This window comes from Saccopteryx leptura, chromosome 10 (genome assembly GCF_036850995.1).
Source record: "Saccopteryx leptura isolate mSacLep1 chromosome 10, mSacLep1_pri_phased_curated, whole genome shotgun sequence".
Classification (NCBI taxonomy): Eukaryota; Metazoa; Chordata; class Mammalia; order Chiroptera; family Emballonuridae; genus Saccopteryx; species Saccopteryx leptura.
Genome location: NC_089512.1, coordinates 17,809,399 through 17,931,294, shown reverse-complemented (window position 1 = coordinate 17,931,294; position 121,896 = coordinate 17,809,399). Strand labels below are relative to the sequence as shown.

The following is a 121,896-nucleotide window of genomic DNA, read 5'->3' as shown; positions in this document are numbered from 1 at the left end:
TTTAAAACTGTGTATCAATCATCACTAGTCCTAAATCAGCCATACTATAAAATCTTGGTTATTCTGGGTCAACCAAATGCTCTTGAAAGTGTTTAAAACATACAGCTCTACAACCTATAAATCAAAAGACAACAAAAATTACAACTATAATTGAAAACAACAATATTTTCTCTTGTCACTATAACACTAGAAGCAGTGTCCCTACAACAATCTGTACTCTACGACAAAACAGTATTAAAACCATCTTTAAAAACTGATTTTATTTTCGGTGTATTTCCTCCACGAACTCTAGCATCTTAAGGCATTATTAGATAGTGCTAATTTTTTTTTTTTTTTTTTTTTTTCATTTTTCTGAAGCTGGAAACAGGGAGAGACAGTCAGACAGACTCCCGCATGCGCCCAACCGGGATCCACCCGGCACGCCCGCCATGGGGCGATGCTCTGCCCACCAGGGGGCGATGCTCTGCCCATCCTGGGCGTCGCCATATTGCGACCAGAGCCACTCTAGCGCCTGAGGCAGAGGCCACAGAGCCATGCCCAGCGCCCAGGCCATCTTTGCTCCAATGGAGCCTTGGCTGCAGGAGGGGAAGAGAGAGACAGAGAGGAAAGCGCGGCGGAGGGGTGGAGAAGCAAATGGGCGCTTCTCCTATGTGCCCTGGCCGGGAATCGAACCCGGGTCCTCCGCAAGCTAGGCCGACGAGATAGTGCTAATTTATATAACTCTATATTCTCTAAATAATGATACATCTTCTTTTTTTGTGTTAAAAATATTCAATAAAACTTAAAACATTGAAATAATACTGGCAATAGTAGTTTTGGGCAATATTATTTTGTGTCTAATGTAATTAAATTAGAAATTAACAACAAGACTACACCAATAAATCAGAAACTTTTTTGGATCAAAGATGAAATTGAAACAAATGTGAAAACACACAGTAGAACATATGAGATACATACAAAGCAGTGCTTGGAGGCAAATAAAGTCCTAATATTTTCATTAGTTTTTCTGAAGGAAAAGAAAAAAGACTGACAATAAAATAATTAAATGTTCAAATCAAGAAATTAGGGAAACAAAACAAGAAAAAAGCATAGTGATATAAAATTAATGAATTAATAAAGATGAAAGCAGAGATGAAAAATTTTGAAGAGTGGCAGATCTGAGAAATACAAACCCGATTCTCTTTAACATTTCAAAAAATGTTTTTATTTTTATTTTATTGTGTTGACATGGTTTCCAGTGTTCCACTCAATATATTACCCTCTAAACAAAACCTGATTCTTAAAAAAATAAAGCAAGATAAATAAGCTGTTATTCAATGTAATTGAGTTTAAAAGAATAAGGTCATAAATACAGAAAATAAGAATTGATATGGCCTGACCTGTGGTGGCGCAGTGGATAAAGCGTCGACCTGGAAATGCTGAGGTCACCGGTTCAAAACCCTGGGCTTGCCTGGTCAAGGCACATATGGGAGTTGATGCTTCCAGCTCCCCCTCCCCTTCTCTCTCTCTGTCTCTTAACTCTCTCTGTCTCTGTCTCTCCCTCTCCTCTCTAAAATGACTAAATAAATTAAAAAAAAAAAAGAATTGATATGAGGGAATGAAATGCCCGATACCTTGAGGAGCTCTGCATATATGCCACATACTTGGTCCTTCCATGAGACACAGGGTACAGGCTTCTGTATCCTGTTCGGTCAGCAATTGGCTCTGAGCTGCCCTTAGGAGGAGGGAGCATCTTCTCAGGAGAGGTGGTTCCTGTTGGCCAAAAGCAAACCTCTGTAGCTCTGAGTAATTAGTAATCCATCTTCACAGCCATTGAGAAACTAGAAGAAAGGGTCTGGGCTCAAAGGTGTCTACTACAACCTCACTGTACTTACTGAGATCTGAAGAGGCTGTATTTACTTTCTCTTCAAAAAACAAAACAAAACAAAACAACCCCCCACACACAATATTAGAGAAGGGTCTCTTTTTGTGGTTTGTCTAGATTCTAAATTTATCATGAATGCCAAAATTTAAAGAGAAAATTAGCCGTGGAAAACCTTAGCGAGACCCCAGATTGGGGCCACGTGCTCGTCAATCTTTCTACCAGTATTGGAACAAACTGTGTTTTTTGGACGAGCGCCACATGAAATAGTTGGCTTGCATGTAGGTGACCTTCTGTTTGAAAAATCTACAACTTTAAACACTGGCCTCATAGTCATTGATGGGAGTCTCCAGGATACAAAGAGAAACTGGGGGGGGGGGGCAGGGCAGTAGATTTTTGTCTCCTATCCCAGGCTCACCCCGGGACAGAATGGTAGGGGGACCAAGCATATTCAAGCATATTATTTTGTCTCTACCCTTTATTTTTCCATACCAAAAATAGTTATGAATGCAGTATATGTTGAGCAGAAAAACTTACCCAGAAATTGGACAAAAGACAAAAAGATGACTAAGTGACCTTTTCATATCATATTAAAGCATTTTCTAATAGATTTGTCTGAGGGCCATTATCTCTCAGGAAACATAACTTGTTTGGCTAGCAATTGATTAGGGTCCAGCTGTCTCACAACTCTGTCAAGTTAGATGTTACCTTATAGAAACTGGTAAGGTGGCCCTGGCCGGTTGGCTCAGTGGTAGAGCATCGGCCTGGCATGCGGAAGTCCCGGGTTCGATTCCCGGCCAGGGCACACAGGAGAAGCGCCCATCTGCTTCTCCACCCCTCCCCTTCTCCTTCCTCTCTGTCTCTCTCTTCCCCTCCTGCAGCCGAGGCTCCATTGGAGCAAAAGATGGCCCGGGCGCTGGGGATGGTTCCTTAGCCTCTGCCCCAGGCGCTAGAGTGGCTCTGGTTGCGACAGAGCGATGCCCCGGATGGGCAGAACATTGCCCCCTGGTGGGCGTGCCGGGTGGATCCTGGTCGGGCGCATGCGGGAGTCTGTCTGACTGCCTCCCCGTTTCCAGCTTCAGAAAAATACAAAAAAAAAAAAAAAAAAAGAAAAAGAAAAAGAAACTGGTAAGGTATGATTCTTCCCCCAACTCCCCTGTAGCGAAGATAACCCAAAGGTTATGGCTTTATTCCCCCCTGGGATGCAAACCAGTTCCCTATCTAACTCAAACATCTGATTTCAGCATTCTTTTCTCCACTGATATTTACATCCCAGTTTCTCATCTCTGCATCAAACTATTTTCTTGGTCTTCTGGTTCCTTCATTGATGAGTTAAAACTTTGATATGCTCACTGTGAGTGTTGGGCAGATAAAATATATTATGCTCACTTCATTAAAGATGGCGCTGCCCACGTGGAAGTCCGTCTCCCAGGTGATGATATTAGTTGCCCTTATGCTTGGAATGGGCGTAATTATATTACTGTGTGTTGGGGGCAGGCTGTGGGCAGGCAGGATTCTTGTAGCCTGGGGCTTGGTTTTAGGACTACAGATATTGATCGACTTATGACCTATGCAACTTATGACCATTCAACTTTACGACCACAATCACTAGCCACAACTGCTCTGCGCCTGGCAGCACAAGAGTTGCCCAGCTGAGTGTACAACAGTGCGGACCAGCTTCCGGCAGCACTACCATCTCCACGTACACCATTTCAACTGTTATCCTAGACTCGGTACAGCAATTTGTGTTTTGTGTCTTGGATATTTTTCATCAAACCCCTCCCAAGATGTCTACCAAGAGGAAATTGTCTTTGTCTATGCCTCAGCCTGCCAAGAAGGAAAGAAAGGCCATCGATCTTGACACAAAAATGAGCGCGGGTTCATCTGACTTGAGCATGGGTTCCCCAGCTTGAGTGCAGGGGCGCTGGCTTGAGCATGGGATCATAGACATGACCCCATGGTCGCTGGTTTACCCAAGGTCACTGGCTTGAGCAAGGGGCCACTCGCTCTGCTGTAACCCCCTGGTCAAGGCACATATGAGAAAGCAATCACTGAACAAGTACGAAGGAGGAAAGAAAGTGAATGTGATCACACATGTTTATGAAAAGACCAACTCTGGTAACCCCAACTGCTGCCTCAGATGACGACATCAACGATCTGCAGCCAAGCACCAGCGGCCAATAAAATGTTTTGTACATGTTTATATATTTTGATATGTTTTGCAATTGGGAAAATGTTTCCTATGGTATTTTTTACACCTGTATTTTGTATTTTTGTATGTTTTGCAAATATTAAACCAGTTGTACTGGTAATGCAGTGTTTTACTTAAACCTGACGAATGTAAAAATAAGAAACAAAATGGTGTAGAGATGATACAAATGGCATAAAATGAACAAAGAAAATTACATATAACAATAATGAAAGAAAATTATGATAATATATGACTTAAAGATTTTTATAACATCATTTCACAGTACTGTACATATAGCCTACTCAAACTTATGACCAAATCATGTTATGACCGGTCTGTCCTTTCCCACCCTTTTTGATGTGGGGTGGTACAATCCCATCGTGCCTCAGATAAGTGACTTTGTATTAGAGACTTCTTTATTTTGTATATTGGATTAAAGGTTTTGATTTCTGCACTATAAAGTGGGGCAGACCGGGAGCTTGCTCTCTCGGTTCCTGAGATTAGCATTAGAGCAGAGAGCAGGTTAGAGAGCAGAGAAAGGCCACATGGAGGAGAGGAGAGGCAGCCAAGATGGAAGAGTGCTGAAAGAGAAGCCAGTTTGTGCAGAGTTTGTGTAGGGAGAAGGAGATGGGGAACAAAAGAGAATGAGGCTGGTGAGGTAGAAACCTTTGATTCTAGGAAACTCAGATAAGTCAGTAGCTTTGTGAGCACTGAATGAGTGGGTTTTGGAGCCCAGTGTGTGTTTTTACTTGCCTGCCAGTGCAAGCTAGGATTAAAGATAATGGCCCACCAGTTCGTGGCTCTGTTGTTTCATTATCGTCTGTCCGAATCCAATGCGAACCTGCATGGGCCAGGCTGCTGTGATGGTGGCTGTGGCCACTGGCCATACAGTGAGAATCATGCTCTTAAAATAATTTGAGAAAATATGCTTTTTCAGTATAAACAAATAGTGCAAATTTATATGGTTAAATACAAATACAGTGTAGCTTGCCATAAAATAATACATCAAACAACAGTAAATCCCAGTGGAAGAAAATACTCCCCAATTCGTTTTACATCATCTTTTCTCTGGAGGGCAGGGTTGTATGTATTTAAATCCGAGCTTGTGACTATTAGCCTGGCTGCTGAAGTACTTGAAACACTGCCAAAGGTAGTGCTTTAAAAAATGGCTTCACGCCTGACCTGTGGTGGCGCAGTGGATAAAACGTCAACCTGGAAATGCTGAGGTCGCCGGTTCGAAACCCTGGGCTTGCCTGGTCAAGGCACATATGGGAGTTGATGCTTCCAGCTCCTCCCTGCTTCTCTCTCTCTCTCCCTCTCTCTGTCCTCTCTAAAAATGAATAAAAAAAAAAAATGGCTTCACCAGTAAAGAGAATAAAAATAGAAAGTAGTCATATATTTTTCCTGGTGTATTTCCCCTCAAAATTCCCTTGGCAGAGCCATTAAGGCTAAGGTTGCCAAATTTAGCAAGTAAAAATACAGACTATTGCCCTGGCTGGTTGGCTCAGCGGTAGAGCGTCGGCCTGGCGTGCGGGGACCCGGGTTCGATTCCCGGCCAGGGCACATAGGAGAAGTGCCCATTTGCTTCTCCACCCCCGCCCCCCTTCCTCTCTGTCTCTCTCTTCCCCTCCCGCAGCCAAGGCTCCATTGGAGCAAAGATGGCCCGGGCGCTGGGGATGGCTCCTTGGCCTCTGCCCCAGGCGCTAGAGTGGCTCTGGTTGCGGCAGAGCGACGCTCCAGAGGGGCAGAGCATCGCCCCCTGGTGGGCAGAGCGTCGCCCCTGGTGGGCGTGCCGGGTGGATCCCGGTCGGGCGCATGTGGGAGTCTGTCTGACTGTCTCTCCCCGTTTCCAGCTTCAGAAAAATACAATATATATATATATATATAGACTATCTAGTTAAATATGAACTTCAGATACAAACATTTTTCGTATAAGTAGATCTCAAATATCACCAGTATTTTACCTGAAAAGCGTACCTGGGGCATCTCCAAGTTCAGGTCGAATTGCAGGAAGCAGGTGAGATAAGCAAATTGGTTTCCAATCGTGCCAGATAAGCAAAGGATGGTAGGCAGGGTCTGAGTGCTGTGCTGGGGAATACCAAAGGCCAAGCCCAGGACGGGGAATCCTGTTATCAATTCCAAGGAGTGAAAGCTGAAGCCTCAAGTCAGGAGCCAAGTGGCACTGTAGAAGGGCAAACAGCGAGAGTTAGGAACGGGGCCAGTATGAGAATTCACAGAACTGCTCTGACAGTTACTGTGTTCGAACCCGGGACTTCCACATGCCAGGCTGAAGCTCTGCCGCTGAGCCAACCGGTCAGGGCCCAGAATTTTATTCCTTTTAAAGGCTAAATAACATTCCATTGCATACATAAACCACATTTTATTCATCCATAAGGAGGACATTTTATTTTTTGGTTTGCCTATATTTCTTTCCCAATTGGCGAAATTATAAAAAGGTCCTGGCTGGTGGTTGGGTGTATGGATGTCTGGGGTTCGATTCCCGGTTAGGGCACAAAAGAGAAGCGACTATCTGCTTCTCCCCTACCTTCTCTTTCTTCCCCTCCCGCAGCCAATGGATTGATTGGTTTGAGCAATGTGGCCCAGGGTGCTGAGGATAGCTCTGTTGGAAAGCATCAGTTTGAGGCACTAAAAATAGCTCAGTAGTGGAGCATCAGTCCTTGGTATAGCAGATCGTCTATGTTTCAACAGTGACATCTTGTGGGGCAGAAGCAGAAGAGACTAGGGTCTGTGAAGGCTATAGCAGTTTTCCATTTTCATTTCTCCAGCATTATGGAGATATAATTGACAAATACATTTGTAATGTATTTGAATAGTACAATGTGATATTTGATGTATAATATACGTTATAGTATTTTCACCATTGAGTTAACTGACACATCTACCACTTTTGTATGTGTGTGTGTGGGGGGAATACTTAAGTTCTACTCTCTTAGCAAATTTCAATTCTACAACACAGTATTTTGAACTATACTCCCCAAATGGGGTTGCTGGGTGGACCTGGGTTGGGGCACATGTGGGAGTCTACCTCACTATCTCCCCACCTCTCACCTAACCCCCCCCAAAAAAAAAACAGTTGGTTAAGGCTTCAGCTCTTTCATGGGCTGTTGACAGAATTATAAAATCATAAATCTCTTTTAGATGAAGCACAGTTTTATAAGTCAGATCAAAACCTTAAAAAAAGTCCTCATGTCCTTTGAGTAAAAAAATTACCTCTGGAGATTTATTCTAAGGAAATAATAATGAATGTGAATAAAGATTTAACTACCACCTTGGCCATGTTGTGTATAAAATTGAAAAAGTGGAAACAATCTACATACTAATTAAACTAGTGAAAATCACTTCTATGGCAATAGGATGTTTTAGCAGGATATACTAGTAAATCTATAGTATAAAAAGTCAGCAATTGGTAAAAGCTGACTGACACATGGGTAACAGAAATGAGATTTACTGCCATTTAAAAAACTGACAGCCACCTCTCTGCTGGTGGAGGTCCCCAGTAACCTTTTTTTCTGGAAAGGGGATGAGTTCCTTCTAATTAGGTAGGTGTAAGGCAGGGGTCCCCAAACTTTTTACACAGGGGGCCAGTTCACTGTCCCTCAGACTGTTGGAGGGCCGGACTATAAAAAAAACTATGAACAAATCCCTATGCACACTGCACATATCTTATTTTAAAGTAAAAAAAACAAAACCGGAACAAATACAATATTTAAAATAAAAAACAAGTAAATTTAAATCAACAAACTGACCAGTATTTCAATGGGAACTATAGGCCTGCTTTTGGCTAATGAGATGGTCAATGTGCTCCTCTCTGACTACCAATGAAAGAGGTGCCCCTTTCGGAAGTGCAGCGGGGGCCAGATAAGTGGCCTCAGGGGGCCGCATGCGGTCCGCGGGCCGTAGTTTGGGGACCCCTGGTGTAAGGCAAGCAGGGGAAGGGAGTCACTGGATACTATGGGAGTTGTCAATGTGGCCCTTTTCATCATGCTCTTTGGTATAAGAAGTTTAAAGGTTGCTGGAAGAAAGTCAGCAAAATTCCCAAAGATGAAGGAGCCCTCTGGGAAAGAAATTATTGAGACCCTGACCACTTTCTTCAGGAGGGTCAGTGTTACTACATCACCTCTGATGCACTGAATGGCTCTGACCTGAGAGGGTAGCCAAAGATACCTGGGACTTACCCAGGAGAAATGCACCATGAAGGAGAGAGAATCCTGGACTGCTTACCTGCACTTGACGTTGCTGGCTGCGAGGGCAAGCTCCCAGCTCAGTAAATACACACTTCACTCCAGCATCACAGGTGTGTCCTGGGGAAAGGAGGCTTTGGCATTTTTTTAACACTGAAACTGCAGACTGAGCATTGTAGTTGTAATAGCTCCATCTTGTGAACAGTCCTTGGTATAGCAGATCGTCTATGTTTCAACAGTGACATCTTGTGGGGCAGAAGCAGAAGAGACTAGGGTCTGTGAGGGCTATAGCAGTTTTCCATCTTTCATTTCTCCAGCCTTATGGAGATATAACTGACAAATACATTTGTAATGTATTTGAATAGTACGATGTGATATTTGATGTATAATATACATTGTAGTATTTTCACCATTGAGTTAACTGACACATCTATCACTTCTGTGTGTGTGTGTGTGGGGGGAATACTTAAGTTCTACTCTCTTAGCAAATTTCAATTATACAACACAGTATTTTGAACTATACTCATCATGTTATCTTTAGACTCTCAGATCTTACTCATATTATAACTGAAATTTGTATACTTTTACCAACTTCTCCCTAATTTCCCTGCCTGCAAGCCCCTGGCAACCACCATTCTATTCTGTTTCTATGAGTTAGACTTTCTTTTTTCCCCAGATTCTATGTATAAGTGATACCATGCAATATTTGTCTTACTTTTTTTTTTTAAGATTTTATTTATTGATTTTTATAGAGAAGAGAGAGAGAAAAAGGGAAGGAGCAGGAAGCATCAACTAGTAGTAGTATGTGCCTTGACTGGGCAAGCATGGGACTTCAAACTGGTGACCTTAGCATTCCAGGTTGACGCTTTATCCACCATGCAACCACACAGGTCAGTATTTGTCTTTCTGTGTTTGGTTTTTATGACTTAGCATAATGCTCTGCAGGTTCATCCATGTTGTTAGAAATGGCAGGATTACTTCCTTTGAAATGGCTGAATAATATTTCATTATATATCTACTTATATAGGTATGTAGATAGATATAGATATATATATCACATTCATCCATCAACAGACACATATAGTCTGGGTATATGCATAATTTTCTTGCAAGAAAACTTAAGTGTATTTTTTTTGTATTTTTCTGAAGTTGGAAACAGGGAGGCAGTCAGACAGACTCCCGCATGCGCCCGACTGGGATCCACTCAGCATGCCAGCCAGGGGGCGATGCTCTGCCCATCTGGGGCACCGCTCTGTTGAAACCAGAGCCATTCTAGCGCCTGAGGCAGAGGCCATAGAGCCATCCTCAGCACCTGGGCCAACTTTGCTTCAATGGAGCCTTGGCTGCGGGAGGGGAAGAGAGAGACAGAGAGGAAGGAGAGGGGGAGGGGTGGAGAAGCAGATGGGCGCTTCTCCTGTGTGCCCTGGCTGGAAATCGAACCCGGGACTCCTGCACGCCAGGCCGACGCTCTACCACTGAGCCAACTGGCCAGGACTCAAGTGTATTTATTATGAGGAGACATTAATAACCATTTTTTTTTTACTGCTTCCTGGATGTAAAACAGAGATAATGTATGCCTAAGGGAACAGACTAAAGAAACGTTCTTATGTAGCTCTAAAAGCAAATGAACAACAGTCAGGGTAACAGGGTGAGGTTGCTCCCCTTTCAACCTGAAATAACTGAAAATAAATATTGGCTTTTAGTTTAAAAAAAGGGAGACTTTAAACATGACCTCAATGTTGAGAATTATCACAGACTAATTTTTTAGCTCCAGAAATACTTACTTCTACTCTATAAAGCATTTTCCCCCCCAAATGATGCTGACATTTATTTTCAGAAGTTATCTTACCCAAGTGAAATAATTATAGTCTAAGAGACACAGTTAGAAAAGGGCAGTAGTTATTTAAATAGCTCTGAAAGATATTAGAGAACTGGCAACTGATAGAGATGTGATCTGCGGTGAATGGCAGGAGAATGGGCTTACATGGGAGCACTCCTAAATAAAAGGCTTAATACTATTACTCTGGAAAATTTTTGATGCCATATGTACAAAATCTATATACCCATATGTGAAAAATTGGTAATTTCTTCTTTTCTTCATTTGTTTTATTTTTATAAAGTTAAATATAAAACTAGATTAAGGAGACAAATAGTCCTCTATTATATGTTGCAAAACCCCCCACAGCCCTGCCTGATGCCACTTTCCTCTTTCCATTCCTTACACAGGGTATCTTTCCCTAGGTGACGTGGGTACCATCTTTGACGCTCTTGGTTTTATCAAGCCTATTTGAGTGTTTCTATCCCATACCTGCTACCCCTGGGCCGTCCCCTGCTCCCCACTGCCCAGCACGCTGGGTTGACCCCAAGAGGGTGATGAGTAAGGAAGGGAGGACACCTCACTTACCATTCGCCTTTCACTTTCTCTCAGGCTCTTCTTCTCAGCACCCAGAGGACTTGCTCTTTCTTGCATTGCAGGAACTTTCTTCATATCAAATTTTTGCCCTGTTACTATCTCATTCATTGTAAAAATTATTATATTCTTCTGGGTTTCGCTTTTATAAACTTCTTTTTTCTCAATAAAAATTGGCTCCTCCAAAGACAACAGCTTAGGCCCTGGCCGGTTGGCTCAGCAGTAGAGCGTCGGCCTGGCGTGCGGGGGACCCGGGTTCGATTCCCGGCCAGGGCACATAGGAGAAGTGCCCATTTGCTTCTCCACCCCCCCTCCCCGCCCTCCTTCCTCTCTGTCTCTCTCTTCCCCTCCCGCAGCCAAGGCTCCATTGGAGCAAAGATGGCCGGGACGCTGGGGATGGCTCCTTGGCCTCTGCCCCAGGCGCAGGAGTGGCTCTGGTCGGGGCAGAGCAACGCCCGGAGGGGCAGAGCATCGCCCCCTGGTGGGCAGAGCTTCGCCCCTGGTGGGCGTGCCGGGTGGATCCCGGTCGGGCGCATGCGGGAGTCTGTCTGACTGTCTCTCCCCGTTTCCAGCTTCAGAAAAGAAAGAAAAAGAAAAAAAAAAAAAAAGACAACAGCTTACTTTCAGGCTGTTGTCTCAATACAGACTTGAAAAACTCTATTTTGAAACTCAAAGCTGTTTTCAGCAAGGTTCTGTGCTTCCAAAGAAGCAAATATTAGCCCTGGCCAAGTAGCTCAGTTGGTTAGAGCATTGTCTTGCTATACCAAGGTTGTGGGTTCGATACCTGGCCAGGGCACATACAAGAATCAACCAATGAATGCATAAATAAGTGGAACAACAAATCAATGTTTCTCACTCTCAAATCAACTGATCAATAAAATTTTAAAAATTCAGAGATAATTATTCACTTTGATCCAATCAGTGGTAGTAAGGATGGACCTACCAGAACTAGGGATTATTAGGGAGAAAAGTCTATGAATTTAACATCCTCCAAAATATTAAACTAAAAATATATCCTGAGAACATAATTTACAAAGTTTCAATATACAGGTGAAAAACCAATGTTACCATAAGAAGTTTGGAAGCAGTGAAACTCAGCACTGGAGTGTTTCTAGTCCTCCCCAATACCCAGTTCTCCCTTTCTTCCTGGGCATGCAGAAGACAACCCTTCCCACTCCCACTGCTGTTTGACCGGGCCAGGTGAGAGGTTTAGCCAGTGATGTGTGAGTGGATGTGGGAGCGCTGAGGAAGTGCTTGAAGACACTGCTTGAAGGACAGCTACCCTGGACAGTTGCCTCTCCTACTAGGCTTTGTGTGAGCAAAAACCAAATGTCCATTTTGTTAGGAAACTGAGATATTGAAATTGTTTACTACCAGAGCATGGAGCTAGCCCATTCTAATGTACCACCTTCCCTTGGCCACTGGCCTATTGCCTAGTTAATGAAAGTACCTGTTATTGGGGAAAGTGTATTATTTTGACGTTAGAAATCTAACTTTTTTTTATAAGTAGTAAAACTCAAATCTTCATTCAAAAACATTTGCTGAGTGCTTAGAATGAGCCAAGTACTGGAGGTGTAACAGTATACAAAACAAACACACATTTTGCCCTCTGGAACTTATATTCTAGTGAGAAAGTCAGGGGAGAGATTAATCAACAAACAAAATACTCGCAAGTTAGGATAAGAGCTTTGAAGGAAGCCCTGGCCGGTTGGCTCAGTGGTAGAGCGTCGGCCTGGCGTGCAGAAGTCCCGGGTTCGATTCCCGGCCAGGGCACACAGGAGAGGTGCCCATCTGCTTCTCCACCCCTCTCCCTCTCCTTCCTCTCTGTCTCTCTCTTCCCCTCCCGCAGCCGAGGCTCCATTGGAGCAAAGATGGCCCGGGCACTGGGGATGGCTCCTTGGCCTCTGCCCGGGGCGCTAGAGTGGCTCTGGTCGCGACAGAGCGACGCCCTGGAGGGGCAGAGCATAGCCCCCTGGTGGGCAGAGCGTCGGCCCCTGGTGGGCGTGCCGGGTGGATCCCGGTGGGGCGCATTTGGGAGTCTGTCTGACTGCCTCCCCATTTCCAGCTTCAGAAAAATACAAAAAAAAAAAAGAAAAAAAAGAAAAAAAAGAGGAAGATATTCTAGATCCTATGAGGAAAGAAAAATCTTTGTTAGTTTGGAAATAAAACTGTTGTGACTTAGCAGTAATAAATGAGAAACAAGTGGCAAATCATGAAGTTGAAGAGCTATGCAGAGGTAGATCATGCTATTTGAAGGAGTTTGAGTTTTTTTCTAAGTTCCATCAGATAGGATCCACTTAATCTTCCCTTGATCAATACCACGAGATTACCCACATCTATGTTCATTTCCTTTTTTCCTCCATCTGCCTGAACAAATGACATATTTCTCATCTTTCTGACAGTTCCTCCTTGTGTACCCTCCCTGCTCTAGTTACCTTTTCCTCTCCTCTCATCATGAACTTTGCTCCTTTGATATCTTCAGCTTTTCCAAATCTTTATTCTCCCCCCAATGGATCACTCCAGTCAACCAACCTACAAGATACTCTTTATCTTCTGTCTTAAAAAAAACACCTGATCTTATGCTATATTGCCTGATAGCCTCTGACCTATTTCCATTTCATTGCGTTTCTCTAGAGTCCCAGGGGTTTAAAAATTATTTGTATGCTGACTGTTGATTCCCAAAGAGACCTTTTCTTGGAGCTGTAATCTCATATACCCAACTGTCAATTTAATGACTCCACTTGAATGCTTGGGTATAAACACTTCCCTTCCCCTGCCTTCATCAGTGGATTATCATCAGTTCTTATAGTATCAGAAAATGATCTCAACCACTCAGATGTTCACTAGGAGCCATCTTTGATCACACCCATCTCTTCACCTTCCTAACCTGTTTATCACTAAGTTCTTCAATGTTGGCCCCGGTCAGTTGGCTGGTGGATAGAGCACCCCCACCCTGCCCCGCCCCGGCATGCAGATGCCCCAGGTTCAATCCTCGGTCGGGGCATGTATGAGAAGCGACCATCTGTTTCTCTTCTTCCCCTCCCCCTTTTCTCTCTTTTCTCCTCTCGCAGCTAATGGCTCAACTAGTTTGAGTGTCAGCACTGGGTACTGAGAATAGTTTGCTTGATTCAAGCATCAGCCACAGACAGGGTTTGCCAAGTGGATACCAGTCGGGGCGCATGCAGGAGTCTGTCTCTCTATTCCCCTCCTCTCATTAAAAAAAATAATAAAAATTTTTTTTCAATGTTTGACTCAAAAATATATCAACCTGACTCAGTCCTGCTAATGTTACCTTTCATGATCTCCTGCCTGGATTTCTGAAATGGTCTCATGATTTGCTTTCCAGCTTCCAACTTACCTTCCTCATAATGCATTTGTTGAACAGGAGCTATTTTATTTATTTTAACCTATAATATTTTAATTAAATAAATAAAATTTTTAAGTGAGAGGAGAGTTGACGCTCTATCCACTGAACCAACCGACCAGGGCCTAAAATAAAAATTTTAAAGTGGTGGTAAAATACACTTTTATAACAAAAGTAGTATGTATGTTGTAAACATTCCATAAAAAGATAGGCAAAAGTAAAGAAAATAGAAATTTACATTTCAACTTCCAAAGATTACAACCGCTAAGGCTTAGGGTATATAAAGCTAGATCTTTTTCATCGTACCTAAAAGCATGGATGTGCTTTTTTTTTTTTTTTTTTTAAATATAGGGATTTATTTTATTTATTCATTTTTAGAGAGGAGAGAGACAGAGAGGGAGAGAAAGACAGAGAGAGAAGGGGGGGAGGAGCTGGAAGCATCAACTCTCATATGTGCCTTGACCAGGCAAGCCCAGGGTTTTGAACCGGCGACCTCAGCATTTCCAGGTCAACGCTTTATCCACTGCGCCACCACAGGTCAGGCTGGATGTGCATTTTTAAAAAATTTTTATTATTTTTTTTTACAGGGACAGAGAGAGAGTCAGAGAGAGGGATAGATAGGGACAGACAGGAACGGAGAGAGTCTCCTTGCGACACCTTAGTTGTTCATTGATTGCTTTCTCATTTGTGCCTTGACCATGGGCCTTCAGCAGATTGAGTAACCCCTTGCTTGAGCCAGCGACCTTGGGTCCAAGCTGGTGAGCTTTGCTCAAGCCAGATGAGCCCGCACTCAAGCTGGTGACCTCGGGGTCTCGAACCTGGGTCCTCTGCATCCCAGTCCTACACTCTGTCCACTGAGCCACTGCCTGGTCAGGCCATGTATGTGTATTTTGTAACCAAAAATGAGATATAACATATAAAGGGGTGGGCAAAAGAAGGTTTACAGTTGTGAGTATGCAAAACACTTATTATTATTTTTAGCGAGAGAGAGAGAGAGAGAGAGAGAGAGACAGACAGACAGACAGAAAGGGAGAGAGATGAGAAGTACCTTAGTTGTTCATTGATTGCTTTCTCATATATGCCTTGACTGGGGAGGGGGGATGCCTCCAGTGACCCCTAGCTCTAGTCAGTGACCTTGGGCTTCAAGCCAGCAACTTTGGGGCTCAAGCCAGCAACCAAGGGGTCATGTCTATGATCCCACGCTCAAGCCAGCGACCTGGCGCTCAATCTGGTGAGCCCGTGCTCAAGCCAGCAACCTTGCGTTTTTGAACCTGGGTCCTCAGTGTCCCAGGTCAACACTTTATCCACTATACCACCGCCTGGTCATGCTTGCAATCCAGACTTTTATGTCTCTTAAATTCTTTTCATAGAGTAGTGGCTTTTTTTTTTTTTTTGTATTTTTCTGAAGCTGGAAACGGGGAGAGACAGACAGACTCCCGCATGCGCCCCACCCGGATCCACCCGGCACGCCCACCAGGGGCGACGCTCTGCCCTCCAGGGGGCGATGCTCTGCCCACCAGGGGGCGATGCTCTGCCCATCCGGGGCATCGCTCTGCCGCGACCAGAGCCACTCTAGCGCCTGGGGCAGAGGCCAAGGAGCCATCCCCAGCGCCCGGGCCATCTTTGCTCCAATGGAGCCTTGGCTGCGGGAGGGGACGAGAGAGACAGAGAGGAAGGAGGGGGTGGGGGTGGAGAAGCAAATGGGCGTTTCTCCTATGTGCCCTGGCCGGGAATCGAACCCGGGTCCCCCGCATGCCAGGCCGACGCTCTACCGCTGAGCCAACCTGCCAGGGCCGGCTTCTTCTTCTTCTTCTTTTTTTTTTTTTAATAACAAATTGTTGAAGAGATGGGTCAGTTATCCTGCAGAATGTTTCACCTTTTGTATTTGGTTACTTCTATGGTATCATTTAATTTGCTCCTCTCTCTGCTGTTTTTCTTACTGTGTTGGATGCAAAAGTTTGAGAGATTCAAACTTTTATTATTCAAACATAAAGCTGAACATTTTTGCCTGAAATATATCATAGATGATGTTTTATATTTCATACTATATCTCATCAAGAGGTAACATATCAGAGTGATGCATAGAATGGCCTTAAATTTTTTTTATTGATTGATTTTAGAGAGAGAGAAAAGGGGAGAGAGGGAGAGAGATTTCTTGTTCCACTTATTTATGAATTCATTGGTTGTTTCTTCTTTTTGTTTTTTGTTTTTCAGTGAGAGAGGGGAGATAGACTCCCACATGTGCCATGACTGGGATCCTCCCTCCCACCCCCTGCAAAAATACCTCCCTCTCCTATCTGGGGCTGATGATTGAATCAACTGAACTATCCTCAGCATCCAGGGCTGATGCTGGAACCAATTAAGCCACTGGCTGCAAGAGGGGAAGAGGGAGAGAAGGGGGAGAGGGAGGGGAAGAGAAGCAGATGCTCACTTCTCATGTGTGACTTGATGGGTGATTGAACCGGAACGTCTGCACACCTGGCCGAGCTCCATCACTGTGCCAACCGGCCAGAGCCAATCAGTGGTTATTTCTTGTATGCACCCTGACCAGGGATTGAACCTGCAACCTTGGGGTATTGGGAGGATTCTCTAACCAACTGAGCTACCCTGCTGGGGTGTGTGTCTGTATGTGTATGGCCTTCACTATTGCTTAAATGCTATTTATAGCTTCCTTTGCTTTCTTCTACAAATTCTTTAACGTGGCATAAACAATTCTGAATGATTTGATACTTGTTTACTTTTCCAACTTATTTCATTCTACTCTTTACTTGCTTTTTAAGTTTTTGCCACACTGTTGGCTTCAACTCCATGAATAGGCTGCCCGTTGCTCCGGGGAGGCTCTCCCTTGCCACTGCTCTCCTAGCCATTTTCCCTTCCTTCTAAAGTCAAGCATCTTCTCAAACCGACCATTTTAAGTTTACCTTCTCAGAAAAGCTTTCTCTGCTTATCTTGTTTAAATTAGATTCTTCAAGGGACGCTGTTTTTCTGTACCACAAAACTTTTTTTGTCCACTTTGGTGTTTGGGTCCTTACCTTACGTATAAATGGTAGGGACCCCGCTTTCCAGGCTTACTGTGCACTCAGTACCTGTGCACTGCAGCCCGCAGAGTAAGTCACCATAGGTCACAGTAACCCTGAGCCTGAAAGGTCTTGCACAGGTCGACACAAATCCTCGCCGGTGGCAGTAACCAGAATTCATCGAGTGCTCGAGTGGTTAATTATACGTGAAAGCGTTATGTCCATCCATCGCGGCGGTAAGGAGGCAGCGGAGAATTCCACCGGCGGAGAAAGCTAGGTTCCCAATGGGAAAGCAAGGCCATCAAGACCCAGGTGAGTTGAGCCACCGCCCAGACTCCCGCACGTGACCGCGGGCAGCGCGCCCAGGGCGCCTGCGCAGGAGCTCCCGGAAGTGGCCGGACCGAATCTCGGGCCGAGCGCACGTCCGTCAGCCCGTGGGTCCGCCAGTCTGCCCACCCGGTCCCCGGAGCTCCTCGGCCTCGTCGCTGTCCCGCAGTTTGTTCGGCTGGAACAGCGACCGAGGTGCTCGCCATGTCGTCGTTCATCTCCGTGCAGCTGAAGAAGACGTCGGAGGTGGACCTGGCCAAGCCGCTGGTGAAGTTCATCCAGCAGACGTACCCGAGCGGCGGGGAGGAGCAGGCCCAGTACTGCCGCGCGGCCGAGGAGCTCAGCAAGCTGCGGCGCGCCGCGCTCGGCCGCCCGCTGGACAAGCACGAGGGCGCGCTGGAGACGCTGCTGAGGTGGGCCCGGGCCGGGGCCGGGGCCGGGACGCCGCCCGCCGCCCCCGTCCTCCCTTCTCTCCCTCCCTCCGCCTTTCCCGCTTCCCTCCTGCACACCCACGGCCCAGGCCGGCCGGCCGCCGCTCCCCGGCCCTCCCCGGCCCTCCCCGGCCCTCCTCGGCCTGGCCCGGCGCCGGGCGCGTAGGTGTGGTCTGCATTCCTTCCCGGTGAGCGGGAGCCGGCCGCGGGCTCCGCTGGCCACTGCTGCCGGCCCGCCGGAGCCCGGCTCCGCCCGGGCCCACCCGGTTCCGCCCGGGCTCCGTGGGGCAGGTACCTGGGAGGAACCGGCTGCCCCGTACTGCTGGATCTCGCTCGCTTGTTTTATCCAGAACTAGTTTTCTTCACTTTTTAGAGGGGGTCTGTCACTGAGATCTCCTCTCTTCCCAAGTTTTATTTTTTATTTTTTATTTCTTAGCCAGATTCCAAAATAGCAGTTGCTTGAGGGAAGTGGGAGAATTGGGACATTGTGACTGGATCACGTGCCTGCTGCTGGTTACATTGTCCCCTTGAAACGAGGCATCTTCCTAAGTTCATCATAATTAAATGACAGGAGAGTTCCAAAGGTTAGGAGCGACCATTATTTTAAATGGAAATAGAGTGACATAAAAGAAGGTTCAAGAGAAGTTGCTTAAAATCAGTTTGTTCTCAAACAGGTATGCCAAATAGAGTAAATTTATTTTGCAAGTGCTTGTTGGTGATTCTCATTTCCTACGTGTGACATAGTCTCCTTGTTCTAACGGGAGAAACACAGCTGTATTAGGATGTACAGAGGGGAAGCCCAGGTTAAACTAGCTTATTTGTGCTGGTCACTGAAAAGTTGAGCGATTCTGCTTCCTTCACTTTAGGCATCGCTGGCAATCATCTTGCCTCCATGTTGGTTCCCTCTTCATTCAGCTTTGTTCTTGCAGTGGGAAAGGTGGCCTGGCAGATGTACTTTAATTACAGTGGTCAGAACACTCAGGCTCTCCTTAGCTCTGGCGGAAGGCCATGGGAAGCCTCTGATTGTGTTGACTTGTGCCCGTTTATGATGGTGGGAAATGTGCTAATTTAATTGCCTCTGTCTGAGTCACTCAGCTGGTATAACTTCTCCATCACCCCCTCTCCATGGATCAAAGCAATATGGTTTGGGTGAAGAGCTGGTTCCCCAAAAGGCGGGTACTAAATAGATTGCTTGGAGAGATTATGAACTCGTGGTGTCAGTTTTAAAGATGGGGCTGTTGGGTTGTAAAGATTAGTTTGATATTTAGTCTGAACATTAAAAAAAAAAGTTAGGAAATACTTAGATCGTTAGAATTAACAAATTTATAAAAAAGCCCCAAAGCAATTTTTATGTAAATATGAATAGCATTCAGTGAGGATTTTCCATTAGAAGTATTAAAAAAGCATGGGTATAGTGAACACTATGATAAAAGTTTGTTGAATATGTTTCATGGTCCCAACACTTCAAGAGCTTGGGAGTCTTCAGTGACATTGATGCATGTGTTTAAGACCAACAGACGAGAGGATGGTGAATTGTACTGATAAGGTTCTGTATGAACTTGAAAACTTCATTTGTTCACCCCTTTATTCTTTCCCAGGCATAAATATGAGACTGTTCCTAGGTACAGGGCTGTTGCACAGATAGCATCTTTGAAACTATCCACGTTTCTTTAGTCACCTCAATATTGTCCTCCTCTAGCTCTTTCATTATCAATGATGTTTTTCACTTTCTGCTCTTCTAGTGGGGTTTGGGTACTGAAAGGTATACTGCAATCTATTAAATTTTATGATGGAGGTGTATACAAAAGTTCTTTGGGTATACATGCTGTAAAAATCAATCATTTGTGAGATGTTTGTTCCAGTCAAGCAAAATATCTTAATAACTATGTTGGATAATTGTGTAAACTGAGCATGAGTTTATGTATGTTTAACTTAATGAACATTTGAGAAAAATTTTCAAATAGGAGGGGTTAAGCTAATTCCTAGAGAATGGAAGCTAGTTTGATTAGTACGGGTACACAGCTCCACAAATAGGTCCAGTGAAGGACCTGCCTTTTTATTATTACTAACGTAGACCTTCTAGTAAAATTTTCTGAAACACACTTATGTGTATGTTATTGAGAATGAGTCTCATCCTTTATAAAGTGGCCTAAACTAAAAATTAATTAGAAAAGCCTTGGTAAATGGTGAACTTGAGGAGGATCAGATGGAAATTGTGGTTTTTTTTTTTTTTTTTTGGAAGCTCCTGATATCAGTGTCCATGTCTTTTGTGGCAGTTAGTGTTTTTAGAGAGAACACTTCAGGTCTTCTTCCATGAAAAAGCCTGGTGTCAGTTTTCTGAAATTTGATCAGGGGAATGGATGTTGGGGATCTCAACAATTACGTGCGCAGTCTTTTCTGTCATCTGTTTTTAGTGGGCACCCGTATCAGATTTGGATCCAGCTGCATGTGGTCAATCTCAAGTCATCAGTGAGATGAGTTGCAGTTTTATTCCTGTGTAAAAAGTTGGTAGATAGGTAGCCTGGTAGCCTGGTGCTGGTATTGTAGCTCTGTGAAGTTCCTTAGGCTCAGGCTCCTTCCAGCTGTCTGTTGTATAAAACCTAGGATCCTTTTCTCAGGGCCCAGGTAACGGTCGCACATAAGTTTAAGGTAGTGGGCTAGGCCTGACCAGGTGGTGGCACAGTGGATAGAGCGGCGGACTGGGATGCGGAGGACCCAGGTTCGAGACCCCAAGGTCACCAGCTTGAGCGTGGGCTCATCTGGTTTGAGCAAAAGCTCACCAGCTTGGACCCAAGGTCGCTGGCTCAAGCAAGGGGTTACTCGGTCTGCTGAAGGCCCGCAGTCAAGGCACATATGAGAAAGCAATCAATGAACAACTAAGGTGTCGCAATGCACAACGAAAAACTAATGATTGATGCTTCTCATCTCTCCGTTCCTGTTCCTGTCTGTCTCTGTCTATCCCTCTGTCTGACTCTCTCTCTGTCTCTGGGGGAAAAAAAAGATAGTGGGTTAGAGGAAGGGAGAAAGGAGGCAGAGGGCTCAGCTTCCGGGAAGTTTCCTGGAAACTGCCCCACAAAACCGTGCTCATATGTTATTGGCCATTATGCATGTGTCTCCATCTCAGAAGGGTAGGCCAGAAAAAGGAATTTTTATTAAAGGCAACCAACATACACAGCTAAAATCTGGGGTTTTGTCAGGAAGAGAATTCTGTTGACTGGTGGTTTCAACCCTTTTCCACCTGAGGACTCATGAAAGTAGAATTATTTGGGGGATGGCTAAGGCAGAAATCACCCTGAGCATAAGTGAATCTAAGATTATTTGGTCTATAATCTTCATAACAACATTGGGGTGGTTAACTTGCAGATGGGCACAAAATTTCTGTCGGACTGTGCCACAGACCAGCGTGGCTCCTAATAATGGTGCAGAATTAAGGAAACACTTATCAAAACAAAAACGATGGGACAGGGAGGACTCTTCAAAATGTCTGGCAGTATCTGAGTGCCCCATAGCCCCAGTTTGCTTTATTATATAGCCATATGCAAATCAAGGACCTTGATACAAAGTTGCACATCCAAGGCTAAGACAGGAACTCTCCCAAGGCATAAAACAGGATGCATTAGCGAAATCTACCAACATCTGAAAACAAAGTCAGAGGAAGGGCATGTATATTGCTTCCAGCAACCCAAGGAAGCAAGTGGAGTGGGTGCAAATACTCAGCATCATAGCCAATGTGGAGATGGAGGGGGGAGAACTTAGCCTTTTGCTAAGCCTCGAATCTATAATGGCTTTTTGCCATTTATGGTGCACAACAGGACTGGTAGCTGAGAAACGCTGAGGCAGCATTCCCAACCATAGCCTCTCAATCCCATCCTCCTCACTTAGCTATGCTTGATATCCCTAACATTTCCTGTGAGTAAACCTACTCGGAGTAGAGGATCTGGTAGCCTAAAGGTTTCAGAGATTTTCTTTCTTTTTTTTTTCAGAGACAGAGAATCAGAGAGAGGGATAGACAGGGACAGACAGATAGGGACAGACAGACAGGAACAGAGAGATGAGAAGCATCAATCATTAGTTTTTCGTTGTGCATTGCACCACCTTAGTTGTTCATTGATTGCTTTCTCATATGTGCCTTGACCGTGGGCCTTCAGCAGACTGAGTAACCCCTTGCTCCAGCCAGCGACCCTGGATCCAAGCTGGTGAGCTTTTGCTTAAACCAGATGAGCCTGCGCTCAAGCTGGCGACCTCGGGGTCTCGAACCTGGGTCCCTCCACATCCCAGTCTGACGCTCTATCCACTGCGCCACCGCCTGGGCAGGCGGTTTCAGGGATTTTCCACTGTGCTTTCTCTTCCCAGCCTCACATTGAATTCCTGTCATGGTACCTCATGCTTCTTTAGATCCGATTCCTGCTGGCTTCTCTGACATGATGTGGCTTATCCTGTTATCTCCCTCCCTCAAGGCAGTTAGATTTTCAGCTTTCTCTGCTTCCTTCACTTTTCACCTTCTACAAAATTTTACTGAAACCTCTTTGTGGTGTTGTACCCTTTCCCATTCTTTTTATCCTTGTGCATTTACATCTTTTTAATTTTTTTAGTTGCATTTTGAGAGGGATTAGAAGAGAGTGTTTATTCAGATCTCTTTGTTTAAGTCAGCACCTGCATTTTCAGCTCTCCATAGTGGTTTTTATCAATTTACCTTCCCATCAGCAGGTATATGTGAGTTTTTTATTCCTCCATGTCCTTCCTAATACAGGGGTCCTTGGGTTACTACAGTCTTGACATATGATGTTTTGAGTTTACGACACTCACTCCCATAAAAACTTAAAAAACTTGAATGATTTGGTTTACACCATTAGCGTTGTACTTATGAACTACGTGGGTGAACAACATAGTTTGGCTGCGCGCAGGAAAGAATATGCAGGAACGCGCCTATGAGTGTGGGAGTTGGTGTCCCCCAGTACACTTTCGTGTGCCATTTTGGACTGTTAAAAGTGCAAGTGTTCCATTGTGTCAGGCTAGGGTGTGTTTTGACTTACACCAAAATTTGGGTTACATCACTCACTGTTGTAGAAACGGAACTGTGTTGTAATCCGAGGACCCTCTGTACTTGCTGATTAACAATTCAAATTATTGCTTTTTGCTAAACTGATGGATGAGAGAGAGTACCCTGTTTTAGGCAGCAGAGCCCTAATTTCTCGGAAGTCCAGCATTTTACATTTACTGGTCACTTAGTTTCTTTTTCTGTGAATTGCCTGTTCTTTTTCTTTGCCCATTTTCTAGGCTGCTGGTTTTTTACTGATTTTTAGTAGTTATTTACCTTTTCTGGCTATTTATTCCTTTCCCTTATGTGTATTGCAAACATCTTTTAAATCTGTTTTTTGTCTCTTAATTGTGTTTATGATGTCTTTTGTCACACAGAAGTTTTTGCAAAATGTTTTATTTTTATCTGTATTTACAATTTTTTTCTTATTCCTAATATTGTGCATGTGTTATGTAAGACTTGCTGCTTTGATCAGATTTGCTAGGCCCTGGCTGGTGACTCAGTAGATAGAGCACTGGCCCAGTATATGGACATCCTGGATTCAATTTCCGGTCAGGGGAAGCGACCATCTGCTTCTCTCCCCCTCCTTCTCCCCCTCCCTCTCCCCCTTCTCTCCCTCAGCCAGTGGCCTGGTTGGTTTGAATATGGCTCTGGGCACTGAGGATAGCTTGGTTGCCGAAACGCATCAGCCTCTGCTGCTAAAAATAGCTTGGTACTCAAGCATCAGCCCCAGACGAGGGTTGCTGGTTATCTTGGTTGGTGTGCATGCGGGAGTTTGCCTCACTATCTCTTTCCTCTCACCTGAAAATAGAAATTGCTAAAGGTTTGCAATCACTTCTCTTTTTTTAAAAATTAAATCTAGTTTTATTTTAGGACTATGGTTTTTTTTTAGTCCACTTTTGGCTTCATCCAGCTGGGTGTTTTTTTGTTTATGTTTTTTAAGATTTTTTCCTTGATTTGATTGAGAGTGTAAGGGAAAGAGAGAGAGAAGCATCAGCTTGCCATTCCACTTAGTGGTTCAATTTAGTTGTATACTCATTGATAGGGATCAAACCTATGACCTAGGCATGCTAGGAGGATGCTTTATTCACTGAGCCACCTGACTAGGGCCAACTGGTTTGGAAATGATGTATTCTCATTGAAATTTATTTTTTATTATTTTTATTTTTTACAGAGACAGAGAGAGGGATAGACAGGGACAGACAGACAGGAACGGAGAGATGAGAAGCATCAGTCATTAGTTTTTCGTTGCACATTCCGACACTTTAGTTGTTCATTGATTGCTTTCTCATATGTGCCTTGACTGCGGGCCTTCAGCAGACCGAGTAACCCCTTGCTCCAGCCAGCGACTTTGGGTCCAAACTGGTGAATTTTTGCTCCAACCAGATGAGCCCGCACTCAAGTTGGCAACCTCGGGGTCTCGAACCTGGGTCCTCCGCATCCAAGTCCAATGCTCTATCCACTGCGCCACCGCCTGGTCAGGCGACATTTACTTTTTAATAGTTTGTAATTTTAGTTTGGTTTTCTTTAACTCAAGAGTCATACAGATTTTGTAAAATTTCTAAATAGATTTGTCTGTCATTCTTTTGTGGGTTAAAATTTAGTTACATTATGGAAGTACCTTTTTCATTTTTAAAATGAAGTTCATAGAACTAGGCTATAATTTCTGAAAGTTTTTTTTTTGTATTTTTCTGAAGCTGGAAACGGGAGAGACAGTCAGACTCCCGCATGCGCCCGACCGGGATCCACCCGGCACGCCTACCAGGGGCGACGCTCTGCCCCTCTGGGGCTTCGCTCTGCCTCGACCAGAGCCACTCTAGCCCCTGGGGCAGAGGCCAAGGAGCCATCCCCAGCGCCCGGGCCATCCTTGCTCCAATGGAGCCTCGGCTGCGGGATGGGAAGAGAGAGACAGAGAGGAAGGAGGGGGGAGGGTGGAGAAGCAAATGGGCGCCTCTCCTATGTGCCCTGGCCGGGAATCGAACCCGGGACTTCCGCATGCCAGGCCGACGCTCCACCGCTGAGCCAACCGGCCAGGGCCTGAAAGTTTTTTTCAAGTACTTTTTATAGATCAGGAAAGAAAATACTGCTATTCCATTTTGCTTCTCAACTGTTGTTTACATTCTGATTTTTGTTTTGGAGGTGAATGAAGATACTGAGATAATGTTATCACTAATGACATTGTTACAATTAGTTAAATAGTGTGGGGGTTGTAAAGATAGACATACACCTTATTTCTTTCACCTCTGTTTTTCTCATCGCACTTATCACTACCTATTATATTTTAATTTAATGTTTGTGCTCCTCCCCCCCAAAGTAAGCTTCACAGGTCCACATCACACATTTTCTTTATTTATTTAATTGATTTTTTTTTCTTTAGAGAGAGAAATAGAGAAAGGAGAGAGAGGAGAGAGGAAGGGAAGCATTTGTTCCACTTAGTTGTGCATTCTTTTGGTTGCTTCCTGTGTGTGCCCTGAACTAGTATTGAACCCATAACCTTCTTGTTTCAGGATGATACTCTTAACTAACTGTGCTAACCAGCCAGGGCTACAAGGGTACAAATTTTAAAATGTTTATTTATTGCTGAATTCCTATGTCATAAAACTGTGTTTGTTGCATAGTAAGTTCTTAGTGTATATTTGTTGAATGGATGAGGAAAGGCATCTTTGATGACTTAGCCTAGACAAGAAAGGTGGGAAATTGTGATGGTAAAAATTTCCAGGTACAGCCTGACCTGTGGTGGGATAAAGTGTCAACCTGGAACACTGAGGTTGCCGGTTTGAAACCCTTGGCTTGCCTGGTCAAGGCATATATGGGAGTTGATGCTTCCTGCTCCTCCCCCTTCTCTCTCTCTCTCTCTCTCTCTCTCTCTCTAAAAATCAATAATAAAAAAAAAATTCCAGGTACGGAGAGAAAAGTTGTGTGAAGGTGCAGGGTAGGAGGGAGCACAGACTGGTAATTAGAAAAGGTAATGAATATTCTGATGAGGCTTGGAGACTTGAATGCTGGTCAGGAAACGCCAGCCCTTGTCAAAATTTTTGGATGTAGTTTTAAGAATAATGGGAATCTATTATAGGGTTTGAGCACTTAATACTTCAGAATTTGTTTCCTAAGTATGTACAATAATAGTCTACATAACCACAGTACAGTTTTCAAAATCAGGAAATTAACATTGATTGAATATTACCATTTAATCTGTGTAATTAATTACAATTTTGTTCCTTCTCCCGTAATGTTTCTAGGTTCAGGATCGAATCCAGATTCTGAGTTGCTTTTAATTGTCTCTTTAGTCTCCTTCAATCTGAAAGTTTCTCAGATTTTTCTTCTCTTTTATGACCTTGACATCTTTGAAGAGTACAGGGTAGTTACTTTGCAGAATGTTCCCGAATAAGGATTTGTCTCATTTTCTCATTATTTATGCATTTTTGGGCAGTCGTACCACCAAAGTGCTGCTGTGTTCTTTTTAGTGCATATCTGGAAAAACATCACTTGATTTGTCCTGTTGCTGGTCATATTAGTCATATTAACTTTTTTTTATTTTTTTGGTATTTTTCTGAAGCTGGAAACAAGGAGGCAGTCAGACAGACTCCCGCATGCGCCCGACCGGGATCCACCCAGCACGCCCACCAGGGGGCGATGCTCTGCCCATCCGGGGCATTGCTCTGTCGAGACCAGAGCCACTCTAGCGCCTGGGGCAGAGGCCAAGGAGCCATCCCCAGCACCCGGGCCATCTGTGCTCCAATGGAGCCTTGGCTGCGGGAGGGGAAGAGACAGACAGAGAGGAAGGAGAGGGGGAGGGGTAGAGAAGCAGATGGGCGCCTCTCCTGTGTGCCCTGGCCGGGAATCGAACCCGGGACTTCCGCATGCCAGGCCGACGCTCTACCACTGATCAAACCGGCCAGGGCTGGTCGTGTTAACTTTTATGATTTGATTAAGATGGTGTCTTCCAGGTTTCTTCACGTTAACAATTAATAAGTATGTTGTACTAATAATTAGTAAGTAGTTTGTGGGAAGGTACTTTGAGACTATACATTTAATATCCTGTTTCCATCAAGCTTTTATATTTTGGCATCCATTGATAAATCTTACCTAAATAAGTTATTGTACTCTGAAAGGCGTCAAAGGGTGATTTCTCTAACTCCATTATTTATTTTAGATTTATTAGTTGGCTTTGTACAGAAAGAAGGGTAGGGCTTTCCCTGTTTACCTGTTTATTTACTTCAGAATGATGATCTTATTTTCCTGAATGGGTTATGATTTATTTTATTTAAAATTTTCTATAGTTGGCTAGTGGGAGCCCCTTAAAGCTAGTTCCTGTACCCTTTTAACATGTTCTCATCATTTTCTTGAAAACTCCCTTGACTTTCTGGCATAGCCAGATGTTTTAGTCTTAAGTCTTCAATGTTTTCCGTCTCAGTTGTGGAGTCATTAATTCTCTAAATAGCACTGGCTCCTTTTAATGCAGAGCATTACTTCTCTGGTCACTAGGCATGCTTATTGCTACGTAGTATTCCTGCTTTTGGACTTTCTCAGCATACACATTTAGAAAACACACACACACCCCTATGCCTATTTTTGCATCTTTTTACTATATTAAAAAATGAGTTCACATTCATACCTCTAATTCCAGTCCAAAGCCAAAGAATTTATTCTTCCTTTATTACTAACTCCTTTCTCTGATAGTTAGAACCTGGCTTTTTTTTTTTTTTTTTTTTTTTTGAGAGGAGGGGAGGCAGAGACAGTCTCCTGCATGTGCTCTGACTGGGATCCACCGGGCATGCCCAACAGGGGGTGATGCTCTGCCTATCTGGGGCCCTTGCTCTGTTGCAACTGGAGCCATTTCTTTAGTGCCTGAGGCAGAGGCCATGGAGCCATCCTCAGCATCCGGGGCCAACTCGCTTTGTGGAGGCTTGGCTGCAGTAGGGAGGGAGGGAGGGAGAGAGAGAGAGAGAGAGAGAGAGAGAGAGAAGCGGGGGGTGGGGGAAAAGCAGATGGGCATTTCTCCTGTGTGCCCTGACTGGGAATTGAACCTGGGACATCCACATGCTGGGCTGACACTCTACCACTGAGCCAATTGACCAGGACTCCAGCTTTCTTTATCTTCAATGTATTTATTTACCTGCTTATTTCTTCCTGTTTGTAATCAAACTCATTGCTGTGCCAGCCAAAATCTTGACCTTAGACATGTTGCCCCTTCCTCCAAAAACTTAGTCTCAGAAATAACCATTGGAAAGGTAGTCCCAGTGAAGGGGTGGGGGACTAGGAGATAACAAGGAAGGAGAGAATATTTAGGCCAGTTAGAAAGCTTGGCCTTGAGTACTTCCTCATCCCTCTTGCTAGCTCAAAGGTCTGTCTTTTGAGCAGGACAACTGCTTCGGAAAGATTATTCTGGCTGCTCTGTGGAGAATAGATTGAAAAGAATAAGGAGAAAAACCGAGAGGTTGACTAGGTAACTTTTGGATTAGTCTGCTTTAGAGGGAGGGTAGTAGCTTTTTTTTTTTTTTTTTTGTATTTTTCTGAAGGTGGAAACAGGGAGAGACAGTCAGACAGACTCCCGCATGCGCCCGACCGGGATCCACCCGGCACGCCCACCAGGGGGCGACACTCTGCCCACCAGGGGGCGATGCTCTGCCCCTCTGGGGCATCGCTCTGTTGTGACCAGAGCCACTCTAGCGCCTGGGGCAGAGGCCAAGGAGCCATCCCCAGCGCCCGGGCCATCTTGGCTCCAATGGAGCCTCTGCTGCCGTAGGGGAAGAGAGAGACAGAGAGGAAGGAGAGGGGGAGGGGTGGAGAAGCAGATGAATGCTTCTCCTGTGTGCCCTGGCTGGGAATCGAACCCGGGACTTCTGCACGCCAGGCCGATGCTCTACCACTGAGCCAACTGGCCAGGGCCCGGGAGGGTAGTATCTTTGACAAACTGACAGGTGGAGATGGACAGAGTGGACATACCCAAAATATACTTGAAAGTTGGCAAAGTTGTTTTTAATGAGCAGTTTGCCAGAGATTTTTAACTTGCTCAGTGGCTATAAAGAGTTATCCCAAAAATAGTATTTTAAGAAATATTTTGGTTTTCCTGGGTAGGTATTTTCTTTTAGTTAATAATAGTTGATAAATATTTTTCTTTGGTGGAAAGATGAACTTTTGTTCACAGTTTTTTCATTGCATGCATTTAGCTCCTGGTTTACATATGAAAAAATAATATTAATTAAGTTCAAAGTGGCTGATTGACTTGTGGGCCACTCAGAATAAGCATGAATAATTTTAGTATACTCTTTAACCAGTTATATTTACATAAATATGTATATTTAGCTCTGCTAATTTTTAATTTTGCTGTGTTTTTTAGATATTATGATCAGATCTGTTCCATTGAACCTAAGTTCCCATTTTCTGAAAATCAGGTAAGTCATCATATATTTAATTTGTAAAGTTATATGATTAATGGCAAGTCACCTATTTCCTCCCACCCATAGTATCATTTTGTTAAAATAACTGCTGTCTCTTCACTGTCTTTTGGTTTTTATGGGACTTTTAAATTCAAATTAGAAGCTTTTAGGCCCATCTAATAGGAATGTACAGTATATTTTTTTGAAGAATGTTTCTAGGAATCTTGTTCATGTCACTCCTCAGTAACTTCTGGGCTCATGTAGAGCATTGGACTGCGTGCATGTGTGCGTGTATGTGTGTGTGTGTGTGTGTATTTTAACTGCGTTTTATATTGTTAGAACCTATTAACTGATTTATAGTGTCCTTCACTTTAGCTTTTGTAGAATTAAGAAGGAACTATAATTCAGCAAGTATTAGTTTCAGATTATGTACTTTAAAAATTATTTTCACAATTATATTTGCATGTAATATTGCAAATGCTGTTATGATTGGTTGTTACACTATAAAAATGTCAACTTTTCTTTTTCTAAAAGGCTAGATATTGAAAATGCTGATGATTTCTTAGTTTTATTTGGGAGACTTACTGAAAGTTTTTAATTTCCATGAGACTTCTAAATTTTAAATTACTTTATGAAAAATACTTTAAATATTCTTGGACTAAAGTTTTTTAGGTGAAATGATATGTTAAGATTTTCTTTAAAATACTCCAGGAAAAAATTATGTGTGTGGGGTGGGAGGTGTAATGTAGGAGGTCCAGACCTGGAAAATTGATCTGGTATTATTGTGGGATTCCAAAGAAACCACAAGGAGGACGGTGGAGTGGGCATAGCCTTTATTATTTGCATACAGGGGTAGCACCAATGGCAGCTGGTTGGTGAAAGCTCCATACCTTGCTGAGGGGGTTGGGGTTTAAATAGCTGAGTCCTGGGTGGTTACTCAAGTGAAACTCTTTGTGTACCTGTAAGCAAGCAGGTGAGCAGGGGTAGAGGTAAGGGTGTTGCTCTCATCTGGTGACTCAGTTTCACTGTCCTTAGTAAAACCTGAGGTACACTTCACTGCCCTTTATCTCATGGCCTGTGGTCAGGATCTGTGACCACAGCACCATGTGGCTGGGGAGGGGGAAGGGCCATGTCCAGCATCGACCCTATAGGAGGTGGTTGGACAGGGAAAGTGGGGGTGGTAGATGAACCAAGAAGGGTAGAAATCTAAATAAGCTTCTCTTGGCTTATTTAACAATTAAGTTTCTATTTTGTGGAAGCCATTGTGTGTTTATAAAGATGAATAAGGTCGTGTTTTTTGGAGCCGTAGAGTGACCATTTGAAGTAACTTTGTGCAGTATTTTACTTAAAGAAAAAGTAAAAGAAGAAAATTTATGGCCAGGAAAAGGAAAAAGAAAAGGAATTGGTTGATTAGAGATGATAATGTTTTAGATAGGTTGAAACTTTTGTCTTTTTCCTCATTGTGAGTTTTCTTTGAAAGAGACTTAATATTTAATTTAATGAGATCCAAAAAGGTAACATGATTTTCTGTTTTCTCTCTATCAAGATCTGCTTGACATTTACCTGGAAGGATGCCTTTGATAAAGGTTCACTTTTTGGAGGATCTGTAAAGTTGGGTATGTAATTTTTTAATAAAAAATATAGGATTCTTGGTCTAAACACTTTGTTTTTGGTTTTTAAAAAATCCTTTTCTAATGACTCTTTAAATAAAATTTTTTACATTTTATTTTCTTTATAACTTCAACTTTTAATGTAATTTCCAAATACTTGTAGAGAGCCTATGTCTTGCCAGGCACTGTCCTAGTTATAAATGTGAATAAGGCAGTGTATTCAGGCTGGTTGGGAAGAATGTTGATCAGTCTGGGAACAAATTGAGGAGAGCATGGACGAGGAAATTAATTCTGCCTGTTGAAAGTAGGCAGTGTGTAGTTAAGCCTTGAAGGATGAATTTGTTTTTTCCGGATAGAAAATGACATTATAGGTAGAACATTATAAGCAAAGGTCAGAAGAGTGAAGCTTTTTGATCTACTAGCTCAGCATATAACCTCTTTGTGCCTTCATTTTCTCATCTGTGTGAAGTGGGGAATAATACTCTATTCTTTATCTCATTGGGTTCTTGTGTCGATTAAATGAATGAATACATGTAAGTCTTTGGAACAGTGCTCAGTAAACATCAGCTGCAATGAGTAATAATATTATATATAACTACATATGTTATATGTACTATGTAACATTTTATGAAATACATAATATCACATAACTATTTTTCAGTATAAATTATATACATGTTAATATAATATTAATTATCATTAAGACTAGAAACCATAGTTTGAATTGGGGATTATGGAGGATAAAAGCATTGGAAAGTAGATTGTGAACAGTTGTAAATGTATACTCATGAGTTTTGTACTCTCCCCTCTTGTGTATTAATAACTAACATTTATTGAGTGCACAATCCAGGCATTGTGGAATGGGCTTGACTCATACTCTCTGACTGAAATCCTGAAGAGCCTAATGAGGAAAGGCACTGTTATTAACAGTGGAGCAAATTAATTTAGAAAGATTAAGTGACTTCTAAGGTCATATGGCAGGATTTAATGAAGCCAGATGTGAATCCAGAAAGCATAACTCCAGAGACTAGGAAAAACGGATGAGTCAGGAGACTTGTGAGAGTTATTATGGGTGAAATTAGATTAGGAGTATAGGGGGTCAGAGGAGAAGGTATGGGATTGAGAGACATTTCAGAGGTGAGACTGACTGGGTTTGCTGTCATTCAGAGGGAAGAGTAGGAGTTAAGGGTGTACTCTGAGATTTATAGTTTGGTTTGACCTGTCAGATATTTATTCCTTTCAATAGACAGGTTGAATTTACGTTTTCTGTGTTTATGTCTGGTAGAGATTTTTTTTTTTGGCATTTGGATATAATGGATTCAAAACACAAAAGAAGCAGAAACATAGATTTGAGAATAATTGTTATTAAATGATAATAATTTTATCCCACCTGGTAGAGTATAGATTTGAAAAATGTGAAACAGAGCTAGAGAATACGACGTTGAGGGGAAATAGTGGAAGAGACTCCTGGGAATGAAGTTGAGAAGAAGCTTTCAGATCTCAGAGGAACCAGGGAAAAATAGAGACATGGTCCAGTGGTTCTTGAACCTGGCTGCACATTAGAATTACCTGGGGAAATGTCAGAGATACAAATATATCTTTAAAGGTCAAGTTACAGAATGCCAGGATGCAACAGGAAGATATTTCAGGATGAGGCACTAGAATTAGTAGCTTTGAAGATATCTCCCGGTGACTCTGATGCTCATTCAGGTTGGCTCATTATTGACAGAATCATTGTGGCAGAGATCAAGTCCTGTAAAGTTCAAGAAGTCACTGGATTGGGCAATGAAAGAAGTTCCCCTCAACATCCCCCTTGTACTCCTCCCCCCAGTGTCTTCCCCCTTCCCTCCAGGATTTGCTGTCCTGCTCTCTATAATGCTGTGTTCTGTGTATATAATTTCACCAATCTCTTTCCCTTCTCTGATCCCATCTTCTCATCCCCTTTCCCTCTGTCCGCCTTCCCTCTGGTCCCTTCGATCCCGCCTCTGCCTCCATTCCATTCCTCATCCTTGCCCTTTTCTTTTTTTGTATTTTTCTGAAGCTGGAAATGGGGAGAGACAGTCAGACTCCCGCATGCACCCGACTGGGATCCACCCGGCACGCCCACCAGGGGGCGACGCTCTGCCCACCAGGGGGCGATGCTCTGCCGCGACCAGAGCCACTCTAGCGCCTGGGGCAGAGGCCAAGGAGCCATCCCCAGCGCCCGGGCCATCTTTGCTCCAATGGAGCCTTGGCTGCGGGAAGGGAAGAGAGAGAGAGGAAGGAGTGGCGGGGTGGAGAAGCAAATGGGCGCTTCTCCTATCGAACCCGGGTCCCCTGCATGCCAGGCCGACGCTCTACCGCTGAGCCAACCAGCCAGGGCCCTCATCCTTGCCTTTTACTGTCCAGTGTTACTGATTAGAAGGCCGGTTTTTGTTCTTTTGTAGGTGACTTGTTTCTTTTTTCTTGGGAAGATTTTACAGTTTTTGTCCTTTGTGTTTAGAAATCTCAAAAGATTTAATTAGCTCTCATTCTGTTTCTTATATATGGCATTTATTATTGCCCCTTTCATTTTGAAGACTTATCTCTCCCTTTAGCCCTGGAAAATTTCCTTACATTTCTTTGATAATTTCCTCTTCTCTCTGGAGTGTTAGCTGTTCTGAGCTACTCATAACTTATATTTTTCATTTGTTTGACTTTATGGGTTGCCTGGATACTATTTTCCAACATTTCTTTTGGAAAACTTTTAGCAGTCAGGTTTTTAATTTATAGTAGTCTTTTCTTATTTATGGATTTTTTTTAAAGTAACATCCTGTTCTTCTTGTATGGATGTACTGTACCGTCTGAATTTCTTTGAGGATGCTAATTAGGATCTTTGAATGAAATGTTTTTTACTGAAATAATTTTTCAGTTCACCTTGATCTTTATTTTGTTGCAGACTCTCCTCACATCCTGGATATTTTAGACTTTTCATATACTGTATTTAAGAAAGTAGGTTAGAGTAGCTGAAGTGTAATCTGCTTCACTTTAGGGTGGAGTTGGGTTGGAGGCAAGATGAAAACTGGCCACTCTTTCGAGGAAGACTACTAAAATGTTATAGCAAGGAAAAGTTTCTTTTATGGCTCTACTCTGTGGCACAGACAGACAACTAGAGTGTTCTGATTCTTCTTGATGTTTGCTCAGTGTGTTTTTAAAAGGGGCCTTATTATAGGGCTTAGTGTTTAATGCCTAGCTCATTATGTAAGATCTTGAATATCATCACTGTGATCAAAATTTTCTTTTTTTATTGTGGCAAAATAAACCCCATAAAATTTACTATCTTAACCAATTTTAAGTTCAGTAGTGTTAAGTATATTCACATTATTGTGAAACAGATCTCTAGAACTTTTTGCAAAACTAAAACTCTGTACCCTTTAACAACAACTTTCTTTTCACCTTTCCCCCAGTCCCTGGTAACCACCATTCTGCTCCTGTTTCTATGCCTTTGACTACTTTAGGTACCTCCTATAAATAGAACCATATGCATAGTATTTGGCTTATTTTATTTAGCATTATGTCTTCAAGATTCATTCGTGTGGTAGCATGTGACATGATCTCCTTCCTCTTTTCTTTTTTAAAGATTTTATTTATTGATTTTAGAGAGAAGAAAGAAAGAGAAAGGGGGTGGGGGGAGGAGCAGGAAGCATCATTTCACTCATATGTGCCTTGACTGGCGAAGCCACTTGGTTTTGAACTGGCGACCTCAAGCATTCCAGGTCGACACTTTATCCACTGGGCCACCACAGGTCAGGCAGGATCTCCTTTTTTTTTAAGGCTGAATAATAGTGTGTTGTATGTATACATCTCACTCTAGCTGTACATCCATCAGTGGACACTTGGGTTCCTTCTACCTTTTGACTATTGTGAATAATACTGCATGAGCATCGGTGTATAAATACTGCTCTGAGACCCTCTGCCTTCAGTTCTTTTGGGTAGATACCCAGAAATGGAATTATTGGATCATGTGGTAATTTTATTTCTAATTCTTTTAAGAACTGCCGTATTCTCTTCCGTAGTGGCTGTCCTACCAGCATCATACAATTCCTATTTCTCCATGTACTGCACTTGCCAGCAGTTGTTATTTTCTGTTTTGTTTTTTTAATAGCTTCCTAACTGGATGTGAAGTGTGTAAATTCTTGATCAGAGTTGTATTTTAAGCAAATAATTTGCTAATCTTCTGAGAGATGTATTGTCATGAGAAAGTGAGTTATGGAAGGCCAGCTAGGAGGTTCTGACATTGGCTCAGGTTTGAAGCAGTGAAGAATTGGTTTAAATGTGGTGAAAGACATAATTTTGAGAGAAGTGATGGAAAAAAATAGGAAGTATAAGGTCTACCGGAAAGTTCTGTCCGTTTCTATCACAACAAGTTTCGACACGTAAGCACATTTATTTGGCGCATGTGTGCCTTTCTATTTTTATCACTTAATGTATACATACTGATGTAGCAAATTAACTAAAACAAAGTTGATTCACGTTAGTCTTATGTGTGAAGCGATAGTGTACCCATGGCTACTGATTAAGTTCATTTATGCCACTGTATTGTGTACGAATTTCAACAAGGAAGAAATGCTACAGAAGCATGTCGATGTCATATCCATCATATTCCCCGGACTTAGCACCCTCCGACTATCACTTGTTTTTGTCCTTACAAAATTTTTTGAAGGGCAAAAACTTCAAAAATGAAGAAGATATCAAACAAGCACTGGTTCAATTTTTCGCATCAAAAGATAAAACATTTTTCAAAAATGGGATATATAAATTGCCCTCACGCTGGCAAGAAATCATTAATAATAATGGCAATTATATTATTTAATAAAGTTTATTGACGGTAAGAAAAATTTGTATTTTGTTTTATTACAAAAACGGACAGAACTTTCCAGTAGACCTTATATTTATTTGAATTTAAGTGAGAAATGATGTGAGGATGACTTTTTTTTTTTTTAATCAGAAGAGGGGACACAGACAGACTCCTGCATGTACCTCAACCAGGATGCACCCAGCAAACCCACTAGGGGGCGATGCTCTGCCCATCTGGGGCATTGCTCTGTTGCTCTTCTTAGCACCTAAAGTGGAGGCCATGGAGCCATCCTCAGTGTTTGGGGCCAGCTTGCTTCAATGGAGCCATGGCTGCAGGAGGGAGGGGAGGGAGTAAGAGAGAGAAGCGAGGCAGAGATGGAGAAGCAGATGGACGCTTCTCCTGTGTGCCCTGACTGGGAGTTGAACCTGGGACATCCAGATGCTGGGCTGATGCTCTAGCACTGAGCCAAACTGGCCAGGGCCGACTTTTCATTTTGAGCTTGACTAATAACAGCGTGGAAGTAAAGGGAAGCAAAGAATAAGGTAGGAATATTGTTATGGAAATAAATCCCTGGCACGGTAACTAAGAAATATGGGAGCATATTATGGGTGAGAGAACAGGTCTGGAAATTTGTTTTTGTGCGAGGGAATGGGATAGAGGTTATAGTATTTCTCCTTGAAACATTAATTTTCTTTAGAAAAAAAAATAATCTGATAAATTTTTCCTTCTCAATTTTTTACAGCTCTTGCAAGCTTAGGATATGAAAAGAGCTGTGTGTTGTTCAATTGTGCAGCCTTAGCTAGCCAGATTGCAGCAGAACAGAACCTGGATAATGATGAAGGATTGAAAATCGCTGCTAAGCATTACCAGGTATGCAGACCAGTAGTTGCTACATAATGATCAACACTAAGTTGGATTAAATTTAAAATAATTGACATTTAGGTTTATAGATGTTTCTTTACCCATAGATATTTTCTTGAAAAGTAATATACTTTTTAATGAATTGATTTATATTTTTGAAGTCCTTAGATAAACTACTTAACTATAAACCAGCTCTATTTTTCCTCACCATTGTATACCCAGCACCTAGCACAGTGCCTGGCACATAATAAAGGCTCAATAAATGTTGGGAGAACAAATTGTGAAATAAATGCATGAGATGAAATCTTTGGTAAATCCCTTTTAAATAAATGATCTCATTTAAAAAACTTTGTACATTATTTTATATATATTTTGTCTTACAGTGAGACACATGTAAATTCACCAGTCACAAAAATTAAGACTTCTTGGCAAGAAAAGTTACCTCTGACACTTGTGGGGAGGTCATATTTAAATGTGGACAGATATGTAATATTATACTATGACTAATACAGCATAGGATTTCTGTGGTAATTTAGTTACTCTGCTTTCATTTTCTGTGTCAATTTAAAGAACAAGTGGTTATTGTCAGGTGATAGCATCTATAATCATGTTTTCATATTTTATAATGCCTTATAATTTATTGAGTTTTTTCATATACGTGATTTGACTCAGATAAACCATGTAATGCATGTTATAGTATGTCATTCTCATTTCACAGACAAGAAGACTAAAAGCAGAAGTGTGAATAAAGGGGTCCGTTGGGATTTCAGGTGTCTTGATTTCAAATTTAGTGGAATTTCAAATAGTCCTTTCAGTGTCTCTCATGGCTCTGGAATTTGATTGAGAGATGGAGTTTGATTTTTCCACTGTTTAAATTTAGAGAGACTAGAGGAATTCTGTTCTAGGAAAGTGAGAGGAAAACATACTTTAAGGAAAGAATGTATCCATATTGTTGCTTGTTGTATAATGAGATAACAAATATTATGCATATATACTGTCTTTTTGGGGCCATAAATGGCAAATATTTTAAAATACAATAATGAAGTAAATTTTCATTTAGTTTTCTATTAACGGTAATTGTTAATTGGCATGTGAGATCTTAGAGGGCATTCTGAATCATTGAGGACACATTCCGTCCTGTGAGTCACCTCTTTGATTCATAGCAGATCCCCTTGTGTGATGGAAATAACTGGTGGTGTTACAAGACCTAGGTTCTTGTACCAAGAAGCTGTGTGCCCCTGTGTATAAGTTCTTTAACCTCTGTGGGCCTCCAGTTCCATATCTGTGAATGAGAGGCTGGGTCCCTTCTGCTCTGCTCTGTGGTTCTGTTAGTTTTGAAGCAGGGTCAGCCGATCACTTTCTGCAGGCACTTGACTTTTACTGTACTTCATGACTGCAGAAACACCATGTTCTTTTTTTTTTTTTTTTGTATTTTTCTGAAATTGGAAAAGGGGAGGCAGTCAGACAGACTCCAGCATGCGCCTGACCGGGATCCACCCGGCATGCCCACCAGGGGGCGATTCTCTGCCCATCTGGGGCGTTGCTCTGTTGCTGCCAAAGCCATTCTAGCGCCTGAGGCAGGGGCCACGGTGCCATCCTCAGCGCCCGGGCCAACTTTGCTTCAATGGAACCTCAGCTACGGGAGGGGAAGAAAGAGAGAGAGAGGAAGGAGAGGGGGGAGGGGTGGAGAAGCAGATGGGCACTTCTCCTGTGTGCCCTGGCCGGGAATCGAACCCGGGACTCCTGCACGCCAGGCCGACGCTCTACCACTGAGCCAACCAGCCAGTGCCACCATGTTCACTTGAAATAGTTAACCTTGTGCTATCTTTGCATCGGTTATCTGTATAACTCACAGCACCTTTTAATCCCAGACTGACTTCTTTTTCCCAGTGTCATTTGCCTCATGAAAGCAAAGCTGTTTTAGTGTTAATCTTAGAAAAGTTTAATTGGGAAGACAAATCTGATGGGTAATGTTTCACCAGGGAAGCTCGGAAAGTCAAATAGAATCATTAGCAAATAGATGGTAATGCTGTTCCTCAGAGAACTTGGTATCTGTACTATTTGAGGTTTCTGCAAGTATGGTAGCTTTTAATTATTTGAGTGATAAATTTGGGACCAAATCAAGAGCATTTCAGTACTAAAAACATTTTAATATTTTGTCTCTGCCTCTATTCTCACATTAGTTTTGAGGAAATTATCTAAAAACTGAGCTTACTCAATTTGTCCCATTAATATATTTTGTATTTTTATTGCAGTTAACTTTTAATCTTTGTTAAATTTTCTGTTACTCTATAGAGCTTTAGAAACATACCCTTATTGTCTGTAGGTCAGATGTTTTATTCTGTTTCGCACAATATAAAAATTTAAATATAATAACTGTTTAACTGAGTTAACATTTGGAATGATTTTGTGTTTAACAGAAAATTAAGTCTTGCTTAGTTCATACAAATTTTAAAGAAATTCTTTTTCCCCCCTCTAGTTTGCTAGTGGTGCCTTTTTACATATTAAAGAGACGGTTTTATCTGCCTTAAATCGAGAGCCTACTGTGGATATATCTCCAGATACTGTTGGGACCCTCAGTCTTATTATGCTGGCACAAGCCCAAGAAGTATTTTTTTTAAAGGCCACAAGAGGTAATTCCAGTTTGTTTTCATTTTGTTGCATATGAAAAGTGATAGGTTTTTAGAATTAGAAAGTGATTAGGCTATCACATGTTCAGTGTAGAGCTTTTCTCTTTGAACTTGACATATTGACATACATTATTGACAATTTTCAGTTTTTCTGAACTTAAGGTGGTACAAATACACATTTAAGAATGTATTTTGTATTTGAAGTCTTTTATAGAATGGATAGTTAGCTATTGTCTTAAAACACTGAACTCTGGAATAATATGTAGGTTTGTAATATATCAAAAATAAATTTATTTAGCAAATACTTATTGGATACCTTCTGTGTTCCAGAAAGTGTTCTGGGCTCTAGATGAATAGAATTATGAAACAAACAATATTCCTTATATCAGGAAGCTTATATTTTAGTGTGGGTGAGATAATAAACAAGAAATTAGTTAATGTAATTTTAGAGATCATTTTATAAAGAAAATATGGTGGATTAAGTGATAATGGCTGGGGTGTTCTGGCTGTGGGGTGAGGATGTAGGGGGGAAGTCATGCTAATTTTAGATTCATTAGTCAAAAAGAGCCTCTTTGAGGAGGTCTCCTTTCTTCGAGACCCAACTGATAAGATTAAGCCATCTAAGCAGAGTCCCTGGCTCTCTGAATGAGGGTATGCGATCAGTTCGTACTGGCATTGAGTTAATATGACAGATTGGAATATGGGCTGAATATGAAAGTGCAGAGAAATGGAAAATAAGGGAACAATCATCATGTGGGAGCCTATACAGTAAAATTTACCCTTTTAAAATACGTATATACTTCATTGGTTTTTAGCATATTCAGTTTTGCAACCATTACCACTAACTTATTGTAGAACATTATCGTCACCCCAAAAAGAAACCTCATAGCTGCTGGCAGTCACTCTCTATTCCCTAGTCCCCAGCTCCCGGCAACCACTAAACTATTTTCTCACTCTTTGTATTTGCTTAAGGAATAATTGAGTTTCATGAAGATGAATTGATTTTGTCAATAAAGATTTTTTAAGACAGATGTACAGTCATGACATATCTGATTACTTTATATTTGTTTTTATTAAAATGGTCAATTTAATGTTGTATTCCAGATAAAATGAAAGATGCCATCATAGCTAAATTGGCTAATCAGGCTGCAGACTATTTTGGTGATGCTTTCAAGCAGTGTCAGTATAAAGATACTCTCCCCAAGGTCAGTTACTGTTTTTACATACACTTGGCTATTTTGCATGTGGAAATATTTGAATATTTCTGGGTATAAAAAGCAAGTTGAAAATTTTATAAAGATACTTGAAACTTTAGGAGAGGCATTTGAAGAATATATTTGTAGAAATATTTTGTGTGTTTAAGTTGCATGAAAATTCTATATTTACAGGATGCCTTGCCTCTGCTCTTCACTAAACTTGTTTTTCCAAGCTAAATCTCTTTTTGGAAATTTCTGAATATCTGTCTCCATTGTGTAGTTCTGAATCTTTGGTGATTGGGCACAAGCATGAATACTTGAGCATGTTGATTATTCACAGTTTTAATTATTGTCCTGTTTTCTTAAAGATGAGTCTTAAGCGCAAAAACAAAGAAAAAGGAAAAGGAAAAGGAAACTTAACAAATTCATCCAATACTTTGATAAGAATTAAGTTTTGTCAACAGGGATAAAAAATGGGGCTGCTATTGGACAGCTAAGGAAAACAAGCATCTTTAAACCACTATCACAGGAAGTATTATTTTTTTGTAAACTTTTCTGAAGTAGCATTTGAAATGACTGGTCAGTAATGATATTTTATAAATGACAAAGCAGGTAATTAAACTAACAAGTAAAGTTAGAATGGTAAGAAAGAGCAACTTGACAGATTGAGTGAAATGTAGATGTTTTCATCTAATCTTTAAGAAATGTTCAAGGAACTAGTTTCATCTGCATGATAGCCAAGGGTATTTGTCACATGGTCTTTTGTAGGGGAGTTTATTGATTAGGAAGTCATTCAGGAATTTTTGTTTTAAATTTTTATTGAGGTTAGAAGAAGAAGAGAGAGGGAATGAGAAAGAAAGAGAAAGTGTGTGTAGGAGGAAGGAGCAGGAAGTATCAACCCAGAGTTGCTTCTCTGTATGTGCCTTGACTGGGCAGTCCTGGGGTTTTGAACTGGAGACCTCAGCGTTCCAGGTCGACGCTTAACACTGAGCCAGCACAGTCAGGCCAGGAATTTTTTAAATTATGAAATTGCAGGCAGTTTTGTGGTGGAGTAAAAAAGCATGTCAGTGCATCAATAGAACATGTTAGTTTGGTCAGAAAATGTTCAGTGTGAAGATCCTTAGAGATTTAAAATACACCATAGGATGAGTTGAAATTTGCCCAGGACTCCTGGTTATTTAGATTGTTACTCTTTCAAAGAGATGTGGAATCTCCTTTTGCTTCCTCTGAAAGACCTCACGTTCAGTTGCACAGTGTACCGTTGCAGCCTGGTGGGCCATTAGTTCAGTCTTGTCATGGAGAGAAGAGTGTCACCTACAAAGACTTGGAAACTACCTCTGCAGCACGCCTGGTATTCCTTGAAAATCTGTTTAAGCACCAAGTTGCTCCAGCCTTAACTTGAGAACTGGCTTCTGCACAGTTTGAGATTTAGGTGTCTTTTATTTTTGTTATTTTACTAATAAAGTTCATAAGATATTTTCATTTTGTAGTTATAGAACTGAAATTTCTGCAAGTAGTGATTTAGGAAGCTGGGATATTACTCACTGGAAGACAGGAAAGCACACAGGTAGTAATTCAGTTTTTGATTCTCTTAATTTTTTTTTTGTCTGGACATTGAGTCTAGTATATTTTTTGGATTTTATATGACATGAACTTCCTAAAAGCAATGAGGTTGCAGGCTAGGATTTGACGTTTTGGAAAAGCCTCTACCCATGTAACTGCTTTTCTGGTTCATGGGTTTGGATCTTTTAAAATTAATTTTGACTGAAAATTTTTTCAAAACAGATAAGGGCAAAAAGTAAGAAAATATTAGTTATTAACTTAGTGCATTTATCTTGCTATTTGTTTTTGAGTATATGATACTGAAATGTTAGTTTTTATATGATACTAGATTTTTATGTGGCTAAAAAAGATCTTTATTAAAAAGTCAGGATATGAATGTAAGTGGGAACTTACTTTACTGTCTTTTGTCTTTTAAACATGAAACAGCTATAGAGCAGTGTCATTAGTGTATGTGAGTAGCGGTTTAGTTAAAGGGCTGGTAAGGGCTCATAAGAAAGCTTCTGGAGCCTTGTGCTGCTATTCCTCTGATTATCCATTCTACTTCTCTTTCTAATGCATGCTTTCCTTTGTAAACAAAATGTTGACTTCATGGCTCGATTAAAGAGACTTGTACAAATTTTAATTGGCTTCATTTGTTTTTTTTTAAAAATAGCTTTAATTTCAATTGGACGAAAAAAATTGAAATTTTTGAATTCAATCCATGCAAAATCATGTGGTCTTCTCTGTTTACACCTAATGACTAATCTACCTATTTCTAGCCATTAATGGGGTATTCTAATTTCTGTCTCCTTTTCCTTTTTCTTCCTGCATCCCATGTTGTCTGTGGTGGTTGTGTGGTTGGACTCTCCCTGGTCAGTATTTTTATTTCCAGGAGGTGTTCCCCATCCTGGCTGCCAAGCACTGTATCATGCAGGCCAATGCTGAGTATCATCAGTCTATCCTGGCAAAACAGCAGAAGAAATTTGGAGAAGAGATTGCAAGATTACAGGTGAGTCTGTTAGCAATAAATATTAAGTAACTTAGATCTCCATTTTTTTTCTTAGTGAGAGTCCCAAGTTGGCTTATGGAAACCTTTCCCACTCCTGCCCTATCAGTGGAGACAAGTGATTGCTTTTATCGTTAGACTTTACCTGCTGCGTGCTTTTTGAAATCTCATATTTTATTTAAGAAATTCATGCAAAGTTTACATCATTCCCTTTTATTTACCCATATTTATTTTAATATAAAATAGACTAAATTAATTACGAGGCTCTAGAAAGGATGTCTAGTGCTTAAAGGATGGCCTAGTCTTGATCTAAATTGGAGCATATAAGCCTAGCTTGAGTTGGATGGTGGTAATATAAAGACATCTGTAAGTAGCCGAGTGCCTGCTACGCCGTTGTGTTGCTATGGTAGGTATTGGGGTCGTCAGAAATAGGCTGTGACACCTGGAACAACTTTGCAGCAGGGTTAGTACTATTTGTGAGTTGTTTGTACTTTTCAATATAGGTAAGCAGAAGGTAGGAAGAAGACTTAAGAAAATTTTAGTATGACCTTGATCTTAGATGAGACTATGCGAGTATCATTTAGGAAGTTCATTTTAATTAGTCTTTTCATGAGAAAAGAAACCCAAGTCTTATAAAACCGGCATTATACCCTACACTGACATAATCAGTTAAAAGCACACTTTTTTACAAAACCCGGATTATCAAACATATCTTGTCCAGGATTCACTGTGATCACAGTATTTTTAATTCTTATATAAAATGTTTTGGAGAAAGAGGGTTCTGTAGGAAAGATTTTTTTAGGTTATATTTAAAGTGTTACAAGTTTAGTTTATTTTCTGGGAATTCTGGGACTGTTAGAGTCAAGCAGGTCCTTATGTAGTCTCCGTAAACCAGTCAGAGAAGTGCTCTTTTTGAAATTTTAATGTAATTTAAAAATCCACTCTGGAAAAAGGAAACTACTCCAGACTCACACAGTGAAAGGTGAGGACTTTTTTCAGTTATAGCTTCAGTTTTATAGCTTTAATCGTGGGTCAGAAGGTAACATAGATGGATACCTGATCAGGGCACATACAAGAACAGTTCGATGGGTCCTGTCTCTGTCTCTCTCCCTGCCTCTCTCTCAGAAAATAAAAAAAAGTTAATATAGAACATAAACCCTTACTGATTTATACCTTAAAGGCTGTTCCTCTTCCAGAAGGCATGAAATGTATTTTTACTTGACTTAGTAATTGATTTGAACTAGGCAAACAAACCAAAAAAGGTGACTAACAAATCGTATTATCTGTAGCCTCTCACTCAGTAGGTGAAGAGTACCATATGAGTCTGATAGAAATCATTCGATGATCAAACCATTAATCAGCCTTCCACTTGTTGCTGTCAGCAATGGGAAAAACATTGGTCATGAGCAAATCAGAAACAAAAACAAAATCAGAGTCAGGAAAATCAAAACAATAGGTCAAGTAGCAGCAAAGGTAAAAATGCTGCTTGGGATTTACTTCTGGAGCTCAGAAAAATTGTGCCTGGACTTACATGGCTCATGAACTGTGCTTTTGGGACAAGGCAGTTTACTTGACTCCAGAAGGTGGGTCCACTTCCTCTGGGTGGAATCGCTAAAGCTGCCCAAGTGCAGTTTCAAAAAGACCTAAAAATGTATAGCTATAAAAGGTGACTCGTATAGAATGAATACATGATTAATGATGAGCCTGTTAAGATGGTAAAACTGATTTTGTGAAAGTATTTGCTTCCTTAGTAATGATAATAGCCTGTAGGTATTAAAGAAGTCATCCGTATTAGGAGATACATGCTGAGGCATTTAGGGATGAAGGGTCATCTCGAATGAACTTGAGTTTCAAACAGTTCTGCAGAAAAACAAAAACATGTATACATATTGTGTATATGGGAAACAGAGATAAAACAAATTATGGCAAATGCTAATAACAATTGTTGAACCTGGAGAGTCTACGCTTTCAGTTTTTCTATGAGCTTGAAAATTTTCAAAATAAAAACTGGGAAACATAAGTATATAAAAGGCATACATTTCAACCTGTCTCTACCTTTTCCCTTCTGTCTGGTTCCTTCTGTTTTTTTCCTACTGCTCTATAGGTAATTTTTTGTTTAATCCTTTCAAAGTTGTTTTTCTTTGAAATATAAGCAAATACATGCATATACAAACAATGCATATTCTTAACTCTTCCCATTCTTACACAATCTAGGTGGTTAACTCTTTTGTGAACTGGCACGAAATTTCTGGCCGACTGGCAGTTTGAAAACCACTAAACAACAGAAATTTGTTTTTTTCACAATTCCAGAGGGTCAGAGGCTGAGATCAGGGTGTCAGCATGGTCGGGTTCTGATTGGAGCTGTCTTCTGGCTTGCAGACTTCTGGCTGTGTCTTCACATGGTGGAGAGAGACAGAGAGAGAGAGAGAGAGAGAGAGAGAGAGACACCAAGCTCTCTGCTGTCTTTTCTGATGAGGCCCTGCCCTTATGACCTCACCTAAATGTAATCTCTCAGAGGCCCTATTTCCAAGTACCATCACTTTGGGGGTTAGAGTGTTGGCATACGAGTTTTGGGGAGGACACAGGTTAGTCCATAGTAGCAGGGGTATATCTTAAATTTACAGAAATAGAATTGTTGATATCAAAGAATATTATCTGTATATACTTGTATTATACTTGGAATTTTGATCTCCTTGGAGTTTATCCTGATATGTGACGTGAAGTATGGATTCATACCTATTCAGTGCAGTTCGATGTGGGCTCACACACAGATTTTTTAGGGCTCCTTAGGTAGCTATCCCGTATAGCCTCTACAGACTCGTCACTGACTGATGGCCTACCAGAACGGGGTTTCTCCACCAAACTGCCGGTTTCCTTCAACTGCTTATCCCACCGAGTAATGTTATTCCTATGTGGTGGCGCTTTGTTATAAATGCGCCGATATTCATGTTGCACTTTGGTCACAGATTTGAATTTAGTGAGCCACAGAACACACTGAACTTCCCTCTGTACCGTCCACATCTCGACTGGCATGGCTGTGTGCTGCTCTGCTGTATACACGGTGTTACATCATCATCTGCGCATGTGCACATGCTGCCACATCATCCTACAGACACTGGGAGGGTTTTCCTTTTATTTGGTGCAGATTTCACATTTCTATCGTCTTGTTGCTTTCCTGTGACCAGTGAAAAGTGCATGACTTTACGGACACTATTTAAAAAAATTTTTTTTAATCTATTAATTTTTAGAGAGGTAGAAGGAGAGAGAAATGTTGATTTGTTCCACTTTTTTATGCTTTCATTGCTTGATTTTGTATTTGCCCTGACTGGGGTTTGAACCCACAACCTTGGCATGTTGGGATGATGTTCTAACCAACTGAGCTACCTGGCTAGGGCCTGGATCTAATTTTTATTTTTCAAAATGGCTACCTAGTTGGCCCCATACTACTTATTACAAGTTTCTTTACTCTGCTGATTTGAGATTGACCTTATCACATTCTAAATGTATCATATATATTTGGATCTATTTCTGAACTTTTTGTTCTGTTTCTTTGGCCTATTTTTTTTTACCATTTAAAAAATTTAAAAAAAAATTTTTTTATTAATTTTAATGGGGTGACATCAATAAATCAGGGTACATATGTTCAGAGAAAACATGTCCAGGTTATCTTGTCAATCAATTATGTTGCATACCCATCCCCCAAAGTCAGATTGTCCTCCGTCAACTTTTATCTAGTTTTCTTTGTGCCCCACCCCCCCCATAACCACCACACTCTTGTCCATGTCTTTTAGTCTCGTTTTTATGTCCCACCTACGTATGGAATAATGCAGTTCTTGTTTTTTTCTGATTTACTTAATTCACTCCGTATAATGTTATCAAGATCCCACCATTTTGTTGTAAATGATCTGATGTCATCATTTCTTATGGATGAGTAGTAGTCCATAGTGTATATGTGCCACATCTTTATCCAGTCTTCTATTGAAGGGCTTTTTGGTTGTTTCCATGTCTTGGCCACTGTGAACAATGCTGCAATGAACATGGGGCTACATGTGTCTTTACATATCAATGTTTCTGAGTTTTTGGGGTATATACCCAGTAGAGGGATTGCTGGGTCATAAGGTAGTTCTATTTTCAGTTTTTTGAGGAACCCCCATACTTTCTTCCATAATGGTTGTACTACTTTACATTCCCACCAACAGTGAATGAGGGTTCCTTTTTCTCCATAGCCTCTCCAACATTTGCTGTTACCTGTCTTGTTAATAATAGCTAATCTAACAGGTGTGAGGTGGTATCTCATTGCAGTTTTGATTTGCATTTCTCTAATAACTAATGAAGATGAGCATCTTTTCATATGTCTGTTGGTTTGGTCTATTTTTTTTTTTTTTTTTTTTTGGTTTGGTCTATTTTTTTAATGCCTGATAGGTATTGTCATCTCTCATTTTCTGATTGTCTTGCTTTTTTATGATTCTAGATTTTATGATTATTTATTATGAAAAATTTAAAGCATTCTATAAAAAGTATGAATTACCAAATATCCATTACCCAGCTTCAGTGATTATCAATATTTTGCTATTGTTTTTTAATCTATTTTCTTTTCCCCTCATATTTTTTGGATTATATTATAGCTATTGCATATCATTTTATCCTTAAATATGTTTATTTGTATCTCTAGTAGGTAAGGATTAAAAAAGTATTAAAACCACAGTATCATCACATCTAGCAAAATTAATACTAATTAATACAAATTAATAATTAATACCAGTAACTTAATATCCAGATCTAGTTTAGTTTCTCCTTATTTTTCCTAAAGTGTTTTTTTTTACAGTTTGTTCATTCAGGGTTGATACAAAGATCCTCACATTTATATGGTTGATAATGTCTCATAAATCTTTAATTTTTAATGGCCTCTCCTTCATTTTCCTCACTATTTCTTATTTTGTGTTTCTTATAGTGATTTCTGTAATGTCTATTATTCCTTTTGTAAATATTTGTCTTTTTTAAAATGATTTCATGCTTTATCTTTTTTCTGTCAGTTCCTGGTTTTATATTCTCTTGTTATCTGGTTGTCACCCACTGTTGTCTGGGCCATCTGCTTCTCTATTCATTTTTATTGATTTTTTTTTTTTGTACTATGATTGTATCCTTGGTTTTTTAGTTAATTTAGTTTTTAATTTTTTTCCCACATGCTGTTTTCATCTGCCTTGTGGCAACATTTCTTTGGTGAATTTTCATTATCTACTGGAAAGTTATTATTGCCCATTTTCATCCTTTTCCTTATGGTTTCTCTGTGTTGAGGCAGATGGGATGCTGTTGTTACTTGTGTTTGAATGAGATTGATTTTAGTGGAGTAAGAGCAAGAGGTTCCTGGGTGGGGAAACGGCCCAGGCAGCTTTCCAAGCCTTCATGTGGAAGGTTCCCTCCTCAGCTGCACTTCTCAAAGCCTGGTTTAGGAGGGATTCCACTTCCGTACTTGTATTTCCCTGAATTCCTCACAGCCTTTGCTTGGATCTTTGATCTACTTGAGTTTGTACCTGAGGAGATGACGCGACTTTTAGGGTTTGTATCAGACATTTTCTGAATGTTTCCTACTTCTTTCTTCCCCCTTTTCAGCCCTTCTCTTTTCTGCTTCTCCCAGCATCCCTGCCCTTGTAATTAATTCATCTGCCTCTTGCTCTCAGCGCCCCTCACTGGGATGAGGCCCCTCAGCATTCCATTTTTCCTGTGACCCCTTGGTAACTCAACATATGGGCCATTTGGCTTTGCTTTGATCAGCTGACAGTTATCTCACAGCTTTCAGAGTTTCTTAAATCACTTCCCGCTCAGGCTGGGGCCCGTAGCAGTATCTTTTTTCTTGTGGTGTATTTAGTATATATGTTATGGTTCTAGTACCAATTTTGCTATTTGGGGAAGGGTTTGATCACATTTACAAATCAAATTTGATTTACAGATTTAAAAAGTGATTTAATTTGTGCATTTTTCCATTTCCTAGTTTACACTGAAGATGCAGCTTTTGCTTTGTTTGTTTGGTTTTATCTTTATTTCTGTCTCTAGTTTTATGTTGAACTTGCATATATCTTTTAAAATTTATTCCTGGATAATTTTGTCTTTGTGTTGTCAGTAACAACGAATTTTTAAATTTTTTTGTTATCTCTTCAAGTTGTTGGTTGTTTATCTGTATTTGCACTATTGATTTTATAACTAAGCTACTTCTCTCATTATTTAGAATAGTTGATTCTCTTAGGTTTTCCAGGTAACAAATATATCACTTGTAAATAATAATTTTTTCCTTCTCTTTTCTAAATTTAATAACTGATTTCATTGTTTTGTTCAGTTATTATGACATGTTCCAAAGTTGTGATGATACTGGTGACCTTTGTTTTATTTTGATTCTAGGGATGTTTCTTGTATTTTTCTGCTAAACATGGTGTCAGCTTAGGGGGGGGGGGTCAAGGTTTTATCATGTGAAGAACTGGCTAGCTTTCTGTTTTACAAGTAAAGATTTTTAGAGACCAATAATGAATATTGAATTTTATCAAATGCTTTTTAATATAAATGGAGATAATTTGATTTAAAAAAACCCTCAAATCTGTTAGTTGAAGAATTACATGAGTAAATTTTCTAATATTAAACCATTATTGTATTTCTGTATTTTTGGTGTTTTAGATTTGCTTTGTTTCCTCATGTGATCATTTTATGTGTGTTCTCTAAGTGCGTGACAATATATGTATTCTTTAGTGGCAGAGTTTAGGGTTTTCCATGTCTGGTGAATTAAACTCATTAATTATGTTGTTCAAATCTTCTGTAATTTTAAAAATTTTGTTCACTTGGTCCAGCCATCACTGAGACAGGAGTGTTCAAATCTTCCACTCTGATGATAGGTAGATGAATCAACTTCTCAGTCTATGTATGTAGAGACTATTAAATGCAAAATTTAATAAGATTTATATCTTTCTGGCAAATTGGCAAATGTTGAACATTATGTACTGAATTAAATTTGAATAATGCCTTTGGCTTTATTGCCTGTTTTTTTCTGATGTTACTATAACCTAATACCATCTAAGTAATTTAATTTGGTCACTAAGTTAAGCATATGCTCATCTTATGAATTCTAATGGCAAACCTTTTTCTAAAACATTTTCTATTGATATTGAGACAGTTCCTTTGTTGATTTCCTGCATTGCTGGGAAATATTTTTCTGATTCACTCTTTCATTGTGGGTGTAGTTCTTTAAAGTCCCCTTCCTTCATGTGAGATAGTGAGTGAAGGAGCTGTTTCTCAGTTTTTGTCTCCCTCAGAGTCAGTTTATACTGATTGGCTCATGGATTTCTTTTATTTCCTTGGTGATTCACAGGTGTTTAGAGGGATGTCTGCTGTGTATTCTTCATTTTTGGAGTAATTTGTGATGGGAGAATTTCTAGGTTATTCTGTTGACCATATTGCTAGAAATGAATATCTTCAAATTAGAGCTTTTTTTTTAAACCAATCCTTGGTTGAATAAAAGAAGCATTTTTTTAAACATTTTCTTTTTAGCATGCAGCAGAATTGATTAAAACAGTGGCATCTCGCTATGATGAATATGTCAACGTGAAGGATTTTTCTGACAAAATCAACCGTGCCCTTACTGCAGCAAAGAAGGATAATGACTTCATATATCATGACCGAGTTCCAGACCTCAAAGATCTAGATTCTATTGGCAAAGCCACGCTTGTGAAATCTACTCCAGTCAATGTACCCATTAGCCAGAAATTCACTGGTATGTCATGTCAGTATTTGGTAATAGTTCAGTCTGACTCATCTTTTCTCCAGTTGTATTTGTTTTCTTTTGTAGTCCAAAATCACACAATTGCTATTGTATGGTATGCTTTGAATATAATTTGCATTCATATTCAAAATGAATATGGGAATAAAAATTGTTATTATCTACAGTGAAACTTTAAAATGGAAAGTAAATGGCAGTGAAGCATATGTAAAGTATACACGAGTCAGAAAACTTGAAACTGCATGTGAGTACCGTAACGATAAAGACTTTAAAGCAGTTTTCATTTTAACATTTGTTTTATTAAGATTCTGCCATTAAAAATAAACTTTGATAAATATGATTTCAAGCCTATTGAAATCTGGAGTCATGATTGTATCAGGTAAATAAATACATGTTATAATAGCTTTGGATACTGTAGATATATGCAATGTGTAGTATCCTGTAGCTGAGATCCCAAGGATAATTAATATTCTAACTTATTGGGAAAAGGCAGTTATTTTACTTATTTCTATTTGGCAAGCACAAAGTGTTTACCACTTACCAGGACTCTTATAAGCACTTTACAAATACTAGTTCATTTATTTTTCACAGCAACCCCATGAACTAGGTGCTGTTATTCATTCTCCTCACATGACTGATGGAGGATACTGATGCACAGCAGTTAAATAATTGACTTGTTCACAATGTTGCATAATTAGGAAGTGATATGGCTAGAAATTGAACCATGGCACCAGAGCCCAAACCAAATGAACAATATATTCTTTTTTTTTTTTTTTGCATTTTTCCGAAGCTGGAAACGGGGAGGCAGTCAGACAGACTCCCGCATGCACCCGACCAGGATCCACCCGGCATGCCCATCAGGGGGCGATGCTCTGCCCCTCTGGGGCGTCGCTCTGTTGCATCCAGAGCCATTCTAGCGCCTGAGGCAGAGGCCACAGAGCCATCCTCAGCGCCCGGGCCATCTTTGCTCCAATGGAGCCTCGGCTGCAGGAGGGGAAGAGAGAGACAGAGAGGAAGGAGAGAGGGGGCGTGGAGAAGCAGATGGGTGCTTCTCCTGCATGCCCTGGCTGGGAATCGAACTCGGAACTCCTGCACGCCAGGCCGATGCTCTACCACTGAGCCAACTGGCAGGGCTGAACAATATATTCTTATGTTTAACTTTTCTTCACCAAAGTTTCCTTAGATCAATGACAGACACAACTAGAAGGCAGTAAATTTAAGTTCAGAGGAAAGGCTTTTGTTGTCATTGTCCATGAATATAGTGATCTAAAATTCTCTTCATCGTACTTTTAATAATAATTTAGTTTTACGTTTAATTTATATTGGAACGCAAATATGAACAGTCTCTTTATAATTTGAGTTGTCTCAAAATTCTGTTGGCATTTCCATTGCTACTTGTAGATTTGTTTGAGAAGATGGTTCCAGTGTCGGTGCAGCAGTCCCTGGCCGCCTACAACCAGAGGAAGGCTGACTTGGTGAACAGATCCATTGCTCAGATGAGAGAAGCCACCACTTTAGCAAATGGGTAGGTAGGGCTTACCTTTCCTAAACTTATTTCTGAAGTTCTAATGTTTCTGTTTGATAGTTTAAATAGTTCATGAACATTTTACTTTCTGACCTTGCAGCCGAATGCCAAAGATGTGAAATAGCAAGTACACACACACACACACACACACACACAATATTTCTTGGTGACACCATATTTATCAAGCCCTAACAAATATAGTTGGAAGAAATTTAATTGCTGAAACAAAGTGAAACTTTTGGCTATTTATTTGAGGAAAATGAGAAGTAGAATGAACTTTTTAAGTTAAGATATATGATGTATACAGTATTCAGAACCTATTTGTTTCAGGTGGATTCATTGGCTTTTCAAAAATCTTAAGTATAATTTTCATACAATAAAATATACCCATTTTAAATGTATTGTTCAATTCTTTTGATCAATGTGAATGCCCTTGTAACCACTAACACCACCACCACTACCACGATCAAGACACAACATTTCCATCACCCTAAAACATTCCCTCATGGCTCTTTGACTTCAATTTCTCCTCCCCTGGCCCCCAGCCGCTACTGATCTGCTTCCTGTCACTATAGGTTAGTTTTTCATTTTATACAGTTTAATCTAAATGTAATCATTGTAACATGTGCAGTGTGTATTTTATAGTGCATCGTGTTGTTATACGGTGTAATACTTCCAGTATATATAAGCACCTACCTGAAGTATATACTGAAAGTGTTTGTGTATCTTGCACTTAGCATGATGTTTTTGAGATTCATATATGTTGGGGGTATCATTGTGATCCTCTATTTCTGAGCAGTAATTCGTTTTATGGTCAAATACCTGTTTGTTTATTCTTTCACCTGTGGATGGACATTTCAGAATGTTGATACTATGAACATTGATATACAAATCTTTGGGTTGAGATATTTTATTTCTTTTTGGTCAAACACTTGGATTAGAATTGCTGCATTGGCCTGACCTTTGGTTGCGCAGTGGGTAAAAGCGTTGACCTGGAACACTGAGGGCGCTGGTTCGAAACCCCGGGCTTCCCTGGTCAAGGCATATATGGGAGTTGATGCTTTCTGCTCCTCTCTCCCTCTCTGTCTACTCTCTCTAAAATGAATAAATAAAATCTTTAAAAAATAGATAAATATTAAAAAAAAAAAGAATTGCTGCATTGTATGGTTAGTGTGTGTTTGACTTCATATGAAACAGATTGTTTTCCAAAGTGGTGGTTTCAGTTTACATCCCACCTGCGCTCTTTGAGAAGTCTACTTGCTTGGCAGCCTCATGTGCACTTAGTATTGTCAGTCTTTCTTTTTTTTTAGTCTTTAATTTTAGCCATTTTAGTTTGTGTACTGGTATCTCATTTGTATTTTCCTGATTAATAAAGATGTTGATCAACTCTTCATGTATTTATTAGCCATTCATATATCTTTTGTGAAGTGTTGGTTGAAATCTTTTGCTAATTTTTTTTTTCATTTTTCTGAAGCTGGAAACAGGGAGAGACAGTCAGACAGACTTCCGCATGCGCCCGACCGGGATCCACCCGGCACGCCCACCAGGGGCGACGCTCTGCCCACCAGGGGGCGATGCTCTGCCCATCCTGGGCGTCGCCATGTTGCAACCAGAGCCACTCTAGCGCCTGAGGCAGAGGCCACAGAGCCATCCCCAGCGCCCGGGCCATCTTTGCTCCAATGGAGCCTTGGCTGCGGGAGGGGAAGCGAGAGACAGAGAGGAAAGCGCGGCGGAGGGGTGGAGAAGCAAATGGGCGCTTCTCCTGTATGCCCTGGCCGGGAATCGAACCCGGGTCCTCCGCACGCTAGGCCGACACTCTACCGCTGAGCCAACCGGCCAGGGCCTTTTGCTAATTTTTTAAAACTGTTTTCTTCTTAATCTTTGAAGAACTCTATACATATTTCAGAGGCAAGTCCTTTGTCAGATATATGTAATTAAGAATGTTTACTCCTAGTCTGGTTTGCTTTTTTAAATGTTTTTAATTTTGAAGAATATATGGGTTTTAACCTAATTTTTCTTTTTCTAGCAAGAAAGCAACATGTTTAACATTTCCTTTATTATATAAATGAAATAGTAGAATAATTGTTACTGTGACACAAACTGAGAACAGATAAAGAATCTGGAAATAATACTTAGATCACCTATGTTCTCAGCATTTTGTCTAGATGATATGAAATGACAACTATTTTATGTACTCTGACTTATTAGTGACAGTATAACAATCAGGAGTATAATAAAGATATTGCAGTTAAAACTTTTTATTGATTTATTGATTTTAGAGAGCGAGAGAAGGGGCGAGGGACAGGGAAAGAAAGAGAGACATTGATTCGTTGTTCCACTTATCTATACGTTCATTAGCTGATTCTTGTATGTGCTGTGACCAGGGATTGAACCCACAACCTTGGCATATTAGGATGACGCTCTGACCAGCTGAGCTACATTGCCAGGGCAGATTGCTGTTTTTAAGATAGACTTTTTGACTTTTAATTACTTAGACTGAAAGAACTTAAGTTTGAACTATCAACCAAAAGTATTCATTATATATATATATATATATATATATATATTTTTTTTTCTTTCATTTTTCTGAAGCTGGAAACAGGGAGAGACAGTCAGACAGACTCCCGCATGCGCCCGACCGGGATCCACCCGGCACGCCCACCAGGGGCGACGCTCTGCCCACCAGGGGGCGATGCTCTGCCCATCCTGGGCGTCGCCATGTTGCGACCAGAGCCACTCTAGCGCCTGGGGCAGAGGCCACAGAGCCATCCCCAGCGCCCGGGCCATCTTTGCTCTGATAGAGCCTTGGCTGCGGGAGGGGAAGAGAGAGACAGAGAGGAAAGCGCGGCGGAGGGGTGGAGAAGCAAATGGGCGCTTCTCCTGTGTGCCCTGGCCGGGAATCGAACCCGGGTCCTCCGCACGCTAGGCCGACGCTCTACCGCTGAGCCAACCGGCCAGGGCCCCTCATTATATATATTTTAATGTGCATTTCTTTAGGCTTTTAATTCTGAACTGTGAACTTAAAATAACTTAGTTCTCTTTTTTAAAAAAAGTTTTTCCATTGATTTGAGAGAGAGAGTAAGGGAGAAAGAAAGAGAGAAAGGGGAGGCAGAGAGGGAGAGAAGCATCAACTCGTTTTCATCTAGTTGTTCCATTTTAGTTGTGTACTTACTAATTACTGATTGCTTCTCGTATGTGCCCTGACTGGGGGTTGAACCTGAGACTCCTGGTGCGCCGGGTCGATACTTGACCACTGAGTCACCCTGCCAGGGCCAAATAACTTAAATCTTGAGCGATTTTATCATAATTTTAACCACCACTGTTTTTTTTTCTTTCTCTCTTTGCTTTATTTTTCTATTGATAGGGCTTATCCACTTTTGGGATGGTAACTCCATTGCTGTTGATTTGGATATAGGAGATTAATGTTCTAAAGGTGGTTTAGACCTCTATATAACATAGTATTTCATTTTTTCAGGGTTTTAGCTTCTCTTAATCTTCCAGCAGCAATTGAAGATGTATCTGGAGATACCGTACCTCAGTCTATATTGACTAAATCCACATCTGTGATTGAACAGGGAGGCATCCAGACTGTAGACCAGTTGATCAAAGAGCTACCTGAACTACTACAAAGAAACAGAGAAATCCTAGATGAGGTATGTTTTAAGAGATTTGCTTTTCAAATAAAAACAGTTTGACTCTTTGGTGTCCAGCAGGGATTAGTACTGGAGGCTTCCTCCTATTGGATTTCTTTCATAGGGTAATAATGCTCATCATCTGGGTGAATTTACTGAGGCTTAGAGCCTGACCTTCAGCCTCAAGAAGAATTTCGATTGAGAATAAGTTCATACATGTCTAAGGGTGTGTAAATGGACATAATGAAACATAATGAAATTAAAGAAGACCATTGTATAATAGTATAGTGTGAGAAATTACTGTCACACATACTATTCCAAGTTTTCATAATCAATGATTTTTTTATATTAAAGATTGGGTTTCTTGGTGAACATGGAATCAAACAAAGGAAGTTAGGCCGTCAACTATTTTATAAGCCCACTGCATCCATCTGCCAGTGGAGAGGGCATTGCACCAACAGGAATGGAACACTAAACTCTTTTGGCTAAAGCCAGCTGTTTGTCAATGTTATTCTCCTTTTACTGTGCCTGTACTTCTTTCTCCAAATTGGTATATTTCCTTCTTCAGCTATAAATATATTCAAGCTTGTTATATTGGCTTTGCCAGTTTAGGAGTCTCCTCTAAGGTGACTTTTGTTAGCAATGTTTTCATCTCTGATATTCTGCTTTTCAGTGAACTCTCAGAGGGTATTGTGTTTACATTATTCCAGGTACTTTGGGGCAGGGGTAGAGTACTTAAGTACTTATGATGGTGTGAACCTTGGGGATGAGAGTATTTACCTCCCAGTGTTATTTAAAGGATGAACTAAACTAAAACAGTGAAATGCCTAGCCTATGGGATACACAATTTATGCTTAGTAAATTGTAGCTATTGTTAATATATTACTATGGTGATGATATTGCAATTATTATAACTGATATGATATAACTGATATTGAACATGGAGGCATCCAGACTTTTGATCAGTTGATGGTAATTGTTTTACCTTTCAATGCAAATCAGCTATTTGAAAAAGCTTAGGAAACTTAAAGGGAAACTTATTGCATTGTTGGTCTGGGAAATCTGATGAAGGGTTCTACATTTATTATATAATCAACATTATCAGTCCTACCTATGTAGATATAGTCAATAATCAGAAAAACTAAAGCAAACAGAATTGGTGTTATACAGTTCAGTGCCAAGCCTTCCTGGGCTGAATTTGTTAGAAGTGCAGAATCTCATACTCTAACCTAGTGGTCCCCAAACTTTTTTGGGCCACGGACCGGTTTAATGTCAGAAAATATTTTCATGGACCGGCCTTTGGGGTGGGACGGATAAATGTATCACATGACCAAGGCAAGCATCAAGAGTGAGTCTTAGATGGATGTAACAGAGGGAATCTGGTAATTTTTTAAAAATAAACATCGTTCAGACTTAAATATAAATAAAACGGAAATAATGTAAGTTATTTATGCTTTCTCTATGGACTGGTACCAAATGGCCCATGGACCGGTACCGGGGGTTGGGGACCACTGCTCCATCCGACCTACTGAATCAGCCTTTGCCTTTTTTTTTTTTGTATTTTTTCCAAAGCTGGAAACAGGGAGGCAGTCAGACAGACTCCCTCCTGCATGCGCCCGACCGGGATCCACCCGGCATGCCCACCAGGGGGCGATGCTCTGCCCATCTGGGGCGTTGTTCTGTTGCAACCAGGGCCATTCTAGCACCTGAGGCAGAGGCCATAGAGCCATCCTCAGTGCCCGGGCCAACTTTGCTCCACTGGAGCCTTGGCTGCGGGAGGGGAAGAGAGAGACAGAGAGGAAGGAGAGGGGGAGGGGTGGAGAAGCAGATGGGTGCTTCTCCTGTGTGCCCTGGCTGGGAATCAAACCCGGGACTCCTGCACGCCAGGCTGACACTCTACCACTGAGCCAACCGGCCAGGGCCAGCCTCTGCCTTTAATGAGATCCAAGGGTGATTTGTGTGCACATTAACATTTGACAACACTGTCCTTAAGGTTATAGTAGAGTTTTTTTTTGAGGATACCTTACTGTCCTTCAATATATATTGATTTGTGGTTCTGATAAGCCTGCTGTCTGGTGTTGCAATCGAAAGAACGTTAAAATAGTAGATCGACATAGGGAGAAAAAAGTGGCGAGTGCTGTTCAGGAGCACACCTGAGTGTGTAATGATAGTGAGGGAGAAGACAGACACTGGCCCGTGTGGGCATAGCAGGTCAGCGGGAAGCAGCAGTCTGGGGCAGTCAGGAAGTAGAAGTTACAAGAATAACTCATTTAATATTTAACATTTTACATGTAACTTAGTTGTTAAGGTCTGTGAATGTGAGTTATATTTAGATTTGATTCCTAGTTCTTATTCCTAACTGTATTGTGACCCTGGGAAAATTACTTAACATCTTTATGTTTCAGGTTATTCATCCACAAAACGGAGATAATTGTATTTAAGCATCTAAGATAAGTGTGAAGTGGGATCATACACGTGACCATTAGTTTTTATTTAAACATTACATATTACTGTATATTTTTGATTTTAAGATCTCATTGATTGGAAGACATGTATTTGATTTTGAAACAAGTTTTGTGGGAAAAGAACATTGCCTAAATGAAATACTATATATCAGTTGTGAGGAGCAACTTTATTAGAAATATTAATGTGATAAAAATTTGTGTTATAATTAAGGAAAAACTGGCATTATTAGTATGTATGATATGTCTGCTGTCTGACTCTCTTTTATTATCTTATTTGATGTTCATTTTGTCAGTTGAACTTGGATTTTATAAGTTGTGAAGTAAATAGTTTGTGAAGCTGGTATTCTTCCCCCCCTCCCTTTTTTCCCCTTTATTAAATTTGTTGGGGTGACACTGGGTAACAAAATTATACATGTTTTGGATGCATCATCTGTACACTGGTATGTGTTCAGTCACCAGCCCAGGCTGAGTCTTCATCCGTCACCATTTGTCCCCCATACGCCCTCCACAGCCCCTGCCCCTGGCACTCACCACACTGTTGTCCGTGTCTGTGGGGCTGGTACTCCTTGTATTCACTTCTCTGGTAATTTTTGGAAATTTAGGTTCTATATTTTAGAAAATCTTGATTTTCAGAAGTTTCGAAGTGTCCACTAATTTGTTTTTTAAAGACTGAGTTTATCCTGCCTGAGACCTGTTGGGTCTGTCAATTTTAGGTTCCTGTCCGTGGATTCTATTTCTTCGGTTAGTCCTTTTTCTCTGGTCTCTCCATTATGTTGGAATGAAGTTCTGTTAGATTGCTGGTGGTGCTCCTGGAACAGTTTTTCATAGCTGGACATTGCTTTCTCTTTGTGTTCTGTTCTTCTGGGAGACTGTCCCAGACTAGCCTTCAGCTCATTACCTGGCTCTAGAGCTGCGCCTTTTGTGTTCTTCAGCCATTCTATTGAGTTTAAAAAAATATTGCTGTGATACTTTTTATTTCTAAGATATCTAATTGGTTCTTTTAAAAAAAATCATGTATATTTTTGTATTTTTTTTTTTTTAGGTAAAATTGACCTAACCTAAAATTTACCATTTAAGCTTTTTTAAGTGTCCGATTTAGTGGCTTTTAGCACATTCACAATGTTGAGTGAGCATCAACACCTCCTAAATTCAGAAACATTTTCATCATCCCACAAAGAAACCCTTTACGATTAGTAGTCATTCCTTCTTCTCCTTTCCCCCTGGTCCTGACAAACACTAATCTGTTCCTGTTTCTATGCATTTGCTCACTCTGGGCATTTCATATAAATCATAACAGTATGTGGCCTCTTTGGTTAGATTTATTCCTAAGTATTTTATTCATTTTGATGCTGTTATAAATGGAATTGTCTCAATTTTTTTTGGATAGTTCATTGCTGTAATAGAGGAATACAGCTGATTTTTTTTTTTTTGTATTTTTCTGAAGTTGGAAACGGGGAGGCAGTCAGACAGACTCCCGCATGCGTCTGACCGGGATCCACCCGGCATGCCCACCAGGGGGTGATGCTCTGCCCATCTGGGGCGTTGCTCTTTTGCAACCAGAGCCATTCCAGCTCCTGAGGCAGAGGCCATAGAGCCATCCTCAGCATCCGGGCCAACTTTGCTCCAATGGAGCCCTGGCTGCGGGAGGGGAAGAGAGAGACAGAGAGGAAGGAGAGGGGGAGGGGTGGAGAAGCAGATGGGCGCTTCTCCTGTGTGCCCTGGCTGGAAATTGAACCTGGGACTCCTGCACGCCAGGCCAACGCTCTACCACTGAGCCAACCGGCCAGGGCTGATTTTTTATATTGATTTTATTTTCTGCAACTTTACTGAGTTTATTGTCTCTACTAGTTATCTTGTGGATCCTGTAGGAGTTTTTGCATATTAAGGGCATTTCTTATAGGAGTTTTTGCATATTAAGGGCATTTATTCTGCAAGTAGAGATAGTTTTACTTCTTGTTTTCCAGGAAATTTTATATTTGGTATAATTTTAGATTTACAGAAAACTTTTTGATAAATACATTATAACATGACTTCCTGCAGCAAAAATTTTTTTACTAATTTATATTCTAATCACTAATGTAAGAGCAGCTCCATCTCACTCATTCTTATGTACTTTGAGTATGATCATTTACAAAATGTTTAAAACTTTTATAGCAGAAATAATATCTCATTGCTTTGCCTCCTTTTTAAAAGTCATTAAGATTGCTGGATGAAGAAGAAGCAACTGACAATGATTTAAGAGCAAAATTCAAGGAACGCTGGCAAAGGACAGCATCCAATGACCTCTATAAGCCTTTAAGAGCAGGTAAAAATGGGCATAAATAAGTTTTCTATGAATGAAGTCTCAATTCGGATCCACATTTTTGCTTGATTAAATTAGGCTCATTTGTAAACCCGTTATTACTGCAGCTGCTGCTATTATGAAAACCCAGGTTTTTCCTCAGTTCAGTTTAAGATAAAAAATGAACCCCAAAATTCATGTTCATTATGAGAAGTTCAGATTCTTAAAGAAGGGTATAAAGTTAATTAAAATGATCTTATAACTTTTTTTCCTATTCTAGCTATGTGTATATTTTATAAACATAAATTAGTTTATATTATATATGTATGATTGTACAATTTCATTTCACTTGAGTCCTGAGTGGTATAAGATGACTTACAATTTTTTTATTTGATTTTTTTTTTTAAGAGAGAGAAGGGAAGGAGAGAAAGAGAGAGAGAGAAACATTAATTTGTTGTTCCACTTGTTTAAGCATTCATTGGTTGATTTTTGTATGTGCCCTGACCAGGGATTGAACCCACAACCTTAGAGTATCAGCACAACTTTCTAACTAACTGAGCTACTCTGCCAGGGCAAAAGATGATTTTTAACAGTTAATTTGAAGCCAAATTATTATATTGAAAACTATGGTTAATATTTTGTTCTTGTTAAGATAAATGATGTCTTCATAATAGCTAGAGACTTGTTTTATTTATCTCTAAATGGAATTAATGTTACTGATATTTTATTAAAACTATATCTGCTGTTCTTTAAGTCAAGTTGAAGCAGTGATTCATTGAGAAAGGAATACTTTTTAAAATAAATTAACATTTTGGGGGATGAATGATTTCTGTATTCATGAGTTGTGGGAGAAGATTCTTAGTTAGGTTTTATTTGGTGGATAGGGATTACAAATGTATTTTAAAGTATAACTGAGCTTTTGCTTATCGTTGATTTTTCAAAAACAAAAATGCAAAGACTGACAGGAGCTGAGTTTCTATTATCTAGTGAATTGGGGCCTTTAGAAGGGGAATAAAAGTAAGAAGCCTCCTAAGAGAGGAGCTCCAAATGCTGAAATTCAAGTATAAAAATTGGGGCCTGCTGGAGGAAAACAGAACTAAAAGTATAAGCAACCTATAAACATTACTGTTAAAATCAGTGCTGTACTCTAATAACATTCTTTTTTCCCACAGAGGGAACCAACTTCAGAGCGGTTTTGGATAAAGCTGTGCAAGCAGATGGACAAGTGAAGGAACGGTACCAGACTCACCGCGATACCATTGCGCTGCTGTGTAAGCCAGAGCCTGAGCTGAATGCTGCCATCCCTTCTGCTAACCCGGCCAAGACCATGCAGGGCAGCGAGGTAGGGAGATGCATTTTAATAGGGCTGCTCACCTGCTTATGAAAACTATGTTCAGGCTATTATAAATAAGAAATTGCTGACTTCTTATTGGCATCTTTTTAAAAATGCAGATGTTAATTGAGGTTGTTATATTAAAGTAGCATGATATATACATGGTATTATACTAATATCATTACTGTCCAGTAATTTCCATTTATTGACTGCCTCGTGGGACTGGGTACTGTACTCTAGAGATACTCCATATGTTCACAGTATTTAATTAAGGCTTTATAAAAGGGAGAAAATTTCCTGCAGTGGAAGGACTGGGTTTGGCTGGATACTCTGCTGACCACACGTTTTTTATTTTTTACATTATTCTCTCCTGCTTTCCCACCATTGCACTATATTCCACTGGGACCCTCTCTGGAAGGGAAATTGACAAGGTGTGCATGTTAATACATGAGTAACATCATTACCTTCCTGCTGTTGACAGGAAGGAGAAAATCAAGAGTGGGACATCTGATTCGGAAAGTCCTAAAATAGGAGAAAGTGCATGTGTGATTTAGTGTCTGATGAGATAATGTAGTAGGATAAGTAGAGGCCCTGAAGTACACAGGACAGTAAGCCAGAGGGCAAGAAATACTGCTAAACCCTTGAAAAGATGAATTTCCTGGGACAGAATCATAGCACGATGGCGTAGGACGTAGTAATAGCCCTTTGGTCCCTCTACCATTCTGAATAGAAAACTTACTACCATGGAAGTTAGGAAGTTAGCTTTTCTTTGTAATACAGGTGGTATTAGAATTGGTAGTTAAAAAAATTTTTTTTAAATTTTTTATTAATTTTAATGGTGTGACATTAATAAATCAGGGTATATATGTTCAAAGAAAACATCTTCAGGTTATCTTGTCATTCAGTTATGTTGCATACCCGTCACCCAAAGTCAAATCGTCTTCTGTCACCTTCTATCTGGTTTTCTTTGTCTCCTCCCCCCCCCCCCCCCCCCCCACCCGTAACTACCACACTCTTGTCCATGTCTCTTAGTCTCGTTTTTATGTCCCATCTATGTATGGAATCATGCAGTTCTTAGTTTTTTCTGATTTACTTATTTCACTCTGTATAATGTTATCAAGATCCATCCATTTTGTTGTAAATGATCCGATGTCATCATTTCTTATGGCTGAGTAGTATTCCCATAGTATATATGTACCACATCTTCTTTATCCATTCATCTATTGAAGGGCTTTTTGGTTGTTTCCATGTCTTGGCCACTGTTAACAATGCTGCAATGAACATGGGGCTGCATGTGTCTTTACGTACCAGTGTTTTTGAGTTTTGGGGGTATATAACCAGTAGAGGGATTGCTGGGTCAAAGGTAGTTCTATTTTCAGTTTTTTGAGGAACCACCATACTTTCTTCCATTTAAAATCTTGATGGGGTTCTCTTCTCACAATACTCGGCTGCCCTGTGTATAGTTCTTTTTTTTTTTTTTTTAACAGAGACAGAGTCAGAGAGAGGGATATATAGGGACAGACAGACAGGAATGGAGAGAGATGAGAAGCATCAATCACTAGTTTTTTGTTGTGACACCATAGTTGTTTATTGATTGTTTTCTCATATTGCCTTGACTGCGGGTCTTCAGCAGACCGAGTAACCCCTTGCTCGAGCCAGCGACCTTGGGTCCAAGCTGGTGAGCTTTGCTCAAAGCAGATGAGCCCGTGCTCAAGCTGGCGACCTCGGGGTGTCAAACCTGGGTCCTCCGCATCCCAGTCCGACGCTCTATCCACTGTGCCACCGCCTGGTCAGGCCAGTTCTTTCTTCACTGAAGGGGGGAAGGTGCACATGAACCACTCTGTCTCAGAATACTTCCTAGCTAACTTGGGGGTATTATCACCAAGGTAATACTGATAGTGTGTCTGACCCTTGTCTTCATTAGACTATTTTTTAAACCAGTTCTGTATATTCCTATTTCTCCCCCGGCTTTATTTAACTTGGCCATTTTTTTTTTCTTTTGTTTTTTGGACATAACTTATAGAGAGATGAAAGTGATATTTCTTATTTTTCTAGTAGCTAAACAGACTGTATGGGTTAGTCTTCAAAGTCATGGTTCAGGTTCCATAACACCGGGGAACAAAATTGTTGTTGCATCCACAAAAACACTTGTTCTTACCTAATTCGAGTGTGCTGATTTCAAACCTGACATTAATTTTTCTCTGTAAGCTACAGTTTTCTTGCAATTCAAGATTTTAGGTTTTCATCTTACTGTAAAATTTTCAACATTTAGGTTAACATAATGAAGTAGAATGTCTTCTTGGGTATTTATTATCTTTGTGAAAATTTAATAATTTATATAATGCAGTAAATACACTAATACACTAAAAGATATGATTGCATCAGAATTTGTCTACAATTTCAAAATAGAACATATTTAAAACACTTATTTTAATCATAAAATTTGCAGAAAACTCATTTTAAGTCTATTCAGGCAAAAATTTGCGTTTGTAGCTCTTGCATTTGTGTACTTGTTGAGGACAATGTCGTTTGATGCTCCAGCAGTAGTCTGCTCATCACTAACAGCTCCAAGGTTTTCGGGAAACTTATCAAGGTGACTGTTCAGGAAGTGAATCTTAACGCTCATGTTACATCCAATGTCACAGAAAGCCAACAGCATTCTTTGAACCAGAAGTTCATAGTTTTCTAATTTTTTGTTGCCAAGGAAGTTCATTGTAACTGCCACAAAGACTGCCATGCTGCTTTCTCCTCCTTATTCATCCTCCTGGCAAATTCTTCGTCACGTATGAGGGTTCAAATTTAAGGTCTGTTGAATACACCTGCTTTTATCTTCTCAAAAGAGAAGGCAGGAAAAGCAGAAATAATATGTTGAAAGCATTCACTTTCTTTATTCAAAGCCTGAACAAACAGCTTCATTAAGCCAGGTTTGATGTGAAGTGGGGGAAAAATAATCCTGTCTCGATTAACTACAGGTTCATTCACAATATTTTGCATTCCTACTTCCAGAGCTTCACGTTTTGGCCACTCCTTCTGTGTTCAGTGTCTCTCCCAAGCTCGGCTGTCCCACAAACACAGAAAGCAAGGATACTTCGTGAAACCTCTCTGTTGTCCTAGCAGGAAATTTACCATTTTAAGATCTACACAAATGATCCAGTTAAGCTCCTCATACTTCAGAAAGTCTAGGACAGTTTTTATGTCATTATAATCTTCTTGCAGATGAGTTGAACAACCAATTGGAACCACTGCATAAACATTACTGTTGTGTAGGAGAATACATTTCAGACTCCATATAGAACTGTTAAACAATAGCTGCCTTTCTGTTGGAGTATAGGTGGTAACACCTAGCCAGCTGAGAAGACTACTGATATCACTGACAGTAAACAAAGTGTTTGTCTTTGGAAAAAAGTCCACAAAAATTTGTTCATGTTTCCTGAAATGGGATACTTTAGCTGACCAGTGAAGTACATTGTTTTCTTGAAGCCTGGAGGCTAATAACTCAGCTGCTTTCTTTGATAGGCCCAAATCTCTTACTCTAAGTCATTCAATTCGGGTTGACTAAACTGCTGAGGGGTTAATGACTGATTGGCATCAGAAGAAGACCCTTCAGATTCTACAACCATTTCCTCATGCATCTTATCAAAATACACTTGATCACCATGTTTACTTTCTTCGTCCTTAGAAGAAATAAAACCATTGAAAACTGGAATTGGGAGTGTCTCAGAGTATGGGATAGGTCATATTGCTGAAGGAATATTAAGACATGCGATAATATGCCGTTTTTTCTTGCCAATGCTCTTTGTATGGATCAGACAGAAATAACAGTCACTGCTGTGGTCCTTAGGTTCACGCCAAACCATAGGAATACCAAAAGGCATTTTTTTGCGTTTTCCTTTTGTCCAGTCACAAAGCATTTTCTCACAATTATGACACACAGTATGAGGAGCCCAATTCTTGTCTTGATGGCCAAGGGGAACTTGAAAATAGGCAATATATGCACATGTCACAAATGATGAAATATTGCGCCTTTGACGTTGAAGTGTGTAACAGCCGCATATGTAACAGAAGGTGTCGGGAGTATTCTTACATTTACACCTACTCGAAGAAGCCATGATTCAATCTTAAAATAAGAGGGTGTTTTTATCAGATAATAATTTTTTACATTTAAAAATAACTACAATTGTGAAAAAGTGATGTTTGTAAAACATTAATTGCCTGTGGTTATGTTCAATCCAAGAGTCGTTTCCCTTTAACTTCAATTTAAAAACCAATGCATGCCATTAAGTGTAACAAAAAGAAATTAAAATTGCATAAAAACTAGAACATGCACCAAAAAACGGATTTCAGATTTGGAATCAGTGATGCAGAAATATATAGAAACAGTTCTAAAACCTCATGCAACAGAAAATGAAAAAAAAAATTTGTTCCCCAGTGTTATCAGTGTAAATATACCAATAGATAATACTGTTGCAACATTTTAAAATCTATATCCTATTACATGCTGCCAATACAGAATGTGTCACGTAATTACAGAAAGTTATAATTCAGCAAAATAAAGGATGCTTTAATTCTTAATCTTTTCCATTATCCCTTTCTGAATGCTTAGATGCCTAAGCTTCTTGAGGCCATAATGTACCCAAAGAAAAGAGTTAAACCTTGAAACCCGACTGCCAGTTAATAATAATGGCTAATATGATTGAACACTTACCCTCTGTTAGAAATTTTGTTGTGCACCTTTATTATTTTTATTTATTTTTATTTTTACTTTTTACAGAGACAGAGAGAATCAAAGAGAGGGATAGATAGGGACAGACAGACAGGAACAGAGAGAGATGAGAAACATCAATCATTAGTTTTTCGTTGCGACACCTTAGTTGTTCATTGATTGCTTTCTCATATGTGCCTTGACCACGGGCCTTCAGCAGCCCAAGTATTAATAAACCCTTGCTTGAACCAGTGACCTTGGGTCCAAGCTGGTGAGCTTTGCTCAAACCAGATAAGCCCGCGCTCAAGCTGGTGACCTCGGGGTCTCGAACTTGGGTCCTTTCGTATCCCAGTCCCATGCTCTGTCCACTGCGCCACCACCTGGTCAGGCTGTTGTGCACTTTATATAGATTATTTCAGTGTTCCCAACAGTCTTGAGATAGGGACTGTCCTGAAAACAATAATTAGCTTGACCTGACCAGCTGGTGGTGCAGTGGATAGAGTGTTGGTCAGGGATGCTGAGAACCGAGGTTTGAAACCCCAAGGTTGCAGGCTTGAGTACGGGCTCACCAGCTTGTGTGTGCGACGTTGCCGGCTTGAGTGTGGGATCATAGACATGACCCATGGTTGCTGGCTTGAGCCCAAAGGTCACTAGCTTTATGCCCAATGGCACTAGCTTTATGCCCAATGGCGCTAGCTTGAGCCTAAGGTTGCTGGCTTAAGCAAGGAGTCACTCTTTCTGCTGCAGCCCTTCGGTCAAGGCACGTATAAGTAGCAATCAATGAACAACTAAGGTGCCACAACTACCAGTTGATTCTTCTCATCTCTCTCCCTTCCTGTCTGTCCCCTGCCCTTCTCTCTCACAAAACAAAAAACAAACAAAAAAGCCTTGATAAATATAATTAAATGTGTTCCTTATATTGCCGAATAGAGTATATATTGACTAGAATTGAGTTTTTAGGAAAAGCTACAATGTCCAGTAAATTGTAGCACTTGCTAGTGTTGTTATTGCTGCTGCTGTTACAATCTGAGTTCACCAAAGGTACACTGTCTATACTAAATAAGACCGATGTATAGTTTATCCATGGCTCTCTGAGAAAGTATTTCTTCCTGACCCTGGTGGACCTTTGTATATAAATCCTTTCTTGAAATTAGCTTCTGGTTTTTTGGCAATTAAACTAAGGTTGGTTTTTTTTAGGTTGTAAATGTATTAAAATCCTTACTGACAAATCTTGATGAAGTCAAGAAGGAAAGAGAGGGTCTGGAGAGTGACCTGAAATCAGTGAATTTTGACATGACAAGCAAATTTTTGACTGCTCTGGCTCAAGACGGTATGATAAATGAAGAAGCTCTTTCTGTTACTGAGCTGGATCGAATCTATGGCAGTCTGACAACTAAAGTCCAAGAAAATCTAAAGAAACAGGAAGGACTTCTTAAAAGTATTCAGGTGAAGTTTATATACTTTAATAAGATTTATGTTTTAAAATTTTAAAGTAAAGATAGCTCTGGTCTAAATCATTTGTTCATTTAGGATTGTATGTTTGCAAGTGTTACTTACACATTAATAAAGTCTGTAATCATTATTTATTGTTTTTGACACACTGAATTTGTGGTATTTTTACTTAAGAAAAGATTTAAAGCACAGTGCTACCCCAAAAGAAATATTAGGTAAATATTGAGTAATTCTTGTGTGTAATTGTACATGATTTTCATAGTTGTAAAAATATCAATAAAATGTTAGGAGCTATGTTAATTTGGTAAATGAATGAAAATACATAAATCTTTCTTTTAACAAGGTCTCACACCAGGAATTTTCGAAAATGAAACAATCAAACAATGAAGCTAACTTAAGAGAAGAAGTTTTGAAGAATTTAGCTACTGCATATGACAACTTTGTTGAACTTGTAGCTAATTTGAAGGAGGGTACAAAGGTATGGTGTACAAATGAAACAATAGCTGTTCAATATAGACATTAATATATGTATATAATATATATATATAATATATATAATTTGGGAATTTAATTGATCTTTTCCTGTTGGGCCAAATTATATTTTGCCGTGAAATTTTTAGTTTTAGCCCTGGCCGGTTGGCTCAGCGGTAGAGCGTCGGCCTAGCGAGCGGAGGACCCGGGTTCGATTCCCGGCCAGGGCACATAGGAGAAGCGCCCATTTGCTTCTCCACCCCTCCGCCGCGCTTTCCTCTCTGTCTCTCTCTTCCCCTCCCGCAGCCAAGGCTCCATTGGAGCAAAGATGGCCCGGGCGCTGGCCATGGCTCTGTGGCCTCTGCCCCAGGCGCTAGAGTGGCTCTGGTCGCAATATGGCGACGCCCAGGATGGGCAGAGCATCGCCCCCTGGGGGGCAGAGCACCGCCCCTGGTGGGCGTGCCGGGTGGATCCTGGTCGGGCGCATGCGGGAGTCTGTCTGACTGTCTATCCCCGTTTCCAGCTTCAGAAAAATGAAAAAAAAAAAAAAAAAAAAAAAAAAAATTTTTAGTTTTAATGACTTTTGCCTCCTAGAGTATTGTTATAAGAGCTTAAAGAAGGTGCAGCATTGCATAGGAACTTGGATGAATGTGTATTTCGCCAGGCAGAAAGGGCTTTAGGTATTAGAGGTAGTAGGAATTAGCTGAGAAATATCCCAAGCCAGTGATACTTTTTTGGGGGTGGAAAGTTGATCAATTTGACTTCAGAGGAAGCAGAGCCGATCTATGGTGGGGAAGGTGAGTGATGGCTTTTATATTTTGTGCTGATGGTTTGTATGGTGATAGACTTGTGATCTATCTGAGTCTCAGAGCGCTTAAAACATACTATATTTTAAGTATTTTATTGCCTGTTCTTTAAAAAGTTTAGGGAAATGCCTCTCTTTGTTTTTACCAATTACTTTGCTGATGAAGGAACAAGTGGTTTTTAAGTTTTTCAGAAAGTACTCTTTTGGTACTTCAACTCCATAATGATGATTGAATACATTTTTTTAAAAAAAAAGTAAATACAGTAGATAATAATGTAAAGCTCTCTAAAGAGAGGGGCAAAGCCTTCCAAAATAGAGAGGATAGTAAAAGATCATTTTAATTTGGTTTAAACGCTTTGTTGAAATAGGTAAGCTGAGAAAACTCTCCAGTGACCCTTTGGGAAGACTCGCCAGGACTTTCCACAGGGTCTCTGGAGAGTCTTGCAAGGGCTGCTGAAATGGTGCCTGCATTTCTGAAGTGAATGTGCAGGTCTGGCCTTCTAATGAAATCGGTCCAATATCTTTATTAAATAGTGGGCTTTCTCTAGGAATTGGAAAGATGTTCATGATCATGAACTTTTAACTTGTTGACCTTTAATTTTTGGTGACGTTTTCTAGAAGTGATTTTATTTTTATTATTTTTAAGGCATATTAGCTCATATTTAACATTAAGTTGTTAGACTTAAGTACATAGTATGACTATATCTCATGTAGGTTTCAGTTTTATCCATTATTGACAAATGAGCTTTAGATTGTGTTCCTCCTTAGATTAAAAAATTGTTCCAGTTTATTACTTATATTTGTCCTTTGCTTATAGTTTTACAACGAGCTTACTGAAATCCTGGTCCGGTTCCAGAACAAATGCAGTGACATAGTGTTTGCACGGAAGACGGAGAGAGATGAACTCTTAAAGTAAGTTTGTTTTCTGTATCAAATTGTACTTAAAGTGTTTTTCTTTAAAAACAAAACAAAAAAACCTTGTGGAGACTTCTGGGGTAAATTTGGCCATGTGAGATAGTGGTTTCCTTTTCTCCTGGGTGTTTACAGAGCAACAAGCAAACAACTGCACGACCTGGGAACAAAGGGAGCAGAAACTCGAGATTTAGAAAGTGCAGTGGTGTCCCAGAAATGATAATAAATCAGCTCAGGCGGCAGATCTCAGGAAAGGCCAATAAACATAAGCAGTTTACCTTGTAGTGGCATAAACTAGAGGTGCAGAGCATGGGGAAGACAGGGTGAACAGCTCAAGCTGGGTCAGTAACGGGCGACTGAGTCCATGCCAAGGACTCGAGAGAGAGTGGACGCAGCACGTGAAGAAACTGTATTTATTAAGGTGAAGAAAATGGACAAAATTTAACAAAACTTAATAGATGGGAACATTCACCAGAATAATAATGTCACAGGACAGATAAAAATTCTGAGCTCACATTTCACTATGAATAAAAAAAGGTTAGGAAGCAGTCTTTCTAAGGCATACCAAAAACAACAATGCCAGAGCTCAGATGGCGAGGAAACAGGTGGAGATAAAACGTGTCAGCATTCATGAAGGAAGAAGAGAAGAACAAAACCACCATAGGTCGAAGAGGAAATAGGAAGGAACACGAAAGGAGAGTATAGAGAGTGAAGAAAACACAGGAACACATGGAGTAGAAATGAGGAAATCCAAAGAAAATGAAACCAAGATGGAATTAAAAAGAATTACAGCTGGGCAAAGAAAACCCAGTATACGCAAGATTGAATTCCCCTCATTGAAGACAAACCAAAACAGTGAATAAAACAAATATATATATTTTTAATTTATTCATTTTTAGAGAGGAGAGAGAGACAGGGAGAGAGAGGAGAGAGAGAGAGAGAGAGAGAGAGAGAGAGAGAGAGAGAGAGAGAAGGGGGGGAGGAGCTGGAAGCATCAACTCCCATATGTGCCTTGACCAGGCAAGCCCAGGGTTTCGAACCGGCGACCTCAGCATTTCCAGGTCGACGCTTTATCCACTGCGCCACCACAGGTCAGGCCTAAAACAAATATTTAATGATAATACTCAAGAACCTTTTCCTAAAATAAGTGAAAGCTTATTGAAAGGATATATCTTATGGTTGTGAAAAATTAACAAGAGCTACCAACGCCAAGGCATATAAATGATTAGCCTTAAAAGATAATTGCAGGATTCTTTAGGTAGTCAGGCAAACACATCAAGTCACTTTATAAAATGGAAAAGTGTAGGCTGGCAGCACTGCGTGCTGGAAGAGAGTGGAGTGATTGCTGTAGGGTCTACAGCGGAGCAGGCGCGAGCCAAATGGTCATTCATGCACGTACAGAGCCCCGTGTCCGTTAGTAATGAACATAAAGAACTCGGACACGGCTGTGCTCATGAGCCTTTCTGGAGCCCTCCGCCAGCCACACCCGTGTTCACCGCTCTGTCCACGTCTCAGCAGTTGTCCACCCCGTCATTACCTGCTGCTCCCAGGGCAACCATTATCTCCACTGTGAGAGTGCAGACGAGTTTCTCCTGTTTTTTCACTGTATATAAATGGAGTCATAGGCACTGTTTTGTGACTGGCTTTCAGTCAACATTAAATTTGTGAGATTCGTCTGAATGATGTTTCTGTATATATTTTATTGTATGAATATACTGCAAGTTTATCTGTACTGTTATTAAGTATTTGAGTAGTTTTTAGTTTTGAGCTGTTATATTGTAAATAGTGTGGGCATGAATGTTCTAAACCACAACTGTCCAGTATTACTGGTAGCAGTAAAAGATTAGAAACAAATCGAATGTCCAGGGCTGGTCAAATAAATGAAGCTGCATGTGTATGGAGAAGTACTATGCAGTCACACATACCATTTAAAATTTAAAATTTCTAATAGCCACAGTGGGTAGATGGTGTTATATTGAGTTGTACACTTGAAACCTGTATAGTTAGGTGAACCATGTCAACTCAATAAATTAAAAAATTAATTTAAAAAGGAAAGCTAAAAGAAACAGGCAAAATAAATTCCAACAATATATTTTGTTTAACTCAGTATATCCAAAATATCATCTCAAAATATAATCAATGCAAAAATTATAGAGAAAAAAACTTATCCCCCACACCAAACCTTAGAAACCTGGTGGGTAATTTCTACTCATAGCACATCCGTTTCATTTAGTGAGATTTTCAGATGGATTTCAATTTACTGTCCGAGGGGATTTTAAAATCCATTTCTGATTCTTAATACTATATTTTAATGGTCTTTTCAACCATCTATCTTTAATAAATTTTCCCTAGTAATAGATTTTGAGGTATCTTTTAACATGAAATAATCAGTGCCATATTTTTTTGAATGTCTTTAGAAAGTGTTTATTAAGAAAGTTACAAAATGATTTAAATGGGTTCGCCTTTTTTCATCTGTTGTTTGGTTTCTATGAACACTGATATAATACACTGATTAAAATACTAGCTAGGTGACCGAGTGCAGTTGTGGTTTTCTGATTACCTTTAGGTAGGGTATTATGTTAAGGGTTTCTCATCTAGGGGATGATCTCTTGTTATGAGTGGGCAGTCTTTTAGGACCACTTGCCCAGTTTGATGTGATTCTTTCTCTAGCTGTAACTGATCTCTGAAAAAGTTTACCTTTTTTCCTAGGCTTCAGAAGTAGATTAAGAACTAACTTCATTTTATTCAATTAGGGAGAAAGAAGATTTATGCTATTTCTAGTTAAGGAAAGAAATGTAGTATGTTTTAAAATGCCACCATTGCCTTGGCAGGATGCTCAGTTGGTTAAAGGATCGTCACAGTTTGCAAAGGTTGCGGGTTCAGTACCTGGTCTGGGCACACACAGGAACATTGATGTTTCTCTCTCTTTCCTTTTCTTTCTCTCTCTTTCCTTCTCTTTAAAATCAATAAGCAAATTTTAAAAAAAGAACATTACTTTAAAAAATATAAAATACCATCATTGTTTTGAGTCTATTTTCTGTGTTTCATGTATGATGAAAAGAAAAACACCTGGTAATTTATGTGTTGGGTTTTCTTTTATTATGTTAATTTCTAATACTTTTGTCTTTAATAAGGGACTTGCAACAAAGCATTGCCAGAGAACCCAGTGCTCCTGCAATTCCTACACCTGCGTATCAGTCCTCTCCAGCCGGGGGACACTCTCCCACTCCTCCAACTCCAGCGCCGAGAACCATGGCGGTCAGTAAGCAGACGTTTTTAAAGGGAAGTTTTACGTTAGTGACAGCTTGCTTGCTGTAACGGATCGATTAGTCTTCACATTGGAGAAGTCTGGTGTCACCGTTTTCATCAGGTGACCAACCAGATGTTTTTCAATATGAAGAATTCTTGCCAGAAAAATCTTTAACATGAATCTAATTAAGTCTTTAGAACCAACTTTCAGTTTTTAGCAAATACGGTAATAAAACAAGTTAAATTGTGCTGTTAGGAAACAATTGGACAGATCAAGAACTGGGACATTTTATGGGACACTTGCCTTGTTTTTTTCTAGGAGTGAATGTCAGAGAAAAAAATAGGCAGAAGGCATGTTTTAGATTAAAAGAGAATAAAGATTTATAATAATCAAGTGCAATACATGAATCTTGATTGGATCTTGGTTCATAAAAATACCTGTAAGCTTATTTTGGTGATACAAGGGAACCGTGAATGTCGAGTTAGGTACTTGATGATATTAGGGGGTAAGTGTTCCTTTTCGTGAAGTGGTATTGTGATTATGTAGGAGAATGTTAGCACGTACATGTTTATTATACTATTCCTTTAAGTTTCCTGATACTTGAAAATGATCATAAATGGTGGGCCAGGACAAGGTGACAGTAGAACTGTCCCCACTGTGTTCCTTCCCCCCCCTCAGGTGTCTGACTGTTGGTGGGAGCGGGAATGAGCAGTAAATGGTTCAGTAATGAGCGGCAGGGAAAGAGAAGTGGCTGTGGGGGATCTGGAAGTTGGAGAATTATTTCTCAACTCATACATTTCTAGAACAATAAGCCAACATTTAAGAAAGGAAATTAGAACCATACTTGGTTGGATTCTAGAGTTTCTCATATGCCTTCTGTATTGAAGTGATAGCAGTTTGAGAGAAACACGGGACATTTGGTAGTCAGTGCGACTTTTTCTTACAGTCTACTAAGCCCCAGCCCCCCGCCCGGCCTCCGCCTCCTGTGCTTCCAGCGAATCGAGCTCCTGCTGCTGCCGCGTCAGTGCCACTGGGGACCGGGACTGCCACACCTGCTCCATCGCAGGCTCCTGGGCCAGCTCCCCTTCCACAGGCCCAGGGGCCCCCCTATCCCACCTATCCAGGATACCCCGGGTAAGGCTGAAACTTAGTATATCCCAATGAACCGGCTGACGTTTCTAGCTCTGGGCAACCTTTTAAAAAGAGGGTTGTCGCTTCTCTGAATGGATGTGTCATGAATGAATAAGCTACATTGTCAGCTCGTACTGAAAAATCATGTTACAGTCAGTTACTCGAGTAGTTGGATAGCCATTTCCCAAGCATATTTATGTTTTTAGTTTTTACATATTGGGTAAATATTAAGTAAATCGCTTCTGAATGAAATTCAGAATGTATTTCCTTAATCTTGTTTACTTAGATGATAAACAGGTGCCATTTGAGTTTAGTGAAAGCAAGACTGATAAGGCCTTTTTTACATACTTTCACAGTGAAATCTTGGAAGTCTGATAAATTGTTGAGCAGAAGTTTATGTAATTATAGTGTGTTCTTTCTTAAAGATCAGCTTTCTTTGTGATAATTTATTAATCTTAAAAATCAAGACATTTGACTTATTTTAAAGCGTTCTTTACACTTAGTAAGTCCATTCTGTCTTCCCATTAGAACTTTATAAACAGTAAATTTGTATGTATTGCAGTGAACTTGATATTTTTTTATCTCAGTTAATAAAAGGATTAGGAATACTTGTCTCTAACAGGCACCTTGAAACAGCTGTTTTTTTTCTCCACTGATCTCTAATAGACTGAGAAATGGAGATAAATTGATATCTTGAAACAACAGAGTTTTAGAATAATATGTTCATTTATTTAGTATTTGATTTACTAATCCAATTCTGTTGTTTCCTTTTCCCCATCAGGTATTGCCAAATGCCCATGCCCATGGGCTACAATCCTTACGCATACGGCCAGTATAATATGCCATACCCACCAGTGTATCATCAGAGCCCTGGACAGGCTCCGTACCCGGGACCCCAGCAGCCTTCATACCCCTTTCCTCAGCCCCCACAGCAGCCCTACTATCCACAGCAGTAATGTGTCAGCTCAGAAGCCCAGCTGGTTCAGTTCAAAGGGAAAGAAGTACCAATCCTGCAATAAGTGTCCTAACTCCACACTCTGGTTCATATACGTCCTCTGCTGTACTGAGTGCAGTGTATTATACTTGTCTGCGGCTGAGAACTCAAGCTGTGCCCCAGTTCCACATTTGATTGCACACGTGAGGTTTGCTGCTATTGCAGCATAAACACTAGGTATAATAGGATTTGACATAAATTATATTGCCGTTCATAAAAGTTGAAAATGAGAAATTAAACCCACAAGTGAAACCTTTGAAATGATTATACTTGTGTCTACGTAAGATATGATTGGGACATCAGAAACTTACGATGGTTTAAGTACTGATATTCAAGAAAACCAAGTTTTCTTTCTCTTTCGGTTTATTGATTTGGTTTAGTTTCCATTATGCTATTTTGCATAATCAAAGCATTGTAATCTTATAATTTAAAAATAAATTACTTAAGAACAGTTGTTATTGTTATGTTTTGTCATTGATTCTCATTACTGTCTAATTTCTTTCTGGTATTAGTCTCATTTTATATGTACGTGAGTTAAAGAGGTAGTGTGTTTAAGTGCATGATTAATGCAAGTTAATAGTCAGATTTCAGTACATTTTATAGTAAAACCAAAAGAGTATCATAACTTATCTTTCATATGCTGATTAGTAAATTAATTTTGAAAAGTCCTATAATGTGGAAGGAACATAATTGGTACCAAAGATTCTTCAGAGAAATATACAAATAAATATGTATATTTAATGTTTTATTAGTTTCTTCAAGAAATTGGTACAAATTCTGGTATTTTTTTCATAACCTGGTTAAAATACATTATTGACAGTACTGTCTGATATAATGGGATTGTTTAAAGAAAATTTACTGTACCCTTCTCCTTTTTTCCACCTTACTGTCTTAACTTAGTAACATTTAATGCACAATGTATGTGAATAGATTTAAGCCCTTTCATTTTTATGCTCCTAAAGATTGGACTTTTTATAATTCAGGGAGCACACAAAACAGTTGTTGGGAGCAAATGCCAATTCCGGAATAGGCTGTGTATTTAATATTAATCTCTGCTGTTAGGATAACTGATCACTGTATAAACCTCAGTAAAAATAGTGAGACATGCTTCATGGAATGAGAAAATGAGAAAGAAATGAGTTGTTTGCAATCACAGTGGGGTCTGTTCTGTGTGAGGTCCTGAACACAGGCCTATGAGTAGTTTTCTAATGAATTGGTTTATGTTTATTTTTTAAGTTTTAATGTTGACCTCTTCTTGCATTATTGTTTCATTTAAATGATACTATCACTTGGTCTACTGTTGTTTTCATTGATAGTTTGGGTTTATATTTTAAATGTTAGACTGAAGGTGTGATTGTAAAAGGGAGTGAATTTGTTTTAAAAGATATGTATATTTAAAAATTTTTTTACTTTGTTTGTTGTATGTAGAAAACATGAAGGCATGTTACTATAATATAAATGAATTTTACATGGAATATTGCAATTGGTTTAAAGTCCAATAGTTAAAACCTTGGCAAAAAAATCGTTTTTTACATATCAAAGCTAAGTTTTATTAATGTGGAATCATGGGCTTGTTTGACTCTTGTATAAATGACATTTAAGTTCTACAGTCTTATTACTCAAGGTTATACTAACACAAGATACTCAGTGAGAGGGGTATTCCAAATTGCTAGTTTATAACTCTTACTAATGCAGAAAAAGCAAAAACAAAATTGGCCTGAATATTCTCTTGGGGGAAGATGATGCTAAAGAAAAGTGTAAGTGCATCCGAGGGCCAAAGGGAAGTCCCAGGGCATTTAGCCCATCTCCTGTGCTAAACTAGGCCTGCTCCCGAGAGCCACAGGAAGATGGTTCAGGAATACTAGGAGAGGAGATCCCACACCCCCTGTGGCAGCATGCCTGACTCACTCAGCTCTGGCAGCAAAGCCTTTCTATGCAGCTACCCAGAACCAGTTCCTCTTGTATGCAGCTACCCAGAACCAGTTCCTCTTGTATGCAGCTACCCAGAACCAGTTCCTCTTGTCTTTCCACTCGTCCTTCAGATACTTGATGCTTGTTTTCGGGCATCCGTGTCTAGGTGCAGATGATCAAGTTTCCCCAGGCCCTCATCGCTGGGTCTGTGTTTATAGGCCTGTCTAGTTTCATTATGATGGCTCATGGAAAGACGTTTCTCTTATGTCCATTTTGCGTTCTAGCAAATAAGAATGAAGCCTTCATTGGGATTATTTTTATCAAACTTTTTTTTAATTCTTTGCTTAGCTTCTGATATTCTACCAAATACCCTCAATAGTTGTTCTGGATAATGCTGTTCTTTTAGAGATAGGAGAGTGTTAACTCTGGTTCAGGTATGTTGTGTCTATGTTGGCTTTTTGATTATCTTCTTAAAGAAAAGAAACCATTCCCAGACCATTTCTATTGGACGTTAGAATACTGTCTTAAAATGGATTATACTTCAAGCAGTGAAGCTCTGCATGAGAGCTACTCAGAAGTGGGTAAACACTAACTTCTCTTATTTCTTTTTCCTAGTTGCAGACAGATGGTCCTACTTCTCAGTCTGGCGCAAAGCATTGGGCTACTCTTCTGCCCCTCAGTTTTTATTCTCAGTTAAGAAAAATGCTCATGTATCACTGCTAACCATTCAGTCTTTGTGAGATATCCACATACCCATACCCCCAACTTTGCAATTTATAATCTCCCTTCCCCCGATCCAAAGTTACAGAACAAACAGCCTTCTGTCTCTTATGTTTATCCCAGTCAGCAGCTTTTCTAGTCCAACACAGATTTTTAAAAAATTTCCATTTGAACTCTACTGTTTGCAAAAGTGCTTTTGTACAGTGCAACTTGTTAAGTAGATTTTAATCTGCTAATGGGGACTTTTTTTTTTTTTTTTTTTTTTTAAACAGTATATCTTGAAGAATTTTGCTATTAACTAACCTAGTGGCATCTCTTTTTTTCAAACACCTGCAATTCTTAGTTGACTCAGAACAGGATACAAAGTGGGAAACAAACCAGTGCTATTGTGTTATAATTACTAGTTTAAAAGTAGATTTTAGAACTAAACAGTGATTATAAGATTTACATGGAAGAAAAAAGAAGGAAAAATTCTATTTTTAAAGAAAAAGAGAATATTCAGGCTTTATTTCTGGTATGAAGTTTATATTTTTAAAAAAATCTTATATTATCACACCAGAGATTTTAGATTCTTTTCTGGTTACAAACATTGCTGGTAGTTGGGTTATATTTTTATTGTATTCATTTCTCTTAGGGGGAAAATTGTAAAGAAACAAAAAGGTTCCAGATGAATGTATCCTAGAAATAAAAGTTGAAAGATTCTTACTTCCTTGGAGTATGAATTCTTATTTAAAGTGCTTATCCTTTAGCTTTATAGTTTCTGCAATTTCTTTAACAAATGGTGGACTGGGAAATAAAAAGATACCCATTTTGACTAAATGCATGAGAGTATAAAAGAAAGACAATGTTTAAACATTTTCTTAATAGTTGCCAACTCTGTAATTTATCACGGATGGATCATGTGTTTCATTACTTACGATTTTTCCCCAGCTCTCTCAGATGGGTAATTTCCTTGTGTCACCTTTTCTGGGTTAATATTTGAAAATGTTTGGCAAGATAATGCTACTCAGTTGATCAGCGGAGGAGAGTGGTGAAATGTGTTCATCCTTTAAAACAGTTCTGTTTTCTTCCTACTTCTCCCATGCGTTAAGGCCAGACACAACTGTTTTATTACGTAGCTCAAAAGACACAATTTATCTGAAAATGTGTTGATTTTGCATACTTTTCAAGTTCGTTCAAGGTGAACAAGCTAGCGCCAGGAAATGTATCAGCCTGAATCCCTATTATGTACTGTATATCTTAAATATATAAAAATTGGGCATAGTTAAATCTTAACTTTTTTGTTTTCACTTACCTGGCTTCTGGGTTGGAGAGTAAAGAGTTCATACTGAGTGGGAACCTAGGTGTGTCGGGTGACAGGACAATGAGGATCTAAGGGACCCCCCCTGGAGCTTGGGTTGTGCTCCAGCTTAAAGGGAGGTGACTGAGAAGCTGCACGTTAGGACTGCTTTAGCATTTACTACCCCAGAGCAGGATTGCCTTAGGACCTATCTCAACAGACTTGAAGTTGTCTAGAGCCCGTGCACCAGGATCGCTGCCCACTGGCCAGGCTTGCCTCTGTGGGTCGGGGGCACCCAAGTTGTCTGCCTTAGCACCCCTGCCTGCATGGGACCCTGGCTTCTGTCACTTCTGTGAGTCCTGGTATTCTTCCCTTTTGCTTAAAATTTGCTTAAGACCCTTTCAACTAAATGAACATCAATTGGTGATTATTACCATTGTATTTGTAAGTTTCTGTGTTTTTAACTGAGGCGTTACACATTTTTATTCATACTGTACATGGAAGAATCAACTTGCAGTGAAGTTGAGCAATTGTCCAAGGTCAGATGGCTGCTGAGGGGCTGACGGGGCTCAGGTCTCTCTCACTTGTCACCTCTGATTTGAAGAACTGTAAGGACAGACATCTTCCTTTTGTGTGCTGCTGCTGCTGCTAAAAGCATCTAGCATTGTTCCTGTCACATTCTGGTACCTCTTCTAAGCATTTGAAATCCATGAACTCATTTTGGCAGAGCAGTCACTAGCGAGGCAGCCACTGATTTCATCCCGGTGTACAGGAGAGGAGGAAATGGCGCCGCGAAGGTGAGTCCCTGGGGCTGGCAGGGGATGGGGCCGGGGCCAGGACCTCACCGAGGCCAGAAGTTCGACGTCAGAAAGTTTTCTGCTTTTCAGAATATTTGTTTTATAGGGCTTTTGCTCATTCCTCACCTCCACCTCCCCATTCACCCACTCATTCTCCCTCCCATCATGCAGCATTTTATATATATATTGAGAGACTATGTACTATGCTCAATACAGCTGCCCTCAAGGAATCGCATATTCCAGGAGTACAGTTGAGCTAGGAACGATGATTGGTGTGAAAGTGGATACTATATTAAGGTGTGAACTTGTGGGCAGGAATTCTCCCTGCCTTTCACCCTGTGTCCAGCTCCAGCCTGGTTGGTTGGGCCCTTTGCATGTTCCTGCCCCGGGTGGTGGTTGCTGGGTAGGAGAGCAGGAGCTGTAGACTCTGGGCAGGGGTTTGAAGGAAGCGATGAAACCTCAGAGGGGGACGGGTTTTCGGTAGAGAGGGATTACAGCATTCCCAGAGGGCGTCATGCTCCCAACAAGGTGGCGCTTCCGCAGCTGGAGGGGCCATGAGGCTGGGCAGCGTGAAATGGTGACTCAGGACCTGGTACGTGTGGGGAGCCAGTCATGGGTGAGTAAATTTCTTTTTATCACCCTGGGTGGAACGGGCTTTAGAGTCAGAACAAATGACTTCAATGAATAAAGAAATGGACATTTCTTGTGTGCGTGGTTTGGTCACTTCAGTTCACAGCTACCTGCTGCATTTGGGCCATCTCTGGGCTGGCGAAGAGTATGTATGCCATGCGCATGCGCACCCGTGGTCTGCTGACCGCCGCGCTCGTGCTCCCCTAACCCGTGTTTCTCTTCCGTGCACCTGTATTGTTGCGGCGGTATCTGCCGTCATGCAAACGAAACCCCTTGCTAATGCTCCTGGCACTTTGTGGGAGAGGAGGCATTGTGAAATTTTAAGAGCCACTCATGAGGTGTGGGGTGCAGGAGGACCCTCCTCCCCTGTCCTTGGAATGTGATTTGGACCGTCATTTTCAGACTGGAAACCTGTTTTGAAGATGGAACCTGGAAAGAGTAGGCTCTGCTGAGACCGTGCGGACAGAATACGTGCCCGAACCACGTTTGGGTCTCTGTATAACATTTAAGATCCTGGCGGGTGGTGCGGAGGCCTCTCGCCTTGCTGCCGCTGGAGACAAAGCTCCTAAGTAAGTTCCCTTGCTTGTTTAAGCGCCAGCCACTAGCCCGGAGTGGCCTCTTTACTGGGTTGTTAGAACCCCGTGACCTGGGCCCCAGTCCTGGCCTTATCCCGAGCAATTGTGTGATTCTGTGTAAGACGTTCCTGCCCTCCACCTCCATGTCCTCGTTGGTGACACAGGCCACAATCTTTCCTCAGGATGTAGGATGCCTGCACGACTGGCCCGGTAGGTGCTCAGACACTGTTGGCTGTTTAAATTACTATGAGCACAGATATGCTTTTCCAGCCCTTGTGGAGAATTTGGCGGGATCATTGGCCCTTCTATGACTTAAGGCTTCTTATTCTTTTGCTGAAATTCGCCTCCATTTCTGGCATGTTCAGTCAGGTTGGACAGAAGCTAGTGCTTCTGATTTCTAGGCCAGTGTTGTTTCAGTTAACAGTAACTATGTTTAATTTAATTGCAGATTCCCTAGTTCTCAAATATCCTGGAGATGAAAATAGCACCCCTACCCCAAATACTACAAAATCAGAAAAACTGCTCAATGAATAGATTACACTAGATTAGAATAGCTGGGCTCTGGCTTGTGAAGTTCCAGGTTTGATTCCCAGTTAGGGCACATGGGAGAAGCGCCCATCTGTTTCTCCACCCCTCCTCCTCTCACTTCTGTCTCTTTCTTTCTCTCTTCCCCTCCTGCAGCCATGGCTCAATTGGAGCAAGTTGGCCCCAGGCACTGAGGGTGACTCCATGGTCTCCGTCTCAGGTGCTAAGAAGAGCTCGGTTGCTAAACAATGAAGCAATACCCTAGATAGGTAGAGTATCGCCCCCTAATGGGCTTGCTGGGTGGATCCCTGTTAGCTGTCTGGGTGCCTCCCCTCCTTGCCCTGAGTAAAAACAAACAAACAAACAAAAAAAGCTGGGCTCCATGAACCTGAGGGTCTGTGGGTAGAACTCAGGAGACCCATATCCTAGAATGGGAAAAGACCGGAACCTTGTGTGTAGCAGCCTCCAACTAAAATAGAGAATTTCCTTCAATTATAAGTGGCAACCAAAGGTCAAATGCTGACCTTTGCAGTATTACCAGCACTTATGACTTTGTCACTTCTAGAAATCCTAGTTATTTGCAGATCTCATTACAGTTACTAATTTCTCAAAATGTCATTTATACTCATCACTTTGCATTGATTTGAGAGAGAGGAAGGGGGAGAGAGAAGCATCAACTCATTGTTCCACATAGTTGTATCATTTACAATAGTTGTCCATTCATTGATTGCTTCTCATATGGGTCCTGACTGAGAATTGAACCCTGGACCTTGGCGCACTAGGATGACTCTGTAAAGGCCAGGGCCTTTACTACTTTGCAGTGATGGTTAATTAGACCTGCCACTAGGTCTTGTTATCTACTGTGTTAAAGAAGCACCTATATTGGTATAGCCCCCGTTTGTTTAATAATTGGGTAAATAAATCTAATATAATTGATTTCTTTGTAAAACACACAGGCTTTACCTGATTGCCAATATACATAGTTCATGGCTCAAAAAGTTTTACTAACCTCCAGACATTGAAAAACTTTCTGGGTAAGGGTGGCAATTTCCAGTTAGACCACAAGAGGGAACTATTTCTCAATGAATGTTTTAAAAGATCACAGCTAGGATTTTTCTTTTTTTTAATTAAAAATGTTTTTCAATTCCAGTTTGTATCCAATATTATTTTGTATTAGTTTCAGGTGTCCGGCATAGTGGCTAGAAAATCATATACTTTACAAAGTGTTCCCCCTGATATTTCCAGTACCCAGCTAACACCACACAGAGTTACTATCAACTATATTTCCTGTGCTGTGCCTTACGTCTTTGTGGCTATTTTGTAACTACCAATTTGTACTTGTTAATCCAACGACCAGTTTTTCTTATTGCTGCTTAGATCTCGTTCCGGAATTGGTCCAAGTTTTCTTCTTCACTGTGAGCAGTGTAACTGGGGCCCTGAGACACGGTTCTATGGCTGACTCCCTGCCCAGAGCTGGAGCATCCTTTCCTTGTGAGGCTTCCGGGAAGCCGCGAAGCAGAACAGTGAGTCTCCCAGTGGCCTCACCCCCAAACAAAATCATACCTTGTAAAGCAGAGGGTTCATTTGATTTGTTATTCCGCGAGCAACAGACCCTCTATTAGGGTAGGAACCTAGCTGAAGGGTTTTCATCAGTTAAAGGCTGTTAAAAGAAGAAGATGTGTCGTGAGCTGGATGAGGGAAGGGGCAGAGGGGGATGGTGCGGGAGGGAGAGAGAGCAGAACTTTATAGGCAGAGAAAGGCCGTGATCCTATCATAAAAACCCAAGGACCCAGCCAGGCCTTCCACTTCGTTATGCAGTAGTTGCCCCTAGGGCTGATTTTAATGGGAACAATTTTACACGTTCCTTGTCCTTTGGACACATCAGCACATAGGTCATTGTATATATTTAAGGACTCAGAATAGAGGTCTTAGAGTGTCTAATTGCAAAAGGCAGCAGCCATTTTTACAAGTCAGAATCAAACCAAAGCACAGCTCTGCAAACCCTCACTGGCCCTAAAGTAGGTCAGGCTGAAGGAAGTGCAGGGAAATGTCTATGTGGGTGGGGTCATCACCGCTGAGCAGCTAGTTCTGTGTTCAGGCCTCACCCTCTGACTCTAAAATTAACATTTATTGTGCTATCTGCTTCTCTGACCTTTAAAGATTGTTGCTGTTATTTTTGCAATTTTAATTATGAGCAACATTGTCTTTCTCTTTCTCTTTCTTTTTATTTTCCTTTCCCTCCCTTCCTTCCTTCCTTCCTTCCTTCCTTCCTTCCTTCCTTCCTTCCTTCCTTCCTTCCTTCCTTCCTTCCTTCCTCCCTCCCTCCCTCCCTCCCTCCCTCCCTCCCTCCCTCTCTTCTCCCCACCCCTCCTCCTCTCCTCTCCCCCCTCCCCTCCCTCCCCTCCCTCCCTCCCTCCCTCCCTCCCTCCGTCTCTTCTCCCCACCCCTCCTCCCCTCCTCTCTTCTCCCCTCCCTTCCCCTCCTCCCTCCCCTCCCTTCCCCTCCTCCCTCCCTTCCCTTCCTTCCTCCCTCTCTTCTCCCTACCCCTCCTCCCCTCCTCTCCCCTCCCCTCCCTCCCTCCCTCCCTCCTCTCCCCTCCCCTCCCTCCCTCCCTTCCTTCCTTCGTTTCTTCCCATCTCACTCTCTTTCTGTCTTTCATTCACTCGTTCCTTTATTCATGTATGAATGACTGACAGAATGCATGGCACATGTTGGATACATGTGACTACTCTGCATAGGGTCTTTTTAGGTATGTCTACTGCATGACCATCAAGCAAGTTGTTGACCTTCCCTGAGCCTGTTTCCTTACATATAAACTGGGAATCACATTACCTACCTGACAAGTTTATCGTGAGAGTTCAGAAAGCAATGTGTGTACACAGTTAGCACCATTCCTGGCTGTTATTACTGAGGGTCACAGCTTTGTTCCTTGAGCACTTGGTGTCCACGGGGCAGGCATTCATTGGTAGCCAAGCATCCTGCTTCATTTCACTGCACTGGTGCCCTAGTACCCTGTTGAACTTAATGAATGCTCCTCATTAAAGGGTGTAGATTTATTTTGGGAGCTGGCAGTGTGACAGGGAACTCAAGAGCCTGGGCTCGGGATGGCCTAGCTAAGTCCCAGGAGTGACACTTAGTAATGGCTGTAGGACTGGACGCTGCTCACTTAGCCCCTCTGTATTTCAGCTTCCCCAGATTTAAAATGGGTGCAGGGGTGGCACTTTCTGCATAGGTTATGATGAGTTAATACATGAAATGCATTTAGACGGGTCCCTGACACACAATAAGTGCTCAAAATTACGAGCTCTCGTTGTTGTTATTATCATGGGCAACCTGTTCAACATTCTCAGATGAGGAGTTTAAATCTACTAGATGGTCTAGAGGCGAGTGGCCTCACGTCCCTGGACCCTGTTTCCTCAACACGCTATGGTGAGAATGGGCCAGGTGTGGACGAATGATGGTGACGTTGTGTTGGCGGAAGTCACTAAGGGGATGTGACTGCTGGTTGACCCTCAGGGAGTGGCCCCCCCCCCCCCCCGGCAACTGGAGGCTCCTCCCCTCCCTTGTGCTTGGAATGGACAGTTTGTCCACCGTTCCCATGTGAGAGTCGGTTTCAAGGACGCAGCATTGAGACAGTACTGCGTTGAGACCTCTCTAGGGAATACGTGACTCAGTTAAGGACTCTATGTAAACCTTTTAGATTCCGGTAGAAGGTGAGGATATCTACTCATTTTGTGACCGCTCAAGACAAACCTCTTAAGTAAGTTCCCTTACTTGTTAAACCTGCTACCTACCTACCAATCTGGAGTGGCTGGACTCTCTTTGGTCTCTCCCCGTCCTCTGGGTATGGGGCCGTTTTTGAACCAACATGTGTCAGAAGGGGTGGTGGGGTGCGGTGGGGGTGGTGGGTGATGATGGACGGGCGTTGGTGGGTGATGGTGAGAAGTTGCTGGTCGTCTAGGTGGGTAACAATGATGGAGTAGCTGGCACAGACGATGGACCAATGGAGGCAGCGGCCGTGGTCAGGGGGTGGGGGGTGGAAGTACTGACCCTCCTCCCTGACTGCTGGGAGGCCATCCATGCTGGGAGTGACCTCAGGGAGTCGTGTGTCCCTGATTACCGTGCAGGTTGGGTGTGGAGCTCTGCAGGGCTCCCGACTGTGCGCCCTCAGCCGGGGTCAGTCCTGGAATTCAAGCTTCAAGGCCACTCTTGGCAGGTGGTCTAAGAAATCGTGTCGTTCATTTTTGGACATGCCTGTACTATTTTTATAGTCTCGCTGCATATTCCATTTCTGTTCTTTTTTTTCCTCCTCTGAGAAACCACAAGCACTTTAAAGATATTGTACAAATGTTTCTTATAATGTCCCTTTGATGTCAGGGTCAGATAAAAGAGCCCCGCTTTATGGGTGACAAAATTGAGGTGATTCTCCAGGTCACATGTTTCTTAAACTATTGAGAGGTGGCATCTGGTTTACAACCCTTACTGTGGCTGGCAGAATTAATTTTTTTGCTGGAAAAAAACCAAAACAAGTCTATTTTGTTATTTCAATCTTTTCTCCACTATGGAAAAAGAGACAAAAAAAGCAGCTTCGCTTTTTCAAAGAGCCATGCTGGGCGCCTTCTCGCCTGTGTGTTTGCCTGTGACCCTAATTCCTCTCTGGTGAGAGCGAGGTGCTGGGTGGGGGTGGGGGGCTGATGCTGCAGGAATGAGCGAGGAACTGGGAACAGACCTAGACCATGAAGTTCAGGAAATTTGCATTTTAAACTGCTAAGTGAATGGTATTTGCAATACCCTTGTCATCCAGGGAACTATGAGAGAGAGAGAGAGAGAGAGAGAGAGAGAGAGAGAGAAACAACCTGTCTTTTGGACCACTTAAAAAAAAATTTTGCTCCACATTCAGGGAAGCTGAGAAAAATCCCATTTTCCTTGGTAAAAGCAGCTGCAGTTTCTTCCAGAAGGCCTTTGAAGATGGGCCGCTGGCGGTCCTGTCAGAGGCTGCGCGCCGCGGCGGTGCCGGAGCCCAGACCGGTGCGGCTTGCCTCCAAGCCGATGCGTTCCAACTGCAGCAGGAACGAAAGGGATACGCTCCCGGCCACACTCATCTCCAAAAGGCTGCCTCCTAAAGCTGCTAATCGTGCATGTTAAACAGGATCCAGGGGCTCCCAGCAGCCTCCCCGACTCCTATTTGCAGATGTTTTATGAAGGTGATTTAAACCTTAGGACTCTTCCTTTCTTCCCTCTGGTGAAGGAGTCTGATGTTATCAACTCATTAACTGTGTTCCCATTATCTGCCTGCAGTTGCAGCAGTCTGCCTTCAATAAAGTGGCCCAGCGCCGTCAGGGGATGTTCAAGTCACAGAGGCGGCCTCAGTGGAGGACCAACAGTGATGGCAACTTTGCAAATTTCAGAACAGCACACACAGCAAAAAGCGGGAAGCAGTATCCAAAGTGCTGAGGAAAAGCAACTTCCTCCCGTGCCCATTCTGTGGTTCCACGTGGGATGTGGGCCACACAGGAGGAAGAGTTAGGAGCCGCGTGGCTCAGAGCCTAGCCTCCCGCGATGCCCGGAGGCCTCTCCACACTGCTTTGTGGTGTGGAGTCAGGGGGTATTTATTCGACAGACATCCTAGGGACCGGCTCAGGGCTGAGGAGGACGTGGCCCCTGACATCAGGGGACAAACAGTCTCATGGGAGAGAGGTAGAGAGACGATTTCACCAAGAAGTACACGATAGAGGGAGCCATGTTGCACCTCAGTGTTGTTCCAAGTAGGAATCAGGGAAGCTGGAAGTTCTCCCAGGTAACTTAGAAGTGTGTGAGAGACATGCTTTGCTCTGCTGGATTGGAGCAAGTCAGAGAGGAAGAGACTGTCGACGACCGCCTGCCAAAGGCCACCAAGGATGTACAGGTAGTTTAAACGGGGTCTATGGAAGGAGAACAGACGCCACAGAGGACCGCGGGGGGTTTGGGTGAGAGGGAGTCCTGAGGCTGTGTTTGGTGATTTGAGAACAAGGAAGTGGGTCTGTTCTGGATTGGTGTTAGAAAGTGGCGCAATTTGGTGACTGGGCCTCTTAATACTTTTGCTTTTAATCTAGAAGGTGGGAGTGATGGAGTGGGGTCAGAGATGTCATGAGAAAAGAAGCGTCAGGGACTCATTTGAGCCTGGGGACAGCATGTTGGTGGTCTCCGTGGTCGCATGGGGTCTTTGTTTTTCTCTCCCATTCAGGTATGATCTTGGAGTCATATTGCTGTCTTTCTTTCTGTGTGTATGACAGAGACAGAGAGAGAGAGAGAGAGAAGGACAGATCGGGACAGACAGACAGGAAGGGAGAGAGATGAGAAGCATCAATTCTTTGTTGTGGCACCTTAGTTGTTTGTTGATTGCTTTCCCATATGTGCCTTGACCGGGTGGGAGGTGGGGAGCCGCTACAGCAGACCAAGTGACCCCGCGCTCAAGCCAGCGACTTTGGGCTCAAGCTGGTGAGCCTTGCTCAAACCAGCTGAGCCCGCACTCAAGCCAGTGACCTTGGGGGTCTTCTGCATCCCAGTCTGACACTCTATCCACTGCGCCACCACCTAGTTAGGCGTTATTGTTGTCTTGTTGGAGTTTTTGACCAATGTTCATGTTCTATGAAGTTGCTTATTTCATTAGAGGAATGGAACATCAAGTCTGGCTGGTAGCAACGAGGCCAACTATTAGCTGAAAGTTGTCTGGGATGTTTTTGTTTTTCTCAAAATGCTTGGTATGGGCACTGAAGGTTGAGTAGGAGTTTTCCAGATCTAAAAGGGAAGGCGTGCCTGGCAGGGAGAAGGGATAGCTGGAGTGGGGAGAGGGAGACATCGGGTGTGACTAGAGGCAGAGGATGCTGTGAGTAACTCAAGGTGCCAGGAGTGAGAGGGCGTGTGGTAACGGGTGTGTGTGTGTGTGTGTGTGTGTGTGTGTGTGTGTGAAGGTCAGGGCGTCAGAAGGGGCCCAATGAAGGGGGCTCGTGGGTCTTGCTGAGGAGCTTAGAGTGTATCCCTTGACCATCTTCAACTGAGTGCTCAACTCAGAGCATCTGATCCACAGATGTTTGTTAGACTGGGATGGGCTTCGTTTTCCTTGTACTGCTCCCTTTCACACCATATAATGTCATCAAAGCCGAAGAGGAGAGCTGCCCGAGGGAGGAGTGTCCTTCTCTGGTTCCTGGTACACTTCTCCGACAGGAACTCTTGGGACTCTGTAGTCACAGAGCTGGAGGGGCTCTCAAGGCACTTTTGGTTCATGTCCTTCCTTTCTCTGAGGGGGACCTGCGGCTGGACATGGCCCAATACTTGCTTAAGGGCCCACAGCAAATCATGACAGGCTGAGGACCTGAACTCACATCTCCTGCTGCCTCGTCTCTGCTCTTTTCATGCCAGCAACCATTCTGCTAGTCATTTGGAACTTTCTTAAATATGGAACCCCGGCCCCCACACGGAAGCACGATGCAGCAGCCACTGCATTCAAACCCCACTCTGCTGGGGAACTTTAAGGGGCTATGATTCTTGAGCTCTAGTCACACTTTTCAATGGCTCTTTCCTCCACTCCTCTCTCAGCTTCTCCAGAGGTTCTCTTGGTTCAACACCCACACTGCTTCTCTAACTAACCACGCTCTACGGCTGCACTTTCTGTTGCTCCCTCTGCTTCTGCCTAGTTCTTTCTGAAACAGATGGACCTGCTCTCTCTGCCCACACCCTTCCTCGCCTCCTCTTATTCTCAGAACCATTACCGTTCTTATATCAATCCAGGCTGTATCTGGCTGCATGCAGTGATGGGATTCAAAAATGTAACAACCAGCCTGACCAGGCGGTGGTGCAGTGGATAGTGCGTCGGACTGGGATGCAGAGGACCTAGGTTTGAGACCCCAAGGTTGCCAGCTTGAGTGCGGGCTCATCTGGTTTGAGGAAAAGCCCACCTCTTGAACCCAAGGTCGCTGGCTCCAGCAAGGGTTTACTCGGTCTGCTGAAGGCCCCGCGGTCAAGGCACATATGAGAAAGCAATCAATGAACAACTAAGGTGTTGCAACTTGCAATGAAAAACTAATGATTGATGCTTCTCATCTCTCTGTTCCTGTCTGTCTGTCCCTGTTTATCCCTTTCTCTGACTCACTCTCTGTCTCTATAAAAAAAAAAAAAAAAAAAAAAAGTAACAACCAGTTCTCTGCCCTAATGACGGTTTTAAGTATAAAAAAACCAATGACTCGACCATGTTCTATTTCATCCTCCAGAAGTCTAGCCCAGGTGTAAGGCCAGCGACCGCCACCATCGTGGCCATGCAGGTTCCCATTGGATTTGGGCAGATGGTAAAGAAACAGAGGAGCCAAAAAATTGTGGGCCATTCCTTTATTAAAGTCTTGTACCGGCCGACAGGCAAACACACAGAGAAAACACTTTCCTTTCATTCAGAGCTCCCAAAGCCCTGATGCATTCTCTGGTTCTACAACCAGGAGAATCTTCCTTGGTTCCTCCTAGAATCAAAGGCCCCCACAAGCCTCAGTAGGGCTCCCAAAGCCCCTCAGCTCTGGTTCCCCATCTGCACACCTTCTCTCTCTCTGCACAAACTGGCTTCTTCTTCAGCATTCTGCATTCTCTCTGCTCTCTCTTCAAAACTAGCTAGGGCCACAAAGACCCCTCTTCCAGCAAACATTAGCAAAACAATGACCCCTCCCAAGCAAGAATGCAATCAGCAATTTGCAATCAACTGCCCTGCTCTGAGGGCAAGCACACACAAGTGGCTGCCCGTTGCCATTTTCTAACAATAAAAATGAGCAAACTAAAAAAATACAAATTTTACAAACTTATTTGCCCAACACCAGGCTTTTCACTTGTCTGGAAAGAGTTTCAAGAAAACAAGCAAAAACATGCAAGGATTCCCAAGACCAGAACTTGGAACAGGAACAATATCTCTTCTGTTAACATTGAATTGGCCAAAGCAAGTTTCAAGGTCAGACAAAAGGAAGTAGATTTTACCTCTGGATGGGAAATACTACAACATTATATTGAAAAGAGTAAGGATACAGGATGAGAATAATTTGGACCATTTTTGCAAAACACTACCACGTTGTTGTATACCAGAATGGTTGGTTAAATATCAGCTCTGTTAGCAATTTGCATTGATAACTTGCATGTTCTTTGGACATATACCACTGCTATAAACATTTCTTGATGGTTTTCCCATTTTTGGCATTAGAAAAACACTAATGGAGCAGGGTTGGAAGATCTTCACTCACAGGGGACTCATTTCCTCAGCATCCTTTAGCACTAGGTGGGGGGTTGCAGCAGCAGCAGACACTCTTGTTTGGAGTCCAACAGGGAAGATACCCATCAGTGAAGGGCACCCTGTGGAGTGTGGTTTCTGCTTTGGTAGTGGTCGTGTGGAGGGGTCTGAGGACACGTGCAGGTGACCCAGAGGGAGGGCGTGGGTGGGGAACGTGTGTGTGTGTGTGTGTGTGTGTGTGTGTGTGTGTGTGTGTGTTGTGTAAGGCAAGGCAGCCCAGGGGGGCACTGCTGGGCTTAGATTTGAAAAACAAGGTAACCAGGCAATGAATGTGGGAAAGAGTGAATACCAGTAAGCACAGGCAAGTCATCAGATAATGAGGGTACTTTAGGGAAGGAAGGGAGGGATTGGTGTGAAAAGTGCAGCAGGGTCCTAGTGCCTCCAGCCTGCCTTTGACCTTCCCTATGGAGACAATGCCAGGCTTGCACATTTAGTTGGTACAAAGAACGTGGCTTTGAGCAGGACAGGCTGCTGGATTCCTGCCGTTTGGGAGCAGGCTCTTGTCCTGGAACCAGAGGAAGAACCCCTGTCCTTCTCTGAATACACCACGGTTCTATGTAAAATCACCCTAGAAGAAATGAACCCGGCTGTACCTCACAGCTCTCATTAAAATAAGGTCCAGATGGATCAAAGGGTTAAGTATTGTGAAAGTAAAGTTGTAAGTAGTAGTAGAAAACGTGAGAATTGTTTTACCCACAAAATGGGCAAGACTTCTAAGAGCGATACAAACCTAGAAGTCATGGTAAAAGAAATCAATGTATTCGATTACATAAAACAAAAAACAGAAATAAAAACAACCTGCCTAACAAAAAAACAAAAACAAAAACCGTATGTAAAGTAAAAAGAAAAGACTGACCAGGCGGTGGCTCAGTGGATAGAGCATCGGACTGGGATGCGGAGGAACCAGGTTTGAGACCCCAAGGTCGCCAGCTTGAGCGCGGGCTCATCTGGTTTGAGCAAAGCTCACCAACTTGAGCCCAAGGTCACTGGCTTGAGCAAGGGGTCACTCGGTCTGCTGTAGCCCCACAGTCAAGGCACATATGAGAAAGCAATCAATGAACAACTAAAGTAACACATCTCTCTCCCTTCCTGTCTGTCTGTCCCTCTGTCCCTCTCTCTAACTCTGTCTCTGTCACAGAAAAAAAAAAAAGAGCAACAAATTAGAAAAAAATATTTAGAATTGGCAGCCCTGCTATCTTGTTATTTAGTTTTTCCAACATTCTTTTTTTTTTTTTTTTTTGTATTTTTCTGAAGCTGGAAACGGGGAGAGACAGTCAGACAGACTCCCGCATGCGCCGACCGGGATCCACCCAGCACGCCCACCAGGGGGCGACGCTCTGCCCCTCCGGGGCGTCGCTCTGTTGCGACCAGAGCCACTCCAGCGCCTGAGGCAGAGGCCAAGGAGCCATCCCCAGTGCCCAGGTCATCTTTGCTCCAATGAAGCCTCGCTGCGGGAGGGGAAGAGAGAGACAGAGAGGAAGGAGAGGGGGAGGGGTAGAGAAGCAGATGGGCGCTTTTCCTGTGTGCCCTGGCCGAGAATCGAACCCGGGACTTCTGCACGCCAGGCTGACGCTCTACCACTGAGCCAACCGGCCAGGCCAACATTCTTTTGTTGAAAGAAAATCTTTTACTGATTCAAATAGTCTTTATCATATGTTAAATGTGTATCTACTTATGTAAACTCACATTTACTCATGAATCTTCTTTTTTGGGGGAGAGCTTTAAATTCTGTTCTTTTGATTTGTCTGTTTTTTCATGTGTCAGTTCCATGTTATTTTAATCACTATAACATTATAACAACTTAATATGTGGCAGTCCTCTCACATTGCTTTAAAAAAAACATTCCTTTAAAAATTTTGCTTGCTTTTTTATTTTTCAGTATGAGGGATTTCCTACCTAAGAATATTGGACACCTTTCTATTCATATAAGTCCTTTTATGTGTGCATCAAGGGCAATTTAAATTTTCTTCACATAGATTTTGCACGTCTTAAGTTATTTCTATATAGTTTATCCTTTTTTGATTACATATGAGATATTTTCTTCCATGACACCTTCTAACTTGCTATTAGATTCTTTATATTAATTTTATATCCATCTGACCTACAAAATTTTTTATTGTTGGCAGTAGATTTTCATTGAATTCTCTTGGACTTTTATTGGTTGATAACATACCAACTACAAATACTGATATCTTGGCCTCCACTTTTAAATGTTTTGTACTTGACATTTCTGTCTGTTATTGATTGCATTGATATCTTTAGGACCAGGTTAAGGAATAAGGGTGATGGTGGCTATTCTTGTTTTGTTCCTGACTTTAATGGGAGTGCCGCATGTGTGTCATCAGCACGTGAACCCCACCCTAAGAGGACAGGGACTGTGTCTCTCTTGCTTACCACGGTGAGTCCGGCACTAAATGTACAACTTGGTATTTCACGGGCGCTCAGTAAATTTCTAAAGAATAAATGAACGAATGAGCAGTTTCTATTTTGTGTAAGGTTTCCGAAGGAAAATAGCAAACACTTCCTGCCCCCTTCCCCCGGGCCCAGCCCTCCCCGTCACACGCAGCAGTCCTGACAAGATGAGGCAGCTACTGGGACAGGTGGGGGTGGCTTCTGGTGTGCAGGCTGCAGCGTCCAGGCCCACGCCCTGGGGTCTGTGTGGACATGGGGAACTTGGAGTTAGGGGTGGACATCAGCTCTGAGCCTTTGTAGACGGCGCTAGGTGAAAAATGCACAAGGCCGTTGGCAGTGCTAGGCTGTGAGGCCCTTAGCACAGGGAACAGGGCCTGCTTGGCGAGACCTGACCAATTACCGGGAGTGCAGGAGGCCGGAAGGTGGCTCAGGTCCACGCAGGTCCCAGTCTGCGGGGGTGTGACCGAACGCGGCAGGCCCAGCGTGACCCTCCTTCCTTTTGGAGCAGAGAGATGCCGCTTAGCTTTTTTTTTTTTTTTTTTTTTTTTTTACACTTTGGCAGGAACAGCAAACTGGGCTGAGACATCTTTTCTTGCCAACTCATTAAAGATTGGGCTGGAGCCTCAGGAAACCTGCAAACTAGGGCCACTTCCCAAAGGCATGTCCTCACCAGTGGGCCCTTGCACGTCCTCATGCTCTCTGGGGAGGGCTGTGTGCTCTTCTGGGGAGGGCTACGTGCTCCCCTGGGGAGGAGAGGCTGGAGGAAAGAGGGGAGGTGGAGGGAAGATTACCTAATGGTTACTTACTAAATAGTCAGTAAGGAGTGGCCCAGGTTTGTTGGACTTTAAAGCCCATAGCAACGATAAGGGTAATAGCCTATAATCTCATAATAGTTAACACTTAACTGCACACCCACTGATGCCAGGCACTGTGCTAAGCCTCATTTCAGTTAGTTCTCGCCACGTGCAAGTCTGCCCACCTCACTGATGAGGAAGCTGGGGAGTGGTTAAGTGACTCACCCGGGGAGAGAAGCCTGCCATTGGTGGGGCAGAGATTTGCTCCCAGGCAGCCTTAAGACAAAAGGCATGCTCTTAACCATTGTCCGTTTCCTGCTGTCCTTCCCTGGAAGCGTGGAGTAAGGAAAGGCGAGTCTGGAGATGAAGCCTTGGCAGGGTCCAGGCCTTGAAGGGCCTGGATGCAGCACACAGGTCCGTGGGCTACTACGCTGGCCAGTCACAGGGTTGGCCTGCCTACCGCCAAGCCCCTGTGGCTGTAGCGGGGGGCTACTTTTAAAGGGCAGCCCCAGGGTCTGTCTCTTCCATTAGTCCAGTGGGGGCCATTTTCCTTAAGTTCTCTCTCTTTTTTTTTTTTTGTATTTTTCTGAAGCTGGAAACGGGGAGAGACAGTCAGACAGACTCCCGCATGCGCCCGACCGGGATCCACCCGGCACGCCCACCAGGGGCGACGCTCTGGCCACCAGGGGGCGATGCTCTGCCGCGACCAGAGCCACTCTAGCGCCTGGGGCAGAGGCCAAGGAGCCATCCCCAGCGCCCGGGGCCATCTTTGCTCCAATGGAGCCTTGGCTGCAGGAGGGGAAGAGAGAGACAGAGAGGAAGGGGGGGGGGGGGAGAGGTGGAGAAGCAGATGGGCGCTTCTCCTGTGTGCCCTGGCCGGGAATCAAACCCGGGTCCTCCGCACGCCAGGCCGACGCTCTACCGCGGAGCCAACCGTCCAGGGCCCTTAAGTTCTCTTTTTTTCTCTCTAATTAAACTATCGCGATGTGTTGGGGTGGGGGCTGGGCCATCCATCTACTTCTCCGTGGTCCCTTCAGGGGCTGCCCTGGTTCATGCATGTGCTCATGATGGATTGACTGCTAGCACGGAAGAAGCCAGCTCTCACTGCTCAGGATTGCCTGTGACGCCTTAGGCCTGGCCAGACGCCTTCTGTCCACTAAGTCTTGTGCTTCCCTGAGCTCGTGCCCCTTGCTGCAAGCCTGCTTCTCCCATTCTCCCCATCTCAGTAACCGGCAGCACCCTTATGATGGTTAATTTTATGTGCTAACTTGACCGGGCTATGGGGTGCCCAGATATTTGATCAAACGTTATTTAGGACGTTTCTGCAAGGGAGCTTTGGGAGGAGATGAACATTTGAATTAATAGAGTAAAGCAGACTGCCCTCCATGATGTGGATTGTGGATGGGCTCCTCCAACCAGCTGAAGGCCTGACAAGAATAAAGAGGCAGACCCTCCTCTGAGTACAAGATTCTCTAGCACACGTCTTGGATGTTCTGTGCACCATCAGCTGTCTGGGTCTGAAGCCTGCAGCCTGCACTGCAGGTTATGGATAATCTAATATAATCATCCTCCCAGATGCTCATGTAGAAACTGAGGTGTCATTACTGTCATCTCCTTCTCTTCATCCCCAGCACCGAATCGGTCACCAAGTTCTCCTGACATCACTTTCTGAAGCACTCCCACGTTCATCCACTTCTTGTCACACTTACTGCCACCTCCTTGGCCAGGTGGCCATCACTGTCCCCTGGATGGCAGGTGTACTCACGAACTGGTCTCTGAGTTAGTCTTGTCTCTTTTCCACACATTGTTCACACAGTAGCCCGAGTAACTTTGACAAAGGCACAGCTCGCTCTGTCACTCAGCTGTTTAAATCCCTTCGATAGCTTCCAGTGGATTTCAGGGTAAAACCATGGGTGGTATCAGTTAGTTTTTGCTGCATAACAAACCATACCAAACTTAGTAACTGGGTGGTTCTTGTGGACTTATATGGGCTCACTCATGAATCTGGAGTCGGCTGGCGGATCAGCTAGGAACTGGCTGGATGAGGAAGGACTGAGCTTGGATGCCTGGTCTTTGCTCCGCATAGTCTCTCATGCTCCAGGATCTGGGACGAGTTCTCAGAGAAAGAGTAGAGGCTGCAAGGCACCTAGAAGCCCAGGCTCACAACTAGCATCTCGTTTCCTTTGCATTCTTCTGGCCCAAGCAAGAGAAAAGGTCAGCTCAGATTCAAAAAATGAGGAAATTAACTCCACCTGTTGGTGGGAGGGGCTGCAAAGTCCCATTCTAAGGGGGCTAGATCCAGGTTGGAGGATTCGTTATAGCCATTTTTTGCAATCTTAAACTGCCCCAAGCTCTTACCCTGGCATATAAAAGTCTTTGTGGCCTGACCAGGTGGTGGCGCAGTGGATAGAGCATCAGACTGGGATGCGGAGGACTCAGGTTTGAGACCTCGAGATCGCCAGCTTGAGCGCAGGCTCATCTGGTTTGAGCAAAGGCTCACCAGCTTGGACCCAAGGTCGCTGGCTTGAGCAAGGGGTTACTCGGTCTGCTGAAGGCCCACGGTCAGGCACATATGAGAAAGCAATCAATGAACAACTAAGGTGTCGCAACGAAAAACTAATGATTGATGCTTCTCATCTCTCTCTGTTCCTGTCTGTCTGTCCCTATCTATCCCTCTCTCTGACTCTCTCTCTGTCTCTGTTAAAAAAAAAAGGTCTTTGTGATTGGTTCCTGGCTTCCTCTCCAGTCTCACTTTATCCTTTTATTCTGGGCATTCCAGCCCCGAAGACCTTCTTTCAGTCCCTTGACCCTACTCAGCTTTTCCTGCCCTGGAGACTACACAGACGCTGATTCTTTTGCCTAAAATGCTGCTCCCTCGTTCAGCTGGACAATTGTCCCTTATCTTTCAGGTCTCAGCATAAATATTCCTTCTCTGGGAAAAATCTTAGTTGCTGAATCTGGATGAACTTGACCATGTTCTCCGGTTATAAATTCTCAGCGTGCGGCGTCCTTTTTTGAGTAGTGGTTAAAATGGCTGGAATTAAACACTTATTTGGAATGTTTGTTCAGCACCTGTCTCCTCCTAGAGTGTAGACTCCGTGGACTTTAAGTAATTAAGTCATCTATTGAACGAAAAGTTGACCAGTTGTGTGGTAGGCATTGTCCTACGGTGCTGGGGGTATGGTGGTGATAAAAGTGCCCCAGTTCCTTTCCTCAGAGGATGTATAATCAGATGGGAACACCAACATTAAGAAGTCATTCCCGGCCCTGGCCGGTTGGCTCAGCGGTAGAGCGTCGGCCTGGCGTGCGGGGGACCCGGGTTTGATTCCCAGCCAGGGCACATAGGAGAAGCGCCCATTTGCCCCCCCCCCCTTCCTCTCTGTCTCTCTCTTCCCCTCCCGCAGCTGAGGCTCCATTGGAGCAAAGATGGCCCGGGCGCTGGGGATGGCTCCTTGGCCTCTGCCCCAGGCGCTGGAGTGGCTCTGGTCGCGGTGGAGCGAAGCCCCGGAGGGGCAGAGCTTCGCCCCCTGGTGGGCAGAGCGTCGCCCCTGGTGGGCGTGCCGGGTGGATCCCGGTCGGGCACATGCGGGAGTCTGTCTGGCTGTCTCTCCCCCTTTCCAGCTTCAGAAAAATACAAAAAAAAAAAAAAAAAAAAAAAAAGGAAGTCATTCCCCAAACTAAAATAAAATTGTAGCAGAGTTTGTTCTACCGAAGGAGGGTTACATGATGCCCCAGGGAGTCTCTCTAGTGGGACAGTTTGACAGGGAGATTGGATCAGGGAAGGCTTGGTTGAGAGCTGAGATGAGGAGAGCAAATGTTAACGAGGCCAGGGCCCAGGCTGGAGTGGCTGCAGTGAGGCAGCTATGACCAGACTCCCGGTGGGAGGCAGAAGATGGGGTACTAAGGAGTGAAAGGGGAGGCTGGGGGGCAGAGAGCGACAGGAGGAACAGCACAAGGCTGAGGAGTTCGGCTAGATCACGCAGGGCGTTCTCTGTCAGGTTGAAGAGTTTAGGGTGGGGGCTACCATGAATTTGTCTTTGAACATACTGAGTTTGGGATAACTTTGAGATATGTCTTTGCTCTTGAGAAGACAGTTAGATATGAGGTTTGGAGTTCAGAGGAAGGGGGTCTAAGCTGAAGATGCCTATGTGTGAGTTGGTGATACAATAGTAGTCATACCTCAGACCCACTAGGGAGGAAGCTCTTCCATTTTTTTTTTTTTTTGATTCTTTGAATTTTGGGTGGGAATGGCTATGTGTTTATTTTATTATTATTATTTTTGTATTTTTCCGAAGCTGGAAATGGGGAGAGACAGTCAGACAGACTCCCGCATGAGCCTGAACGGGATCCACCTGGCACGCCCACCAGGGGCAACGCTCTGCCCACCAGGGGGCGATGCTCTGCCCCTCCGGGGCGTCGCTCTGCCGCGACCAGAGCCACTCCAGCGCCTGGGGCAGAGGCTAAGGAGCTATCCCTAGCGCCCGGGCCATCTTTGCTCCAATGGAGCCTTGGCTGCGGGAGGGGAAGAGAGAGACAGAGAGGAAGGGGGGGGGGGTGGAGAAGCAAATGGGTGCTTCTCCTATGTGCCCTGGCCGGGAATCGAACCTGGGTCCCCCGCATGCCAGGCCGATGCTCTACCGCTGAGCCAACCGGCCAGGGCCAGGATTGGCTATGTGTTTAAATGCGTGAAATAAGATAACCATGGAAAGCAATTGCATTGAAATATGAAATATAGATATCAAAATATTAAAATAAATGTGTGATGTAGAAGTATATTTGCTTCTCTATTAACTCTTTAAATAACAATATCCAGTGGTATTTCTAATAATTACTATAATTTCAAAGTAGCAATGAATAGATATTTTGAGACCTGTGAGATTTAGTACCCGGTATTTTTGTGTGTGTGTGTGTGTATTTTTCTGAAGTTGGAAACAGGGAGGCAGTCAGACAGACTCCCGCATGCGCCGTCCGGGATCCACCCGGCACGCCCACCAGGGGGCGATGCTCTGCCCATCTGGGGCGTCGCTCTGTTGCAACCAGAGCCATTCTAGCGCCTGAGGCAGAGGCCACGGAGCCATCCCCAGCGCCCGGGCCAACTTTGTTCCAGTGGAGCCTTGGCTGCAGGAGGGGAAGAGAGAGACAGAGAGGAAGGAGAGGGGGAGAGGTGGAGAAGCAGATGGGCACTTCTCCTGTGTGCCCTGGCTGGGAATCGAACCCAGGAATCCTGCGCGCCAGGCCGACGCTCTACCACTGAGCCAACCAGCCAGGGCCCAGTACCTGGTATTTTTATTGGGGATGAAGTCACAGGTCCTGCTAATACTGCTGTGGTTTGTTGCCTGCGTTCATAATTGGAGGAATCGCTAAATTTCAGTTAGAGGTGAGTAAAATAAAGATGCACCTTTTTTCACATCCAAGTTCATTGATCCACCAAGAGGCCTGGGGATCCTTGATTAAGACCCTTGGGCCTGACCAGGTGGTGGCACAGTGGATAGAGCGTCGGGCTGGGATGCGGAAGACCCAAGTTCGAGACCCCGAGGTTGCCAGCTTAAGCGCGGGCTCATCTAGTTTGAGCAAAAGCTCACCGGCTTGAGCCCAAGGTCGCTGGCTCGAGCAAGGGGTCACTCAGTCTGTTGAAGGCCCATGGTCAAGGCACATATGAGAAAGCAATCAATGAACAACTAAGGTGTTGCAACGCGCAACGAAAAACTAATGATTGATGCTTCTCATTTCTTCGTTCCTGTCTGTCTGTCCCTGTCTATCCCTCTCTCTGACTCTTTCTCTATCTCTAAAAAAAAAAAAAAGACCCTTGGCTCTAGTGTGAGAGGAAAGAGCGGTTAGGATGCTAAGATAGAGTCTTGAACTGAGCAGAGGAGGATAAGGCTGCAAAGGGGAAGAAGAGATATGAAAGGGGCAGGTAGAAAAATGAGAGTTTTGTTCATAACAGCCATGGACGCAAGTGATCCAAGAGGGAGGTGGTCAATTGTGTCGAATGCTAAAAAGTTCTGTAACATAAAGATGGATGAACATCTGTCGGATTTGGTGATTATTCAGGGAATATACAATGTGTCCATAAAGTCATGTTGCACTTTTGAGCGGTCACAAGAAAGCAACAAAAGACGACAGAAATGTGAAATCTGCACCAAATGAAAGGAAAACCCTCCCAGTTTCTGTGGAATGATGTGGCAGCATGAGCGCATGCGCAGATGATGATGTAACACCGTGTATACAGTGGAGCAGCCCACGGCCATGCCAGTCGAGATGTGGACGGTACAGAGGAAAGTTCAGTGTGTTCTGTGGCTCGCTAAATTTGAATCCGTGACCAAAGTGCAACGTGAATATTGGCGCGTTTATAACGAAGCGCCACCACATAGGAATAACATTACTCGGTGGGATAAGCAGTTGAAGGAAACCGGCAGTTTGGTGGAGAAACCCCGTTCTGGTAGGCCATCAGTCAGTGACGAGTCTGTAGAGGCTATACAGGATAGCTACCTAAGGAGCCCTAAAAAATCTGTGCGTGAGCCACATCGAACTGCACTGAATAGGTCTGAAACTGGGAGAGTCTTCCTTTTATTTGGTGCAGATTTCACATTTCTATCGTCTTTTGTTGCTTTCCTGTGACCGGTCAAAAGTGCACCATGACTTTACGGACACACTGTATTCGTCTTGTTTATTGCTTAATTCCCAATGTATTTCAGGTCACATGGTAGGCTTTCAGTATGTGTTGAAGGAAGGGATGAATTGTTATCTTTCTCATCAGCTCTGGTGGGAGGTTGCCTGGTGGAGCAGTCATTGGAGCCTGCAGACTCTTTTTAAATTGATTTCTTGACTGAGGGCTATGGAAGCTGTACGGACCCTGCAAAAATGAATGAACCCCCAGAGCGTTAGAGGCTCTCACTTGTGTGCTATGCCTATGGGATAGAAGTCAAAGTGATCCCTCCTACCCAGCGGTAGGGTTCTTCTATGGGGAGGGAAGTCAAAGCGGCCCCTCCCTACCCAGCAGTGGGGTTCCCCTATTAGGATGGAAGTCAAAGCGACCCCTCCCTACCCAGTGGTGGGGTTCTCCTATTGAAGTGATGGGCAATCTTTTGAGCTTGGTGTGTCAAAATTCGCCAAAAACCCGAGCATAACTCGGGTGGTGTGTCACTTTGAGAAAAAAACCCATAATTTTGTGATATTTATAGTTTATTTGTTTTTTTTTTTTTTTTTGTATTTTTCTGAAGCTGGAAACGGGGAGAGACAGTCAGACAGACTCCCGCATGCGCCCGACCGGGATCCACCCGGCACGCCCACCAGGGCGATACTCTGCCCACCAGGGGGCGATGCTCTGCTCTCTGGGGCGTCGCTCTGCCACGACCAGAGCCACTCTAGCACCTGGGGCAGAGGCCAAGGAGCCATCCCCAGCACCCGGGCCATCTTTGCTCCAATGGAGCCTTGGCTGCGGGAGGGGAAGAGAGAAACAGAGAGGAAGGGGGGGGGGTGGAGAAGCAAATGGGCGCTTCTCCTATGTGCCCTGGCCGGGAATTGAACCCGGGTCCCCCGCATGCCAGGCCGACGTTCTACCGCTGAGCCAACCGGCCAGGGCTGTGATATTTATAGTTTAAATAACAAAAATGTATAATTGTAATATATAACTGTATTTAATAAACCAAAAACTAATTATTTAACTTACCTGCTTAGTGACTTCTTTGTTCATCTGTCAGTCGGTTTCTTTTGTTGGTCTTGATATTATTTAACTTGTGTGGGGCGCCGTGAACTAAGATAAGTGAAGGGGAGGGGGAATTCTTTAACTAACCTGCCTATTAGTGACTTTTTTGTTGCTGAATTTCATTGGCTAAATCGTCAGTTGAAGGTTGGTATTTTGAACACTTCAAGCCCAAGCAAGCGCTACTAACTTCATCTGGCAATCTGTTTCTTTTGTTGGTTTTGATATTATTTAACGCTGAGAATAAGGTCTCACAAAAGTACGTAGAGGGAAAAATTGTGAGTAAAGCCATTGCTATATTTTTCAGGGTGCTAAAAGTGTCTGGTAATCGGTTCCAGGCACTCCAAATTTCCTGTTTGTAGTGGCACTCCTCTTGATTCTCTAAGCGGCACCTTTCCAGATTCTCAAACTTTGACCTCAAGTCGGCAAACACCTGAGCCCAGATGCCGTCTTGAAATTCTGCAAGTTGCATCTTATATAAATTAAGATGGCTGCCGCTATTTCTAATGGCGGGAAACGGCACCCATAGCACAGGCCCTCGCCTTTCCCAGCCTCCCCCGCACTTATCTCAGTAATGATGGTCAATTAGAAATCCACGACACCCCAGAAAAGTAGACTGGATGATAGTTGCTGTGGTTACGTGGTTGCTGGTAATGGCGATCACAGGGCCCCAGAGATGTGTCCCCCTGGCATTCCGCTGCTCCCTGCTCCGCCGGCCAGAAGTGAGGTCAAAGATCCCCTAACGGCCTGACCGGAAGTCCCAGAACCAGACTCTCTGTGCCAGAGTTCTGTTGTTGTGGTCTACAGACCTCCAGCACAGAGTGTCTACACTACAGCAAGTGTTTTATCCTCGGCTACTGCACCTGCCGTGCAGGAGCCGAGGATGAAACGTCCTTCTCGGCATGCGGCCCCATACTTCTCTGGTATGCGGCTGCATGTCATCGAAAATGGCTACGCGTGTCAGTGCTGACACACGTGTCATAGGTTCGCCATCACAGGCCTCGCGTGATGAGTGAGCTAATAGAAGCAAGAACTTGGCAATGAGAATAACAAAAGAACTTGGAATTTGGTGAGGAGTTAAAACTCGCTCAGTTCGAGAGCTTTCAGCCTGGGTTCCAGGAATCTCAGAGGGTCTGTGAGATGTGCTGGGTGCTCCGGGGGAGGGATGAGAGAGGCCAGTCAGGTGAGGTGTGGGACCCACAGGGACCCCTGGGCACTTCCATTATATATTGGAGCATCTCTTATATAGCAAGCACCTCTACAGTGTCATTTGAAGAAAGAATATGGCACTCAAAAAATTTTAAATCACTGTGTTAGGCCAACTACTTTCTTTTACATAAGAGGCAAGGCCATATGGATAGTCAGTGGTAGAGATATGACTAGAACTCAAGTCACATACATACTCTTTTTTTTTAAAGGGTTGATTAAGTAAATATTTATAAAGACATGCATAGTACCATGACGTATATATGTAAAAGGCCATGCTTATACATGGATCATGGATAATTTCTTCTAATTGCATATCCCTATGTGAGTTTGTTTGCTCTGAACGGTTTTTGGGGAAGGGTGCTGAGGAGTTTTACAGCTCAGAAACTCTTGCTTTTCTAGCGTGAGAAGCAGAAGGTAAATTGAGCAGGCCTATAAAGTAGTGTTTTACAGGAACAGGGAAATGAAACCCAAAAGAAAGTGGTCAAATGGGGTTAGTAAAGGTCAGCATTGCAGGGGGAAACAGGGAAATTAATCTGATGGCCAAAACCCCTGAGGGGTTAATGGAAACTGTAAAGCAACAGGTCTGCATATTGAAAAGTCTGTAAATAGCTCAAAGTCTCGAACCACCCCTCGAAGCTGTGATATCCTCCATATTAACTTCGGTGGCTTTGCGCCAGGCTAGGGAATAGCCTGAATGTATTCCGGCTGCCTCCAGAGAACCCCTGCAATAAATACCTTCCAACCATGACCAAAGATGGGGGGTAGGCGTGTTGTGGAATAGGTGGAATGCTGACTGGTGAGGAATTGTGAGCCAGACTCCCTGGAGTGAATGGTGAGGGGGCTGTGCTTGAGAGAGAGACAGAGACAGAGACAGAGACAGAGACAGAGACATAGAGAAAAACACAGAGAGGAGAGACAAGAATTTTGGTGTAGTTTTTAATTTGAGCATGTAGGTCTCCTGAGGCTTAGAACCTTTTATTTATTATTTTTTTAAGATTTTATTTATTCATTATAGAGAGGGGAGGGAGAGAGAGAGAGAGAGAGAGAGAGAGAAGGGGGAGGAGCAAGAAGCATCAACTCCCATATGTGCCTTGACCAGACAAGCCCAGGGTTTTGAACCAGCAACCTCAGCATTTCCAGGTTGACACTTAGCTTAGAACCTTTTAAAAAATTCTTCAATATATAATATATATATTTAATAAGATTTTGGGTAGTCGGACATGGTGGACTCATTTACGAGCCTTAGGGCTTGTCCATTTTGAGCTCCTCATTTTTCAGGTGAGGGCCCCCTGAGGTGCAGAGCAGGAAGGTAACTGGCCATGCCTTGGGCATCCCGTGAAGTGGGTCCAGACTTCTCTGAGCTCCTTGAGGGTGTGGACCATCCCCTTCCGCCGTGTTTCTGTAGCTCCTGCCCCTCTCCATTGCAGCCCGTCTCACCTGCTGTTTTTTTCTCCCAATAGCCTATGACTGTCTTGAAAGAGAGAGACAAAGAAAGGGACAAATAGGGACAGACAGATAAGAAGGGAGAGAGATAAGAAGCATCAATTCTTCATTGTGGCCCCTTAGTCTCCTTAGTTGTTGATTGATTACTTTCTCATATGTGCCTTGACTGGGGGGGGGGGTGCTACAGCAGAGCAAGTGACCCCTTGCTCAAGCCAGTGACCTTGGGCTCAAGCTAGCAACCTTGGGCTTCAAGCCAGCGACCTTGGGCTTCAAGCTAGCGACTTTTGGGCTCAAGCTAGCGACCATGGGGTCATGTCTATGGTCCCATGCTGAAGCCAGCGACCCTGCACTCAAGTTGGTAATCCTGTGCTCAAACCAGATGAGCCCACGCTCAAGCTGGCGACCTCAGGGTTTCGAACCTGGGTCCTCTGCTTTCCAGTCTGACACTAGCCACTGCGCCACCGCCTGGTCAGGTGGGACTCTGTCTTATTCAACTTTGATGCCCAGTGCCTGGCAGAGGGTCTTGGCACATTGCAGGTGCTTGGGAAATTTTTGTTGATGGATTGAATGAATGAACGAATGAATGAGATTTCTTAGGAGGAATCTTCTTAGAGTCAGATTGTCCTGTAAAAAGAAACGGGAGATTGTGAGGAAAAAATTTGAACAGAAGCCAAGCACTGTTCTTCCTTCTCCAAAATAAGAAATAATGATGCCTTCTATTTCTATAAAATTTATGATCACAAGAAAGTGTTCATCTGATCCTCCTGATAGTTTGTAAGAAAGACTGGGCAGGTGTCTGTCACCCTGCTTGATGGATGAGGATGAGGAAAGCCGAGGCCCCGGGAGACTGAACCCTCACTCAAGGCCACACAGGGGCCGAGAGGCCAGGACTCACGTTCTCCAGGTCAGTCGAAGTTGTCTTCCTTCTCCTGGGGGCAGCTGTCCTGTCGGCTTGTCTTTGGGAGACCTTGCAGAGTATCTCCGAGTGGGAACCGATGGGCAGGCATTTGGTCAAGGAGAACCAGAGTTAACCTTGCGAAGTGCTTTCCAGACCCTTCGCCCTGGGTTCCCATCAATTGTCTCATCGGCCCCCCCCCCCCCCCCCCCCCCCCCCGCCGCACCCCTGCCATGTTGCTGCTGTCATCGCTCACATCGCGTAGGTAACGCAACAGACTCCACGGCATCGGTTTGCTCCTGTCACCTGATTGATAAATGGTGGCATTGGAGGTGGGCCCAGGTCTTTTAGTCACCTGAGCTCCAGCGTCGACTACGAGACCACCAGGCATCAGCCTGGAGAGTGATGGGACAGGTCTGAGCGCGGGAAGACAGACCCCATAGTCTGTGGAGACTGGATGGTGACTACAAGATGGCGGCGTTCTCGGGCTGCTGGGGAGACGCGGACGGACAGGGTTAGAACCTGGAGGAGGGAGGGGCGTGGAGAGGAGAAGTCCCGTGGAAGATGAGACAGCCGGCGACACCACGGGGACAGGAAAGAAGTCAGCGACTATCAGCGGAACATGGATGGGGGAAGAGAATGATGTCAGCTAAACAAATGTAGAGACGCAGAACTTAACAGTTCTCCCCGTGAAATGCCTGTAAGCTGCGAAATGTAAAGAGATGTTATTTTTGTGTCTGTGACATTTTAGGCTTCAGCCACTTGCAATTTAAAATGAAAAAAAAAGAAAAAAGAAAAAAAGAAACTCCCAAATCAACCTAACTTATTGGTTACCGAGCTAAGGAAAATCTCAGAGGCAGGTACACAGCACTTAGCTGCTAATTGCCATTCTTTGACAATTCTTGAAGATACCCTCGGCTTACTTAAAGGACACATGCTCTCAACGCCTCACGTCCCGTCACTGACTTCCCTGCTCAGGGGAAGCAGGTGAGATAGGACCCGGGAAACACGTCAGGAGCCAAGTATCAGAGCAAGTGTAAGAATATAACATTATCATGAAGAGAAGACCCCCATCTTGGACAGAAAGGACAACGCAGGGAACCCCCATAAGAGATAAGGGATGGGGTCACCTGGTAGGGCTTCCTGGACTTTGATTGTCCTCTGCCCCCTGTCCCTTCTCCGCAGAGGAGTGGCAGGCCCTTGCTCTGCAATCTGGTTCTTTGTTAGAGGCTTTGACTGATCTCAGGTTTAATTTTGTCTTCTAGGATTTCCTGATAAATCTCCAAGCAGGAAACAATATCATTTTCCTTTCTTCTCAGTGAAAAGAGGGCAGAACCTTACAATAAGTTTTCTTTGTGAAAGAGGATGACTTGTCATGTTTGCAGGGTAGGAGGAAATAAAGAAAAGGACTGTAAATAATAATGAGTGTGGCAAGACCAGAGAGCGAATCCCAGACTCGAGTGAGTTGCTGGTACAATCAAGGTACCCCCGTCCCCAACCTAAACATTTCGGCTGCATCCCAACCGTCCCCGCTCTGCCAAAAAAAATTTTCCCAAACCTTCAAGCGAACGGGTGCAGACCCGAACTGGAACTTACATGCTGTCTGATGCTACTGGATTTGTTAACATCTATTTTTCCAAATGTTACAAAACACCCAGTCAAACAAATACAAAATGAAAAATGTGTCCAAAATTTATTTAATTAATCAGTGGGGAAATCAGCAGGATGTTAAGGCTGTTCCTTAGAGGGGCTGGTGACCTTGACATCTCACACTCCCTCGAAGAGGACCCTCCTTGTCTCTACAAGGCCCCTCCGTGTGGCCACAGCTTTTGTCTTTTGCTGTCCTGACCCCCTGAGGAGGGCATGCCCAAATGGAGGCGGAGCTTGCCACTGGGCACGGCATACCCGCTGCTGGATTGGAAAGGGACACTCTCTTAGCCTCACAGCTCTGGGCTGCCCTGGGGCAGATACCTCCAAGGGGTGAAGGAGGCTGTTCCTCTTCGGAACCTAAGTTGAGTAGAACTGACTTTTCGGTGGCAGCTCTTTCTCCGTCAGGTGTTAAGATAAAAAACGGTCCAGAGATGAGATGGCGAGTAGGAGTTTAGAAGTCAGTCTTGCGTATCTGGGCCAAGACGGGACTCCTTTTGTTTTAGATGTTCACTGGATTCCGTTGAACAGAGAGCTGGGCACATAGTAGGTGCGCAGAAAATGGCTGCCGAACAATCAAGCATTTCCCTGAGGGACGCAAGGACCCCCTTTCCCCAGAGGGGTATGTTAAGGGCTTTCGTGTTCTACTGAATAATCCTCATTTCTGAGAGCGATTTCTTGTTTTCATACCCTCATCGCCCATCCCAACTCTTCTAAGAAGAGGAATGTTGAGAATATTTTCTTGTATTCTTCCTCATTTTGTGATGATATCACTGTCATGATCCTCATGGCACATCTTTGGTGACTCACCACTGTGCTATTTTGGCAGCTGTACATTTCAGTAGATAATTGTCTTTTCTCCCCCCCCCCCCCCCCCCCGAAGCATGACACCTGCTCAAATGTGGAAATTTCCAACACAGCAGAGCCTTGCCAGGTAGCGACTCATTGAGCCTGGTCATGTGGGTGAGAGTTAGTTATGAATGAAAGATGGTAAGTGAAGCAGTGGGTGCAAAGACAGGCCTGCTCCACGTGGTATGAGCTGTAAGTTAGCCCTAAAAGTCATCCGAGACTCAGCGTTCCTTAGACGCCGGGACAAGAGGGAAGTCTGGGACAGGAAGGCTGCTGTCCTGAAACCCAGCCTGGCATAGGTGTTCCAAGTGGGTTAAAATCCTTCGGCTCTGTCTGCAGGACACTCCTGAGAGAGAAAGGGCTTCTGAGGGGACAGTTCTGGAGCATAGTGTTCTGGGGTCTACTGATGTCCCTACGGGGCCAAAGGGTTCCTTCCATCTCTGGAAAATCCCTCCATTTCTTCTGAGGGAGCCCGGGTCTCTCCATAGTCAGTATTCAGCTTGGCTTGATAAACTGAGATCTCTGGATAATCCCTCCATTTCTTCTGAGGGAGCCCGGTCTCTCCATAGTCAGTATTCAGCTTGGCTTGATAAACTGAGATCCTGGCTCAAACAGATTTCCTCTCTAACCTGTCCTGCTTTAAGTGACCCTAAGTGACCCTTGCTGCCCCTGACACTCAGTAATAAACTTCTCTAGAGTTCCCAGGGTGACTTTAAACATAATGCTTGTGGTATGTCTTTTATGATGATTTAAAATTCTTCTTTAACTCTTAATACACTGAGCTTTTGTATAGCTTCCTTTTGCTGTTTTGGCAGCTTGATTGATGCACTAGTCCTAACATCTCTATAGGATTGCCTCATATGTGCATTAAGAGGGTTTCATCATTTGGTCAGGATGGAGGACTCTTCAGTGAGTAAGGGATCACTAATTCCACTAACCTAGAAGTTCAGCATCCAAGACCATAAGGATTTTGTCTTAGAGATACCAACCCTGATAGGTCACAAAGGATGAAATCCTTGATTATTTAACTTTCCTGACATTTATGACTTGTCTTCCAAATAAGACTATGCATTTTGAAATAGGGATGATGTATTGTTGCTCACTGAATTCCTTGTAGCTCCTAGCTCAGGGCTTTGCAGACAGTGAAGGCCCTGGGACTACCTGATTGGAGGATTTAGGCTCGATCATGAACCCAGGCTCACGATTCATTCATCCATTTTGCACAAATTTATTGAGCATCTGCTATGTGCTGGGCACGATTCTAGGATTTGGGATTCAATAATCCCTGCCCTTATGGAGCTTATATTTAAGTAGGGGAGACAGACAGTAAACAAGGCAAATCAGTAAAATATACAGTATCATAGGTAATGATGTAATGGTAAATGCTAAGAAGGACCAATAAAGGAGGAAAGGTCAGTATGAGGGGTTGTGGGTGGTCAGAGAAGGCCTCACTGAGAAGGAGACTTCTGAGCGAAGACCAAGGAAGGGAAGAAGTGAGCCTTATGGGTATTTGAGGGGAGAACTTTCAGAGCAGAAAGGCCCCCGGGCAGAGAGGTGTGCCTGGGCTCTCCAGTTATCCCTGCTCTGGCCTTCCAGGCCCTGCCTCGTCTGGCCTCTGGTCGCTGTGAGCTCATCTGCTCTCACTGTCCACCTCGTTCTCTCCACACCAGCCACACTGGCCTCCCACACGCGGGAGAGTCTGCTCCTGAGCCTTCCCTTCCCCTCTCACCAGCAGGGCTACGCAGCACGTGCTAGGGTCCTGGAACTTGGCCCGTCATTGCATGGAGTTTGAGCTGCCTCCTGTCCCTCAGGAAGGGGCCCCTTTTGGAAGGACAATTGCCAGTGTCCTTTAGTACAGTGTCTTTGAAAGGCCGGGAGTGATGGAACAAGGTATATTAGAGCATAGTAGGGACACACAGGACATAGTAGGAATTTTAGTGCAGGTTCAATGGCAGGAAAGAAGGCAGAGAGCAAAGGTAGGGTTCTACCCATGGCATCTTCTTGAAATCAGATAAGGTGCAGGCCCTGAGCTCACCTCAGCTAGAAGTTCTGACACCAGTGCGCTGAAGGTGTCCCCTCTGTAACCCTGAAGTTCCGTGTTCATGGTTTTCCTGGAGACTTATTTTAGACTGCTCCTGGCCCTCTAAAGATTTGCTCTGTGTGTGTTTGTGTGTGTGTGTTTAAATAATTTTATATAGAATTGCTATACAAGTATAGAAAAAAGAGTGGAAAGCGCCTCGGGAAGAATTAGAACAATGCAGATGTGCTCACCTCTGGATGCTTCGGAAGCTTCAGGTACGGCTGCTTCTCGGAATTGATCATGGTTCCAAACAACAAAGGGGTTTTGATAAAGGAGCAGAAAACACTTTCCAGCTATCAGATTGAGGGATTGGAATTAGGAATAAACTTTGTGGGAAAAAAATTATAATTTTTATTCCTTTATGTTGGAATTTGGATACAGGTTAAGCTGGTCAAAACGACCATCTTGAATAAACCGAATAATTCCGTCCTCCTTGACTCCTCACACTGTCAGTGTTTTGGGGCCTCAGCTTGGGAGCTGAGCAGCACTGCCCCTCGCCCACCTCTGTCCTGGCGGCACCCACTTTGCCCGGTGCCAACCTGCTGCTGTTCACTGGAGGGCACAAACCCCCCGGGCTGGGGCTCACCACCTGCTTCTCCCTCTGCCGCCTGTCCTGTGGGCTGGGAGCACAAACGGGTGTGCAGAGGTAAAAGCCATCACCACCGAGTGGAAGTGTGGACAGGGGGCTGCATGTACTTGGGCTGATGGTGGTCCCTGAGCTGGGCCTTTCATTGTTGTGTCCTGTCGGAGAGCCATTTACGACCGACGAAGCAGATTCCGGAGGCTTCAGCAAAATGCAAAGGCAGCTGGAGTTATTACCTGTCTGCTCTTCACATTTCTCCTCTCTGCTTCCCAGCTTTTCTTAATAAAAGGTCTGCTCTTCTGGCCTCTGGAAGCCCCTGTCTATCCAAATACTCGTCATCTCTCATAGACAAAGTAACAGTTAAGGGGCTGCAGGATAGGGAACTTGCTGCAGCTTTCCTAACAATGAATGAGGATAATATTGAGCCACTCGGCACCAGCGGTGAGCTAATTATTGCTTGTGTGTATTTTCCCTGAATGGTATTATAGTCCTCATTTTATAGAGAAGAAAACTGGGGATGAAAGAGGTCTGGAGTCAGATTTTAAAACCCATGCTCAAGCATGTAACCCTTCCCTACCCTGCCCAACAAGGCAAGCTTCCCTCACTCTCAGAGCAGGCTGACGCAGGGGGGTCCTGCGGACTGTAGTGCAGGGGGACAGGTGTGCAACTTGGAGACAGAGCTGAGGCTGCGAATGAATGCCTGATGAGACTCAGTGTCTCTCTGGCTACCTGATACCTAACCCTAACCCTAGCCCTAACCCCTATCCCTAACCCCTACCCCTAACCTAACCCTAACCCTAACCCTAACCCTAACCCTAACCCTAACCCCTAACCCTAACCCTAACCCTAACCCTAACCCCTAACCCTAACCCTAACCCTAACCCCTACCCCTAACCCCTAACCCTAACCCTAACCCCTAACCCTAACCCTAACCCTAAACCCTAACCCTAACCCCTACCCCTAACCTAACCCTAACCCTAACCCTAACCCCTACCCCTAACCTAACCCTAACCCTAACCCTAACCCTAACCCTAACCCTAAACCCTAACCCTAACCCCTACCCCTAACCTAACCCTAACCCTAACCCTAACCCTAACCCTAACCCTAACCCTAACCCTACCCCTAACCCCTACCCCTAACCTAACCCTAACCCTAACCCTAACCCTAACCCTAACCCTAACCCTAAACCCTAACCCTAACCCTAACCCTAACCCAGCAGCAGTGTGGGCATCATCTGGGAGCTCATTAGATATGCACATTTTAGGAAAATCCTCTTGTGATTTGAATGTACTTGGAAATTTGAGAAGTCCTGTTCTAGAAGTGTCTTTTTGAAACGAGAAGCTCAAGAAAGCTAGTTCAGGGAGCTTCTTTCAGAACGAGGTCTAGGACCATCGTAATACCAAGAAAGCTCCATGCTGGTGGGTCCATGGTGTTGGAAATCTCCCTGCAAATGCTGGACAAAGCCAAACCCACTCTGAGTATTTATTTCCAGGTGAATGAACAGGATAGCTCAAGAAGATGCTCTCAGCCTCTGCCTGAGTTAGGCAGACCTGACAGCGTGCAAACGCTAGATGGCAATGGATGGACAGGCTTTGGCAGAAAACAGGCGAAGCTCTGTCACTGCCAGGGGTCAAGTTGAAACGATAAAGGCACTGGGGAAGGGGGGTGTGCTGAGCACAGTTGGGTGGTGAAAGGAGATTGTTGGGATGATATTAAAGGAACTGAGACTTCACCAGCAAGTCTGGGAAGGCTGTTTTGTGGAATGAGAGGTTTGGGCAAGAGTAATTGCTTCTTTTTGCCTCCAGCTATGTTAAACACACACAGTCTTCCCACAGGGAAGGAATGTCAGCAGCTGGGGAGTGTGATGCTGAAGGGAATTAAGTGTAGGCAAAAAAGTTCCCCATCCACTCCGTTCTGCTCCCCGGGGTTAGGGGAGTCCACGGCAGCCAGTAGGCTGGTCAAAGCCAGCCCGCGGTGGGGAGAGCATCCCTTCCCACCATGCAATGGGCTCACAGGGTATGCCCACACTCTGCCCAGAGGCTCAGCTCCCAAGGGGGCAGAGCAGGGCTGGGAGGAGTGCTCTGCTTCCTTCCCATGTCCAGCTGCTGGCTGAATTCAGACCAGGAAGAGAAAATGCAGAATGATCTTGGCTCCTAAGGTTCTCTCTTCTTCATTCTCCAGGGGTTCCGGGGGCTAAACTCCAGGATGGAGCTCTGTCATACTGACATTGGGAGAGGTGCAGGTCCTTACAGACTTGAGGAACTTGGCTTCTAAGAAAAACAAGGCAAAGGAAGGTTTCCTAAAATTTCCCAAATTGTGAGGTCACCGGGTAGAGCTGGGTCTCTTTATCCTACAGTGGTTGGTTTCAATGGGACTCTCCCATTTGGGTCAGTGGACCCAAAAGTCAGAGAGCGTTGCTGGCAGTCCCCTCAAGGATCAGTCACGTTTTCCTGCAGCTGCTGGGAGTGCTATCTGCAAACATCTTGGAGTTGTGTCAGGTGGGTGGGGCTCACACGATCCTCAGAGATTTCGATGTTTAAGTTCAGGGTCGGGACTTTTTCAAGTTATTCTCTACCTGTAAGCAAAATTTGGGCTTGGCTGGACAGCTGACCCCTGCAGAAGTCTGCAAGCCTATTGGGAATGAGGTTGTAGAATTGTCAGATGGATGTTCGAGATTGTCCTGTCCCTCTCCTGTCTTGTTCAGATGGGAAAACTGAGGTCCAGAGAGTTTCATGTGGTTTATTTTAGCCAAGTATAAATGAGTGCCCGCTCTGTGCCAGGCACTGTTGCAGAAACCCAGGCCGTGCCGAAGCAGGAAGCAGTCTCCATCAGTGCTCAGCCTGTTCCTCCAGCCTGTGGTTCTGCCTACCTGGGCCGCCCTGCTGGTGAGTGGTGAATACAGGTGCTGCTGAAAGGTCCTTCCCTCCCCCTCCCTCCCTCCCTCCCTCCCTCCCTCCCTCCCTCCCTCCCTCCCTCCCTCCCTCCCTCCCTCCCTCCTTCCCTTCTTTTCTTTTTACATATTAGTTTCCCCCTCTCCCTTTCTTCCTTTTTTCCTTCTGTTTTGAAAATCTGCGGGTTTTGAAGCCCCGAGGGGCTGTGTATTTACCAGGTGGAAGCGAGGATGCAGTGCATTAGCAATTCCAAGGCCGCATTTGATCACTCTGTCCTTCCCCAAGGGCCTCACACAAGACAGTGGTGTTTCAGACAGACCAGGAGAAGCCAATTTTATTATTTTATTTATAGGAACTTGCCTTGAATTCTGAGGGGGGAAAAAAATAAACCAAACTAGTCAAGTTAGAGGCTTTTTTTTTTTTTTTTCCTTTTTGCCTGAGGAAACACCCAGGATGGATAAACTCAAAAACCCCTTCCAGATGATGCCATCCGAACTGATCCAACCCGAGTTTATGGGGAGGCTGCCCTAATTCTCCAAGTTCTCGCCTCTCCTTTTCTTCGGGTTCTATTACTTGAACAGAGTTTGTGGTTAGAAAGAAATGGTGAATTAAGAATAAAGATGTTACCAACCATAACTGGAGAAGTGCTAGAGACTGTCAGCCTAGATTATCGTCAGTGATGTTAAAATCTAACGTGCACAGGCCCGGAACCTTCTCACTGGAGCCAATCTGGCAGAGGCCGCTGTCTGGGACTCTGTGTCCTCGCTGACCAACCGGAAGAACAAGAAGCCTGACCGCCAGGCGCCTGAAGTTTGCATATTATTGAGCTTCCGGATCTCTAAAAAATCTTACATTTTATTCACAAACACAGGCATCTGCTACTAATTAAAGTATCAGGGTGTAATTATACCCTTTCTTATTAGTCGATATGGAATCTGACAGTTGCTTAGATACAAAACAAGCAAGCGCAGATTGCGTTCCGCGCCCTGCGCAGGCTGGGGAGACAGAACAGCAGCAGCGTCTTCCAACGCGCGCGCGGCGTAAATGCGTCTGGTCGCCTAGAAAATGTGAAGCTCTGAAATTATCATTGGTAAATTCGCCTGGGAACAGATGTTAATCTCATCATGAGTCTGTGGTTTGAGCTTTACTATCATTCAGTTATTTCCCTGTCTGGTTGCCCTCACCTCTGCACTGCACGCCAACCTCCGAACAGCAAGTATCGTCTTCCCGAGGCACTAACAATGAAAGCTGTCCACAAGATACAAAGCGGCGTGGTAGGGAGAGGGCAGCTGTGGTCCCTAAAGCCGGAAGACACGCGTCTGGAGTGGCAGGGCTGTGTGGTGGCCGCGTCAGCCTTTGCACTGGTCAGAGGTTCGCCGTGAGCCCAGGAGTGCTCGATGTGGCGCCCGGGGGGAGCCTCCCTGTTATTCTAAGATACCCTCTCCTCCTGCTCAGCTATGTCTCCACCTGATACAGTGAAGGAAGTTCCCTGTTCGCCCATCAGCTACAGGAGCTCAGGGACCTGGTCTGTTTTGGGTCACCCCGTGTATCTTCAGTGTCCAGCATGGCACTTGGCACGTTAGAAGGCCCTCAGTAACTAGGTGTTGCAAGAATGGAGTCTGCTGTCTCCCTCACACGCAAGCCTCCCTGGGAGAGGTGGTAACTTCCAACCTCAGTGGTCATTTAATCCCCAGTGTGTGTGAGTTGAGTAGCTCAAGACCCAGCAAACGACCTCTCCAGGGCCCAAGTCTGTCTGTCAACCAGTTTCAGTATGGCCTTTGAGCTAAGTATAGTTTTTATGTTTTTAAGTGGTTGGGGGGAAAAAAAATCAAAATAAGAAGAATATTTCGTGTTGTATGAAAATGATGTGGAACCCAAATTTCTGTGTCCACACACACACGTGTTATTGGAGCACAGTAGTTCCATTCATTTGCGCGTGGTCTTCGGTGACTCTTGCCTAACTGCAGTGGCAGAATTGAGTCTTTTCCGACAGAGCCTGTGTGACCTGTGAAACCTAAAATATTTCCTGTCTGGCCCTTTGCAGGAAGTTAACTGGCCCTGGATTAGGTCACTCTCTAGGGCAGGGGTCCCCAAACTACGGCCCGCGGGCCGCATGCGGCCCCCTGAGGCCGCCCCCGCCCCCCCCCCCCCCGCCCCCGCCCCCCCCCCCCCCCCCGTCCCCGCCCCGCCCCCGCCCCCCCCCCCGCCCCCGCCCCCGCCGCACACCCGGAAGGGGCACCTCTTTCATTGGTGGTCAGTGAGAGGAGCATAGTTCCCATTGAAATACTGGTCAGTTTGTTGATTTAAATTTACTTGTTCTCTATTTTAAATATTGTATTCGTTCCCATTTTGTTTTTTTACTTTAAAATAAGATATGTGCAGTGTGCATAGGGATTTGTTCATAGTTTTTTTATAGTCCGGCCCTCCAACGGTCTGAGAGACAGTGAACTGGCCCCCTGTGTAAAAAATTTGGGGACCCCTGCTCTAGGGTTAGCCTTCGAGGTGGGGACGGGGGGTGGGATGGAGGACCGGGAGGGGAGAGGGCCAGCTAGGCGGAGGAGGGGACAGCTGAGACAGCTGAGACAATCTGGAAGAGCCCACTGGTTCTCTTCACACCAGCCATGGCCTTCCTCGATAGAAGTTTCCCGTTGTAACTCTGATGAATGCCCTCCAGGAACGCAGTGATAACCATTTCTCGGGCTGCTGCACTGCTTGGATGCAGCATCTTTCTCTTTGTTTCTTGATCGTTGTAAACCCCTCGTTTAGAAATGCTCTTTCCTTGTCAAAGGCATAGAATTTTGCTTCTTGGGCAGTGTTTGGGCAATAACTCTGTATGTGTGAGCGAGTGGGAGCTGGAGCTTGTCTTGGGAAAGCAATTGTCTTCCGTCTTCCGCCGCCCAGCAGGCACCCTGGGCCATGGGCGTGCGGGGCAGCGTTTCAGCTTCCTGGGCAGTGCTGACTCCACGGGTTGGAGGCCGTCAGCTTTGTTTCTAAGCTCCCAGCAAGTGTAGAGCCCTACCCTTCCAGAGAAGTGCCTTTGTGATTAAGCTGGCGAGGATGCAATCAGCCTAGTTAAAGCCTTGATAATCCACCTGATCCATCCTAGCTATCCTTCCAAATCCTAGGAGGCATCTTGTCGACCTGAGACTCATTTCTCTGGGGTTTACAGGAGCACCTCCTGGAGCAGACGGTGTCAAACTGTTTCCTTACTAGCCGTCTACATTCCGCATTACACTCTAATTTTCTCCAAACCCCGCACTTTATTTGGAAAGAGGTTACTTCTCTGCAGGTTCCTGGAACCCTGACTCATTTCTAGGAGTAAAAAAATGCCCAGTGTCTTTTGGTGGTGCAGTTAACTGATTGAGGGATAGATTTGCTTTGGGAGTGACATTGATTAACACTGGTATTGCTTACCTTAAGTAAACCTGGGTTTTGAGCATCATAACGAGTAAGAGGATTGCCATGTCTTTTTTTTTTTTTTTTTTAAGGGTTGACTACCAGGGCTTTCTGTGGGAGCACTCGCCACTTATCTTGTCTGAAATAGGTAATATATATATATATATATATATATATATATATATATTCTCTAGTTTTACCCAAATCCTACAAAATAGAAGTTATAATCTCCATTTTACAGAGAAGAAAGCTGGGACTTCACTGGGACGGATAAGTTGCCTGAAATTCCGTGGGCAGGAAATGGCACAACCAGGATTTGAACACGTGAAGGGGGACCTCAGAGCACGTGCACGTAATATCACATGAGACCACCCTTCTGGGATGCCACCTCAGCCACCTCATTCATACTTAAAGCCAGACGGAATTTTAGAAAGAACCAAAAATACAAAAAAAAGGTTAACAAACGGGACTGTTGGGGGAATGCCGATTCAGTCAACAAGTGGTTAATCCACCTGAACTCCTACAGGGATCATGAAACCCCATATTTTCTTTAGCTAAAGTTTTCATCGTCTTACTTACTACACATTAAAAAAAAAAAGATTTAGGTGAATGTATTTATTATTATTATTATTATTTTTTTTTTTGTATTTTTCCGAAGCTGGAAACGGGGAGAGACAGCCAGACAGACTCCCGCATGCGCGACCGGGATCCACCCGGCACGCCCACCAGGGGGCGATGCTCCACCCCTCTGGGGCGTCGCTCTGTCACGACCAGAGCCACTCTAGCGCCTGGGACAGAGGCCAAGGAGCCATCCCCAGCGCCCGGGCCATCTTTGCTCCAATGGAGCCTTGGCTGCGGGAGGGGAAGAGAGAGACAGAGAGGAAGGAGGGGGGGGGTGGAGAAGCAAATGGGCGCTTCTCCTATGTGCCCTGGCCGGGAATCGAACCCGGGTCCCCTGCACGCCAGGCTGACGCTCTACCGCTGAGCCAACCGGCCAGGGCCTAGGTGAATGTATTTATTTATTTAGTGTTCAATGGGTTCAAAACCCAAAAAGGGATAAGAAGGTGTATGAGGAAAAGTCCATCTCTTACCTCTGGGAGATTTCTCAGGGGCCTCCTTGGAGGAACGTGAAGATAATACGGTTGATGACAAAAGTGGTCACAGTCCCTGTCCCTCCCTCTATCCACACCTCTTTCTCTGTGACCTTGAAGCTTCTCTGATCAAGTGGTGGAGTGTATTTCCCCACCCCTTGACTCTCGGCTTGCCCTGTGACCTGCTTTGGCCAGTAGGATGTAGCAGGTGTGACCGAGTGCCTGTTTTCGAGAGGGAGGCTGAGACAGGAACAGCCCCAGAGAGAGCAGCTCCTCAGCCGGGTGACGGCCCCGCCCCGCGCCCCCACTCTGCCCGCCCATGGAAACTGGTTTTCACCCTCCTTTTCACCAATCTGCTTTCAGGACCCTCTGCTTCTCCTTTTTGACATGGTGATCTGTGGATCCCTGATGGACACTCCCTGGATGTGGCCCGAGGCCCTGGGCCAGCTCCCAGGTTGCTCCTTCTCCAGAGATGCTGGGTCAGGGAGAAAAGTGTCACATACTATATGGTGTGCTCCCTTTGGGCTTTCTGCTGCCATTTATACTCAAGTTATGGGGGTGAAACAATAAATGCCTCCACGGTTCAGAAAGTTGCAGAAATATGCAAACTAGGCCAGGTGTCATACTGTCAGTTGTGGTGGGGCCTGGGGACACATGGAGATGGCATGTTTTACCTACAGGCCCTTTGAGTCCAACTTTGAAAAACACATCAATGAAGTCTACTTTCAGTAAGGTCCTCTTAGGAATCCCTCGAGGATTAGAATGAGTTTCACATGGAGTCCGTCTGCCTTGTTGAAAGACCAACTTTTTTATCTCAGTAGCTCCATATCTTCACTGGGTTTCTCAGCTTCTCCCTCATTCTCCTTTGGATGGAGCTTTTGATTTTCTGCTCCCCACCTTGAGTGGCTCTCAGGGCCAAGTTCATGCAAATCCCTGCATGGATGTTGGGCCTAAATGGCTCCACATTTTTGGGTGATGGTTTGAGCCGGTTGCTGAGACACAAGGGGGGACTTGACACCCTGTGATGCCAAGGGCCCCTGAAAAGATGGCACATCTTTCTTTTTGGGGTACAGAGGTGCCTCCTCCCTTCCTTGGCCTCATTTTGGCTTTCTCACAGATGTCTAGAAGCTCAAGGAAATGAGAGTGGACGAGGGTATTGGAGGTGAAAATGGAGTGTTGGGTGGATTTGGGAGGTATTTAGGAATTGAAATGGAATGTGCTGAAGGTGTGGAAGGTAGAGAGGGTACTTTCTGGGCTAATGCCCAGGCTTGTTTTGAGTAACAAGATGGCTGGTGGTGCTGTTTTGTGAGATGGGGACTTCTGTGACAGTAGTGGTGGCCATGACTGCTTTGAGTGACTGTCCATAAGTCATTAACTATCTTGCTGTACTGTTTCCTCAAGAATAATCACCTCCAGTGGTTCTTGACAGGGGCACACAGAGAAGGCTGGCAGCTCTAAGTGTTCACAAACAGGAAATAATTCGCAGCCTCCAAAGGACACCTCCCGGGGTGCCACGGCTGCTGCCTTTTCCGGCCCCAGGATGTTGAGCTCAAACCATTGAGACATCCTTGATGTGAACAAATGAAGAACCAATAAACGTACGTTGGTCTGAATGATTGGCTTCCCCCTCCGACCTGATGGATGAGTTTCCTGAAAACTCCATTTATTTTTAGCCTGAGAGAGTATATAGTTCCGCAGCACCCATCTTCTCTAACAGCTGACATCTGGGGGGCGAGCGAACCCCTCCGGGCCCCAGGAAGAGGCCAGTGATGATGCTTGTGTGTCTGAGTCTGAACCTCAGGACCTGAATCCAGGTCAGCCCCTCCTCAGATTACTTACTAGACAGCCAGTAGCAGATAATGGCCCGAGGGCAGCCTGGGTGCCTCTCCTCAGAGGGCATCTGCACCTTCCACAGCCATGGCTGCCAGTGCCGTGGACGGCACGTTTTAGGGCTGCCTGGCCTATGTGGAGGGAGGGGTTATCAGTGCAGAAAGAACAGATTTGGGCCCTGGTGTCACAGAATTTGACATACACAAACTTCCCTTTCTCCACATAAAGAACTTACTGCCAAGAAATAAGCCATTTTTAGATAAATATGTATTTTTTAGGAGTATATAGCCTTTAAAGGGCCTTCTATTTTAGTTGAATTGTTTTTGAAAGAAATGGTTTTAAACTGTAGGATGTGACTTCTACCTTTTGAAAGCAGAATACCTTAAGATCAATTCAGCCTTGAAAATCTTTTTTATTATGGAAAATTTCAAGCATATACAAAGATGAGATGCTCATATATTAAACCTTATGATCCCAACAGCCAGCCTCAATAATGGTCAATTCATGACCAACCTTGTACCATCTATATTCCTCACTGTTTCCTAAATTCGCCCTGTTTCTGACCTCAACTCATCAGTGTAAAAGTGTGTGTGTGGTGCACGTGGTACACCCCACCCTTCAGTGTATTTCTGTATTCTTTGGGAGGACTGTTTCTCAATTGCTTCTTTTAACCTAGTCTGCAAAGGCAGGTAGCTAAGGTAGTTAACGTTCTGTGTTAGGTAAGAGTACATGGGATTTGAGAGAACGTTTCCTCCCTGGATTCTTTTTGTGTGTGACAGAGACAGAGAGAGAGATAGACAGAGAGAGAGACAGAGAGAGGGACAGATAGGGACAGTCAGGAAGGGAGAGAGATGAGAAGCATCAATTCTTTGTTGCGGCTCCTTGGTCTCCTTAGTTGTTAATTGATTGCTTCTTCATACGTTCCTTGACCGGAGGGTTACAGCAGAGCAAGTGACCCCTTGCTCAAGCCAGCGACCTTGGGCTCAAGCCAGCGACCCTGTGCTAAAAGCTGGTGAACCCCTACTCAAGCTGGATGAGCCCATGCTCAAGCCGGCGACCTCGGGGTTTCGAACCTGGGTCCTCCACGTCCCAGTCCAACGATCTATCCACTGTGCCACCGCTCGGTCAGGCTCCTCCCTGGATTCTAACCCTGGGTTGATGTGGGCACTCATAGGCTATTTCTGGAGGACCGACGGTTAGGCCTTTTTCATCTCTGAAACATGGAGTGTTTTATTGTGCAGTGGCTATGCTGTCTTATTTTTTTCTTGAAAATAAAGTCATCATTCATAGATTAAAGAAATAAGGAAAAGATTCATTTTTGAGAAAGACTTTGAGACATAAATGAGGAATTCCAAGTAGATTCAACACATCATTTGTTGGATGAAAACGATGGAGATGGTCCACGTCTTGTGGCTTTACTCAGGAAGCCATTTTGAGGAATCACACTCGGTTTTGCACCCGATGCCTCCAGACTGTTATGTTTTTCTCCAGCCTTTTGCTTGCTGTTTGCTGTCTTTCCAGATCGCTTGGTTGTTCATGGTCTCTGCTGTTTGCGACGCTTCTGCACTTATAGGAGGAACTGTAAGTAGCTGGGTCAACCAGATAACCACACCTATTACTATCAGCGTGTGTGAAATTGAATTTCTAAAACCCCATTTTCTAAAAAAAGTGCGTGAGAATTTTCCCTGCACTCAGATGTGTGTGCCCAGTGACAGGCTCTGGGAACAAAGATACAGACATGATTTTTG

At 43.2% G+C, this 121,896-nt stretch overlaps 1 protein-coding gene across 2 annotated transcripts; it reads left to right on the top strand.

Moving 5' to 3' along the window:
- The first annotated feature begins 17,436 nt into the window (after positions 1–17,436).
- On the top strand, positions 17,437–78,930 carry PDCD6IP (programmed cell death 6 interacting protein). Of its 2 annotated transcripts, none has more exons than XM_066350576.1 (18): positions 17,437–17,785; positions 29,182–29,236; positions 30,768–30,837; positions 36,390–36,517; positions 38,988–39,141; positions 40,243–40,343; positions 42,769–42,885; positions 50,413–50,635; positions 52,043–52,166; positions 55,642–55,819; positions 60,457–60,568; positions 61,717–61,886; positions 67,777–68,025; positions 68,375–68,509; positions 70,125–70,219; positions 73,354–73,477; positions 74,416–74,603; positions 75,382–78,930. In XM_066350576.1, exons 1-18 carry the CDS (start codon positions 17,577–17,579, stop codon positions 75,554–75,556), a joined length of 2,607 nt encoding a protein of 868 aa, XP_066206673.1. In that variant the 5' UTR covers positions 17,437–17,576; the 3' UTR covers positions 75,557–78,930. The 2 variants fall into 2 exon arrangements, with proteins under 2 accessions (XP_066206673.1, XP_066206672.1); XM_066350575.1 differs by having other exon boundaries at positions 42,754–42,885.
- Positions 78,931–121,896: the final 42,966 nt, after the last annotated feature.

Excerpts from the sequence above, each read along its gene's own strand:
- PDCD6IP (XM_066350575.1), top strand. The coding sequence starts at position 17,577 with ATGTCGTCGTTCATCTCCGTGCAGCTGAAGAAGACGTCGGAGGTGGAC. Across the intron at positions 29,237-30,767 it reads TCCCATTTTCTGAAAATCAG|ATCTGCTTGACATTTACCTG; the intron begins GTAAGTCATCAT and ends CTCTCTATCAAG. Across the intron at positions 70,220-73,353 it reads GAGAGAGATGAACTCTTAAA|GGACTTGCAACAAAGCATTG; the intron begins GTAAGTTTGTTT and ends GTCTTTAATAAG.